Source organism: Gambusia affinis, linkage group LG10 (assembly GCF_019740435.1).
Source record: "Gambusia affinis linkage group LG10, SWU_Gaff_1.0, whole genome shotgun sequence".
Classification (NCBI taxonomy): domain Eukaryota; kingdom Metazoa; phylum Chordata; class Actinopteri; order Cyprinodontiformes; family Poeciliidae; genus Gambusia; species Gambusia affinis.
The window spans coordinates 437,083-567,500 of NC_057877.1; the positions used below are offsets into that span (position 1 = coordinate 437,083).

Sequence of the window (130,418 nt, forward strand, 5' to 3'; positions counted from 1 at the left end):
TCACACCTCTGGTCATGTGGGTGTCATTGATGTTACGGAGGGCATCTGAAATGTCCAAACCCAAAGGAAGGTTTTATCCAAAACTCTGTTTAGTGTGATTTTCTACATCCTACTGGACCGCTGACATGACATGGATTTAGATTGGATCTTCTAGTCCTCAATCAATGTGAGGAGCATTTGGCAGAGATCGTGCCTCTGTGTCTGCCCATCGTTACAGCCAACACACTATGGATTCACATATAAAGTCTGTATCTGAATGATATAAGATGTGTGCAAAACACACCAACCTGATAACAGAAGTAATAATCTTAAGGGGTGAATATGGCTGCACCCATCTGGCCTTTCATTTCAGGTAGCTGTTAAAATTCTCCCCTTCAATAAGAAAGTTAGTGCAGTAATTTATTCAATGAGAATCGTTAAACGGCATGTAACCAGTTTTAACATTTTTTTACATCAAGTTTAGTCTTAACTTGATATAGGGAAGATTATACATAGCAAATTACAGACAACTGGATTTTTATAATTGAGAAACTATTTAGGCTAATACAATGCAAACTGTTTTTGTCTTCAGGGACTCACTTTAAAGAAATGTTTGAAGGGATAAATGTTTCATCAAATCCCTGATCATGAAGTCGTCAACTTAATGATGACTTCATGATCAGTGTTTGCTGACAGTCGGCCAACAACGGCAATGTGTATGCACCCTGCATGTTGAGAATTACACACACACACACACACAATACCCAACATACACACTTAAGTCTACAATACAGCATGTCAAAGGCATTAGAAAAATCTGAAATAAATATAAATAAATTAACTTATTTATAAAAGAATCAGTTAAAAACAAACTCTGTTAAACATAAAAAATATTTCAAACAAATACACCATTGTTTACTCAAAGATTGAAGGGATGTATAAGATGTCTTCTAAGCAAAGACAAATGAACACATGCACACACTGATTAATCACTAGTGAGCTGAAAGGCCTGTCTGGGCTGAGTGGAAATGTTAGACGGATTCTCTTTGGGCTCTGGTGTCTCAGTTCCTGCTAAAGCAGCTGTGAAGTCCCAAAGTAGCCAATAGCATTCAAGGAGGGGTTTACTGGCAGTGATATCATTGATCCTCCTTGGATCTGTAGTTCACAGCTTCTGGGGAGCTGATCGATGGTCAAAGTCCATTTTGGCAGTCAATAGATGTGAAGATTTCATTCTGATAACCCAATACTGTAGAACACAAGGCTGTGAGAGCAACTTGCATCCTACAACCACGTGTTATGGAGTCAAAGTGAAAGCCATTAGCACTTGATCAGCACCAAACAGATGAAGTGAAAAACTTCAGTGATCAGTTTGGGGGAAAACCACAGACACAGTCCTTTCAAATGTTGTCTGTCTATTATAAAACGTGCAGAAAAACCCAGGGCACCGACAATGCTGCCTTTGCTCCAGCAGGTCTCACCGATGATGATAGCTCTGCTCAATTTGAGGACATTTTTTACTGGTCTGCTTAGTAGCAACAACAATTAACTGAATCAGAAGGACCAAACTAGAAGCTGATCAGCTACAGGCAGATCAGAGCTCTTTGCTTGGTCCTGCTGGTCAGGACCGAGGACCACATGGCCAATTAATCAGTCACAAGCAGCAGCTTGGTCTGGGGAGAGGAGCAATTCAAATATTTTTTTAAAATCTCTGGAAATTAAGCTCATGACAAGTCTGATACTGTGCAAATGTTACAGATCAAAGACAATATTATACACACACTGCCCACTTTATTAGGTACACCTTGCTAGTACCGGGTTTGACCTCCTTTTGCCTCCAGAACTGCCTTAATCCCTCATGGCATATATTCAAGAAGGTACTGGAAACATTCCTCAGAGAGTCTGGTCCATGTTGACATGACAGCATCACGCAGTTGCTGCAGATTTTGTCAACTGCACATCCATGATGTGAATCTGTCATTCCATCACATCCCAAAGGTTCTCTGTTGGATTGAGATCTGGTGACTATGGAGGCCATTTGAGTTCAGTGAACTCAATGTCGTGTTCAAGAAACCAGTCTGAGATGATTCACGCTTTATGACATGGCGCATTATCCTGCTGGAAGTAGCCATCAGAAGATGGGTACACTGTGGTCATAAAGGGATGGACATGGTCAGCAATAATACTCAGGTAGGCTGTGGCGTTGACACGATGCTCAATTGGTACTAATAGGTGCCAGGAAAATATCCCCCATACCAATGTACCACCACCACCAGCCTGAACCGTTGATACAAGGCAGGATGGATCCATGCTTTCATCTTGTTGACACCAAATTCTGACTCTACCATCTGAATGTCGCAGCAGAAAGCGAGACTCATCAGACCAGACAACGTTTTCCAATCTTCTATTGTCCAATTTTGGTGAGCCTGTGTGAATTGTAGCCTCAGTTTCCTGTTCTTAGCTGACAGGAGTGGCACCTGGTGTGGTCTTCTGCTGCTGTAGCCCATCTGCCTCAAGGTTTGGCATTTTGTGTGTTCAGAGATGCTCTTCCTGCAAACCTCAGTTGTGGTTAGTTGAGTTACTTTTGCCATTCTATCAGCTCAAATCAGTCTGGTCATTCTCCTCTGACCTCTGGCATCCACAAGGCATTTGGCCCACAGAACTGGCACTATTTTCTCTTTTTCAGACCATTTTCTGTAAACCCTGGAGATGGTTGTGCATGAAAATCCCAATAGATCAGCATTTTCTAATATATTCAGACCAGCCTGTCTGGTCCAATCTGCTGTTGACATGGCCAACAGCAGATCATCTTGGCCATGTCTACATGCCTAAATGCATTGAGTTGCTGCTGTGTGATTGGTTGATACGACAATTGCTTTAATGAACAGTTGGACAGGTGTACCTAATAAAGTGGCCTGTAAGTGTAGAGCATCCATACCTGCTGGAATCAAGCTTTTGAATCACTTCATGCCATTTAAAGGAATTGATCTCAAGTCTTTAAGCTGCCTCTAAACAGCAAAACTGCAGGGTGAGGACAGCCTGTCTTCATAAACCTTGGATCATTATGAAAATTCTCCAAATCCAGAGTAGAGTAAACTTCATCGTCCAGTATTCAAAACGAGGTTCCATCTTGTTCAGCATGATGTTGCTCTGTGTCTACAGGCATGAAACCATGGTTTCACCTGATTTTCTATTTATCTTCAGGCAAGATCACAAATGGATCACAAATGAAGAATTGTATTCCATTACAGAGTTCTTAGCTCCTAATAATGTTAGTGGGAGTCATAACGATGACAAACGGATAGAGCCAAACCATGTTGATAAAGCTGTTTCTCCTGTGAAGTGTGAGACATTAGTGGAATGTCTGATAAACATGCACTAGTTCTTTAATTTTACTGAAGAACACTCCTCTACATCAGATGACATTACTGCAGACTTGTAAGACTTGAATGAAAGTGTGCAATTGACAGTGAATGTCTACTTAAGCCAGGCAACAGAAAGTGAAAATAACTTCATACAAAACTTACAATTAACCAGAGGTCTGCAGATCTGAAAGAGAAATTCATGTAATGATGAGATCCCTGCAGAAATCTTCAAGCTGAATGTTTATAGTGTAATAATGGATGTGAAGGCACACACAGTACTGTTAGGTTCAGCAAACCCCAACCAAACATTGGTGGTTTATATGCAATATTACAGCTGGACCAAATCCACAGAATTGAAACAGCTGATACAACTCAAAATGTAAAGCAGCCAAACTCAAATCAAGGCAGTTTTTGTTGTCAAAAGTAAACATGAACTTGCCAAGTATTCACCAGCAGCAACGATTTGAATGTATGGTGTCCATGTGCTGTGGGAGTGTGCAGGGAGCAGGTTAAAGGGAGCACAGGAGAGGCTGTAGGTCACTGAACAGCTGTAGGGGGCGCTATAAGATCCCATCCATGAAGCTGGTGTCTAGTCGCTGGATGAGCACCCGGATAAAGGACATCTCCTTACGGGTGTTCTCAAAGATCACCCTGGGATCATCTGACTGGCAACGTAGACAGTTAGGAGCCATGACCATGGCCAAGTTGTTCACATCCATCTTGGTAATGGCTACATTGGCAGATTGGGCAAAAACCTAAACAGAAAACACAATTTCATGTCATTTGTGTTTTTTGACCAAAAGATGCATTTTACATCCAGTGTACTGCAGGGATTGACAGTGTTGATGCTGTTGTCTGGACACATGACACTCTTCTCCAGGTGAATGAGCTAAACAGCTGTTAGTGGACCAGACACAGAGCTATAGAAGCACTTACCAGATCACACAGTCTGACCAGAGGTACGTGTCATTTATGGTTTCATTTCTGAAGCTCCAGCTCCTACGGCCAACTCTATCCCCTTCCTCCATTTGGTCCTTGTCACCTTCATCACCTCTTGTGATTTCTACATTCTGATGGATTTCAGTGCGCTCCGGTTCAAATTGAAAAGGCTCAGTAACGAAAAGCCTGTTTGGCTGGACGGAGCTAACACAGTTGGACCTATAAACATCATTTTCCCTGAATTCATTGCAGTGTGAACAACATGGCAACGTTCGTGTGACAATATTTTCTTAAAATGCATAAAAACAAAAGAACCTACAGTATTGTTTTTACATATAAAATAAATATTTCTCAAATAAAGTCTATTGTTAGAACTAATCATGGATCCCTTTAAGTCTGCTGAGGTATGGGGAGTTTCAGCATGTTTGTCTGCCTTTAAAAAAAGAAATAAAAATGTGGCAGAATAACTGGACAAAACCATCCCTGACTCCTGGGGAAATAGGATTGCTCTAGACATGTTGGAGATATACAGTATGTAGTAGTGCATGGTAATAAATTCAAAAGTAAAAGGAACCAGTTGTTCATCAATTGTCTCAGTGTGAAATGGTTAAAATATTCCAGCTCCAACTGAATCAGAAAATGATCAAGTGATTGATACAACAGCACATCTTCATGGCACTGAGTGAGTCTGTTACCTGCAGGAAGCGAATGAGGTAGCAGAGTACCAGCTTGTTGATGTGTGGCAGGCCCAAAACCACATTGACTGCAGCCTCTGGGTTGTCATAGCTACTGATACACTCCTCGTAGAACTCGTGAGGGATCAGCGGCTCTTCCAGTTCCCGGTACCAGAGTTTCAACAGAGAAGCTGGGATTGAACCCGACAATACAGAGCAACATGTTAGAACATTTAAACAATAACCTGATGATCTTCAGATCCCCAGATCCATCTTTCAGTCCCTCCTTAATATCTACATGCTCAACTGACTCAGGTTAATACACAATAATTGTCCAGGTGATACAAAGTCACCAAGTGACTGGCCCCTTTCAAGTGTTGAGCAGAACAAATCCAATTCATGACACATCATCTCTTAGTCTATTTTACTTATGAACTATTTTATGGTTTATAAGTAACCTGTAAAAATGAATTAGAGAAATGTATGGAGTTATAGTTGAGGTCAAAAATATTACTCCCGCCTCCCCTTAAATTTTAAGTACTGGTCAAAAATTCCCCAAGTGCTGTTAAACATAACAATGTTTTTAGTTCAGTTTTTCCAAACATCATAGTTTTTATGTTAGATGCTTTACTTTGCACAGAAACTAAATTATTTCACAAAAACTACCAGGGCCACTAAAACAACTTTGCACAAGTTTTGTCTGTTTAAACCCTCACAGACTTTGCTGGAGGTTTCTCTATGTTAAAAGGAAAAAATACGTTTCACTTTCACCACTGACTTGCTCAGGACAAGAACTTGATGCAAAGTCCCCAAATCCATGCTTTGTAACTCAGTTCTAATCAACTGACTTTACTCAGCAATGTTTAGGATTTAAACTGTGTAACTGGATCTGAAAGAGAGTTGGACTTCATTTTGCCACCAGATGCATGTTACTGAGCTATTACAAAAATACATGAAACAATTTTTATCTATGATAGAAACATTATAAAATCATAGTATCCTGTTCACCTGGGATGTGTGGATCTTCCAGTCCGGTGGGAATTTTCCATTGATCAACTTGCAGCTTTAGAGCATTAACTTCATCTATGTCCCCTGGAACCCTAGAGATCAAAGGCAAAGGCATGAATCGTCATGCATGTTGCTGTGTAAGCTAAAGCTTAGTTCACATGACACAATTTTACATTTTCTGCCCTGGTTTCCCTAATTGGGAGCCAGAACGCAACCTGCTGAATGTTGAATGTGACAGGTAGCCAATCGGAAAACGCGGTGACGTAACAACGGAGGGAAATCAGGTGGACATCAGAGATGATATGTGGAAACTATCATGTGCTTAATAAACATGGATGCTTATTCAGTTAAAAATGTTAAGGTCGAAAACATAACTCACCTCCAAATCTTAGTGCAGCAAATAGAGTGGCTGCTCCAGCCATCTTTTATCAAACACCTTTTCTTTTTGTTTCGTCTTTTATCACTTAAAATGAGTCCACAAACTATCACTACTTCTTCTATATCGTCAGACATGTTTGTTACTCTAAATTCACATATGGTATGTTGGGGGTTTTACGGGATTTTCTTCAGGAATCGGGATGTTCGTGAGTGGAATTGGTTTGTGTGTGGTGTGTTGCTCCTGCCGTGTGGCTGGACACACGAACCGATCGAATCTGTTGGACTTTTATCAGCTCTGTGGTCACAGAGGTTTGGAAAATCGGCCGACGATCCTTAAATCGTGCCGTGTGAACCAGACTTAGGACTCATGAGCTCTACTCACCTTGTCTCGACCACTGCCCTAACGCTCTCTGACTCGGGTCGCTATGGTAACGTTACACATCCCTTCAAAATAAGATACAGATGCGCCACAAAAACGAACGTTTTATTTTCGTGAAAATTAGTGGGAGTGTTTCACTTGTTTCTCTTTGTCCACAAACTATCACTGTTGCTTCTACATCGTCATCCGTGTTTGTTTATTCTAAATTATGTTTAAAACTTTAAACAAGACAAATTTTAGTTTAAAAATGTGGAGAAATATTTGATTTGGACCATAAATGTTTGCTTATTTGGTAAATAAAATCAATACAAATTGGGAAATTCTAAATTTACAGTTAAATATCTTTATCTCAAACATTAGAGTGAGTCAAACAAAATTACTTAAACAGGTAAGATGAGAATCTTTTAATTAAATGAATTAATGTTTGGATGGAATATTTGCAAATTAAAGATCAACTAATGTGACAAAATATCCTAAAATACTGAGAATAAAGTTATGTTCTTGCTTTTACAAGGTGTTTCTGTGGTCAATAAACCCCCAACCAGCTTTGGTCAGCCTGAGACCTGCATCTTCTTACAATAGAGTGTGAAAGTGTCTGACTGAGTGTGATGAGAATGAAGGAGTTTTTTGTGAGGAATCTATGATGGCTTTTACGAAGCGCTGTGTAAATATGACGTCACTTTAGTGAGTAGATGTAGTGATACTTTTCTTATTTTTAAACTATGTAGAGAGTGAATGTTTTGTTTAGAATCATAATGGGAATAAATCTAGGGAAAGTTACAGAGTAGTTTTATATTTGCAAAGTTCCTTGATTAAATAGAAAATCTTTAAAAAAGGTGGAAAAGGTAATAAAACTACTGGTGAGTGATATGGTGTAAAAAAGGGGAAATTTTGAACTGTTACACATTTGGGGCTGTGACCTGTTTAGGATACATTTATTTTGACAAATACTGCACAGAGATTTCTACAATGATAATGATTACATAAATTCTACTTTGATATCAAAATTTAATTTAAAGCGGAATCATCTGATAGGAGGGTTTTTACTTACATTTTGAAACTTTAGAAATTTTAATTCATTGATAACTGCTTCAAATTTACTTGGTGTAATAAAAATTGGAAACTAAAATTTTTGTAATTTTTTTCTTATTTTTCAGGTTATCTAAAAGTAGAATGGGGATGAAAAACTGGACAGATTTCCTTGAAGCACACTACACATTTTATTTATTCTTACGGCAGGAAGTCTTGACTTATTATAAATACTTTGGAATTACATAGAAGAGGGATGTGGTATTGGTGAAGATTGGGAGATTGTGATCTTTAGCAGACTTGATTTTCCATCATGGCATATTCTAAACATTTTTCTCTTATTTTATCTTCAAAATGGTTTCAACCGAGGGTCGACCCTCGATTGCGGAAGCTAGCTCTTGGGACGTGGAATGTAATAATTCATTGTGAAAAATATACAATAAGTAGAGAGAAGCTAAAACAAGAAATTAGGAAATATGATATAAAGACATTAAAACTTAATAAGATATGAATTAAACATATAATAAATAAAGCAGTTCTAAATTTGTTGAAGGAAACAAGGTTATATATAAGAATTTAGATTAAAGGGAGATACTCTGGTCCATACTCCAGCATAGTAGATGGCGATAATACATCTTAACGTTAGGTGTCACCCGCCAATAAAAATCACAAAGAAGAAGAAAAAGAAAAGGCAATTAATCCATTTCATTCCAATGTTTCGACCTGTTGCACATCTAAAAACTGCAGGACAGCGACTGGAGGCCTGGAGTTTGACACCTGTGTTCTAGTTGATTAGTCACTCTGTAGCTTATTTTTACAAACTGTACACTACTCACTATTTAGACCAATATTATACTTCTTAAATTATTTTTTAGATTATTATGCAGATAGACTCCTATTACTGCAACCCAGAAATGGAAATAAAACAAACTTAGAATCCAGAAAAAAAATCTTTCAGAATTTAGTTTTTATTATCACTTAGAAACTCCAGAGAATACTTATCAAACAACCCAGAAGTCAAGGATACTTACTTGCACTTATCTAACAACTCAGAACAGAGATTAGAACAAACTTAGAATCCAGAAAACTACCTTAGCAACTACTTTTTAGACTCCTATTCTTCCAGCCCAGCAAAGGAATTAGACCAGAGGATACTTACTATACTTATCTAGCAACCCTGAACAGGAGCATCTAGTTTCTATACTTTGGATCAACATTATTAGATTCTTTTTGGTTTTTTCCTCTTTCCTTTGGTTTATTTTATTTGTATTTCCTTTTAATTCATGTAAAGCAATTTGAATTGCATTGTATCTGAAAATGTGCTATATAAATAAGATTACTTTTACCTTACATTAGCAAGCTAACTTTGACTGATAAAGACAACAGAGTGTTTTGGTAAATGTTGCACCCTTAGATCGCTGAAAGAAGAATCTCTGAACAAATAAAAGTTACTAAACTAAGCATTATTGCACATTCCTTGCATATTCCTTGCATTTGACTGACCGGTAAGGTAACAGCATCCTGATGCCACAATCCCCCATTTCCTCTAATCTTTTAATCTTATCTCAGCCACAGAACTAGGAACAGTTTGGTTCTGATAAACACAAAGTTGAGATGTTTCCAAATATTACCAGAGAAGATACAGTATGATGATGTAACCAAACCAAAAAGCACCCATATATATTTTAAGAAACAGATTTCTTGTCATATGACTTAAAGCTAACTGAAACTCTGTCTAACTCTTCCATATTCCAGCTTCTGCCACTTTTCTTACTTGAACTCATTTTGCTTCCTTCTATGTGTCGCTCACCTGAAAATGCCCTCTGTTTGGTCTCCATTGAGACCCAGAACCTCTTCAGAGAGACGGGTCTGGACCCAGGGCAGCTGGCGGTCTGGATATCGCTCCTTCTGAAGCACCATTACTTCCTCTAATGAAGAGCCAAACATGGATGGACTAAATATGGCATTCCTGGCATGCTGGATTTCCTCAAGAGAGGGCTTCTGGAGCCCCTGATGAGACACAGAAACATTCATGGAACACACAGAGCTACCGGAACCTGATACTCAATCCGTCTAATGCCTTGGAGCATTAGACGGAGGACTGACATCTGACTATGTCTTCTCTGTTTGTGAATTGTCACAATCGTACAAATTTTTGCATCTTCTAATTGTCCTGCAGGTTTCCCCAGCTCAGTTGTTTTGGATCTGTGGTTAATTTTTACCTTTTTGGCTCCAGTCAAAGCAGCTTTCATCAGTTTCCTGTAGCAGTATTTGGCATAGCTGCTAATGGCAACTCCTTAAAAACAAAAAGACAAAGTTTTAGCAATTAAAATTGTTCCTGTTTGAGTCCATGCTGATGGATTCTTTCAACATAAACAGATTTTCTTCTATCACTTTTTTCTTTTCTCATTCTTTCTATTAATTCAAGAGCTACAGTCACACCAGGGTGGCAACAACACAGACCTCAGTGTCTTGTTTTTCCCACTTAACTGATGAGAAAAGATCAGTCCTCATTTGCATACATGTCCTGTGCTGCATATCAGTTCTTATCTCCTCTCAGAACCTTCTGGACTCTGACTGCTCAGTTTGTCTCCTGAGGGACCTGATATGCAACACAAGGCATATTTATCAGAACAAGATCTTAAACATGTTACCCAAAATAAAGGTTTAAAAATTGTTGTTTCTAATGTTGATGTTAAAGCAAAACACAAGTACCTTGGGAGCCCAGCAACACTACGGCAGGCTGACTGCTGTAACAGAAGGATTCAACTAGAGTTAACTAGACGTTAACTAGAAGTTAACTAGACGTGTTTGTCAGTGTGACTTTCTACAAAGTCAGTTTCAATAGATTAGGTTCATAGTTTGAAATGCATGAATATCGAGTGTTGCCTTCTATGTTACTATTACCATTATTAGTAGATTATTATTATTTTACTATCACTATCATCATTGTTTTTCTGGGTTTTATTTTTGTTATATAACACAAATTATGAAGAAATTATAGGATGTATATTGGCAAAAAGTTTGTAATTATTCTGATGCTGTATGTCCAGGTGTTATTTACAATTATTACTATCATTATGAATACCATAACATGGTTTTAATTACAAATTTCTGATAATTACTGAGTTGGTAAGTAATATATTTCATTAAATTGAGATGAGAGGTAGGATTAAATAAGTGTTCACTTCTTCCTACTCCTTTGTGTTGGGGACTGGAGTTTTGGGGACTGTTGTCTGCTGCTTTCTTTTTGTCGTCCACTAGTTGGAGCCTGGATACCACATGTACCTGGAGGGCGGATTTGGCTCCTGCACCTTCACACACCTGTAAGTTGTTTGCTGCTATCAGTGTTGAGTATAAGAGGAGCAATCTGCCGGCACTTCAACGTCTGAGTGTTAACCTATCTGGGTAACTTGAGCCCCTCTGAGAACGTCTTTGAGATCTCATGGCCAAAGCCTTTCTTTGTTCTGTTTCTAGGAATTCCTCTGTGGTGCCTTGGACCATTCCCTTTGTGTTGCCCTAGAACCCAACCCCATCAAGCAAACTCTCATTGAAGGATCTTCAGGTTTTCTTCATCCACTGCTGGCAACAAACTGCTCCTCTTCATCCACTGCCTGTGAATCTACCTGTCCACCCTCCAACACAAGCCAAAACCTTCCATCAGCTCTCAGCTCCCTCTCTGGACCAACCTAACCCCAGTCACCACAGTATTTCCCCCCCTGGCGGATTCTTCATCAATCCAGTAAGCTACCCAGTCTGTCATCAGATTCCCACTATGCCGTCCATATCTCACCTCTGCTTTCGTCTCTCCTTAGTGTCCTGGGAAGCCTGGTTCGCTGACCAGTGGTCAAGAACCCCTCTTTCTGTCATCTTTATCACTTGTATAATAAATCACCTTTATCTGATTTCCAAGTTTCCCTGGTGCGTAACCAGCCTGTGGGTCAGGCATCTAGCCTCCAACATGACAACTTCAACAGGAAATGTGAGCTAATTGTTTTATTCTTGGTTATGTATGCACATGTTTTCTCTTGTCTTACTGATAACTTGTTTTCTCTTATTAAGAAACCTGTTTGAAATAAAAAAAAATAAATGAAAATAAAATGAAACAAAGTGAAGCCATCTCCTGACCAGTCATAACAATTAACAAGCATTTAACAACAATTTAAATCTTAGGTTGGAGAAAAGTCCTGCTATTAACAAAATGAGCAAGTAAAAATGTAAGTACACTGAGAGGGTTCATGAAATGCGGTGCTTAATGTCTATACCCATTCATTTACCTTTGGTGTCATTAAGAGGGTCCATGTGTCTGTAGATATAACCCTCCAGGTAGGTGTGGAAACGGGGAGTGGGAGGAAAGAAGGCTAGGCAGATGGCCATCAGCTCCCAACCACGCTCCAGGCTATCATACCGGAAGTTCTCTGTAGTTTGACGGCACAGCTGGATGTAGAGCTCATCACGGAGACCCTGGTTACTCCAGCCCCGCACCACCACCTGAAAGACAAAGCCAGGAAGCTGTCTAGTTTAAGACAGGCTCTTTTCTTTATTCAACTCATTTCTAGCAGTTGTGCTAAAAGACGTATTGTGGGTGTAACTTCCACGAATGTTACCTACAGACTCTTCTCAGAGACACAACTGCGGTGTGACATCAGTCCAGTAGGTTAAGTTTTTAATCAGACAATATTGAATTACACAGCTAATGTCTATCAGTCCAATGTGTTTATTTAACTACAGACACTGGTGGTCCATGTGACATACATGTCTAACAATGTAACTTTCTTGAAAAAGGAGATAGGCAGTCAAGGAAGACTCCATGTTTTGCTTGAGAGCCACGTACCCTAAAACAGACATCTGGGAAACTGTGCTCTTCAAGTCAGTTGTTAAAAAAAGAAAGAACAAGTGACTATAGTCTATTTTAACAAGCTGTAGATTTGAAACAGTTAGAACTTAACATGTTCTCGTTCTCTAGGCCACTATTCTGTGTTTAACACTCTCTCTCCCAAACAACTCAATTTAAGAAGCACTAACCAGTGACGTCAGTAAGTCTCTAATCAGATCAATTTTTTTCAGTAACGAGTAAAGTAATGCATTACTATGTCTAATTCAGAAAAAAGATTAAAGTTACTCATCCAAATCACTGTGCGTTACTGTTTTTTCCATTTTCTCAATTAATTTAATCTCATTTCCTCTATGGAGAGTGACCTTCATCTCTATGTGATAATTCAATCACGTTATCAGCAGCAGTGATAGAACGTCTTGACAGAAACGCAAACGATGGAGGGAGGAGAGAAAGATGCATTTTGTTGCTGGAAAAACAGGAACTATTTGAGGTTATATCTGCAAAAGATGACAATGTGAAGGTTGAGTGTATCCTTTGAACTGGCAAGAAAGTTCTGCCTCGCTTCAGAAATAGCACATCAATTCTTTAGAAACTAGAGTCGCAGCACATGACAATCAAACTGAAAGAGCAAGCTCCACCAGGTGATTCAAGACGAGAGCTGTAACAGGAGCAGGGCCGGACCAAGCCTCCATGGGGCCCTTAGAAAAATTTGGTTTTGAGGCCCTTTGCTTTTGCTAATAATGTGGATTTCTGCAGTCAACAGTCAGATGATTAGATCATTCACACACCTGCTTCTTTGACAGTGTTGTTTATATTATATATGCATATATCATCTAGTGGTAGTAAACACAGCATAACCCCCCGCAAAAACTAGCATGCATTTAACTTAAGATGGAATACATACACACATATCTATGATCTACTTGGATTAAATTAATTTCTCAATCCCAATAGCTAAACATTTAATTTATACCAGGTGAGTCTTTCTTGTCTGAGAATGTGGATGTGGGATGATTTTGTGCCATCAAATAATTTTTGCAGTTCTCCTGCAGTTTAATATCAACTTATAGGTTAATATATAAATAATCTTTGTTTTAGCCACAAACAACATATCGCCAACTACAAGTTGGAGTAGCTCATTGATATATTGATGGAGTAGCTATACACTGTAAAACATTAGAAAGTGGCTTAACTTGAAAATGGAAGTCCACCTGCTGCCTTGAAAATGCCATTTAAGTCAACAAGAAAATTGTACTGGTTTTAACTCAGAAATGAACAATTTGTGTAAAGATTCATTATTAAGTTTATTAATCTTGAATTGTAAATTCTAACTTATTTCTGCAGATTAAACCAAATAATACTTTCACAACATGCAAGGAAAAAAACTGACCCTACCTAGTTAAAGGACACACATGTATCTATTATTTTCACTCACAATATCAAATTAAAATAACTACTTATTTTACTTTAGAATAACTTATTTCAAATTGCATGAACTAAATTTCTAACCTGATGATAAATTTTATTATTCATCACAATGAATTCTGCTCCAAATCTTTATCCTCAAGCTTTGCAAAGTGTCAGTTGCATTAAAATGAACATTTTCCTTCATAACACACAAGAGTGAGATCAATGTAACACACTTCCATCTCAGGATACAAAAACATGTAACCGTAACCCTAAACACTCTGAGAAATAGTTCCCACTGCTGTCTTTTTCTTCTTTCAGGTTTTTAAAGTGCTAACCTAAAATCTCTTGTTTATTCAACCCTTGGAGTGGAGGTTTGACAAAATTAATAAAAAGTTAACAAAACTTACTATTGTAAGTTTATCTTTCAACAACTCTCACATTTAGGTTCAAAATCTAAAACTCAGTATATTTATTTTGACTTAAAGAGTAGAAGACAGTAGACAACTAAATGTGGCTCAAATGTTTTACAGTGTGTATCCTGTTGTAAAGCTATTTTGCTAGGCAATGTCAAACTTTTTGAGAAATTTTAATTATTGGTCTCAAGCTTTATGAAGCCTAAAAATCCAGAGAAATAAATAGGGCCAACCACAACAATCAACTTGTTTAAAGTTAAACTCAGCTTCACACAAATACAAAGATGCTAGCATAAATGTTTGGCTGTTAAACTGAACCGTTCAAGGTCACTATCAAGCTAATTTTCTGGGGGTTTTTTCCCCGCCAGGGGGTCTTTTGTGGGCTCTGGTGTCCCTTATATGTAAGTAGGCTGACAGGAAAGGGGGAAGGAGAGGGAAGAAGACATGCGGCAAACGTCGACCGGGTCCGGGAATCGAACCTGCGACCACTGCGTCGAGGACTGAAGGCCTCCAAATGTGGGTCGCGCTAGCCCCTACGCCACCACAGCACACCCTCAAGCTAATTTTCTGTTAGCATTTCCACAAATCTTTCTGATAAGCATTGCATTACCAAAACACATGCAAACATACCTATATCTTTGCTTTTTTCTCTTCCTCCTTTCTTTTATCTCTCCCTGAACAACAAGTCCTGGTTTAGGACATTTTTGTGCAAACTTATGTTAAACCGGTGCTTTGGAGGTTTGAACATTGCAGCTCATATTACCGGTGAAGAGTAATTTTCTTTTTTTTTTCCCCCATATAAGCAATATTTTTTACATTATCAAATATTTATATTTATATTTATATCAAATGTTTTTGTTAATATAATCACATAGAAAAAAATTAGTGAAAAAATTAAAAGAAATCAGTTCCACGTTGGAAGTCCAACGCTTAGTTTGCTTTGGTTTGGGCATGAGGTCCCCGACCACCCAAACAACAAAAACTAAACTTCGATGCAAAACCAGTAAGTGATGGAGAGTTAAAAAAGTCAGTCGGATGTTACATAGTGGAAGAAATGCTGCCCTTCAACATGGTTTTCTCACTTTCATTTTGTGCCATAATAAACCAAATCCCCACTGGTGTAAGTGCCAAACTGTCTTACAAAGGAGAATGCAGAAAAGCATTTATGTTTAACAAAGTGAAATACTTTTTTTTGTAAAAAAAACAACAAAAAAGTATAAGTTTAATGAAGCCAAGAAATCTTATATCAAGCAAGTAATTGTTTATGATGGGCTGCACAGTGGCGCAGTTGGTAGAGCTGTTGCCTTGCAGCAAGAAGGTCCTGGGTTCGATTCCCGGCCCGGGGTCTTTCTGCATGGAGTTTGCATGTTCTCCCTGTTCATGGAGTTCTCTCTGGGTTCTCCGGCTTCCTCCCACAGTCCAAAAACATGACTGTCAGGTTAATTGGTCTCTCTAAATTCTCCCTAGGTGTGAGTGTGTGTGTGAATGGTTGTGTGTCTCTGTGTTGCCCTGCGACAGACTGGCGACCTGTCCAGAGTGACCCCGCCTCTCGCCTGGAATGTAGCTGGAGAGGAACCAGCAACCCTCCTGACCCCATTAGGGACAAGGGTGAACAGAAAATTCGGAAAATGGATGGATGGATGGTTTATGATACTGAACTCAAGAAGTACTTTTATGTTTTGATAAAAAAATATGTTTAATTCAGTCAAGAAAGACTGATTTTCATAACAACTTTGTTGAGTGTTTGTTTGTTTGAGCACCTGGTAAGAAAACCAGCTTGGGCTCAGTCTAACTTAATTACTTGACTGATTTCTTGATTTGGACAGTAACTAATTCCTTTTTCAAGAAGTAATCAGTAGTCCGATTAAAGTTACTTTTTCAAGGTAACTATGCCAACACTGGCACTAACTGTACGTACAGTGCAGACTTTACAACCAGATCAGAGCTCATCAAGTTTGAGGTTTACTGTGCTTGCCCACAAATGTTCGAGTCATTTTAGTCAATTTTGAGCAATGTATAACAATTGAGAAACATTGTGGATTTGTATACCTATGTCATTTACATTTGTAGCCTTTTCCAAAACTACAACAGGGTGTTTTATATGATGCTAAATACATCATGGAAAACTAAAACCCCCTCAAAGGTGAAATTGAAGCAGGAATGGGAAGAAACTAGTTGGGATAGAAACAGCTGACTTTCGTGTCTCAGCTCTCTAAACTCCTGAGGCAGGACAGAGCAGAGATGTAAACTGAATACAGACCTCCAGAGCCAGTGAAAGAGGGTCTGCTTTGGAGCGACGGTCTCCCATAAAAGTCTGTATGAGCTTAAAGATGTCCACAGCCTCCTTCTTTACGCCTCGGTCTGTAGTCACAATCATTGGCTTCTTTATGGGCTCACTGCTCCAAGCTAGCATGTTGGCAATTGAAACCTTTCTCCGAAACAAACCCTACAGTAGGAAGACAGTGAACAGACATGAATCAGCATGTTACAGTACAAAGTCAATAATAACAATGGACTTCATTATGATTTTTTTTTACAAGAGAAATGCTATAAAAAGATCTCGCACAATAAACTGCTTAGGCTACATGTAAACTAGAATGTGAGTGTAAACAACAAAAATTCTGACACAGTTTTGTGTACATGGGTGTACTCTAATGCCCGTTTTCCACTGGCTCTAACGGATCAGGTTCCAATCTACTCAGCCTGCTTTAAGAGCATTTCAACTAGCATTCGTTCCAGCCCAGTATCTGCTTTTCAGTCCCTGCGCTGGCGTAGGATCTGCCAGAGCCAAGTAGTTGCTGTAATGTGACCTGGGCCGTCCAGAGACCATCATAGAGGACGGAGCTCAAAGTTAAAAAAGGACACATTGAAAAAGATCTTATAACACCGTACATAGCAACAACCCATTTTAACCAAGAATCTAATATTTCATCAGAACCTGTGACAACAGAAAATTCTGCTGGACGATAAATTGTTCCAGAAGTTATTGTGATAAATGATAATATTGTTGTTTTGAGACCATTTGTAAGTAATAAAATGGTAACCCAAGAACACATTCTCAAAGACCAGTGTAATTTAACCTGTAATGAACATTTAAAACTGGAACGGGAAACCATTTTAAATATCCAAAAAAAAAAATTATAATAATTAGAACAACAAATAAAATTAATTTTGAAGTATTTGTAAACAAAAGTGGCCTTCCAAAAAAAAGGGCTAGTTGGAACCAAAGCACCAAACTGAAGACTTTTATCATCCACTTTCTGGTAGAAAGAGAGAAAAAAAAGAGACAAATGATAAATCATGCCATTGGAAATGATTGAGTTTATTTTAATTCATCACGCGATTAATTGATTTATTAATTATCGTGACAGGCCTATGGATCACACTATATCATTGTCATTATGTGGGAACAATGCAAAGCAAATGTATTGTATGTGTCCCCAATAGGTAAGGTTGCTGTTTCTGCAGGAGGGCTGTGCTGATCTGTTAATGTAGCTGTTAAACTGACTGTAACAAACAATCCTGGCAGTTCTGTTAAGGTGAAGCAGAGAGCAAACAGTGAGCAGGTGGTACCGGGGCTTTGAGGTGCGTCGCGGTGACAGTTGTGGTGCCGTTTCTCTATTTCGGGATATTTTATTTTGACCCACAGTGGTGGGACCGACTCAGGCTGCCTGTTGGGAGCCGAACCATTTCAGTGTTATTCACTATTGCAAGGACAATTACGAAAAATAAATAGAAAAGGTTTTTCTAACATCAACATCAAACCAGTGTATGTTGAAAAAGAATATTCTTGTCTATAATTTGATAGAGTGCACAGTCTCCCCCCATCCCTCTCCTCCTTATTCAATGTCTTAACAACATGGAGGCAGAGATTCAGTCATTATTAGACCAAGGGCAGCCACATTAATTTATTTAGCCACATTAATTTATTAATTGCTTGTGCCTGTTGGGGGGCACAAGCAGGCCTCCTGATGCACAGATTAAAAAACAAATAAAAGAAATTGAAAAAAAAATTCAAACAGGGGCACTTGAGGCATCAAAGATAAAAGGGTCAAGGACTCTCCTCTCTCCGCCACCTCTATGCACTTGCCTGGAGTGACTCATATAAGAAGAACTTTTCTGTAAATTCAAAGATTTTTATTCAAAAAAAGAATTGTTTCCACTATTTTTGGCTGCAGTCTGCTCCTCTTGTGGCTCCCTACCTCTCCAGCTTTAGAGTAAACCCACTTGCTGCCATATACAATCTTTTCTTCTGCCACTTTAAATAGTTCAGCATCCAGAACCACCATGTTCTACTAGAACCTCATCCAATTCAGCTTGCTGACCTTAAAGATATATTTTAAGAAAAATATTCAAAATCCTAATTTATTTCTTGATTTCTATGTGAATTTACATGATTGTACTTTAAAACCATTAGATTTACCTTGCCAGGTTCAATCAACTTCAAACCCACATGCTCAATTTAACATGGTTTAATAAAGAAATGTTACTGATAAGAAATTAAAAGTGCAATGCTACTTGACTTGCTATTGGAATGCAGCCAATCCAGAAGTGCCAGTCACTTTTGTTAGCACTGATTGGCTGAGACCCATGAAAAAGTGCCTGAAGCAGTGCAGTTGGAGGATGAGGCACTTGAATAAAGGGAAGAGGCACCTTAAGAGGAGATTTACCTCCTTTGCTTTGGAGTCATTGATCACGTGTATTTGCTCAGTTGAGCTATTTGTGGGCAACATAGGTCCTGGTTCCTTACCACTGCGAATAACAGAGATCCCATGTATTTATGCATTAAGAGCAGGGGAAGCCATTGAATAAATAAGATCCAATAGGTCTTCATTTACTTTTCTATAAGTCAGTCAAATAGTTTCAGTAGAGGTCATTACTTCTCATAGGCATGTGCAAACATGCATCACTTCCTGACTTCCATTTTGGGCCTGTGTACTTATCAGACACCTTTCCATCATTATAGCACAATGCTATTTTTATTTGGGTATAAGAACAATAAAGTTTGAATTGGTTGCACTCTATCCACATAAAATATGTGCTGTAAACTGGTTTAGTTTGTGTTACATAGACATATTGCCATTTATATGTAATCATTGATATAATAGTTTTCTGATAACCTGTCCACAACACATGCAGATATCTGAACTCTAAAGAAAAAACATACAGTGGGCCAAGAAGACTGGCAAACAAAATGTTAGGATTACAACCAGAACACAAATTCAGGAGTTTGGTTTCTTTCATGAAGTACCTGTGTATGTTTGTTGAAATGCTTGGATGCCCAGTTTTCAATGTCAGTCTCTGAGGAGGGCTTTCTCAAGCTAAATTCTGTGAATATGCCACAGCTTGCACTTGGCATCATATTCCTGGCATTTCGACTGGCTTCAAACTGGGCACAGGCTCCAAGATCCTCCGACTGTTGAGAACAAAAGACAAAGACAAAAAGCATCGAGCCCTTAATACAGAGCTGCTGCAACAAAATAAGAGATGTGGCAGAAGGTCTGTATATTAGACAAAGACAACTTTAAAGTAAATACACATATTCTAATGCAAAACAAAAGACACCCATTGTTTTTAGTAATGTTCAACAAAAAGTGATAGGAAAATAAAAGAGCAGATACAATAACTACAATATCCCTACAGCACTATAAACGGTAAACAATCAGCAATCTTGGACAGATATGATCACTTTAATCTGGATCACAGAATAGAAACAATAAAAATATTTATTAATTTACCACTTATAACCTTTTTACAAAAGCCATGTTGGCAACATTTGTTTCTCTCTACGGAGGCAAGGAGGCAATGAAATTGGAACTTAGCTCCTTTTTTAATTAAATATTTCCTCAAAAGTTGGCTCATTTGATCAAAAATCTGTAAAATAGTGCTATTTACTGTGAAACCAGTGAGAAATGTTTGGCATTATGAATCTTTAACTCCAGAATCCATCAAAAGAGTCCTAACTCCCTTCCAGGACTGTTTTCTGGGGAGATTTCAACCTGCTTTTTCTGACCTGGCCCTGGATTCTGTGACAAGACACAAGGGCGACAGAAACTTCCCCAAAATCTTTCCCTTAGTGGAAAGATTTCTGAAGTGGAAACAGACAATACCCTCAACCTGAACTCAAAGGACACACAAAACAAAAAATAACAGTGAGTAAAGACAAATATCTGATGAAGGCATCCAGTTTCTGAACCAACTGTGAGCATTGGTGGTGACCTTTGCTCTCTAAAATTTGAGAAGTGTATAAAAAACGTTGTGTCATTAAAAGCAATAACTGATAACTTATCTTGGGCCCTCATCATAAATAAGTATCAACTTTAAAGTCAAAACGCTTTAATTGAAATGAAATTATTGCTAGTGTTTTTCTAACTTTCAACAGAGACCAGTTTGTGAAATAGACCACAAGGTTTTCTTCTACTAATATAATACTGATGGCTTGAAAATCATGAAGATCAACATGCTTTCAAAAAGGAAAAAAGACTGTAAAATACTTCCTCTGAACTAATAACCTATGTCTTCCTACTTTGGAGTTGTAGTTGACCAAGAGTCTTTAGCTATAATTTACTACTTGTTTGTTTCCATTGCAAGTTTTTTAAAATCAACAATGTTCCACCAAATAAAAACCACAAAGGTTCCTCTGAATGTTATACGTGTCCCACAGTTTTTGAACTACCACAAAAATAAGATTCAAACAACAAAACTAATTGTAGTATTTCTCTATTCTCTTAGCAGTGAAAGCAGCTGTACCTGGGAAGGGTGCAGGTAAGGCTCAGGGGAAGCCAGGTTGGTCTGGACAGAGAGGCTCTTCTCCAGCAGTGCCTGAGGGAACCCCAAACGGTCAAAGGTACTGCGTTTCCAGTGGTGGCCATCGCCCTGGGCTAGTGCCTCATCCTCACTGAATGCCCTTACCACAGGTCCTGGTAGTGGCAGAGGCACTGCCCCATCGCTTTCATATCCGTCTTTGGAGCTGCTGCATTGGGTTACTCCTCCTCCCTGACCAGAGTCCCAACTGCTCCTCTGTTTCATGACCTGCTGGGCTTCCCATGCCAGCCTGGCCTGGGCCAGCATGACCTCTGATCCTGTGCCTGGGAGCTCCTCTTTCCCGCAGCATCCCAACTCCTGGGGGAGGGATGGCTTGCGGCTCTTGCGTTTACGATTGCCACTGGGGGAGAAACCACCTGGCCCAGCTGTAGAGGAGGACAGTGAATGAGTCTGACTAGATGTCCAGGAAATGGAGTCTTCAAAAATAAACCTTTGAGATCCTTCTCCTCCCTCTCCACGATAGTCCAAAAGTTGGCGGGGATCTCTAATCAAAGACTGGCTATGCTGCAGAGTATAGGACCCTCCAAATGATCCACCAAAGCCTCCATTTGTACCATAACGCTGTAGACGATCAGCAGTCTTGAAGCGTGGACTAGAAGATGACTGTTCTACGTACACCAGCTGCTTGACATATTCCTTTCCTACAGGACTGTACTCCAGGCTCTGAGCTTTTTCTGGACATTTTTGCCTAGTCAGAACCAGTTGACCATAGGACGACTGGCTCTGCTTGGGGGAGTGGTAGAAGGGAGCTGGAGACTTCCGGGATGGTGATTTGTTTGTACCATAAAGGGAAGATGAGTCTGAGAGGTTCAGGTCAATAGGTGGCTCTTCATAGATGGGTGGTGGCTTAAAATCAGATGGAGGTTCCTCATACAGGGGGGGCTCAAAGGCGTAGCGGGGTGATGGAGGCTGGGACTCAGTGGAGGGACGGCGGTGGGTTCCACTGCTGCCTAGCTCGGCCCGCTTCAGATATGGAGACTGACGACGGTCAGAGTAGAGAACAGGTGAGCCATTTGGTTCTGAGGTGGGGTTTCCTCCAGATGAATGGCGGTTTCGCAAGGTGTTTCCTCCTCCAGGGGTTGGGGATTCACAGAGTGAGTAGCCATTTCCTTGATGAGCCAAAAAGCTGGGCTCCCTGTCTGTCACCTTGATGAGCATCCGCTCCTTTGTACCAGTATTCCAGCGGAAAGAAGAAGTCCTGAATAGATATGGAAAAAAGCAATTATACATTACAATTAAGTTCAAGAAAGTCCTAATGTCAGTACTTATAAAGCGTTTTACAATAATCAGTCTAAGTAAAAGGATGAGTGATATTAAGCAAACCAAGGGCAATAACATATTTGTAAAACTGCAAGAACACAGAAGTTAGAATCAAAATTTTAAGCGCTGGATAAATTTATAGCAGCAGATAATGTGACCATGTGTTTCCAGTGTGATTTACCAAGATCCTTTTCCCACCCTGCCCTCTGGACTCCCCAGGGCTGGGCTTTATACTCTGGATACAAAAGTGTGGATGAATGTGACACCTGACAACAGGCATGTGGAAACTGGGCCAAAAATAACCAGAGTGGTGGGAACCCAAGATCCTCTTGCTATTTTTGAAAGGCTACAGAATACTTGCAATATTCATATTGCCAAGGAATGTTTGGGGTCTATTCACTGTTTCAGGAATTTGATGACTTGATAGAACTATGAATTATGGTCTGGGAAACAGTGATGGCATAGTTACTTTAATCAGATTACTGATTACTCCTTGAAAAAGTAACTAGTTAGAATATTGATTACTTGATTTGGGAAGTAAATAAGTTACATTAAAAGCAACGTTTTAAATTACTTTCAGCAGCTGTTGACAACAACGCTCTGTCACCTGTGAAAATTACATTGAGCTTTGCCAAAACTTAATTGCAAGTTATTCTATGATCAATTATGTGTCACTACTTATAAGGTTGAACTGAAGGGAAGATGTTTAATGGTATGTGACATACACGAGCGCGCAAGAAACCATTTCAAAAAGTAATGGTTTCTGTTATATGATTCTTCTTATTATTTTCTTTTTCTATTTTGATATTGAATTAATTGATATGTTTTTTTTATGTATACTGTATGGTATAAATGAATGAACTTTCCTTGTGGGTTGCATGTTACACACAGATCAGCCCCGCTCCTCCCCACCATCTTCCTCCATGGTGTCTGAACAACATGGAGGAAGAGAAACTGAGTCATTATTAGACTGAGGGCGGCCAGACTAGTTTATTTTGCTTAATTATTATATTTAGCTAAATATTATTGCTGAGGGGCACAGGCAGGCCAATTTTTTATTTATTAAAATAATAAATAAAAAATTGGGAAAAAAAACAAAAACTCAGAAAGGGCATTAGGGGCATCAAGGATAAAAGGGGTGGGGGCTCGAGCCCCCGTCAGCCCCCCCCCCCCCCCCCCTGCACATGCCTGTTGAGTTTGATTGATCCCTTTTCCAATATGTGAAACATTTGTGAAAGGATTCACAAGATCTTATTTTACCATGAGTTTGTTGAAAGATAAGAGACACGACACATACATGTGATATATGAATAAGTGAAATGTTAATTAACATGCTATTATGTGTAACAAGCATGTTAACACTTCACTTATTCATTCATTCACTTTCATTGAGCTTCCCACACAATTGTAGAAAATTGTAAGAAGACTGTAATAAAGGAACAAGACACTCGGCTACCTGGCTCATGAAAATTGAGTTTGGCTTGCTGTTAATCTACGTTAACATACACGGTGTATGTAGGGATAACAGTATAGTTAGATTTGTTTCTTTTTTTTTTCCTTTTGGTTTTTTGTTAGTCGAATTCCGGTTAGTAGTTATTATTGCAAAAGATAAACTGCTTGCTGGTCGATAAGCCACTTTCAATATGGTGGATGCTATAATGTATCGCAACGGGCCGACCCGTTCAAGCGATAACTTTCGGTTCTAAAGCCCTGTCGTCCAATCAGTGATCTCCCAGGTCTCCAACTGGGACATACCGTTTCCGTTTTCGTTAATGTTGTTGTGTTTTTGAATTTGTAATTGTGCTTTGTTAATTTTGTAGTGCTTTGCACCTCAGCCAATAAATGAAAGGTTGTTAGCCCGCCCTCACAAACACTAAGGAGAGACAAATAATCCAAACTGGCCGGACTAACAACAAAGAAAAGAGTCATTAGACCGAGGGCAGCCAGAGTAGTTTATTTTTACTAAATTATTATATTTAACTAAATATTATTGCTGAGGGACACAAACAGGCCTTCCGCCATACAGATTAAAAATAAAAAATGAAAAATAAAATTTTTTGAAATAAAAACCCAACAAAACACTCAAACAGGGAACTAGGGGCATTAAGGATAAAAAGGGCAGGTGTCTGCACGTGTCTGACTGACGGCGTTCTGTGAGCTGCCCTAACTCCGTGCACACACTCCACGGACGTTTGAGATTTCATAGTCAAGTGTACTGATTGTTAAAATTTCTCGTGACAAATTCCTTCATTTCCTCACAATCCAAATGTATCTTAGGAAGCTTGATGTGCGTCATTACGACTGGTTCCGCTGACTCTTGACCTTATTAGCTCGGAGTGTCCTCCAAAACAATTTGATGGGAACACTTTCCTGTCGCGTGGTTTATTGTGCAACATTAAGTACGCGTACGCGATCATAAAGTCTTACCATGCGTCCGCTTTGAGTCCTGCGTACCTCTGTGGAGTGCAGTATGCCCGACTGTGTGGGGGGTCTTATTGATGCAGTTAGCAGAAACAGAAACTCAGAGTTAAAATGTGTTGATAAAGCTAAAGCTTTTCATTTAAATTTTTTACTGCCTTTTGAAGAAAGGTCCAACCAAGAACCATTTGTTACCATTTGTTTCATGGTAACAAATGAAAACTAAAATGAAATGAAAACTAAAACAAACCCAAAAAGTTGATCATAAAGACTGAGAAGTTTGAAGTTCAGCAGTTTTGCAAAATACCCTTTGGTTAGAAAACCTATGTACAAAACAACAGTTGCGCTCTTTTTAACGTGCAAGTTTTTTTTTTTTATTTGCTGTCCTTGATGAAATAAATTTGAACTGAATTAGTCTTTTACTGTTGCAGGTTCAGTGCAACTCCAGTCATCAACCGAAGTCGGTGTTTGTAACTTCATCACTCCTCATCTTCTCTGACGCCAGTCAAATGCCTCTTCTGTGCTTTTTACTCTTCACATTTCTTGACGTTGACACGGAACAAATGTAACTGTCACAAACAATGAATCCAAGCACAATTAAAAAGGCAACGGTGTAGAAAATGATACGCTATGCCCCTGTAAGGAGTGACGGCTGGCTGTCAAGCTCTGAACAGTGGCAGGGTCTTTTGTAATGCTCAATTATGAATTATGCATTTTAAATCATGGTGGGGAAACCCTGACATCACTTCTGTGTGCTGAGTGCCATCACCTTCCCCTCCGCCATAATCTAGCCCCAACATAATGGTCGCAGTGACATATCCCACCCTACAGGTACACACTTTCTGTCCGACCTCAAACTCAGCAGATATAAATGAATGGTAACATACGGTAATAATATTGCAGTGAAATATGCTTCTGTTTTCCCATCCTGTCCTTTCTCTGCCTCTCTCCACAGGCAGGATCTCTACATCTTTCCCCTCTTCCTGTGTCAATATGATTCCTTTCCACTTGCCCTGCTCGCCACCATCTCGCCGCCGTGGCCTAGAGATTTTGATTGCTTGTTGTACCTCGACTTTCCCCGTCAGTGCCTCTCAGTTATCTGTGCACACTTTTCCTTTCATGTACCTTCAGGTCCCTTGTCTCCCTTGTGTTTTATTTTTATTTTTTTGACTATACATTCCATTTGCTTCCTTCTGCTCTTCCTCTCCATCCTCCGCACACCTCAGTGCCTTTGTGATGAGAGTGACAGGCTTTACAATGTGTTGGTGCAGATCTACCTCACCTTTAGTATTTCAATATGATGTCAATGCGGGATGGTGGGAGACCCGTGGGATTTGCCGGCGGAAGCGCATTCTGCTTCTTTGCGTCTTCTCTTTCTCTCTCTCTCATCTGCCCTTTTCAGTCAAGACAAAAGGCAAATCAAACAGCCACAACTGGCAATTATCATACACAAAGGACAAAAGAGGCCTGATCTGTGTTTCCTCACAGTCATAAAGAAAAATAAAGTCATGGAGCATGTTGTTTGAGTTGTTGTTGCTGGGATTGCTAATAACAGAGGAGATCAATTAAGGAACGTGTTTAAAAATTAATCAGATCTAAAGACTTGGGGGAACACTTTAAAAGGTCTGATATTTGGAAGTAAAGAATTCAATAAGAGATCTTTTATGATAAATGCTACAAAAATAACCTGCAGAGTTGCTAAGGGAGAAAATCTATAGACTGCAAATGCCTTTGTGCAATTTTAAAATAATTCCAATGCAAAGTCAATGGCTTTGTGACTTTAGAGCTTTGATTTGAATATGTCGGGTAATAACATTGTTTCAGAAGGTTCTGCTATTTCTTTACCCAGGCAAAGTTCTTGATAAGATAAAAATAAGAATCCAAATATCTAATTTCAAGATTTGTCATTTATTGTAATTAACTTTATTGCAGTAGCAGTAGTGTGATCTGGTAATCTCTCCAGAGTCTGTACAACTGACAACCGGCTTCAGAACAGATTCCTGGAGGATTTGAGAAGCACGGAGTTGTTTCTGCCTCGTTACTTCAACCTGTTCTATCCTGTTTACAGGACAAATCTGTGTCTGTTACACTGACACCAGTCCTGGTATGTTAGGGTCACCAGATTTGGGTTTCTGAAAAGGAGGACACTTTTTTTTTTGTTGGGGGGGCAGAGTACTTCAAATCCCCCTCCCCCCCCCAAAAAAAAATACTGTCTCGTTACTGACCTTATAGTGCTTAATAGTATGGAAAGCAAAGCTGCCTTCTGCTGCAGTGACGGCTGCACTGTCTGACTTTGTCACAAAGAAATCTGTGACTTTAGCCGAAGAGCTTTCGCCTCTGGCTGCTTTCCCGTGCTTTGATGAATTCACCACTTGCAGGTCGTTGGCACCTTTATTTGCCACAGACACATTAGTACACGTCAAACACTCTGCCTAATAGGGATCACGACCTTGACGAAAGCACGGGAATCTTTTCTTTAATTCCTCCGTAAACGTTCACTTTCGTTTAGGCATTTTTGCCGTAGAATCGGCGGACACACATGTTCTATCGCCTGTCACACTTAAGGTTTAACTAGTCTAGCGGCCGGTGTACAAGTCAACTCAGCTATCTTTACTTTTCCCACACAAACTCGCACACATAATGCAACGTGATTGGATTTGGGGAGCAGGGCGTGACTGATTTGCCATACAAAGAAACCTGGAATGGAGTAGTGGAACGGAGTGGCAATGTAATCACAATGCACTGTAAGCTATGTAATGTGTTTTGAGGCAGTTGACCAAAATCCCGGACGATTTTGAAATTCCCCCTGGACATTTTTTAGGTCTGAAAAGTAGGACATGTCCGGGAAAAAGAGGACGTCTGGTCACCCTATTATGTGTAACAGTCACAACAGTATGAAAAGAGCTTTAGTATTTTTTGCATGTTTTATGTGTTCTACTATTGTCTGGAAAACTGTAAATAGGATTTTAGAGTCCCGTCCCCCTAAAATCGTTGGTATTTTAGGGGGGCCAAGTATCCACGTTCTGCGTTATGGCCCTGTGTTTACTGTCAGAACGGATCGCACAGCGCTCCTCCTGTGGCTCCACAACTGAGATGGCTGCACCTGATTTGTGACACTTATCTTAATATTAATGATTAAAATGGCGTTTAGTTGTGCAATTTTACAGACATGTTCATTTGTGGCTGTTTTCATGTTCATTGCGCTGTTTGTATCAGTCTCCATGTTTACAGTTTTCTGGACCCAAGTTTGACGTAATTCAGAGGTAATATATTAACTTGACATTAACAAAGACACAGAGGGGGATCATCTGGGAAATGGTGGACCTGGAAGGCCTGACTAAAAGTAATGTCAGACAAATTCTGGGGCTTATTATGTGTGTCTGCGTATTTTAAAACCCAGATAAGCAACTTCATGGTCAAAAACAAGCCCCAAAAAGCCCAACCTGCGACTCATTAAATTTGCAAGTGACTTTAGAAAAAACAAGCCCAAACCTGCTTATATTAATTGGACTTGGCGAGAGAAACTCAAAATATATCCTGTTTTTCCACCACTGCTGCCTCCCTCCTCCTCCACTAGATGGTGCCAAGAGGTCGCTCTACCTGGAGGGTGTGCCGATGTCTACTCACCTGTCTCATCTAATCTTCTGGGAGTATATGAGGAGCAGGCTGCCAGCACTTCGACACCTGAGTATTTTTGTACCAGTAATGATACTCTGCGCCCTTTTGAGCTTGCTACCCTTGTTTCTCTGACATTACTTCTAGTAATATATTCTTGTTGCCTCTCCTTCAGATATTTCTCAGTGATGCCTTGGATTTAACCCCAGTGAAGCCCGAGTCCCTGGCTTTCTGAATTTTTCCCTCGTGACACCGTGGACTATTACCCACAGGTTGCCTGAGTCCCTTCTTTGCCTCTGTAGTTGAACCATAAACTGTTCCTGAATTCTCAGCTGGCAGTCGAATTGTTCCTCAACCTCCTCACCTGGACTTACCTGTCTGCCCTCCACCACATTCTTCACCATCCACTTCTAACAAACTTGAAGGTGTCCTTGTGCACTTGGCACCAGGACACCCAAGGCCGCAGTTTGATGATCAACCTTGTCATCATTTCATCGGATCTGTGGCCGTAGGTCTTGGACACTCAGGTGAAGAGAGGTGCGGAGCTGTCCACTGACCACTACCTGGAGGTGAGTTGGCTCCGCTGGTGGGGGAGGATGCCGGTCAGACCTGGCAGGCCCAAACGTGTTGTGAGGGTCTGCTGGGAACATCTGGCGGAATCCCCTGTGAGGCGGAGCTTTAACTCCCATCTCCGGCAGAATTTCTAACACATCCTTGGGGAGTTGGGAGATATTGAGCCTAAGTGGATCATGTTCCGTGCCTCCATTGTTGAGGTAGCTAATCTGAGCTGTGGCCGCAAGGTTGTCGGTGCCTGTCGTGGCGGCAACCCTGGAACCCGTTGGTCGACACCTTCGGTGAGGGAAGCCGTCAGGCTGAAGAAGGAGTCCTATCGGGCCTTTTTGGCCTGTGGGACTCTGGAAGCAGCTGATGGGTACCGGTGGGTGAAGCGGCATGCGGCCCGGGTGGTTGCTGAGGCAAAAACTCGGACATGGGAGGAGTTTGGAGAGGCCATGGAGAAAGACTTCCGTACGGCTTCGAGGCGATTCTGGTCCACCAGCCGGCGTCTCAGGAGGGGAAAGCAGTACAGCACCAACACTGTTTACAGTGGGGATGGTGTGCTGCTGACTCGACTGTGGACGTTGTGGGCAGGTGGGCAGAATACTTCGAAGACCTCCTCAATCCCACCAACATGCCTTCCATTGAGGAAGCTGAGTGTGGGGACTCTGGGTCGGGCTCTCCAATCTCTGGGGACGAGGTCGCTGATTAAAAAAGCTCCACGGTGGCAGGGCCCCGGGGGTGGATGAGATCGGCCCAGAGTTCTTTAAGGCTCTGGATGTTGTAGGGTTGTGTTTGCTGATGCGGCTCTGCAATATTGCATGGACATTGGGGGCAGTTCCCCTGGATTGGCAGACTGGGGTGGTGGTCCCCCTGTTCAAAAAGGGGGACAGGAGGGTGTGCTCCAATTACAGGGGGGGTCACACTTTTAAGCCTCCCTGGCAAGGTCTAATCAGGTGTCCTGGAGAGGAGGGTCCGTCGGATTGTCGAACTTCGGATTCAGAAAGAGCAGTGTGGTTTTTGTCCTGGTCGTGGAACACTGGACTAGCTCTACACCCTCAGCAGGGTCCTGGAGGGTGCATGGGAGTTCTCCCAACCGGTCTAAATGTGTTTTGTGGACTTGGAGAAGGTGTTCCACTGTGTCCCTCAGGGAGCCCTGTTGGGTGTTCTCCGGGAGTATGGGGTAACGGGCCCTTTGATACGGGCTGTCAGGTCCCTGATATGGGCGGTGTCAGAGTCTGGTCCGCATTGCCGGCAGTAAGTCGGGCTTGTTTCCGGTGAGAGTTGGACTCCGCCAGGGCTGCCCTTTGTCACCGATTCTGTTCATTACTTTTATGGACAGAATTTCTAGACCAGCCCAGGTGTTGAGGGGATCCGTTTTGATGGCCTTAGGATTGCATCTCTGCTCTTTGCAAATGATGTGGTCATATTGGCTTCATCAGGACGTGATCTGCAGCTCTCGCTGGAGTGGTTCGCAGCGGAGTGTGAAGCGGCTGGGATGGCGATCAGTGTCTCCAAATCCAAGGCCATGGTCTTGAGCCAGTAAAGGGTAGAGTGCCTTCTTCAGGTCTAACCCTATGTCCTGCCCCAAGTGGAGGAGTTCAAGTATCTCGGGATCTTGTTCACGAATGAGGGAAGAAAGGAGCGGGAGATCAACAGACGGATTGGCGCAGCGTCTGCCATCAAGCGGGCGCTGTACCGGTCCGTCGTGGTGAAGAGAGAGCTGAACCAAAATCCTAAGTTCTCGATTTACCGGCCGATCTACGTTCCCATCCTCATCTATGGTCATGAGCTTTGGGTCATGACTGAAATAACGAGATCACGGATACAAGCGGCCGAAATGGGTTCTCTGTGTAGGGTGTCTGGGCTCTCCCTTAGAGATAGGGTGAGAAGCTCAGTCATCCGGGAGGGACTCAGAGTAGAGCCACTGCTCCTTCACATCAAGAGGTGGCAGTGGATGGATGGATGGATGGATGGATTTGAAATAGTAACGCGTTAGATTTCTCCTTACTGAAAAAAGTGGTCAGAGAAAGTAACACGTTACTGACAACACTGCTGGGACATCAGTTTCTGACCTTAAGGTTAAGTTAATTTGGGTTACACAACAGCACAATGATACAAAGCACACCAGGGAGTTGCTTTGGTGGTTGCAATAGGATGGAAGCTGGCTGTGCCACTGCTCCAACTGACACTGACATTAAAAGGTCAGTAAAGCCCTTTGTCTGCAGCAGTGACACAACAAACCTGTTACTTGATAAATACTGAGGAATGTGTTAAAGCTTCTATGAAATGTTATCTTGCCCACTGTAGAGATTTTCAGGTCCAGCCATGAGAAGAATAAAGTGGGCTGACCTACAGAGAACCCCCGCCAGCTTGGTAGTCATCACTCCAAACATTGTAATGGCTGGTTAACCAAACATTAACAATCGATTGTCCAAAAGATTTTTGAATTATAATTCAGCCAATAGTTGTTTTCAAACATTGTTTATTTCCCTTCTGTTTTGTGATTATGTTGTTTGAACACATTCAAGTTGTTCTAAACATCTGCACTATGTTCTAAAACATGATCCAGATGTTTCACTGCATCATTCAATTGGTTATTGGCTTTCAGTAGCGCCTGCAGCTGTATGCACTGTGTGCACCTAGAGATTTTTCTTTAAGTGGAAAAAAATATATAATTGGATTTTTTATTTTCTGACTCTCTCTAGTATAAACCAAATTGGGCAGGAAGAAAAGCTCTTTTGTGTCAAAAATCTTGTACACTGCCCACATCTGTGTGCATCTGTGGTGGTGGACACATGCAGGTTCTAAATCTAAATCTTATTGGCCAGTTTACTTTTGTTTAAATTGGCTGCTTGGCGTAACCTAAATGTGACTATTCAGTGAAGCTAGCTAAAAGTGAATAAGCAGATGTAAAAGGGGTCAAGCTCAGGGAACACACCAACCCCTGAACTTTTTATTGTGTGTGCAGTTCTAGTGGGGTCTCCAATTTGACAACTTTTTTTTGTGAAATGAAGAGCTAACCGGTCATCTTGAATTGGCTGACCAAACAAAAAACATAGAGTTTTCACAGAGTGTCACGCACAACAACATGCGGGAACACATCATGTGGGTGTCATTATGGGAGCTATTTGCTTGACCCAAGTAGACATTTAGCAAACATTGTTGCTTCACATTCGCCTTCCTCTGGAAAAACTCTCAAATAAATAAAACCTGGAAAGCAATCTCTATCCTACCAGTGGGATCCTGGATCCCACTGGTAGGATTTGCTTTCCAGTTTTTATTTATTTATTTTTTCCAATCTCCTGAATGTGTTGTGTATGTGGGTCAAGCAAATGTTTGCTAAATGTCACTTGGCACATGATGTGTGTTGGCGATGTTAACTGCTTAACCTTGTGGCTTTTAGCATGACACTCTATGTTTGTTGTAGATGTCATGGTCAGCCAACCTGATGACCGGTTATTCCTCGCACCTGTGCTGCTTCCTAATTGTCTCCCTTCTTAACCCTCTCAGTCACAACCACGCTGCCAGATTATCGATCGATTTCAGCAAGTAGTTTTCCAGCACTTCTACCTCGCCCTCATAGTTACGACCACTCTTTGTTCCTCGGACCTGCCCCTTTTGCCTCGCCGTTGTCGGACTGTTACTGATCGCCCATCTGGATCTCGACCCAAGCCTGTTTCAGTTACACCGCTCTCGCCCACTCCCACGGATTCTGCTCTCTGCCCCATGACCTCGGCCCGTCTGACTAAGGATTTGGATCTGGATTTGGTTCTTCTGCTGCCCCACAAAGTTAGTACTCTGCCCTGCATCAGCGCTTCCCTCCTCAGGCACTTCCTCCTCTGCATCAGCGCAGCATCTGCTCTCCTCCTTGTTCCTCAGCCGATCACTGCAGTAACTGATCGCCAAGCCAGGTTATTGTTCCCTTTCAACACACACTAACGGATCCCTTCTTTGCTATTTCTCCAGTCACCAATCTCTCCTCTCCGCCCCCCTTCGCAGTGCTGCAGCTGACGATCCTGTGTGCCCGGTTTAAGATGCCTTTTAATAAATATCAGAGTTTACTGCTCACCCCTGGGTCATGACTGATTTTCTGGGTTCCTTTAGTGAACCATTACAGTCAGGTGCAGTGATAGTACAGTACATCCCTCCAATAATAACTTGTAGGTGACCCTGTTGGATTTTTTTTTTTGTTTTTGGTAGCTTGTTAGCTTACCCATTATTTCCATTTCTACAGTTTTAATGTTAATAGGCCATCTAACAGTTTGTTGACTTAAAGTGCATATTTAAGGTTCTTTTAAATTAGATCAGCAGTTTTGAAGCAGCAGACCGCAGCTCAACAGCTGTGGTTTGATTGCTAATGCCACATAATTTATTTATTTATTTTTCATTCAGGTTTGGCTAAAACCTGTTTATTCGCAGCTCTTTGGGCTCTACTTGGTCTGGACATGGTGAGGTGGAACAACAACTGGAAAAAAAAACAACTACTTTTTTAGAATTGGGTGAGATTCATCCAGCTGGGAAAGTGAGATTTCATCATTAACAAACATTATGTCAACTAACACAGCAATCTACAGTTTTGAAGCACTGCAAGCTTCTGTGAGGAAGCTTGCAGTGAAAGCAACCCGAATTAATACCAGATGGGATCCAGAAGAAGTGACTAAATCAGGCTGAAATCCACTGTAGTAACACCAGAACACAGTAAAGGCAGCGAGGGGAAGAACGATGCTGATGGGGGGAGGGACAAAGCCAGAGTCAAAGCTTTGACCTGGAAGTGTGTTGCTAGAAGAGTAAGAGTTAATAAATTTTCCAGATGTATGAATATTGTTGAGCCTATTTGTGTGCATGCTTATTAATTTTTTGTATCCTTGTAATATACTCACTAAAAGGATCTAAAGATCTGTAAATTTAAAGATTTCCAAAATTAAATTCTCCCAGAAGTTGGCATTTCCATGTCTGTCTTCATGTTGTTTTCCATTCCAATATCTGCTCTTCTACTGTTTAAATGATTTCTGTTTACTGTGCTGTCAATAGTTTGGCACAGCCCTAATTGTGTAGTGTCTCTTTAAGTTAGTGTAGCATCACTAATGATGGAGCCACTGCTTCTCTGTAGAGAGCGTGAGAGAAACGTGCTAGATGGACATGTTGGCTCCCTAACTCCTTTAGTAACGTCACGGGTTGTTTGGACTCTGCTCATTTCCACGTCTGATAATGTAGCAGGCGTTCAACTGGGCTTCATAAGGTTGGTGAAGAGTGCGTTTATTAAAGACAACACTGTGGAAATCCCAGTACCAGTGTGGTTGTGAGTTTTTTTGATCTTTCTGACGAGTCTGCTGCCTCCTCTCCTCCCTTGAACACAACCCAAGCGTTACAAGTTCTAGCTTCTGGCTCACCTATGAGCCTTCAATCTTTAACATGTAACCGATTTAATGCTCGAGATTGGTCACCTCTAGGTCTTATTCCATGTTTTTAGCTGCACAGTGCGGAAAGTTCTCCTCCAGCTACGTCAGTAACTGTTGTAGCTAGGGCTTCTATTTTGAGGTGGAGCAGAAGGCAGGGTAGAGGCAGTACTAGCAACGTTTATTTAGAAATATGGGCCTTTTTTCACTGAAAATGTGAATTTCAGAAATGCTATGATATAAAGGCTTCAACATGTGTTTAAAGTGGAAGATTCACTTTTAGGATTTCAAATGACAGTTAAGTGTTTTGTTTCTGAATTTTCACATTTTGGAGAGAAGTTGTTTGTTTAATCTGGAAATGTGTACAGTCGTTGCTGTTTGAGAACACCAGTGAACAAATTCACTCCATTTATTGTTTTATTGTAATATTCATTCATATAACAATAACTGACAGAAAGTGAGCAGTTGGCTATTAATTTCTAATAATCAGGTGGTGCCCCTTTAATAAATTTGGATCAAAAATGCCCTAATTACGACAACTACTATATTATATTCTAATTCTTTAATTTTTTCTGCTGTTAATTAGAAAGAACCATTTATGTTTAAAAAGATTGCTTCAGGATCTAAAAATATATCAAATGATTTTCTTAGACTTTAAAACTCTGAAAGATATTATCTTGACAAAATTTTGTATTAGAATGGATCAAAACTAAAAGACAAAATCTGAATATCAATCTGGTTGGGGTGCTGGGGCCAGAAGAGAGGCCAAGATTCCTCCATTGTGATGTAAAACACTCACTGACATGTCAGAACACCAACACAAGCAGGTCACTTTCTGTCAGTACCACCATTGAAGGTCTGCATGTTTCATGCAGACCGTAAATACTCATATTTATTTTACTAGTGATATTTTACTTTAGATGTCAGTTGGAGTTTACATAGCAGTTTGTTTGTCTTGTGTCTCTGAGTTTAGGGAGAGAGCATAGTTTTTTTTCCAAGGATGTTCACTGGCTTGTATTCAATCTACAGATTGTACCTAATCCCAGCTTTCATGCTGAGCAAAGGAGGCTGCCTGTCCTGAGCTTCAGCCTCAGCAGAGCCCTGGCACAAACAATACAAAATATCATTATCGTACAACATTCTCAAATAATGCATAACAGTCATCAAATTTACTAAGACAAAAGAAAATATTTAAAAAAGCAAAATAGTAAGAGATTTAAGTCTACTGGAATATTAGCCTTCAGGCAAACAGAACTGAGTTTCATCAGATCTTCTCAATAAATGAGTCTGTCTGCTCCACTTCTCCAACACCCCTACAGGGCAGGAGGGTCACTCTGGATGGGGAACAACGGATGAGCAGAGTGAAAAAGAGAAGTGTGAAATTGATTGCTGCTTTATTCATCCTGCAATTCTAAATACTCTCACAGGCAAATCCTCTTCTCTAGGCCTCAATAGTGGCACTGTGTGAGGGTGTGTGTAGTTGCATGTGTTATTATGCCCACATTAGAGTGAAAAAGAAAAAAACTAGGGCAGGATAAGGTGTCACTGAGCTCTATCAACTTTTGTTTTTTCTTCCATTCCTGGTTTTTGTCCTCTATGTCTATTTTATTTCAACATTTTACCACAAAAGTAAAGGGCAGAAATGAGCCATTCAGGGTGGCAGCACATTGGAGTAGCTCTGTACTTTCATTGAAATGTTCTCTTTTTCAAACTATTATTCCTGCCATTTTGGAGGAAAACAGCTTATTTGACAATCACTCCTTCCTCTTTTGAATACTGTGAAGTTAGAATGATTTTTGGCAATATTTTCATACCTTTATTTTGTTATGATGCGTAATCATCACAACAGCGCAGTTTGCAACAGGGAGCAGGTGATAAACACTGGAAGGGCTGAAATTATACCACAAGTGAAGACAGAAATTCCAGAGGAATTGAAAAGGAGGCATCGTGGATGCAGAGCAGGAGCAAAGAGGAGAGACAGAAAGATGAAATTCAAACCATCTCTACCATCTATTGTAATGGGAAACGTGAGATCATTAGCTAACAAGATGGATGAACATCAGCCCTGACAAGGACTCAGCAAGAGTATAATAATGTTTTACTGAGACATGGCTTCAGGATTGTATCCCCAACTCTAACATCTCTGCCAGGTTTCGTGACTACACTGTGTTCCAAATTATTATGCAATTATTACACGCGTTATAAGGATTGACATCGATGCTGTTCTTTCTGACGACGAGGGGGCTGGGGGTGCGTTGTGAGGATCAAGACCGACGTTGTTGTTTCTTACTCATTCTGCTGCATGTTGGCGCACAGACGTAACCAACAACATCCAGTTTAGGATTTTCAAAATGAAACCTCCACCAGACCTGACAGTGGTTCAAAAGATGACCTTTGACACCTTGCACAAGAGGGCAAGACACAAACGTTATTGCTAAAAAGGCTGACTCTGAGTCAAAGCACATTCATAGAGAAGTGAAGGGAAGGAAATGATGTGGTAGGAAAAAAACTGACAATCAGGATAACATACCCTGGTGGGGATTTTGAAACAAAACCTATTTAAAAATGTGAGGGAGATTTGCAGAGTGGACTGCAGCTGGACTCAGGGCTTTAAAAATCTCCACACACAATAGTGATGGACTCTGACCTGAACCTTCAGAGCCACATAAAGACAGTTACAAAGTCGGCCTTCTATCACCTGAAGAACATTTCCAGGATTAAAGGACTAATGTCTCAGCCAGATCTAGAGAAACTCATCCATGCCTTTATCTTCAGTCGTATTGATTCCTGCAACAGCGTCTTCACAGGTCTGTCCAACAAATCAATCAAACAGCTGCAGCTGATCCAGAATGCTGCTGCTGGAGTTCTGACTAAAACCAGGAAGATAGAGCACATAACACCAGTTTTAAAGTCCCTCCACTGGCTCCCTGTAGCTCAAAGAATAGACTTTAAAATACTGTTGTTAGTTTATAAATCACTGAATGGTTTAGCACCACAATACATTAAAGATTTGCTGCTGTTGTATCAACCTTCTAGATCAGTGTTTCCCAATTCCAGTCCTCAGGGTCCCCCTGCCTGCATGTTTTAGATGTGCCTCTATACCAGAACAGCTGATTCAAATGATTTCATGACATCTTCTGCAGCCACCAAGTACTGCAGGAGCCTTTTAATCACCCAAAGATTCAATCCAGGTGTGTGGCAGAAGAAAACACCTAAAACATGCAGGCAGGGGGGCGTGAGGACTGGAATGAGAAACACTGTTCTAGACCTCTCAGGTTCTGGTTCTGGTTCTGCTCTGGATCCCCAGAACCAGAACCAAATGAGGAGAAGCAGCATTCAGCATCTATGCACCACAAATCTGGAACAAACTTCCAGAAAACTGTAAAACCGCTGAAACACTGACTTCCTTTAAATCTCAACTAAAAACCCATTGATGTGCTTGACCGGCGTATAGGAAAGCATGTACCAGTTCCCACTAATATCCAGCAACTTTGCACAGCCATTGAAGAGGAATGGACCAACATTCCAAAGGCCACAATTGACAATCTGATAAACTCTATGCGAAGAAGATGTGTTGCACTGCATGAGGCAAATGGTGGTCACACCAGCTACTGACTGGTTCTGAGTTCCCAGACCCCCAATAAAGCAAAAAAACAAAACAAAACAAAAAAAAACCTGTGCATTTCAGAGTGGCCTTTTATTGTGGGCAGTATGGGGTACACTGTATACTAATCATGATGTCAGATCAGCATCTTGATGTGGCACATCTGTGAGGTGGGATGGATTATCTCAGCAAAGTAGAAGTGCTCACTATCAAACATTCAGACAGATTTGTGGACAACATTTGAAAGAAATGGTAATATTGTTTATCTGGAATGAATTTTAGATCTTTGAGTCCATCTCATGAAAAATGGGAGCAAAAACAAAAGTGTTGCGTTTATATTTTTGTTGAGTGTATATGTAAGACATGGGTTTCAGCTGGTGTCAAACCACTCTTGAAAATGAGATGATGTCAGAAGCCTCTCAAATGGGCTGAAGAGAAAAAGGACTGGACTGCTGCTGAGTGATCTAAAGTTATGTTCTCTGATGAAGGTAAATTTTACATTTCCTTTGGAAATCAAGGTCTCAGAGTCAGGAGAAAGAGAGAACAGGCACAGAATTGCTTGAGGTCAAATGTAAAGTTTCCACAGTCAGTGTTGGTTTAGGTGCCATGTCATCTTCTGGTGGTGGTCCACTGGGTTTCCTGAGGTCCAACTTCAACACAGTCATCTACCAGGGAGCTTTAGAGCACTTCTTGCTTCCTAATGCGCAACAACTTTATAGAGATGCAGATTTAATTTTCAAACATTACTTAGCACCTGCACACAGTGCCATGGCTACCAGTACCCAGTTTAAGGATCATGCCATCCCTGCTCTTAATTGGCCAACAAACCCCATAGAAAATATATATGCTATTGTGAAGAGAAAGATGCGATGCACCAGACACAACAATTCAGAAGAGCTGAAGGTCACCATCAGAGCAACCTAGACTCTCATAACACTTGAGCAGTGCCACAGACCGATTAGCTCCATGTCACACCACATTGCTGCAGTAATCCAGACAAAAGGAGCCCAAATAAGTATTAAGTGCTGTACATGCTCACACTTTTCATGTTCATATTTTTCAATTGGCCGACATTTCTAAAAATCTGTTTTTTTTGTATTGGTCTGTAGTAAAAATGTTAATTTTCTGAGATACTGAATTTGGAGTTATCATTAGTTGTCAGTTATAATCATCAAAATTAAAAGAAAAAAATATTTGAAATATATCAGTCTGTGTGTAACAAATGAATATACAAGTTTCACTTTTTGAATTGAACTACTGATTTAAATAAACATTTTCATAATATTCTATTTTTTTAACCAGCACCTGTACATCTCAGTAAACTACAATTATCACTGATTGCTTTTAACAATCCTCTTCTCCCAGAATTGACTAAATCTATTTTAAAATGTTCCTAGAGGCGTTAATGTTCTTGGCAGAAAGAGGGGCCCCTAAATCAAGTTCTGCTCAAGGTGTCATACAACCTTGGACCGGCCCTGCACAATGAGCTAAATCTGCTGCACTGCACATCTCTGCTGGATACAAACGGACAAATGTGAAATTTAATTTATGTAGCTTTAGTATCACTTCCATTTTATGTCTGTTGAGTTTTCAATAAGTGCCACAGCATTTTTTGCAATGATTTTCAAACATTATTAGGCCAGAGCAGCGCTTCGCTGTGAAGGCCTATTGTAATCGCAGAATTTCTTATTATTATTTTTCTGCAAAAAGAAGCAGCCTTCTAGAGGCTTTAACATATTCAAAACTCACCAACTTACATGTCTAATCAGAAGAAGTTGTAAACATGAAAATATTATAATAATAGAATGTTGATTTAAGCTGTGTATAATTGACAAGTCAAAATTGTAAGAAGCCTGATTTTGATAAGTTTGGATTGAATGTTACAGATATCAATGATGAATTAATAATGAACAATGATATCAATAATGGAAAGTAATGTGATGTATGAAGTCTTTTACTTAAATGATGTTTTTATTGCAAATGTATAAGATGTATTGATTGGTAAGATGAGGAACAGATGGTGACTCAGATGTGGTGTGAAAAAAGGGAAGTTGTTTTGACAGAGTATAGGTGGCTTTAGGGAGACTCTTTCACAACCGTTTCAATGCTGAAAAAGGAGAATTTTCTAGTAAAGAGGGATGATTTTATTGGTAAATGCAAAATGTCACGTAGACATCACCCAAAACAGTGTGAAGCAGAAGAACATGCTAACACAGGGGGTTGTGTCTTGGGGACAGTCTTCATGTTCACCTTGGTGAAGAAGAGATTGTGAAGACCATCAAGGTTTGGAGAGAAGAATTGCAACCCTGGTGAGGTCAACTTCTGAGGTAAAGGTTGTGGTTTCAGAATTTAGATTTACTCTCAAATCTGCTGCTTCACACTGGGTTTACACTGTTTACCTTTTTTTCTTTTTGTTGGATCAAAGGACCTTCACAGTTTTTGTCAATTAGGTTTTTGGGGCTACATCTGCCCATTGGGGAAAAAATGGGCAGATGTAGGTCAGGATGCCTCCTGGACGCCTCCCTGGTGAGGTGTTCCGGGCACGTCCCACCGGGAGGAGGCCCCGGGGAAGACCTAGGACACGCTGGAGGGACTATGTCTCTCGGCTGGCCTGGGAACGCCTTGGGATTCCCTCAGAGGAGCTGGTGGAAGTGGCTGGGGAGAGGGAAGTCTGGGCCTCCCTTCTGAAGCTGCTACCCCCGCGACCCGACCCCGGATAAGAGGAAGATGATGGATGGATGGATGGATGGATGGAAGTCTGATTCCCATTTCGATTTTTTTACAGTACTTCTCATAAGCTGGTGAATAGTCAAGAATAATTTTGTAAACACAAGAAAGAAGTCCTTTGTAGTTGTACGTTTGGAATCTAACAAAGATGTTTCAACCAGGGTTTCCTCTGGTTCATTTGGAAATATATCTAATGTTTCTAATCCAGTGTCTGATCTGCAAATATTTGAAAGGATTGTGATTATGCAAGTCATAAAATTCCGATAATTGACTGATTATTACAGACTGATCTAATGCCTTTTCTGGTCCAAGTTTATAATCTGCCGTCTGCTATAGGCAGGGGAATGTTGGGGTTATCTTTAAGTGGTGTGTTAACCAACAATCATATGTTTAGGTTTAAGAGAGAATGTAACTGAAGCCAAGCATTGTAGAGAGCTAAAATTAAAGGGTTTGGTGTAATTGTAGAAAGTTGCTTTTTCGAACCCAAGAAGGGGATGATTGACACGGATGACACAGACTTTAATTCTTACTGTTCTATCAAGACCCACCTCACATCATTGCCATTTGAATAAATCCACATCCATAGAATATGAATCTGGCAAGCTATATAATATATTCTGAAATTTGGAAGGTTTAATCCGCTTTTAGCATAGGCAGCCTGTAGAGTAAGAAGCTTAACTCTTGGAACCTTCACCATAAAAATAGAGATATTGCTTTATCCAAATCTTTACAAAATGTCATTGGACCTTTTAAGGGGACACATTGAAATAAGTAAATAAATTTAGGTAATATAGACATTTTAATTGAGTTAACTCTGCCAACCAAAATGGAAATCTATCCATCGTTCCAGCTCTGCTTTAGTTTTATTAATTAATGATGTGTACCGTAATTCTTTTGGTAAATTTGGTCATACAAGGAACTAATTTTGATGCCACAGTATGTAAAACCATCATGGCATCATTTCAAATAGCCAGGCAGTAATTGTGCCTCCTGCTCTGTCATATTGAGTGGAAACACTTCACTCTTGGAATAATTACTTTTGTAGCCCGAAACGGCACTGTATGACCCAAGATGGAAAAGATTTAGACAGCTGAGATGTAAATACTAAAAAATCGTGTGCGCACAGCACAAGTTTAAGTTCTTCTGTTCCCATACCTGTAATAGAAATGTCAAAAGGGAGAACAGTTGGTAATGGCTCTATCACAATGGAAGATAGGCTAGGAGAACTTGGGCAGCCCTGTCTACAGCCTCGAGAGAGCGTGAAGGCATCCTGTATGCCCCCCATCCTGGACCCCTTCTGTCAGAATAGGACCACAGAGGATGCAGTCTTCACAGTTCACTCACAATTAAACAATAAAAATGCTTTCGCTAGGATACTGTTCACAGATTTCAGTTCAGCATTCAACACAGCTATCCCCTCAAAACTCTTCACAAAACTTGTAGACTTAGGAATCAGTCCCCTCATGTGCAACTGGTTACTGGACGTCCTCACTAGTCGACACCAACATGTTCAGCTGGATAAAAACTGCTCATCTACCATCAACATAACCTTCACTGTACCACAAGGCTGTGTGATGAGTCCTTTCCTTTATTCCCTACTGACTGCAAACCTGTCGAAGGTTTCAACACCATCATTAAGTTTGCAGATGACACCACAGTGATTGGTCTCATTAAAAACAATTATGAGACTGCCTACAGGGAGGAGGTGGATGGTCTGGCTGAGTGGTGCTTAACCAACAATCTGCTGCTCAACACTGAAAAGACCATGGAGCTCATTGTAGACTTCAAGAGGACCGCTGACCCACATTCACCCATTTACATCAAGGAAACAGTGGAGTGTGTGAACAGCTTCAAGTTCATGGGTGTCCACATCTTCAAGGATCTCACCTGGACGACCGGCTGCTCCAAGATGGTCAAGAAGGATCGCCAGCACCTCTTCTTTCTGAGGACTCTGAGGAAGAACCAACTATCCTCAGACATCCTGATGAACTTTTACCGCTGCACCATTGAGAACATCCTGTCCAACCGTATCACAGTTTATTACAGTAGCTGCTCTGCCTCGGACCCGAAGGTGCTGCAGAGGTGGTGACAGCCGCCCAGCGCATCATCAGAGCACCACTTTCTGCATTAGAGAACATCTACAGGAAGCGGTGTCTAAAACAAGTTGGGAAAATCATGACAGAGTCCAGTCATCCAGCACACAGACTCTTCACCTTTCTGCCCTCTGGGAGGCGCTACAGGAGCCTACAGACTAAGGCCATCAGGTACCGGAACAGTTTCTTTCCCACAGCTGTCACACTCCTGACCTCTTGACGCCTAAATAATCCGCCAATGACTGCATTCTCATATACACAACAACACATGGACTGATATACCAGTTATTTACCTTCACTTTTAGCTGTTAGTCACTTCTGTATATACTATATAGAAAATCTACTCTGGTTCATAGTCTGTACACTCATAGCCTGTATATACGTATTGCTACAGTTTTAGCATTTTTTTAAAAAGAAAAAATGTCAATGTACATTTGTAATACATTTTTATTTTCTTGTTAAGCACTTCTGGATCGATGCAACCTGCATTTTGTTGCTTCGTACTTTCGATATGTGCAATGACAATAAAGTTGAATTCTATTCTAGTCTATCTTGTTTACCATGCTGCAGAGCCAGAGATCAGAATGTGGTGGATGGGTCGGGGGAATATTGAAGGATTATGCCGGGAGCTTTGGTAAATGCTCCAGGTGTAATCTGGCCCATCATACTGTCTATGCAGGGCTGGACTCACTTTGTTTCTGTGGTCAGGACCAGGTCGTTATGCAGTATGTCTAGCTCTCCTTGAGCTGAGGACAAACTCTCTAATTGTTTATCCTTGTTCAATCAGTAAAAAATATATATATAAAATGATAGACTTGAACTAGTTGGTGCTTCCACCTTGTGTTTAATGTATTACTTGTGGAAAGTCCATTAACAGGACAATGTGACCCCAGTACCTAACATTCACCAGGAACTGCACACGGCAACAAATGACAGAACATAAAGATTAGATACTGAGGGCAAAGGATAGAGCTGACAGGATGCCGAGGAAGATGGTAACACACTGAGGAGGGAAACATTTTCAAGGAAAAGGAACTTTAACTCTTATAAAGATCATACGTTTGGCTCAATCTAATGTGAAGTGAACAGAGTTTAACTTCAGCTTGTGCCACTTATGAAACCATTAAAAATAATGGTTTCATAACCATTATTTATGAAACCATTAAAAATAATGGTTTCATAACCATTATTTATGAAACCATTAAAAATAATGGTTTCATAACCATTATTTATGAAACCATTATTCATAAATAATGGTTTCATAACCATTATGGTTTATGAAAACCATTTATGATTTATGGTTTTCATAACCATTTCATAAATGGTTATTTCATAAATGGTTTATGAAATAACCATTTATGAAATGGTTATTTCATAAATGAGGCATTGCTTTGCTTTTTGAGAATTGCAGCTGGCATATACTCCTTCAGTGATGGAAGTTAATTTATTTACATCAGGTTGATCAGATTTTGCCTGGCTTCCAGTGGAGTCAGTGCTGGCTCAGTGGCAGGATTGTTGGTAGAGGTGATCTTCATGCCTCGGAGGTATTAAAGGGGCCGAAAATGTAAAAAAATTCAAAAGTTCTGAATAAGAGAGTAAGACTGGCGTGCAATGCATATAACGCTGAAAAAACCAGATCACATAATGGATCACACTGTTATGTGATCTGATTGTTAACCTGATCAGCAGCATGCACAAGTGTCCCAGACAAAACTCTGCAGCCCCATAATTGTGAATTTGCCCATAGATTTCTTTATTATAAACAAGAAAAGGTGCATCTAAAGAACGGTATGTGAGGATTTGGGTTTTTCTCTATGTTGTTCTGTGTTTTTCGGTGTATTTGTTTCGAGTTTCCTGTGTCTCTGAGTCTCTGTGTTGTCCTGTCTCCCCTTGATTGTATCCCAGGTGTGTCTCGTTCCTCGATTTGCTTCTGTGTATTCAGTGTCTCTGTGTCTCTGTGTCTCTGTGGAGTCCTTGTCTCAGTTGTCACTCTCGTCTGTGTGCCCAGTCCGTCTCATCCTTTGATTTTACCAATTTTACCGGCGTCAAGCCCTGGCTTCAGCTCGGCTGTGCTACCCGGGATTTTGGATTATATTGGACTGTGTTATTTCTGGATATTCTTCATTAAAACCATCATTACTTGTCTCATTCTGGGTCTGCTGCGTCCTGCCTCACCACCTCACACCACTTCATGACATGGTAATATCTGATAGATAGGGCTGTTTGAGAGAGAGTGTGTGTGTGTGTGTGCGTGTGTGTGTGTGTGTGTGTGTGTGTGTGTGTGTGTGTGTGTGTGAGACAGAGAGACATGTGGTGTGTAAAAAACAGTTTGCCAATATCACTATAGTGTCTTTGTGCAATGACAATAAAATAAGTCTATGTTTGGCCCAAATGATTCAAGAAGTTAAAGCTGGCTCTATGAATGATGCTACCAACATTCAGGGCTGCATGGCTTTAAAATGCCAAAATGATAGTATAAGAAGCAGAACCCAGAGCACTGAAGGACAGCAGCCTGGTGTTTTGTTTGAAAAACCAGGAAGAAGAATGAGATGAGCACAGTCTCACAGAGAAACAAGGTAGATGGGCTCATCTGAGTTACAGATATCGTATTGTTTCCCATTTAGCAGAGTTCCTAACACACAGCCTTACCTCTCTACCTCATCTTTGCTGCTCTGCTTTTCACAAAGCTCCTGGTCCAGGGAGGAGGAAGTACTTCCTTCTCGGCTGACCCCGCTGTTACGTCCTGGGCTGTTGTCCGTGGAGCCTCTCCCTTCCCCTCCAGCAGTAGAGCGGGGATTAATGGCATCTGTGTGCTGCTTCAGGGTCTGAAGCTTGGCTAATGGGATGATGTCACATCCTTGAGGCCTGTGCCACACTGTTCGCTGGGTGGAGGCATTGTAGTAGTAGAAGCGAGAAGTGTTGGGGTCAAACAGTTCCCACCACTGATTTTCACCAGTCCGCTTGATGCAAACTCCCTGCGGGGGGTCCCACACACACTCGCCTGTCAGTAGGTTGGCATACATGCGCTCCCTGGTGCGGGGTTCAATGATCTCCACCCACTCCAACCTGCAGAAGGAGAATTTATGAAGAATTCTTAGCTGACAAAACAAGAGTGTCATCTCCATCTAAAACAGATTTTTGTAGAGGAAACAAGACTTTATCTAATTTTGCTGCCATTTGAACCTTAAATTTGATTTCAGAGCTTTACCAAAAACTTGCTTCCAAATATGAAAACTCTGACATTTTGTACTGAACCTTTTCAACCCTCAAATTTTTCATTTGAGAATGATCAGAAGCAAAACAAAAAACAGAGATGTTTCACATCACATTAAATTTGAGAGCCATGGCTACAACATGGCTCTCAAATTGACATGGTTCCCCTGAACACAACAACATGAAATATTAATAATATCAATCTTCATAAATCTTCTCCATGTCAACCCACTAACTGCAAAGTCATGAAACCACAAGGTAAACAGACAAAATACTCATCAAATAAAAGTTTAGACTTCATAGATTCCAACTACATGTCATTACGCTTTACACCAAAGTTTTAGGCGGACATAACCCAACATAAATCTCTACCACAAACTTGAGTAACAAAATTTCTCTTACTTTTGCATTTTGTTATCAGGAAAATATATTTTTATCTGGTAGACAACCATATTTTCTAAAGTAAACAATAGCCCATAAATAAGCATTCAATCTTCCATTCTCAGACATCAGCAATGCCATTTGTGCTGACTGTGGTTGGCTGATAGTGCAACAGTTGGTGAGTATGGCCTCATTCTATTAGCTCTAATAATTACGGTAAGAAGTAAAAGTAAGTGCAGGTGACACAATGCATGATCTGAAAAAGGAATGTCATGCCTGGTGGCTCCCATTATGGTTGGTAAGAAACTGGAGATGGGTATGCCTAGGTCAACATAGCAGATACTTTTGGTCACTAGTTTTGTTTTTCGGTGCTCTGAAAAAAAAGAAAGAAGCTAAAATTCTTTATTTTAGATTTATTGAACACTAGTAAGGCTGCACAGTGGTGCAGTTGGTAGAGCTGTTGCCTTGCAGCAAGAAGGTCCTGGGTTCGATTCTGCGTGGAGTTCTAATGTTCTCCCTGTGCATATATCGTCACCTTTAAGAATAATTTTCACTCTCAAAATGTTTGAACTTCTCTTTTTTATTTACTTCCGCACAGCTCACAGCTCAACAAATTCTGGTGTACTTCTAAATCTGCTCCTTAGTTGCATCCTTTAGGCCCTGATACTGCCTCTATGGCGTGGGGGTGGTAACACAACTGATATAATTACATAACTAAATCAGAATACCACAACGTCTTTATTATTTATTATTAATTCTGACATTACTGGAATCGTAAAATATAAATTCCCTCACAAAAGAACATACCTTTTCATTTTCTTAAGGACGTAGAGTTAATTAAATGAGATTTAAAAAAAACCTGAAAGTGATTCCAGTTTCACTTGATAGCCAACTTGTTGAAAGTGTGGCAAAGTTTAAATTCTTTGTGTCATTCCTGGACACTCAGTTCAACTTTGCTGAAAACACTGTGTCTTTAAGAACTGTTCTCAGAAACTCTATCTTTTAAGAAGACCCAGTGATCTTGGGGTTACTCAATTGAAGTTGTGTACAGCCTCTAGTTAGGTAGAGGTTGTTGAGTTAAAATGTTAAAACTTAACATTCTAACTTGAGTTTTAACTCAAGTTAGAACTTTTCATCTCCTCAGCTGGTTTGGTCACATGAGCTGCAGAATAACAGACAATCCTTTAAGAAAACTTTCAATGGCAGGTATAACAGCAGGTAAAAAGTGGTGAAACCAAAAACAACTCTGTCTCAACTGTTTGCTAAAATATTTCTTGCCGTCTTTCATTTTCTGTAAGCAGAGAGCAGCCATCCTCTTTATTCATCAGTTTAAACCTCTGAGCTCATGAAGGTGTTACTCTGTCCTCTGGTAACTAACAACATCTATTAGAAGTCATTTAATGATGCAATTATTATTCTTAACCAAACTAAATGATAACATTTATCTATAAATTGCTAAGTGTTTTGCTCAATTCACAAATTGTTGATAATGTGATTCTATGAATATAATTCATCATTTTAGAGCAAAATTTCCAAGTTGATAGACTAAATAGTATCATCTTATTTTTTTCCCATATATAAGACTCTACCAACAAAAAGTCTCTCAGAATATACATGGCACTGTAAAAACAAAAGTGGAAATGTTTGCTTGCATCTGTTTAACAACCCTGGTTGTAACAAAATGGGTTGTTATTCTTCTGTACAAATTCATTTGTTATTGACTTTTGATCAATTAAATTTATTAAGTATACATTATAAATGGTATTTTTATTATAGTTGATTATGCTGGTTTTCATGTCTCCTTATTTTTTTTGTGCCTCCTATAATTGATGGAGATATATAGATATTGTAGCGGTTAGAGGGTGCTGTTATGTTGTTATGTGTTTTCCCATGAAGCTTAGCGGCAGAGAAGAGAGCGAACCGTGAGCGAAAAGGCTATCTGTCCGAATGAAAAGACCTGTGTGTTCCGCCATTAAAGTTTCTGAATGTTCTGGCTATCTGAGCCTGTGTGTGTTTTCATTGAGCCCTTAACAGAGGTTACATTGGTGTCAGAAGTGGGATAGCTGAAAATGACATCGTTACAGAACATTGAACGGCTGCTAGCCAAACTAGAAGAAGAACTCGCTTTCACAGAGGAGCAGCCTGGCTCGGAAAGATGGACAAGAAGAAGCAAATTGCCTTTGTTAAGGCAGGCGGCGGAGCAAAGCGCGGGGAACACTCGAGCCAGCAGCAGCCGACCGGATGGAGCAAGCGCTGTCCGTGGGCGGCCTTTGTCGAGGCTGGTTGGTGCCCCCGTCCCTGCTTCCACGCCTACCATCGGAAGGCAAGAGTCGGAGGAGAGGATTGCTTGGGAGGAGGTTCCCCGACGGCGTCACCTTCCAACTCTACCCAAGCTCCCGCGTTATAATGGGGAGACAGCACTGGATGGCTACCTTGTCCAGGTGGAGATGGCTGCCGAACTGGGTGGCTGGTCCCCAGAGGAGACAGCGCTTCAAGTCGCCTTGAGCTTAGAGGGGGGTGCCCTACAAGTACTGTCCGACCTACGTCCAGAAGAACGCCGCAGTTGGCCGTTGATCGAGGAAGCTCTTCGGAGGCGTTTTGGCAGGAGGATTTACGCCGAGCATGCAAGGGAACAGCTGATTAATCGCCGGCGCCTGGATAGTGAGTCCCTAGGCTCTTATGCAGCTGACATCCTGCAACAAACTCGACAAGGTTACCCTGATCTGGAGAAAGCGATACAGGAGAAACTTGCTCTCCAAGCCTTCATTAGGGGACTTCGGCCAGCCAGACTCCGTGAACATATCTGTGTCCACTCCCATAACAGCTGGGCAGCGGTGCTGGAGGAGGCAGAGAGGGTAGAGCCTATTCTAAGCGTCAAGAATACTGCTCCAAGGGTGAGGCTGTATGCAAACCAAGCTTGTACTGAGAGCGATGATGAGGATAACCTGAGACAAGCAACAGCTGTCCAACCGCGAGCACCACCTTCGGCGACGAAGAAGACCAGAGTGCTACCGTTGTGGAGAGCTGGGGCATCTGGCTCGTGATTGTCCAGCACCAGCTCCACGTAAAGGAGACTTACAGCCTCCTTTAAACTGATTGGGGGTGGTACTGGAGGGGGCCTGCCACCACCAAAATACACCCCTACAACTGAAAATGCAATGCGGTTGGGGCGACTAGGCAGCCCACATGGACTATATGTGAACATTATGCTAAATGGTGTTGCCCTCTGTGCTCTGATAGACACTGGCTCCACAGCCTCCTTGGTTCGACCGGGCATACTGCCTGGGACAGAGGCACCAAGTCCTAGAGGATGGTCCCTAACTAAGAAATACATCACCACGGCCACTGGGGAGCGCTCAAGGATGAAAGGCTGGCGGGTCCTTGATGTGGAGGTGGAGGGTCGGAAAAGTCAACATGTTTTGGCTGGCGAAAATCCAGGACCCCTGTATTATTGGATTGGACTTGCTGGCGGCGTGGGGGGGCATAATAGATGTTACTTCAGCCACGCTCCGATTGGGCCGCAAAGCCGCTCAACTTCACCCAATGTCAAGAGAAGGTGCAACAGGTTAATGCACCAACACTAGCAGAAGACGAACAGGGCTCCACAAAGACCACTGGATGACTTGGTGGGGACGGAGGAGGCACATGCAGAACTGCCATCAGAGGAGACAAGGCAGGCTGTACGGGAGCTGTGCCATGGGTTGTGGAGGACTGGATCAGGAGCAGAGTGAACGGTTACAGGACCTGCTGGAGGCCTACATTGACATTTTTGCTGCTAAGGATGAGGAGTGTACTCGCACTAATCTGGTACAGCACGACATCGACACTGGAGAAACGAGACCCATCCGTCTACGGCCCCACCGTCTGCCTTTTTCAAGGCGGGCTGTGGCAGAGAAGAAGATCGAAGAGATGCTAAAGGCTGATGTCATAGAGCCCTCCAATAGTCCCTGGGCCGCACCGGTAGTGCTGGTGGGAAAGAAAGACAAAGACTGGCGGTTCTGTGTTGACTACCGACGACTGAATGAAAACACCCGCAAGGACTCCTACCCTCTCCCACGCATTGACGATACGCTGGACTACATTGCTGGGTCCAGTTGGTTCAGTTCCCTCGACCTTCGCAGCGGTTATTGGCAAGTGGAACTGTCTCCAGAAGCTCGCCCAAAGACAGCATTCACCATTGGGCAGGGACTGTGGCAATTTAAGGTGATGCCTTTTGGTCTCTGCAATGCCCCAGCTACCTTTGAACGCCTCATGGAAAGGGTGTTGGCCCATATTCCACGAAGCCGCTGTGCGGTCTACCTGGATGACCTTCTGGTGCACGCAGACAGTTTTGAGGCTGCCCTGGCCAACCTTCAGGAAGTGTTTGATGCCATTCGCCAGGCTAACCTGCGACTTCACCCACGGAAGTGTCACCTGCTCCGGAGAGAGACCACTTTTCTGGGCCACATCATCAGTGCAGCCGGAGTATACAGACCCAGACAAGGTCAGTGCAGTGAGAAATTGGCCAGAGCCTCAGGACATTAAGGAGCTGCGTAGCTTCTTGGGGCTAGCCTCCTATTACCGGAGATTTGTAAAGGACTTTGCCACTCTCGCCAGCCCCCTGCATCGGCTGACCCAAAAGGGACAAACTTTCCACTGGGATGAAGACTGTGCTGCTGCCTTCTCTGCACTCAGGTTGGCACTGGTGGGGGCCCCAGTACTGCAGTATCCTGACCCAAACCAACCCTTCATTCTGGATACTGATGCCAGTGATGGAGGCATTGGGGCGGTGCTCTCGCAAGGGGGAGAGACAGGAGAACGGGTTGTTGCTTATTACAGCCGCACCCTCAGCCGGGCAGAAAGGAACTATTGTGTCACCCGGCGGGAGTTGCTGGCTGTTGTCCAGGGGGTTCGACACTTCCGCCACTACCTTTATGGGAGGAAGTTTCTTCTTCGCACTGACCATGCATCCCTGACCTGGTTGCTGAATTTCAAAGAGCCGGAGGGGCAACTAGCACGGTGGTTAGAGGCACTGCAGGATTACAACTTCCAAATCGTTCACCGGGCTGGTCGGCTTCATAGCAATGCTGATGCCCTGTCCCGCCGGCCGTGTGCAATAGGAATTGGCTGTAAGCAGTGTCAACGGGTGGAAGGACGTGGGTCAATGGGCCCCCAGACCGTGGCTCTACAAGTCATCAGAAAAAACCCACAACATCCTAGGTGTCTCAGGGTGACCGAAGGGTCTGTGGATGGTGTGGAAGTTATGGAAGCCGAACAACTGCAGGAGGAACAAGATCGGGACCCTGTTCTCGCTCGGATCAAGCAGTGGGTGGAGGCTGGCCAGCGGCCCACCTGGGACGTGATAGCAGCTCTAGATCCAGAGACTAAGGCACTGTACTCCCAGTGGTCCACCATTTGCTGCCACGGTGGGCTCCTTTATCGACAGTGGCAAGCTCCAGCAGCACAGCGTGACGTTCTTCAGTTGCTGGTGCCCAAACAGTTGCGGGCCAAGGTGCTCCAGATGGTCCATGGCTCTGTGGGGGCAGGTCACTTTGGAGTCGCTAAGACACTGCAACGCCTCCGGTCGAGATTCCATTGGCCCGGCTGCCGCCAAGATGTGGAGCTCCATGTCCATTGTTGTGATGCTTGCACAGCAAAGAAAGGGCCAACCCAGCGCTCACATGCCCCCTTGCAGCAGTACCAGGTGGGTGCTCCAATGGAACGAGTGGGTGTGGATGTACTAGGCCCATTTCCTATGACGGAAAGAGGGAACCGCTACATCCTAGTTGCCATGGACTATTTCACTAAGTGGCCGGAGGCATATGCCATCCCCGACCAGAGCGCTGCCACCACGGCTGAAAGATTGGTGAGCGAGATGTTCTGTCGGTTCGGTGCCCCCGAGGAGCTGCACAGTGATCAGGGCCGGAACTTTGAGGCGGAGGTGTTTGGTGAGGTCTGCCGGAGGCTTGGCATCAAGAAGACACGAACCACGCCACTTCACCCTCAAAGCGATGGGCTGGTTGAGCGGTTCAACCGGACCTTGTCCACCCAGCTGGCTATTCTGGTGGATAAACGGCAACATGACTGGGATCTACACCTGCCTGTCATCTTGTGGGCTTACCGGACAGCGGTCCAGGAGTCCACTCACTGCACCCCTGCCTTGCTGATGTTTGGCCATGAACTACGCACCCCAGTGGACTTGGTGTTTGGACCACCCCCCGGAACGGAGCAACCTGTTGGGCCAGGGCTGAGCTACATCTGTGATTTAAAGCAGCGTCTGCGGGTTGCTCATGAACTGGCTCGGGAGTGCCTAACTGCAGCCGGACTCAAGCAGAAGCGGGCCTATGATTCGCGCTGTCAGGGGAGGAACTTCGAGCCTGGGGACAAGGTTTGGGTGTTTTGCCCTGAACGGAAAAAAGGACTGTCCCCAAAGCTCACCAGTCAGTGGGCTGGGCCATCTGTGGTGATTCACAGACTTTCTGATGTGGTGTACCGGGTGCGGCTGCGCAAGAGGGGCCGGCTGGTGGTTCTTCACCGGGACCGCTTGGCCCCATATCAGCCAGGCAAGCCTGCGGTGGGCGAGCTGGAGACGGACCCTCTGCCAGTGGTTTCTCCTACGCCTCAAGTTGTCGTGGGTGAGTCCCGGCGCGCTAACCCCAGACAACGGCGCCTTCCTGCACGGTTTAGAGACTTTGTAGTTAATCCGTAATGGATTAAGAGTTCTGTTGTTGTTCAATGTTGTGGTTCATTTCACTTAGGCATTCCTGGTTGCTGGGGACAGCTAACCGTCTGAGGGAGGGCAATGTAGCGGTTAGAGGGTGCTGTTATGTTGTTATGTGTTTTCCCATGAGGCTTAGCGGCAGAGAAGAGAGCGAACCGTGAGCGAAAAGGCTATCTGTCCGAATGAAAAGACCTGTGTGTTCCGCCATTAAAGTTTCTGAATGTTCTGGCTATCTGAGCCTGTGTGTGTTTTCATTGAGCCCTCAACAGAGGTTACAATATTATTTATAATGTATAAAAGTAATGTTTATGTCCTTTAATTAGCTCTACATCCTTAAGAAAATAAAAAAAATATGGTGTTTTATAAGATAATTTATCTTTTACAGTGCCAGAAATGCTGAAATTATTAGTAAATAATAAAGACAATGTGGTATTCTGATTTAGTTATGTAATTATATTAGTTGTGTTACCACCCCACGCCACTAGAGGCAGTATTAAGCCCGAAAAGATGCTACCATGGAGCAGATTTAGAAGTACACAGAAAGCTACAGAATTTGTTGAACTGTGAGCTGTGCTGAAATAAATATAAGAGAGAAGTTCAAACACATTCTGAGAGTGAAAATCCTTCCTAAAGGTGAAAATATATCACAGTTTTTACTACTGAATAATCTGCAAACATCATTCCTAGTGACCCCTGTGCTGACCCTCAGTTAGCACAAGAGTTGTCTCTACACCACAACCCTCTGGAAGCTGCAGGGAAATTAGGATGTTCCTGTCCCATCTGATTTACTTTTGGTTGCTCACACTTGTTTGCATTAGATACATTCCCCTTTACCAGCCCATGGTGCTTTGCAACCCTCTTTTCAACCGTCATTTGCACTCAGGAATGCATACACATTTATACAACAATACACAGATGGGTAGGCAGTTTGGGGTTAAGTGCTTTGCCCGGGGGCACACTGACATGCTGTAGGACAAAGCCGGGAGGAACCCTCCAATGACAAGATGACTTCTCTACCCAATGAACCACAGTCGCCCCACAAATCAGACAGATACCTGTTTCCAAAGACATGCAACAACTTCATTCTTATTGGGAACATGCCAAATTAGCTGAAATCTAAATACAAGAACTGATTCCTATTGGTCAGCGAATGATTACCACTGTGGCTCAGATACTTAATTCACTGAGTGAGACGTCATGATCCACTCTGACTTCAGCTGTATCGACAGTGTACCGGTAGCTCTAGAGGCCACTGACAGATGATGGAATCTCTGCTAAACGAATCTATCAGAATATTTAAACACACACAGAGTAATGTGAATGACCTTATCTCTTTATGGAAACTTCTTCACCATTTTTTTTTCATCCAGGAGCAGAGCCACGTTGTAGACAATTGCAACACAGCTAATGTTGAAGAGGTTCAGAGGACTATGTTGTCCTTAGACCAGCAGTGAAGCACCAAGAATCTCATGTTTAATGTGATTCACTTACATTGAGTACAAGAAAAAATCATTTGAGAGTCTAGACAAGACTTTCACCTGAGCTGCAAGCATTTCTTTGGTTCAGGCCTTAGAGCAAAGGTCTCAAACTCCAGTCCTCGAGTGCCGCTGTCCTGCAGTTTTTAGATGTGCCACAGGTACAAACATTGGAATGAAATGGCTTAATTACCTCCACCTTGTGTAGATCAGTTCTCCAGAGCCTTGCTCTGGACACCGGCCCTTGAGGACTGGAGTTTGACACCTGTGCCTTAGAGGAATGGGATTAAAGTCCTATCCTATGCCCTATCCTAGGGCATAGGATAGGAAATTTTAAAAAAATCTTTTAAAAATCAATCCCATACTATCATAATTATGTAACTCAGTAAATAAATCTGCCAATCTGACTTGACTTTTACTGTTCTTGATATCAAAGTTTAATTATTTCTAGCACAGTTTACAAAAGTCTCAACTGACCAAAATGCTTCACAACAATTACAACATAAAAATAAAAGATAATGTCAGAAAAACTGATGAGCAGAGACCAAGGGTGTTTTCCCACCTGATAGTCTGGTAGACTCAATTGTTCTGGGGAACAAAATTGCCAGATTTGTTATATTTTCAGCTGCTGCATTTCTCTTTCACATTGCACTGTCAACCAACCAAACCTTTTGAATGGCCTGTTCATCTCCTTGATTGTGGGGCCCTGTACCAAGAACTACTGAACAAGACAAATATCTGAAGAAAACACTAAATGCAATTTCCTTCTTTGCAAAATATAAACAAAACTAGAATGGCATCATATTTTAGTGTTTGTAGGAACACCACGAGCCATTTCTCCCATTAGTGCATTTGTGTTAGTTGTATTTATCCAGAATGCCACTTCATTTGATTGATGCATTTAAACCTCACCAGAGTTCACTTCAACTGAATCAAGACAGGTTTGTAGGTGGAGCATAGTTTGTTTTTGTTTGAGTTTGATTTGGAAATTAACACTTCCCCAAATGAATCAGACTTTCTAGACAAACAAACTAGAGTTTGATTAAAGTGGACTAAGCAGGGCTGGTGTAAACACACCTAGACAGAGCTCAGTAGAGAGTGAATAAAATGACCAACAATAAAGCTTTGAATGTCAGAAACTGTTAGCAGAAACTATAAACTAAACAAAGACAGCTTATATGTGAGAGACACCAAATTTATTAGTTTATTTATTTATTGTACTGTTCATGTGTATTATAGTTCACAGGTACCCCAACTAATTTGTTTTGTTTATTATAAGATCATTAATTTTTCGCTGTAGCTTGATAACTTAGTAACTAATATTTCCTTTATGTCATTGAACGCGACTGTTTTTGATGTGTGTTCCTGGAACGTTGGGGTGCAGTGCTCGGTTTCTGTTCTTCTGGGGAGCGTTAGGCACCGAGTGTGTTATTTTTGTATAAAGGTAAATAAAACCTTTTTTTAATTCGCAAAGACAACTCCAAATGTCATCTGTGCCTGAGCCAAGCAACATATACTTAATAAAATCCACCTCATAACAATAAAACATCAGATAATCACAATTCAACTTTATTGTTCTATTAACCTAAATGAAACATTTTAAGTGATAACTAATAAAACAAGTCAAAACACAAAGGTAAAGCTGTCAACAGCTGTTTTTGGAGAGGTGCTCAGAAGAATTTAAGGTTAAGTTTTACTTCTAATGCTATCTACATCTAACATTTCTATGTTTTAATGAACCTAAACAAATGTTTGTACATCATCTCATTCAATTAAGCCACTTGGTCAGCAGGTTTCTTCCAACTAGAAGTAATATTATTTTGGAGTGACCCAGCAGATCCCTGCCTTGAATCTCAGGCAGTTAAAGATTAGGGTGATGGTAAGGAGACCTTCCAACTTCTAAGGCTTAGAGCTCAAAATCATTGAGATACCTAGAGGAAACTTGTGAATAGCTACTCTTTAGTCATAAGAATGATTATACTGCTGTAATGTCAACTGTTTATTAAGAAGGGTAAAAATGAAAAACTGTAATAACAGTTTTATTATAACATAACAAAACTGTAAATAAAAAGATTCTACATTGTTACATTACATAGTTTTTATCTTTTTATTCCTGCCTCAATTCCAGGCAGAAACAAACTTATTGGTCGAATGAAAATTATTGTAATCTAAAACTGCTCCAGAGCCTGAAGCAGCACACACATGCCATTAATCCCCACTCTACTGCTGGATACAGTAGAGCAGGGATGCACTGGAACCTGATGGTAACCTCACACCAGGTCCACCTTTGACAAAACGGTTGCTCCAGCCAGGCGGGCAGAAAAGTCCTGAATGTGAACAGCAGGGGGTGGGAGGCCTTTTTAAACAAGATGCACCAGAACAAGGAATAGTCCACAATATTTTATTTAAACAATTTCATTAAAACATTTTAAAAACATGGCTTCAGGCCTATTACTCAGTCCCTGGAAAGAAAAGGTATCATATGAAATAAGGACAATTTAAATTATTCCAAAAAATAAAGGAACAAACAAAACATGCAATGCAAAAGAAAACAAATTAGTAAATCAAAACAAAGGAAAGCAAACACATTAGTAATTTCAATAATAAGCAAACTGTAAAAGAAAACCACAAGCACTTCAAACAGTGGAACAAACTGTCGCCCAATTTCAAATGCCTTTCGATGGAGCCAGAGGAGTCACGCCCCGCTCACTCAGTCTGTCCAATCAACAGGTTTTGTTGAGAGCGGTCCAAACAAACACCGGCAAAACAAGACAGCAGTGCGTCCAAAGTGCTGCAACTCTAAGACAATCATAAACCAAAAAAACTCATTAGAAAACCTGTGGATTCAGGTCAAGTAAATAAAAATAAATAACAAATAGCTTACCCAAGAGTGGAAACGCGGCCGACCAGGGAGGGAGCGGATCAGCAAGTGAGGACAAGATGGAAGCCGCACGCTGCAACAACCTCCAGCTGCAGCCGCTAACGCCAGCAGAGCAACGCTGCAGAAACGCACGGCAGGTATAGCACCAAAACCCAACCGCAATCCCAGCCACAGGTGGTACAAATGGCATATACGAGCGGATCAAGCACACCAGTCACTTGGACAGCCGACATGTAGTAGGGGAAACAAAGACACACGCACCTCACAGCGGCCTGCTCAGCTATAAAGCCACATATAAATCTATTGATTGGTGACCCCGCCCACTAATTAATGGCGTGCTTCTTACTACACCTGGTGCACAGAGTTGGCAGGGTGGAACACCATCCCACCACCCGAGGAATTGGGTGCCTATCGTTACTGGTGGCGTTGTTAAGTCGCCGAAAATCCCCACAAGGTCGCCAACCCCCGTGCAACGGAGATGCCCATGGACTTTTGGAGCACCGTACAATGCCAAGACGCTCTATGTTTGCAAACTCCTCTTTTGCTATTGCTAACTTTGCGGTGTCTAGGCAAAAACCGGCGGACCGACCGTAGGTATACAATGTTCCACCCCATGCTTTGCCACTAGCAGAAAATATGGGAACCGATAAAGACGGGAACTCTGCTAACAGCCCTGATACTCATTACCTGTGGCAAGCATGTTGGCGAGGGGTTGATGGCCAGCACTGCCAAGTTTACAGAGGTATGTATCAAAAGACACAGCATCTATTAAGCAGCTATTAGCAACATGTACTAATAACCTAAAAGATACACAACAAATCTGCACCCAAAATAGGTAAAGACACAGAAGCTATTACAAAGTTCCCCTGAAACTGAAACCTGTTAAAACACACAGTCACCAACTCGACTATGTGGTGACAGTCAGGTTGGTGACTCGACTGTCACCAACTCCGGCTAACTGAATTAGGGTGCAGTTAGCCGCGTCCAGCGGTAGTCCATTACTTTCGCACGAAACGTCTGCCGTCGAAACTGGCACAACGCTCCGCTGTGCACCAAAGTCCATCAGGAAACGGTGTCCAGAGACCTCATCCATGATGAAAAGCAGCTTGTCCGAGCTGCCGGCACACAGAGCTCATAGCGAGCGCCGGCTCTGTCGTTTCCCTGAGCATGAACAAACATGGAGCAATGCAGCGCTTCACCTTCACTCCGAACCGCTGAGGGTAGAAGCAGAGAACGACGTCCTTCCGTCGCTCCGTTACTGCAGTCCAGACATCAACAGACTTCGACTCTTCTTGAGTCACACCTGGTAGAAGTGCATTCACTCTGTAGAGCCTGGAAGTCAACAAAATCTGGTCCGCTTCTTCAGCCAGTAATCTTTTACTGGCTGATCTGGAGATCAGCGGAGAGCTGGCCAGCGCTGTGCAAACAGGTGGAGGAAGCTGTAGAAGAAACAGATGTGTAGAACAAAAGGAAACCTCTCCTGAGCCATGCAATGCCAGCATGTTCTTCATCAGCTCGAAGGGCTTGCGATCCCCCAAGCCATTCAGAGAGAGCAAACGATCGGCCCGCTCCAAGTCTGACAGTTGGTAGAACCAAAGCAGATTCTCCTGGAGCGGCGGTTTTCAAAGTGTGAGGCGCGCCTCCCCTGGGGGGCGCCAGAGTACTTTAGGGGAGGCGCGGTGCGAGGGAAAAAGTAAACCGGAAAAGCTATCTGCTTGCTGTCTACTGATGTGAGAGAAACGTCTTTTACGCACACGATCAACTCTGTGGATTTAGGAAAAAGTTGGTAGTGGAGTGCGCGTGTGGAGTGGGAATCAGTGGAAATGTTTCCCGAGGATGTTTTGGCCAGTGATGTCAGTAACGTTACTGACGTCGGACCACTTTTTTCTGTAACGAGTAATCTAACGCGTTGCTATTTCAAATCCAGTAGTCAGACTACAGTTACTTATCAAAATCATTTTTGCGTTACTATCTTCTTTTGTTATTTAATCGTATTTCCTCTACTCGTCTTGTCGAGTGACCGACGTCTCTATGCGACAGAAATGTAAACAATGGAGGGAGATGCGCATTTTGTTGGTGGAACAACTGGAACTATTTTCAGTTTCTGTCGCCAAGTCCGATTATTATAAGCGGCTTTGGGCTTCATTTTTTAAAAGTCGCTTGCAAATTTAATGAGTGGCGGGTTGCGCCTTTTTGGGCTCGTTTTTGAACGTGAAGTTGCTCATTTGGGCTTGGGAAATAAGCAGAGACTCATAATAAATCCCAGAATTTGTCCGTCATTAAGGGAGTCTTACTCAGTCTCTCCCTGTTCATCATTTCCCGGATGATCCGTCCCGCTGTGTCTTTGTTGATGTCAAGTTAATGTCAATACCTCTCAATGACATCGAACTTCACGTTGCGCTCCAGAAAACTGCAAACATCGGGACCAATATGAACAGCGCAATAAACGTGAAAACAGCCACGAATAAACGTGTCCGTAGTTGGCAATAGTTATAATGGCAAGTTAGCACCGTTATAATTATTAATATTACGGTAAGTGTCGCAGCCATCTGAGCTGTGGAGCTGCGGAGGAGCTCTGTGCGCTGCGACATCAAACTCAGGGGCGTAACGCAGAATCTGGAGGCTGGGGGCAGGGGGGCTTTAAATCCTTCTTAGAGTTTTCCAGACAACAGTGGACCACACAAATTACTCATGTTTTTTATTTTTTGTACTGTTTTTTGTACAATCTCCTCTTCAGTTCAACCTTATCAGTGGAGACACATTGTTGATGTTACCATTATAAAATAACTTACAATTAACTTTTGGCAAAGCTCAATGTGATTTTCACAGGAGGCAGAGCGTTGTTGTTAGCAGCTGGTGAAAGTAACTAAAAAGTTACTTTTAATCTAACTAAGTTACTTTTTCAAGGAGTAATCAGTAGTCCGATTAAAGTTACTTTTTCAAAGTAACTATGCCATCACTGGTTTTGGCCAGAGCGGGGCTGAAGGTGGAGTTTTTACAAATCCACCCCCCTCCACAGGGGGGTGGGGGGGCGCAGCAGGCATTGTGCTCCTTGAAGGGGGGCTCACCCTTTCATACTTTGAAAACCCCTGTCCTGGAGCATGCTGTACTTGTTAGTGGTTGGTGGGTTCCTCAGCAGACCCATCAGACGGTGGGTGGAAACCTAATCCAACGCAGCAACTACATGGAAGTACTTGGGCTCATCTGTGGTTATCCCTGGCAAGAAAGTGGGTCCCAAACCACAGCTGACGGAGAAGCAGCAGCAGCATCTGGTGAATTCTCGTTGAACTGTCTAAAATGTTTGCAGGGGCGCAAGTACATACTTTCTGAGGTGTGTGCGAACATGTCATTGACGCACCTGAAAATGGATTTCTCTAACAAACAAGAAATGCTTTTCTTGGTTTTCTCATTTTCCAAAGAGCAAATAATGCATGAGTTCCCATAGATTACAAAAGAGAAAGTTGATTACTTGTGGTAACAAGATATTTGCCAGGACAAAAAAATAATTTTCAAAGTCACGGTCTAAGATCTACGTTTGAGCTTCTGGACTGCTTTCAGTAGCAGTACAAGCAGAGTGGTAAAATACAATAAAAGTGTCTGGAATCAGACAGCTCTCAAGAGCTAATAAAGAAAAGATGAGAATAAAGTTTTCCGCATTTATGTCTGTTGCAGAAACAGGTATCTCATATTTGTCTCATATTTATATTTATATTTAATGTCACGACATGGTGACAGTTTTATCAAATATCCCAAAAATTTGGAGTGCACTGATTTATCACCCAGCCGATTTATCGGTGCTGATTTCCCTAATTATGGGAGATCGGCCGATTTTTACATGTGAAGCCAATATTATCTAGTTTGGCAAAATTCCAAAACTTTGGAGTGCAGACCCCGGGTTGGTGTCTTTTCATTCTCCGAAGCCTTGAAAGAAGCGAAAAACTACAAGAAAAAACTGACGGAATCAGAAACACCGAGAGATGCTTCTTCTGCTCGAGGAAAGACGCCAGGACGCTAGCTAATCTGAACTTTAATAACCACATCAAATCTATCATAAAAACATCATACTACCATCTAAAAAATATTGCTAATATTAGACGGTTCATGTCCCCACAAGATTCAGAAAAATTAGTTCATGCCTTGGTTTTTAGTAGACTCAATTACTGCAATGGCATTCTTACTGGATTATCAAAAAAAGCAATAAGACAGCTCCAGCTTCTCCAGAATGCTGCTGCAAGACTCCTAACTAAAACAAAGAGAGATCAGCATATCATTCCTGTTCTAAGATCCCTGCACTGGCTGCCTGCTGCTCAAAGAATAGAATCTAAAATCTCCTTAGTAGTTTACAAAGAACTTCATAATAGAAACCCAGACTACATTTCTGATCTTCTTCATACCACCTTTAAGACCATCAGAATCAAACCTTCTAACTATTCAGAGTCAGAACTAAACACGGTGAAGCAGCTTTTAGTTTTTATGCTCCATCACTCTGGAATAAACTTCATGTTCATTGTAAGACTGTCCCTACCTTGAGTTTATTTAAAACTAGGTTAAAAATATTCTTATTTGACATTGCCTATTCTTAATTTTTTTAACTCCATTCATTCACTATATTCAAAATTTTAATATTTTGTTTATTTTTAATCTGCTTTACTTTTTGTTGTTGTTTTTAATTTTCTTGTTTAAGCACTTTGAATTGTCTGGCTGAAAGGTGCTATATAAATAAAGTTTCCTTGCCTTGCCTAGTTTGGCAAAGGTCCTGTCCTCTTTTGCTCTCCGGTGAGAAAGGTTTGACTGACAGACTGGCCCATAAAGTTATGGCTGGACATTTATAATTAACAATAGTTACCCAACTGTTAACTCAACAACTTTCTTGTAATATTAAGCAACATTATAGACCAAAAAAATTGGTATCGGCTAAAATCAGAATTGGCAGGTTAAGCTTTTGAAAAAATTGGTAATTGCCAATTTGCTAGATAACTGCAGTCGGTGCACTCCTACGAAAAATGTATGAACGTATGATAGATGCTACATACAGAAAATTGAGATTTCACTCTACAAAAAACATTATTATTTGATCCTAATAATTTTTTGTCCTCAACTCTTCGTCAGCCAGCACCAGGGCTGGTGCTGCTGTGGTCTCTGCAGAGCTTCCCAGATCTGCTGAGATAATGTGGACCTCTCAACAACCACGCTAAAAATAGCAGCAGCTGCAGAGGGCTCACACACAAATGACAGCCTGCCTCCAGCAGCACAAGGAACCAGATTCCTGAAGTGTGAGCATTGCATCTAAATGTCTGTTAATAAGGATAAACCATTTTTACAACCATACTGATGCAGAATCTCCTTCAGCTAAATTGTTGTAATTCGTTCGATGGGATTTACACTGGAACGCAACCAAACTCATAGCAATCTTAACCACACAAGCAGACCTACTTAGATTTCTGTGTATCGGCATGTTCTGAGTAAATGTTAAATTATAATTACCATCTCGGTTAACTGTGTTGTACAGCTCACAGCCTCGGAGCATATTTGACCATATTTGGTCAAATATAAGAGTTAAAGAATAATAGAGTTATTTTTGAATTCTGTATAAACTTGAATGCTTATTGAATATAAACATATCAGCATCAGCTGATATTTGTTTAATGAAGGAGGGTGGGACCTATAGAGATCAACACCTTATATCAAGATGTGCAAAATTATTAGGAAGCTTCTTGTCCTCAGGCAAAATGAGCCAAATGAGAGATTTAAGTGACTCTGAAAAGTCCAAAATTGTAAAGAGCCTTTCAGAGAAATTCAGCATTCCCTCTGAAATGCCCCAATATCTTAAGATATTGGGGCATGATCACAGAACCATCAAATGTTTTACTGCAAATAGTCAACAGGGTCGCAAGAAACATGTTTAGAAAAAAAGACAAATTAGCTGCCAAGGATTTGAATCAAACATGAAGCTACCAGGAACCATAAGGGAGGCTGAAACCCGACCACCACTGAACAAGACACATAAGTTGAAGCGTCAAGACAGATCCTCACCAGACCTAGACCCCATTGAGAACCTGTGGGCCCTTATTAAATGGCAGATTTATGGTGAAGGAAAACGCATCTCTGATCAGTGTCTGGGAGGCTGTGGCTGCTGCTGCACACAAAGTTGACCGTCAACAGATCAAGGAGCTGACAGGCCCCATAAATACAAGGCTTACAAGTGTTATTGAAAAGATGGGTGGCTATATTGGTCACTGGTTTCTTTTTTAAATGTCAGAAATATTTGTCAATTTTGAGTTGTATGTTTATTATTCTCACTTTAATGGATGACAATAAACAAAGGAGATGGGAAAATTTTCTATTTAAATTAAGTTGTGTAATTATTGGGCAACTTTCAGTGTGTAAAATTATCATGCACACATAAATATTGTCCTAAGAAAGCCAAAATCTCACTTTTACTGTCTTAAATTTTCAGGTTCGAGAGGTTATTAACATTTTGGATTGACCAATTTTGGATTAATTCAACAACACAAATTTAAGTCCTTGGATCCATCCAAGGGCTTAAATCCCATCTCATTATTGGGGGGGGACCATAAACAGGAAAACTTCTTAAGAGCAATTTTTTTTTTTTTTTTTTTTTTGGGGGGGGGGTCAGGGGGGGGGTTGGGGGAGGGGGTCAGAGTTTTTAAACCACATTCAAGCTGCAGGACCAAAAATTACTAGTAATGCACATCAAACATGTTTTATTCTCAATAGGCAAACTATTGAAAATAAAAATAAAATGTTGCTTCTATATGAGTTTTGTTCAGTCTGACTGATCTAATCTCTGCTACACCTTTACAAAAATGTAAGGTTCTACATTAAAAAAGCTTTAATGAGTAACTGCTCTTAATAAAATTCCTCATAAACACTGATTTATTGAAATGGCTCCCAATACAAGTTATGGGTTATTTAAATTATAACTTGTTAAGTTGCTTTATTTTTAAGCCTTTTTTAGTTTTGCCTTGTCCTGGATGACTGAGAACCAGCAAGTAGATAGAAATGAATATCTGGGGAGTATTATAACTTAAAGGTAACACTTAAAGTGTCAGACTTTATATAGAAAAATGTTCAGATTTTATTTTGTGGTTTTAAAGGCTCTCAATCCCACTAGGGACAAGAGTGTTAGAAAAAAAAAGAAAGCTGTGCCTTTATTTCTCACTGTCTTCAATGTAGAGCTTTTAAAACCATCCATCCATCCATTTTCTATCTGTTCTCAGCTCTCACTCTAAACTGGGACCACTTGCTCAGCCCCTCCCCCCGTTTCAAACTCTTTGAACTAAAAGTTAAATAGCTAAATATGAATAAGGTGTTTGCTACCTTGGACAAAAAAAGCTTAAATCTATGAAAGCAGTGTAGCAGTTTTGTTAATAAGGCAACTTTATCATGATTCAGCCAAAGTAATAAAATAACAAACTGCAGTCTGATCTTTATTGTTAATGTGTTTCTTCTTATTGGTCAATGAAAGTAAATAAAATGTTTACATGTCTTTTGCTTTAAGTATTTACTTACTGAAGAATTTTATGTTTGCGCTGCAGAGCCACAGCTAATAGTTATCATTAAACATTTTGAACACGTGGCATATACATACTTGAAGAAAACAAGTTTTACAGGCTTAAGGCACACATATAATCATGACAATAAAAAAAAAAAAAGTAAAAAGGTAAAATAAAAATATAAATAAATGAAATGTATCAGACAAACAGAGGGATTGCGTAACAACAAAAACAAACAGAAAAAGACAAAGACCTGGGGGCATTAGTTTTCAAATAAATTCAGACCATTATAGGCGTCCAAGAGCTGCATTCCATGCTTGTTTTTCATCAGTTTTAAGGTTGTGTAGTGATTGTCCATTAGAAGATTTTTAAAGGCTGAAAAGTCAGGATTTCTATTTCTCCATTTCCAGGAGTGGATGAAGAATTTAAGAATGAGGTCAATTCTTCTGTCTGTGTGGGTGGTTCCAAATATTATATCCTCTCTTTTTAAGGGATGATGTAGGGAAAGTTTGGATGAGATCCAGTCCTGAAAGTTAGTTAGCTCCTCACTTCACAGACTCTTCCAGCCTGCTGTTGCTCCTCCCACACTTTCTTCTTCTTCTTTTTTATGGCAAATTTTAGATGTGCATTACTGCCATCAACTGGAATGGAGTGTGGATCGGGACGCTAACTATATACACCCCCCTCAAAAAAAAACCCAAAACCCCCCAAGAAACATATATATTTTCTATCAATTTTGTTTTCTTAGGGTAATTAATTAAATAACTTATATCTTCAGAAGTAGAAACTTTTCCCAAAATATCTTGTAAATGTAACTGTAATTTATTTTCTTGTAACCGACTAATTTCCTTCTCTCAACAGAATATTTGGTACAGAAAAACAAAACATGTTTTTCCGTCTCTTCTTGACAACAAAAATCACAACTTCCAGTTCGATGTTTTCCTATTTTAAATAAATTACTGTTTAACCTTGTATGTCCAAAATGCAACCTAGATATAACTGTTTCCTCTTTTCTATTTTGTCCCGTTCTCCTCATTGTACAGCCATCTACCAGTTCTATCTTCCTCCCACTGTCTCTGCCATCTTTCCTTAACCTTTTGTTTAATAATAGATTTGATTTCTTCTTTACTTAATGGAACTAATATATCAATATCACTATATTTTGTAGCTTGTTTTGCATATTTATCAGCCAACTCATTCCCTCTTATTCCTATATGTGACGGTATCCATGAAAATATAACTAATAAACCCATTGCTTGAATTCTATAAGTTATTAACTGAATTTCTAATAAAAGATCTGGTCTACTAATAGCATGATTATTTTTCAATGAATATAATGAAGAACTTGAATCAGAGCATACTATGCTTCTTAATGGACGGACTTCCTCAATCCATCCTAAAGCTAAAATAATTCCCATCATCTCTCCGGTATAAATTGATACTCCATCAGTAATTCTTTTACATTTTTTAACTCTGAATTCTGGAACAATGAAAGATACCCCATTATTGCTAGTTTTTAGATGCATCTGTAAAAACTTGGACATATCCATAGTACTTATTATCTAAATATGATTGGACCAAATATGGATCTGAAATGTTTTCTCCTTTCCTTTTCTCCAACAAAGTTAAATCAACAACATTATTATGAAATAGAGATGGATAAACTGGCGAAAGAGGAACTGTTTGACTAATGTTTATATCAGATAAACCAAAATCTTTTATAATATTTTCTATCTCCCATCCAACAGAATTTAATTTCTTCTTTTCTTTTTCCCAACTAGATTTAAAAATTTCTTGACATGGATGATTTCCATCATGGCCCTTTAAATTACACCAATAATTGGTCTTTAACTGTAATCGTCTGAGATTAAGTGGCATCTCTCCCATTTCTATTAGCAAAGCTGAAGTTGAGTTGTTCTAACTGCTCCTGTACATAACCTCAAGGCTTGATACTGAATACTATCTAATTTTTTTAATTGTGTTTCTGATGCTGATCCAAATACAATACTTCCATAATCAAATACAGACCTTATTAACCCAGTATATATTGATTTCAATGCCTTCCTCTCAGCACCCCATTCACTTCCCACCAAACACCTCATTACATTTAAAACTCTCTTACACTTATTCATTACTTTTTGAATAAGTAAGTTTTTCATCCAACCATAAACCCAAAAACTTAAATTCCCTTATCCTTTCTAATTCATGATTATATATTTGCAGTTTTAAATTTTTAAACTTTCTTCCTTGTAAAAAATAGTCTTTGTTTTGTCTATAGAAATTTTAAATCCCCATTTAAATGACCAGTCTTCTATAATACTAATTGCTTCTTGTATCTTTTTAACAATCAACTTTAAATTTTTCCCCCTCTTCCATATTGCTCCATCATCAGCAAATAAAGAAAACCCCATTCCACTCTCCAAATTGTCAAACATATCATTAATCATAATAGAAAAAAACAAAGGACTCACTATACTTCCCTGAGGTGTACCATTCTCAACAAAAAACTTTTCTGTTCAATTGTTGTCCTATTCTTACTTGTATTGATCTATCTTGTAAAAAATCTTTTATCCAATAAAACATTGATCCATTAATTCCCATTTTTTTCAATTTAATTAAAAGTCCATCTTTCCACATCATATCATAAGCTTTCTCTATATCAAAGAAAACAGCCACTACACTCTCCTTGTTAACTTGCCCTTTTCTGATTTCATGTTCTAGACAAAGTAAAGGATCCATAGTGCTTCTCCCTTTTCTAAATCCACTTTGACATTTTGATAAATATCCCCTCTTTTCAACAAAGTAGCTCAATCTTTCATTTACCATTCTCTCCATTATTTTACAAATATGAGAAGTTAAAGCAATGGGTCTGTAACTTTCTGGATTTGATTGATCTTTACCTGGCTTTAAGATTGGAACTATGATTGCTTCTTTCCATGCCAGAGGTAAAATACCCACTTCCCATATCTTATTATAGAATTCCAATAAAACCTTCTTAGATGAATTACTAAGCTTATTAACCATAATATAAGAAATATTATCTTTTCCTGGAGATGAATTTTTTGATTTTCCTAAGGCATTGTTTAATTCAAATAAAGAAAAAGGATTATTCAATAAATCATTATTTCTTACATTTTCTTCTAATAAATTTACATTTTCATTAATTGTACAAGTTCTTCTGCAGTTTTCTTCTGCGCTTAAATTATTACAAATATGAACTTTAACAAATTTTTTAACTAACATATTTGCTTTCTCCTCCTCAGTCACAGCAATAACATTTCCATCTTTCAGAACTGGATATCCATATTCACTTCTAATTCCATTCATTCTCTTTATCATTCCCCAGACTTTTAAAATCTTTGTTTCCCTACCTACAGAATCACAAAAATTACTCCAATAAACCTTTTTTTGCATTTTTTACCGTTCTTTTAACTAGAGCTTGTGACCTTTTATAGTCAATAAAATTCTGATTTCTCTGTAACAATCTAAAACAGGGGTGTCAAGCTCCAGTCCTCAAGGGCCGCTGTCCTGCAGTTTTTAGATGTGCCACAGGTACAAAACACTGGAATGAAATGGCTTAATTACCTCCACCTTGTGTAGACCAGTTCTCCAAAGCCTTGCTAATGACCTAATTATTCTATTCAGGTGTGGTGCAGCGGAGGCACATCTAAAAGTTGCAGGACAGCGGCCCTCGAGGACTGGAGTTTGACACCCCTGATCTAAAAGCTTTATTTCGAGATTTAATTGCGCCATCACAGTCCTTCGTCCACCATGGTACAATTTTCTTCTTATATTTTCCTTTTTTCCTTTGGATTGTTTCCCGAGCGGCTCCTAAAATAGCATCACAAATAGAAGAATTTACCATCAACATCCAGCTCTACATTAACTTTTTACATCTCTTCATCATTTATTATTTTATATTTTTCCCAATCAACATTTCCAAATATCCATCTTTCTAAGGTCTCATTAACAATTTTTCCTATTTCTTTACCAATTTCAATAACTATAGGATAGTGATCACTCCCTATAGTTGATTCTCTTAATATTTTCCACTTACTAATCCCGGCCAAATTCTTTGAAACTAAAGTTAAATCTAACTCTGATTCTGATCCATTTCTAATATTAATTCTCATCCCTTCCCCATTATTAAGACCAACTAAATGTTTTCTATCCATTATTTCTTCCACCACTTCTCCATTTGCATCATTCCTATTACCCCACAAAGAACTATAAGCATTAAAATCTCCACAACAAATGAACTTTCTTCCTATATTTTTAAACATTTCCTCCATTTCATCTAAATCCAATTTTTTACACGGATTATAAAAATTTAATATTTTAATACTTTCTTTATTAATCCAAATTTCCACAGATAACCATTCTAGTGAAGCTCCTTTTCCTAAAAATCTATACTGAATTCCTTGTTTTATAAATATTACACATCCTCCTCCACTTTCTTGTTCCCTATCTCTTCTAATACTATTATACCCTCTTATGACAAAATAAAATGAATTTATCCATTGTAATTTCCATTCCTGACATTGTTCTTTGATGTGGACTAGAAGACACTTGCTGATTTTTCTGAGCTGTTCTTTTTCCTTGAACACTTTTTGCTGCCTCTGCATAAGTAATGTTTTTAATTACTTTCAGCTGTTGAATTTCTGCTGCCTTTTTTCTTGCTTCACACCCTCTATATGCTACATTATGCTCACCATCGCAGTTACAACATTTCAACTGTACATCTGCTCCACATTCATCATATCGATGATCTCCACCACATCTAGCACATCTTTGCTTCCCTTTACACACTGATGCAATGTGACCATACCTTTGACATTTGTAACAGCACAAGGGAGGAGGAATATAAGGTCTAACAGAAAAACTCAAGAAACCAATTTTCACTTTATCAGGAAGAACATCACCTTGAAACTCCAGAAGTATCAAAAAACTTTCTATTTTCTCCCCATCCACAGATTTTAACAATCTTTTCAATCTCCGCACTTCACCACCATGTATATTTCTTTTAAGTTTTTCTAAATCTTCCTCAAGCGGAATACCAGTGATTACACCACGTGATACTCTGTTTTCTCCAACAATTTTCTTTTCACGCACAACCTTTTTACAAATGTTATCAATCTGCATGCTTTTATTCTTTTGTTCTTCAGACTTACATTTTATCAACACATTACCATCTCGCAAGATTTTTACAAACTCAACCTCCCCTAGTTTCTTTTTTATTTCTCTAGACACTGCTATCGGACTAAGGTTTATGTTCATATCTTCCTTCCTGAATTTAAGTATTACCTTAAACTCCTCATTTATCATTTTCCTCCTAACCACTCTGTTTTCTTCATCTGAACTATATTCTTCTAAACTTCTCTTACTATTTAGATTACCAATCTCTCTATCATCTTTCGAAACGTTTTCCTTCCCTTCTGTTCTGCACCAATTTCTATAGTCTTTAGGAATCAAAAGTATTTGGTACTTCTGATTTGTTCCTCTCCAATAATTTTTCCTGTTGTAATAATCCTGTTTAAGTACTTTAAAGGATTGTGCTTTGTTCTGCTGCTTTTCCCTATTTCTTACAATTCTGCTAATCTTTTACAGTTGACAAATGCTTTTGCAATTTTCATCAAAAACATTCAGCTTACATCATTCACACTGCATTTTTGTAGAAAATGACATTTTTAGTTACTTTAAAATCATGCAATGTATTTTTTGGAATTTTTGTTTTAGATGCTATCTTTCACAGCTGAAGAGAATTTTTGATCAAAGTTAGACGTGTTCAGGTGTTGCAAGAAACCTGCTAAATTTGTTTTCCCACTGTAAAAGCAATTGTCTTTAAGCCATAAAGTCCAACTCCAGAAACTTTAAATAAATAATTGCTTTTGCTTTCTTTATTGACAGTGAACATACAGACATTATGAAATAAAAAACTCTTTGGCATCAAAGTGAACAGCGTAAAAACCTGCTTCTGGGCTAAGGCACATGAATATTTCATCCATGTCTTCATGATACAGAACACATTCCTAATGCCCCACCCTGTTCTGACATCAAATGTCACAAATGTAATACCTGCAGAGCTACATGAACACAAGCATGGGCCCTGATGGGAGAGAAAATCTGCAAATACAAAACCAGGCACTTCTGATGTCACCACATCAACAGATCAGTGCTTCACCTTTATAACTTGCTCAATCAGCAAATCAAACAGAATCACTAAATGGCCTAAGCAGCTACTATAGCCCTGGTGCAGAGCTATCTTCTTCCTAAAGTTTCAAAGATAATATTATTTTTCTTTACTACGTTGGTAATATGTTAGTCTATAATACCACTTAAAGAAGGTGCCGCTACATTTAGTTACCTTATGTGTTCATGATGAACACATAAAGTAAAATTACTTGGACACAAGCCACACCACAATAACTGTGTTAAGGAAATATTTTAAAAGATGACAAACATAAAATTATTTTATATGGTTTCACTGGAGGCAAAGGAACAACAGCTGATGTTACTGTGAACCAAAAGACCATCAAACTACCAACATGAAAGTTCCTTCTAGCTCAGAGGTGAAGCCATTTACAAAGTTTATTGCAACTGTTACCATTGAGGATCTGTGACCACCAACAGCCCTTGAAAATTTTCTGTGAATAGAACATCCCACATCAAAGATACATCCATCCATTGTCTATACAGACCCGGCTCCCCCATGCAACAGAGGTTTTTATATATAGATGACTGTTGAATTTCACACAGAAATAATTCTATGCATTTATAGTTACATTTTTAATTGATATTGATTTTTTAGAGCCCCCTACTGGTATGGTGACATGGTGCATGCAACAGGTCCTTCAGGCGCTCTCATGGCTTCCCCCACCAGAATTCTGATTCTGATGGATGCTGGTGGAGGTAGGCGTGAGTGAGCCGCTCTACCCTACTTTGAAGTCATATTTCTCTAATTCAACAGACCCACAAAATATCGCAAGGGCAAGTAACATCTGTTGGTATAATTTGTAAAGTTTTCCCATGGTTGTGTTGGAAAAATATGTCTTTATGAGTGGGAGCTGCTCAATGGCTGAGCAATAATGATACTGTTTTCCTTTGTTTTCCTGCCTTGAACAGACCGTTGCATGCAGCTGTCATACATACGCACACTCATAATTGTGCTGTTGTCATACCAGATAGGTTCAAAGTGTGAATAAATATAGATATATAAAAATGTCTTTTAGAAATTTTACAACTGGTAGTTGACTGTTAATTTACTGTTCTATTTCACATAGACTTAAAGGGCTGCCCCTATACATATATATAGAATTTGGGGTTACAATATGTAACTAATATTTTATATTGTTCGATGTTATTTTTAATGTTTTATGGACAAAGAATGTTTAGCTCTGAGGAATTGTTACATATATTGATTTGTTAAATGATGAAAAAACACTATATGATCACATGATAAGAGAATTCTGATGGATGCTGGTGGATACTGTTGCATGCAGCTGTCATACACATACTCATAACTGTGCTGTTGTCATAGCAGATTAAGACAGGACTGAACATCAGTCCTGTCTCTGGCCTGATATAAATTACAATTCATTATCCCAGTGACAAAGAAAACACGCATGGGTTACACACACAGGGTTGCACCAGGTGCCTGTCTCCAGCAGTCACTGAAAGAGAGAGACAGTGTACACCTTGGATAGGTCAAAGATACAGTTCTATTTTATGTGCTCTGATGAGGCTTGTTAGTCCTATTGAAGGTTCCATTCACATAAAAAATGTATGTAAAATGTATTTACAAAAGGCATATCAATTTTATTTCAACATTATGTACTCAGTTAGGCCTGTCACAATAAACAATAAATCAATTAATCGTACGATAAATTAAAACTATTGACATCATTTTGATTATCGCCTTTATCGTATCTTCTGGCCTTTTTCTCTTCCTGTTGATGACACTGAATGAAAAAAGGCTCAACTCCACTGACCCTCCCTTCCTCATTTCCTTAATGTAATGTCCAGTTTACACTACACCATCTTAGAGCCATTTTCAAAACCTGACAGATCACACATTAGCCAACAGAAATCCTAGTTATAAGTGGTGTCCAACAATGGGAACAAAATAATGGCTACAAGTCCAGTGAACTCATTTTAAAACCAGGCATTAATCAATGCTTTACTACAATCTCCCTGCAGTGCATGTGGCTCTAGTGTCAGTGTAACGTCCTGACTGAATGAAAATCATTAGAATCTATTTATGTCACGTTAATAAAGAACAGCTGAAAAGTTACCAGGTTCATCAACTGGAAGCAATTTCTCTCCAACTCCTCCCCTCATCATTTCTATATTCTTTGCACCAAATGTTTTCTAAACATTAATGTTGTTTTCACATATCATCTCCAATGTCCGCTGGACTTCGGGTTGCATCTTGTCAACTGTTTGAGATTCCCCTCTATAATTTCCCCTCAGTAAGGATGGAGGAGAATCCGGCTTTCTGATTGGCTACCTGTCACTTTCAACAGGCTGCGTTAAGCTCCCAGTGGGGAAAACCCCTGATTTAGATCAGAGCGCCACAACGATCTACAGTAACACACCACACACTACAGGATGATCACAAACGACAATCTTTGAACGACCAATGTTCCAAGATTGTCTTAAGGGGAAAATGTAAGTGTAAACTATTGCATCAGGTAGTCGATGTTCCATCTTCTCTATTTAAATCTTACTTTAAATAGAGAGTAAGATTTAAATAGGGCAATATGGTTTACAGACTGTATTTATTTACACTTTGGTGTTTTTATTCAAGTACATTTTGTTAATGGAGACAAAATCCATTTTATTTTTGATTTGTTCCTTAATAATTGTTTTGTTGTATTTTATCAATTCCAGTGTTAAATGTTCTTTTGAAAATAAAGTGTATCTATCTTTGGCAGGAAATCACATGTATTATTATGTCATTTCCATGCTAATCAGTGTACAGTTGACAATACTTTTATTGCAATTTTCATCAATTAACATTCAGCAAAATTTGCTATCAGGACTGCATGTAGAAAATGACATTTTAGTTACTTTAAGAAAACATTCATGTAGTGTCCTTTGGCAATGCCAGTTTGTTTTAGATGCTATCTGGTGCACAGCTGAAGAGAATTTTTGATCAAAGTGAGCAGTTTCAGGTGTTGCAAGAAATCCCTAAATTTGTTTTCCACACTGTAAAAGCAATTGTCTGAAGCACAAAGTCCAACTAGAAACTTTAAATAAATAATTGCTTTTGCATTTCCACAGGCACCACAGCAGAATCATACAGACATGTAGGGATATAAAAATTGTTATTGGCATCATCATTGTTCTAAAAACTTCTAAGTCTGGGCTAAGCAGCAAAAAAATGAATATTAACCCTCTAATCATAACATTTGATAAATATTCAATGGAGAAACGTGAAGTTAATGAGCTTCCCTGTTCTGACATCAAATGTCACAAATGTACTCTCACTGCAGAGCTACATGAACCCTCAACTGTGATGGGGAAAAATCTGCATTAACAAAACCAGGCACTTCAATGTAGCTACCAGCAGAAATGATCAGTGCTTCACCTTTATAACTTGCTCAATCAGCAGAACTCAAACAGAATCAGTCTAAATGGCCTCAGCTACTATAGCCCTGGTCTGATGTGTTATTTCTTCCTAAAGATCTCAAAGATAATATATATATATATATATACGATATGGTAATATGTATATATATATACCATATAAAGAAGGTGTATATATATAGTTACCTATATGTGATATATGATGAATATACATAAATATATTACTTGGACACAAGCCACACCACATATAACTGTGTTAAAAATATTTTAAAAGATGACAAACATAAAATTATTTTATATGGTATATATAATAAGGAATATATGATGTTATATATATAAAAGATATATATACTACCAATATGAAAGTTCCTTCTATATATATATATATATATATATATTTATATATATATATATATATGAGGATATATATATATATATATAAATATATATATATATATATATATATATATATATATATATATATAAAGATATATATCCATATTGTCTATATATATATATATATATAAATATATATATATATATAGTATATATATATATTTCATATATAATAATTCTATATATATAGTTATATATATATATATATATATGATATATATAGAGAGAGAGAGAGAGAGAGATAAATATACAGGGTCATGGACAATGACCAGAATTCTGATTCTGATGGATGTGTGGAGGTTTCATGGCTAAGTGACCAGCCTGTTGGCCAATCTTCATTAATTCTAATTCAACAGAACCCATAAATAGAGTGTGAAGGGCAATTAGCAGGGTAAGAGCACAATTTTGCTCAAAATATTGCAATGCACACAACATCATGGGTGACATACCAGAGTTCAAAAGAGGACAAATTGTTGGTGCACGTCTTGCTGGCGCATCTGTGACCAAGACAGCAAGTCTTTGTGATGTATCAAGAGCCACGGTATCCAGGGTAATGTCATCATACCACCAAGAAGGACGAACCACATCCAACAGGATTAACTGTGGACGCAAGAGGAAGCTGTCTGAAAGGGATGTTCGGGTGCTAACCCTGATTGTATCCAAAAAACATAAAACCACGGCTGCCCAAATCACGGCAGAATTAAATGTGCACCTCAACTCTCCTGTTTCCACCAAAACTGTCCGTCTGGAGCTCCACAGGGTCAATATACACGGCCGGGCTGCTATAGCCAAACCTTTGGTCACTCGTGCCAATGCCAAACATCGGTTTCAATGGTGCAAGGAGCGCAAATCTTGGGCTGTGGACAATGTGAAACATGTATTGTTCTCTGATGAGTCCACCTTTACTGTTTTCCCCACATCCGGGAGAGTTATGGTGTGAAGAAGCCCCAAAGAAGCGTACCACCTAGACTGTTGCATGCCCAGAGTGAAGCATGGGGGTGGATCAGTGATGGTTTGGGCTGCCATATCATGGCATTCCCTTGGCCCCATACTTGTGCTACTGCCAAGGACTACCGAACCATTCTGGAGGACCATGTGCATCCAATGGTTCAAACATTGTATGCTGAAGGAGGTGCCGTGTATCAGGATGACAATGCACCAATACACACAGCAAGACTGGTGAAAAATTGGTTTGATGAACATGAAAGTGAAGTTGAACATCTCCCATGGCCTGCACAGTCACCAGATCTAAATATTATTGAGCCACTTTGGGGTGTTTTGGAGGAGCGAGTCAGGAAACATTTTCCTCCACCAGCATCACATCGTGACCTGGCCACTATTCTGCAAGAAGAATGGTTTAAAATCCCTCTGACCACTGTGCAGGACTTGTATATGTCATTCCCAAGACAAATTGACGCTGTATTGGCCTCAAAAGGAGGCCCTACACCACACTAATAAGTTATTGTGGTCTAAAACCAGGTGTTTCAGTTTCATTGTCCAACCCCTGTATATATATATATAATTTTTTGATGAATACGATGAAGTGTTTACCTCCTATCAGACAGCTTACTGTGAGCCTTTCATTTTCACCAGAGCTGTTCAGCCTGGGATGAGCGTGTTCCTACTTGACTTCTCAAGACATGGTGGAGAAGCAGGTGTGTGGCATAACTGGCAAGTTTTGGACTTGAGACTAGGGGTAATATCTCTACTGAGCGGGTGGTGAAACTAGCCTAAGATGTAGGGAGGGGATGGGGGTACTAAGGGATATTTACGATCATGTATTGTACGTGACAGGTGGCAACCCCAGTCTATACTATAAGAATCTGATTAAGATTAGAGCCTAAATATGTTCTATTTCCAAAACAGAAAGGCTACGTAATCTTAGCCAGCTAACAAATTACTATTGTTATCCTAGCATATTAACTAACAGCTAGAAAAAAACCAAACACGTACCTTCGTAGTCAAACAAGTCTCATTCAGAGAAGAATTTGTTCAGTTTAGATTATGTTGCTGAAGAAAATTTGCTTGCAAATGGTGACATACTTGTGGCAGATGCTTCAGAGTCCAGAAACTGGGTAAACTAAAGATACCCTGCATCGAGTCATAACGGCCGTTGTCTGACGTCATGTGAAAAGGGTCTCTTCTTCTTTGTACTTTTACAATGTAAACTAGGGGTAATATCAGCTCCTTAAAATTTAAATGTTAAACAATTTAAAATCTTTTAATTTATGTATGCTGAAACCATTAAATCAAATTTAGCAGCATTGTAAATCTCAATAAACAAATGTGGTCTGCGTTAAAATATTAGCATTATGGGTCCCTGAAGCACCGGGTGGCCTTATGGAGCCTCTGACTTAATTTAAATTAAACAGAAATGCAATTAATTAATATTCATTTTAATTGTATTTTTTTTATTTTGTTGTTTTTAAGACAAATTGTGGGTTTAAATAGCGTTTCACTGGCAATGTTTTCCCGTAACATATAATGGCCCAGTAATATTTTTACATTTCCTAAAAATATTAAAATATTTTTAGATTTTTATAATATAAAATGTTGTTTTTGATTTTAAAAACAACAAAATCAAAAAATATAATTTTTTAATACAAAAATACAGTAGACCACCTTGGCGCCCTGACAGCAAGTTTTCTGGGGGGAACCCTGTACTTATTGAGATCCATCAGAAAAATAAGAATCATGACAAACTATTTTATTTAGGATTAATTTATAAAACCGACTAGTTTGTGTAAGTAAAACACTAGAAATTTCTTAGAGAAAACTGGATTTCGATCCAGAAAAATCCACTTTGTTCCATTGATGATTTGTCATCATCAAAGCAATTTCTGCTCAAACCACCACACTTAATATTAACTTGTATAGAAGGGGAGTTAAAATGTGTGTCAGTAACTTGCTAAGACTATATATGTTTCCCAACAAAGTTGCATAAATGTCTAAAGATCCTTCAAGGTCCGACTGGCTCTCCAGCAAATGTACTGCACCTGAGAGTGACGACACGGAAACATGAGCGAATCCAGAATGGGACTCGCTGCTCAGCTCCCTGACAAACATGGCTGCATTTGAATAATAGTCCACTGCCCACCTGCAGCAGTGATTTCCATAAGGAAGCAGACATTTACCAGCCATTGATTCTTAACAGAGAACTGTGATCTTGAGCACTGAGGAAACAGCCATTGTCTAATGATGAGACAGAGATCTGAGCCACCCCCTACTCTTAGGTGTCCATGATGTTTAACATGATTATATGCCACATGGTAATCCGTTTGTCACCGATCTGAACCCCCGGAGCATCATGGTTAACTTTACAACATTCCTTCATGATGCTTTATCAATCCCTGATACCAATTTTCAACATGTTATAATGACATTGACTTCAGTAAAAACAAAAACGCCCCGCTTCTGTGTGTGCAAAAGATCGACAGACAGTACCCAGACACCCACAGAGCAGAATCAGGCAGCTGCTTTATACCCTGCGCTCCTCCATGGGAGGCGCCTCCCTCCATCATGAGTACGAGAGATGCTGTGAGGAGGACCAGGATAATGGTCCTTCTCGCGTCAGCCCTGGAGGAGCCAGAGGCTCGGTTCAGTCGCTGCTAGCATCAGGTTAGAGAAGCAGACAGAGCTCGCACCGACAGGTGCCTCGGAATCATAACCCCGCCATCCCACTGGAAAAAAGCCCAAACCAACAGCAGCCACGCAGCCTGAAGCAGTGAAACGGCCCCGAATTAACACATACGGTCGTTTTTTTTTTTGTTTGTTTGTTTTTTTTTTTTCGACTTGGAATTTCAATCAAGAAGATACAGTCAGGGTGCTCGGAGACTGCCGCGAGCCGCAGCGTCGTGCTGCCCAGGCTCACGATTTTCCCTTTGATCTGCACGCGCGTGGAGACACTCACCTCTCTGCCATTTTCCCACTGGCTCCTAAAATGAATCAGCAAGAACGTACAAAACGCCCTCCATGTTGCTGAAATTGCGGTAGCCGCAGTCACGGAATTACTTCTCCTAGACTAGTGTCAAGGCAACAGCGGTAACTACGCAACATCCATTGGTTGCTTTCAAAGTAAGAGCTTTTCTAATGACCAATTTTTAAAGACATGACACTAATGTGACATAGGAGATATAACTTTTTTTGTATTTTTATTTTTTATGTATTCGGTTAACCTATGAAAATCTACAAATTTTACCCTTTTAACGTGAATAAGAGCAGTAAAATTGTTCGGTCAAACTTATAGTATAAATGTAGTAATTTCCCACCATCTGGATGGGATATTACTACAGAATCTATCTGTAGTAATTAAAAAATAAAATGATCGGACGACCATTTTACCTGCTCATCATATACAAGGGCCACAGTCCTCCGACCCTGTGGCGTTAGGGTTGATTGGTTTGATGTTTTTAAATTAATGAGACGAAGCAACCAGATCCCCGCTGTGAAAGTTTTAATAAACGTGATAAAAGTAATGTACTATGCAGATGTCTCAGCATGCAACATAAATAGATAACTTCTTTATATTATTTATTTATTTATTTATATCTATTAACCGTCTCATTTAATTACTGGACTCTCTTTCATGTTAAATTTGACAAAAGAAAAACAGATGATTTTGGTGTTTTAAATTAGTTAGAAGCAGTGATTACGGGCCTAAGGGGTAATCGCATCTGGTCAGGCTAACTGGTTCCCATGGAGACCACTGCGATAGGGAAGAGTTTACATCTCCCGCAAACAATTCCAGCATTGCGAGCTGACAGCGGACAGAATTAAATTTAGTCTTTAGACTACCTGATTTGTCCGGCCTCTTCTTTAGATCATGCTTCCTGGAGTGGGTCAATGAGGAGGCTGCTTTCCTAATGATTCCGTTTGGAAATATCGCTTCATCCAGCCGCAGTGAGGACGGAGAAGCGGACCTGCCTCTGCAAACACTGATCTTAATCTTTGCTGGAAATACTGCAGCCACGGAAGGCTCGTCCGGCAACAGTCGGTGGATGGATCCCTTTCTGGTAGCCTATTGTTCGGATGTTGTACGTTCTGCAGCTATGTTCGCTTGATGGAAATAGTCCAGACATGCTTTTTCCAGTTAAAATATCCTGGGAATAATTTAGCATTAATTACCTTAGTCTGTCTTTTGGGATGAATTGCGCTTTATGATTCAAGCTTTTACCAACACCAAGCTGAAGCCAAAATGTTTACTTTATAGAGCCTGCTGCGAATTTCCAACCGATCATTTTTGGTCGTCATTTTTCTCTTCTCTTCACCACCTGTCTTTACTTCATTTATCTGGTCGGTGGAATAGGTTAGGAGTTAACATCTGTCCAAGCTAGATGGTTTGATCGGCAGCAAACAGCAACCACTGCATGGTTCAAAAACAGAAACAGGGTGCCTGGAGATAAAGTAAAACTGTCAGGATCCATGTTTCTCTGTGTATTTATTTCTAGTTTTCTTGTGTGTCTGAGTCTCTGTGTTGTCCTGTCTCCCCGTGATTAGTTCCCAGGTGTGTCTCGTTCCCTGATTACCTCATGTGTATTTAATGTCACCTGTGTCTCCGTGTGTTTGTCGGATCCTCGTCACGTCTATGTCTCGTCCCTCCGTCGTCCTGTTCCCTGTGATCTGGTTTACTCCATTAAATTAATCATATTTTACATGCAATCTGGTTCAGCTGCGTTTCTGCCTCACCTCCACCACCGCTAAACATGACAGAAGGATCCGACCACAAACGAGGTGAGGTCGCAAAATTTTTGGCCCAGCTGGACCGGGAGGTTTTTCGGGGGACTAGACTGGTCTTGGCACCCCCCGGATTCGGTCCCCTCCGTTACCTCCGCCAGGGAGGCAGGCGACCTGAGCCGCCGGTGGACCCGGCCCCTGGTCGCTTCCCGAAGTCTGCCCGGAAGAAGCGGCGTGAGCCGCCGGTGGATCCGGCCCCTCGTCGCCTTCTGGGAACACCACCTCCGCTGTTAGCCCGGCAACAGCGACGTGAGCCGCCGGTGGACCCGGCCCCTCGTCGCCTTCCGGGAACACCGCCTCCTCTTCCTGCCCCGAGAAAGCGACTTGAGCCGCCGGTGGACCCGGCCCCTGGTCGCTTCACGGAGCCATTACTTCCCCCGCAGCCAGCCCCGAGGCGGCTCGCCGCACTTCCGAGGCGGCTCGCCGCACTTCCACCGCAGCCGGCCCCGAGGCGGCTCGCCGCACTTCCGCCGCAGCCGGCCCGAGGCGCTCCGCCTCCCGCAGCCGGCCCCGAGGCGGCTCGCCGCACTTCCCCCGCAGCCGGCCCCGAGGCGGCTCGCCGCACTTCCTCCGCAGCCGGCCCCGAGGCGGCTCGCCGCACTTCCTCCGCAGCCGGCCCCGAGGCGGCTCGCCGCACTTCCTCCGCAGCCGGCCCCGAGGCGGCTCGCCGCACTTCCTCCGCAGCCGGCCCCGAGGCGGCTCAACGGACTTCCTCCGCAGCCGGCCCCGAGGCGGCTCAACGGACTTCCTCCGCAGCCGGCCCCGAGGCGGCTCAACGGACTTCCTCCGCTCCTGCCCTCAGTAAGTCCAGAGTTTCCCAGTGCCAGTCCAGAGTTTCCCAGTGCCAGTCCAGAGTTTCCCAGTGCCAGTCCAGAGTTTCCCAGTGCCAGTCCAGAGTTTCCCAGTGCCAGTCCAGAGTTTCCCAGTGCCAGTCCAGAGTTTCCCAGTGCCAGTCCAGAGCCCCCTAGTGCCAGTCCAGAGCCCCTCTATGCTCCTCGTCGCCGCCCCCGTGGGGCCCCAGAGACTCCTCCTCGTCGCCGCGGACGGCCGCCGGACCGCCTCCGTGGTTCCCGCCTCCTGCGCCGCGGACGGCCGCCGGACAGCCTCCGTGGTTCCCGCCTCCTGCGCCGAGGTCGGCCCCCTGACCTCCTCCGTGGTTCCAGCCTTTCTGTGCTCCGCCCACCCATTTGGGTTTGTTTTGTTTTGGTTTTTTGGACTCTGGACCCTTGTGTCTCCGCCCAATTATTTTTGGGTTGTTTTTCGTTGTTTATAGACTCTGTGCCCCCCGTCCAGCTCCCCTCCGCCCACCCTCGTTGTATTTTCTGTTTTGGGCGTCTGGGAGCCGCCCGTTAAGGGGGGGGTACTGTCAGGATCCATGTTTCTCTGTGTATTTATTTCTAGTTTTCTTGTGTGTCTGAGTCTCTGTGTTGTCCTGTCTCCCCGTGATTAGTTCCCAGGTGTGTCTCGTTCCCTGATTACCTCATGTGTATTTAATGTCACCTGTGTCTCCGTGTGTTTGTCGGATCCTCGTCACGTCTATGTCTCGTCCCTCCGTCGTCCTGTTCCCTGTGATCTGGTTTACTCCATTAAATTCATCATATTTTACATGCAATCTGGTTCAGCTGCGTTTCTGCCTCACCTCCACCACGCTAAACATGACAAAAACTTCGGTTGCGTTGTGCCACTTTACAGTATGGAGAGTTGAAAAGGACAAAATTAAATAAATGAATGCACACTTAAATTATTAAATGTAACACGAAACAAATTAAATGTTTAATTATATGTTTTAATGATTTACTTAATTGACAATTTATTAAATGCATGATTAAATCATTAACATGCAAACACAATAGGCAATAAATTAAATGTGTATTTAATTATTTAATGGTTCCTGTTTCTGCAGCATCAATTCAACATAATCTGTCTATCTCCACTGGTTTTATTAATTGCCAGCTTCTGCATTCATTGCAAATGCCTGCAAGAATGCTGATGAGAATTCATGGTAAGATGCTCCCACTGTAATGGTGCACTAGAGCAGTGCTTCTCAATTATTTTTTGTCATGCCCCCCCTAGGAAGAAGAAAACATCTCGCGCCCCCCCCCCAAGCCCCTGTGACTATTAATAGTATCACTGTCAATAAAACTGTTATAAGTACACCTCTGCATAACACTGCATACTTATTAACATATAAGAGAATATAAAAAGAAAGAAATATGGATCGACTTACCACAAATAATAGTTTTATTAACTGTAACAGAAAAGATTTAAAGTGCATCTGAAATTCAAAAATAAAATGAAATCCTTGATTAAACTATTAACATTTTTTGACTGACCATGTCAAACCATATGATACTGAAAAATAAAATTACATAAAATCGATAAATAACAATGCATTCAAACTGATCACCAACATTAACTCAGGAGCACAATATTTAAAAAAACTTTAACCTGCAAAACAAAAATATATAAAATAATCTGTGCTGATTTTTTTTAATCAAAGATGATGTCTGGATTAATGGCTACATTACATTACACATTAAATACATTACACCCCAATCAGCGTGATTGGGGTGTAATGTATTTAAGTGACGCCTTAATTTATTCGGCTTCATGCTGTCCGCTGCCAACAGTAAGCACACCGGTCTTTCTTCGTCTCCCACCGTAGTCACAGTGAAGCCAAACGCTACATACGCTTCGTCATATTTCCTCGTCTTAGCTTTAGGAAGACTTTCGTTTGTCTCTTTATCTCCGTCTCTCTTCGCCTGTCTTCTAATTCCTGTTAAATATTTTTCCATGGTGTCACTTGAGGGTCTGCTACACTTCGTGTCTACACTTCATACTCATACTATGTGCAAAGGCGCAAACCCCTACACCACCGAGCAAATGCTCCCTGCGCACACTCTGCCAATGAGAGCGCCACTGCCCCCTAATGTAGTGGAGGTGCAATTGCACTTTATTCTAGGACAGTCAAAAAAATCAAAATAAAAAAATAAAAAAGCATGTTCCCCGAGGTCAAACGCGCCCCCCTTGATGGAGCCCCACTATTTGAGAAACACTGCACTAGAGGGACCCAGAAATTCAGCCACGACACAGGAGTGAGCAGTAACTCTGAAGCAGTTAAATGGCACAGGATCTAGGAAGCGGTGATGGAGGCAGAGAGGGCACGATGTTTAAATGAAAACCTCCTTGAGGTCAGCTGGAAGTCACTGGGGATCCCTGAAAAGGTCAGGGTCCTGAACTGGGGAATCCAGAGGAACTGGCCCTGGGATGATTAGGCAACTTGAAGACAGGTGGACAGGCAATGAGTGCTCCATCCAAGGACCAAACCATGGAGGAGAGCAGAATGTGGGTTATGAGTCTCAACCAGGTGGCACCAAGAATTACCGGAAGGTTAGGCAGAGTTGATGATCAGAACAAGATGGATTCTGATGGTTCCTGAATCCCCAGCGATCAGTGACTGAGGTTTAAGGTCTCCAGCTTGACCTGGGAATAACGGTGGGCGATTGACTGAACAGGAAACAATACACTGGACCTCAGTCTTCCTGAAGGACCACCAGGCTGGTCGGGTGATCACGATGGAAATCCCTGATTTTGTCCACAATGTGGCGGGAAGGCACCATGAGCGCTCCGCCCATAACCTTCCCAGTCCACCAGGTAATGGGTGGCACGTAGCCCCACCTTCTGGATCGGCCCCAGCAAAGAACGCTCGGGAGGAGGGAGGAGGCACCCAGTTGAGGGGCAACAGGCTTGATCGTGAGACATGGAAAGTGGGATGGACCCTCAGAGAAGAAGGCAGCTGGAGGCGGTCACCACCTTGGAGATGGGGAACGGTCCGACAAACCGTGGCGCCAATTTCTTGTTCTCCACTCGAAGGGGAAGGTCCTTGGTTGACAGCCACACCCTCTGACCTACAAGGTAAGCAGGAGCCGGGATCCTGTGTCTGTTGGCTGACCTGGAATACATGGCAGACGAGGAGAGCCCTCATGGCCTTTCTCCACACCCTGAGGCACCTCGCTGAGGCATGGGCAGAGGGAACCATGGCCAACCATAAACAGTATGAAAGGAGACAACCCAGTGGCACTGGAGGGAAGTGAATTGATGGCATGCTCCACCCAAGGCAAGTTCTGTGCCCACTTGGTTGGATCCTGTTCACAGAGCATGCGAAGCTTAATCTCCACTTCCTGATTAAGACGCTCAGTTTGACCATCCGTCTGTGGATGGAAACCTGAGGAGAGGCTCACCTGGATCCCTAGCTGTCTACAAAACTCTTTCCAAAAACGAGAGACGAATTGAGGGCCACGGTCAGAGACTATGTCCATGGGAAGCCCATGAAGTCTGAACACCTCTCTAGTGAGGATCTCACCTAATTCCTTAGAGGAGGGTAATTTCACAAGGGGAACCAAGTGTGTCATTTTGGAGAAGCGATCGACTATCGTGAGGATGGTAGTGTACCTGTTTGAGGTGGGTAATCCTGTGATGAAATCCATTGAAATATGCGACCAAGGCCGGTGGGGAACAGGTAAAGGGTGAAGAAGCCCAGCTGGGGGTCGGCGAGAAAGTTTAGCCTGAGAGCAGACTCGGCAGGCAGAGACAAACTCTTTGACATCCTTGCCCATGTTCCTCCACCAGAAGCGTGACTGGACCACTCTTAGGGTTTTGACTACACCAGGGTGACAAAACAATTTAGATACATGGCAAAGCTTTAGTACCTCAGGGATAAGATTGTCAGGTACGAAGAGGCTTTGGGGAGGACAGTCTGGGGGGGCCGTTGCAGTTGGTTGGCTTCCCTGACTCGATTCTCAACCTCTAGCCGAGTTACCGCCAGCCGAACAGACTTTGGAAGGATAAATTCTTCTGAAGAAGTCACTGGTTCAATCCTGGACAATGCATCAGGCTTCACATTTTTGGAGCCAGGCCTGTAGGACAAATTGAATACAAAACGAGAGAAAAAGAGGGCCCACCTGGCTTGCCTGGTGTTGAGTCTTTTAGCTGACTTGAGGTACTGGAGGTTCTTGTGGTCAGTCCACACTAGGAAGGGTTCCTTAGCTCCTTCTAGCCAATGTCTCCATTCCTCCAACGCTAGTTTAACTGCCAGCAATTCTCGGTCCCCCACGTCATAGTTGCACTCAGCAGAGGAGAGGCTTCTAGAAAAGAAGGCGCATGGATGAACCTTATCATCCTCGTACCTTTGGCTAAGGACTGCGCCAACACCAGACTCCGAGGCGTCGACCTCCACAATGAGCTGTCTATTCAGGTCAGGAGAATGGAGAACTGGTGCAGTGGAGAACAGGTGTTTAAGTCTTTGAAAAGCCTTTTCCGCATTAGGGTTCCACTGAAAACGAGACTTGGGAGAGGTTAGAGCATGAAGGGGTGAGGCAATAGAACTGTAATTGCGAATGAACCGCCGATAGAAATTAGCAAAACCCAGGAACCGCTGGAGTTGCTTACGGTTTTGAGGGGTAGGCCAATTCAGCACAGCGGAAACCTTGCGGTCCTCCATGGACAGCTGGTTGGGGGAGACTAGAAAGCCTAAGAAGGAAGTCTGGGACACATGAAATTCACACTTCTCAGGTTTAACAAACAGGTTATTCTGCAGTAAACGAAGAAGCACTGAACGGACATGGTTGATGTGTGAGGGTAGATCCTTGGAGAAAACGAGGATGTCATCTAGATAGACAAAGACATAAAGACCAATCATGTCCCTAAGAACATCATTCACAAGGGCCTGGAAGACTGCTGGTGCATTAGTCAACCCAAATGGCATCACTAAATATTCATAATGCCCAGTAGGGGTGTTAAAGGCAGTTTTCCATTCATCTCCCTCCCGAATACGCACTAGATGATGTCTAATTTAGTAAAGATGGTAGAGCCTTGGATGCGTTCAAATGCAGTGTCTGTGAGTGGGAGGGGATAACAGTTCTTGATGGTGATGTCATTGAGTCCTCTGTAGTCGATGCAGGGGCGAAGTGAACCATCCTTCTTTCCTACAAAGAAAAATCCTGCACCAGCAGGGGATGAGGAAGGACGAATGATTCCTGCTTGGAGGGCCTCCTTTATATAGTCTCGCATGGCTTGGTCTTCAGGGACTGAGAGTGAAAATAGGGCAGGTGCCAGGAAGCAGGTTGATGGCACAATCATAGGGGCGGTGTGGAGGCAGAGAAGTGGCACGATGTTTACTGAAAACCTCCTTGAGGTCATGGTAGTCCTTGGGGATCCCTGAAAGGTCAGGGTCCTGAACTGGGGAATCCAAGGGAACTGGCCCTGGATGATTAGCAGCTTGAAGACAGGTGGACAGGCAATGAGTGCTCCATCCAAGGACCAAACCATGGACCCAGTCAATATGTGGGTTATGTAGTCTCAACCAGGTGGCACCAAGAATTACCGGAAGGTTAGGAGAGTTGATGATCAGAAAAGAGATGGATTCCTGATGGTTCCCTCCCACGATCAGTCGGACTGGCTCTGTCTCCAGCTTGACCTGGTGTAAAACATGACCGTCAATAGCCTGGACCTCAGTCTTCCGAGTACTTTCTTTTAATTTCAAATTGAGTGAGCGGGCTAGCTCAGCATCCATAAATTCAGTGTCAGCTCCAGAATCTACAAAAGCTGCTAAGGAGTGGGATCGACCACACATAGAAATCTGCGCATTGATGGTAATTAATGAAGATTTGGTAGTAGAATGTTGGTTAAGTAGAGCGCTACAGACTGAAGGAACTAACCTCTTGGAGGGACATTGCCGAAGTTGATGGTCCTCACTGCCACAGTAGAAACAAAGGCCCTTCTTGAGCCTGCGCTCCCTCTCCTCGGGTGTCAGCCTGGAACGACCAATCTGCATTGGTTCTGGTTGGTCCTGGGAGGGAAAGGAAGGTGGTTTGGGACTCAGCTGACCTTGGGCCTGGAGGGACCTCCCAAGGATGTAGTTGATGGAAGCCTTCTAGCCTTCTTTCATGCATCCGTTGAATTAGATCCGTGATGCCATGGTTTCGAGGTTAGCCAGATCCTTAGGGGGTCACGAGTTGAGAGTTCATCTTTAATGCTTTTCAGACCTTGGTAAAAGGCATCACACAAGGCTTCATCATTCCAATCACTGTCAGCAGAAAGGGTATGAAAGTCAATGATATATTCATTAATACGCCTCTTGCCCTGTTTAATTCTCCAGAGCCCTCGAGCTGCCTCTCTCTCAGGGAGGCAAGGATCAAAAACACACATTAATTCCTTGGAGAAATCATCAAAACTGTAACAGATGAGCGAGTCTTTCTGCCATTCAGCCGTACCCCAAATCTTAGCTTTGCCAGAAAGTAAAGAAATCATGTAAGCAACCTTAGCTCGCTCAGAGGGAAAAGAGCTGGGCTGAAGCTCAAAATGAATCTCACACTGGGTAATAAAGGGCCGACATTGGCTAGGCTCACCACAGAAAACCTCAGGGGGTGAAAGACGGGGCTCCTGCGGAAGAGGTAACCGCACCAGCTGAGGAGGAGCTTGTCGTGGGGCAGCCGAGGCACTAGGAGGCGCTGTGGGGTTTGTCAACTTTGACAGCATAGACATCATTTCCTCCATATTAGCCTCCAATTTAATAATGGATTTTCCTACTGTAGCGCGCCATTCCTGTGCGTGCGATGGGTCCATAGTGGCCAGATTATACTGTAATGGTGCACTAGAGGGACCCAGAAATTCAGCCACGACACAGGAGTGAGCAGTAACTCTGATATTTATTAAAAGGCAGATTAAACCGGGCACAGGATCGTCAGCTGCAGCACTGCGAAGGGGGGGCGAAAAGGAGAGGTTGATGACCAGAGAAATAGCAACAGAGGGGTCTGTTAGCGTATGTGTAAAGGGAAACACTAACCTGGCGTTCCGTAAATGTAGGGATCGGCTGAGGAATAAGGAGGAGAGCAGATGCTGCGCTGACGCAGAGCTCGGGACGAAGTGCCTGGGGAGGGAAGCGCTGATGCAGGGCAGCGTGCCAACTTGTGGGAGCAGTAGAAGAACCAAATCCAGATCCTGAATCCTAGTCAGACGGGCTGAGGTCATACACGATCGGGGCAGAGAGCAGAATCCGTGGGAGTGGGCGAGAGGGGAGAACAACAACAGGCGTGGGTCGAGATCCAGGTAGGCAATCAGTAATAATCCGACAAGGGCGAGGCAAAAGGGACAGGTCCGAGGAACAAGGCGTGGTCGTGATTCTGAGGGCGAGGTAGGAGTGCTGGAAAACTACTAGCTGAAAGCGTTCGATAATCTGGCAGCGTGGTAGTGACTGAGGGAGGTTTAAATAGGAAGAAACACAGGTGCGAGGAATAACGGAAATGAGGGGCGTGACTTGGATTGACTGAACAGGAAACACAAGGTACAATGTAAACATCACACCCACTGAAAAATAAACTGGATCAAGATGGCCAGGGAAAAAGGTAGAGTTTGAATCTGGTGAACCGTTTTTGTGATGATGTGGCCAAGACGAACGCTAAGACACAAGATGAATATTAGAGTTTTACCAGCACTGACCAACACTGGTTGTCATCTGATCCTGGTCATTTTTAGCTCTGATCTGAAACAGAAAATAAATACAAGTCAACATCATATTCCCCTTGACTAATTCAGTGATACCCTCACTTATATTCAGACTTTGTCTTATAAAAACTTTCAATAATATCATTTTCCCACACCTTTATTTGGTCTTTGCTTGATACATACACTGAAAAAATAACTCTTTGAAAGAATATAAAAAAATCATGGAAAGGATTTCCACCTGATTACTTTGCTTTATTTCAGCACCATGTAATTCTGTTACTCCTATTTAAAGCAAATGTATTAGGTCAACTTAATTTGTTACGGTTATTCCAATTTAAAGCAAATGTTTTGGCTCAATATAATTTATTAAGGTTGATTCAACTCATTTACTATAGTTGGACCCAATCTAATTTAAAAGAACCAGCCCAACTAATTTGCAATGCTTTGGAGCAAATAATTTACTTGACTAAGATTAATGGCAATTTAGTTGAAACCAACTTTTTTTTCCTTTTTTTTCTCTGAAAAATTTTTGCGGTGCTATTGGCTCGTATTTTTTTGAGACAGGAAAGAGGGTGAGGACATGTGGCAAAGGTCACCGGGCCAGGAGTCGAACCAGTGACGTCCATGTCGAGGACTAAGGCCTCCAAAAATGTAGAATGCTAACCCCCTGCGCCACCACAGCACGCCCATGAAAGCAACTTATGTTGCAACTGTAATGACTTGTACAGTCAGCCATCTATTGTGAAAGAATGGTAAAACAAAGAACGTTCAGGTTGTAAATCATCATTATTAGTGCATTTCTTAAATGAACATTGTCTTAAAATTCATAAATTTTTATTTTTTTTGTCCGTCTGGGCAGTGTCCTGTCTGATGGGGTGATCAGTGAAGTAGGAGCTCCACAGGGAACTGTGCTTTCTCCCTTTCTCTTTCCCTTGTACACCACTCATTTGCAGTACAACTCATGTCACCTACAGAAGTTCTCTGATGACTCAGCTGTTGTCGGGTGTGTGATGGAGACCAGGGGCTCCATCCCTATTAATTGATATTTATTTATAGAATAGATACTTTTGTTTCATTTCTGTATTTCAGTTGTGTGTTGTGTTAATTGGGGTTTACCTTCCAGGTGTGTCTCCTTGGAAGGGTGGAACATACCATGTAAGCCAAGAAGGATAATGCTCTAAAGTTATATTAAGTTTGATTTAATTTCTTGATTGACTTTAGGATTAGTTGTTTCTAAGTTGCATGCATGTAAATATTTATTTGTACCATTTATTTTGTGTTGAGTTTGTAAATAATTTATTGTTGTTTGTCACCCCTTCACCTGGTGTGGGTGGAAGTGGCCAAAAGCTAAAGCCAGCTGCTGTGCTTGGCAGTAGGAGAAATGGGTGTCGGTGTATTGGTGAACTGCAGCACCAATAAAGCTTATTCCACCAAATCTTGTTGCGTTGCCTCACCTCCTTCGAACGCAGTGTCGCCCTCGGAGGGTGACAAGTGGTGTCAGAAGTGGGATTTGGAGGAACAATGAGGTAATGATGACCAGAGGTGGAAAAAGAAATAATGAGGCTGAGACCCAAGACAGTACTACAACTATGAGTGGAGCTGAGGCTGCTCCTGGTGCTAGCACTGATGACAAATTGGATCAGCTGGCAAGCCTTGTCCAATCATTGATGCAATCTCAAACTGCCAGAGACCAGCAGATTGAGAAGGAATCAGCACGCCAAGAAGGGAGATGGAAGAATTTACAACATCAGTTTCGACAACTCCAGGCTCATGTGGAGGAACTGAAAGAGGAACGACAGCATGATGGTGACAACATGGAGGAAGATCCTCAAACTTATGATGATCAAGGAGATGATGATGAACAAAGTCAGATGTCCTACCAACTACCAGCTGTACAGAGGGAGCCAAAGCTACTTCCACTGACTTCTGATGATGATGTGGAGCACTTCTTAACAACTTTTGAAAGGATGGCTAAGGTATGTCAGTGGCCTAAAGAAGAGTGGGCGGTCCGACTGGTTCCACTACTTACTGGGAAAGCACGTAGTGCTTATGTGCTGATGGACATTGCACATTCTCACATTTATGACAAGGTGAAAGATGCCATATTGACCAAATATGAGATAACTGCCGACACCTATAGAAGGAGGTTTTGATCCCTGGACGTTCATCAGGGTGAGACACCAAAAGAACTTTATGTTCGACTCAAGGACATGTTCTATAAGTGGGTCAAACCAGAGAAGTCAACAGTGAAGGACATTTCAGAACTGATGATCATGGAGCAGTTCCTCAGGATGGTGAATCCAGACTTGGAGGTGTGGATCAGAGAACGAGCCCCAAAGTCTGCGGACGAGACTGCAAGTTTGGCAGAAGTCTTCTTGTCAGCAAGGACGGGAGCCAGAAGAACCAACTTTGGGCGTGACAACTTTCCTGCAGGAAGAAGTAAGTCTGATGGGGGTGAAAGAGGTGGTGCTATAGGTCAGACTAGGAGTTTTTCAGCTACTAAGTCATTTTCTGTGGCTAAACCCAATCCTGCTAAGAATTACTCCTCCTCAAAGCAAGATGTAAGGTGTTTTCAGTGTAACAGGATAGGTCATACACAGTACACATGTCCTGCCACTACACGGAGTAAGCCCTCCCTTTTATGTTCGGTTCCCAGACCACCTTCCCTATCCCCCGCCCATGAACTTGCTCACACAGTCCCTGTGCTAGTAAATGGTCAACGTGAAACAGCTTTATTAGATACAGGAAGTTTCAAATCTGTAGTTCTTTCTAGCTTGGTGCCAAGAGAGCAGTGGAGTGATACTAAGACAAAAATAAGTTGCATCCATGGTGATGAAATGGAGTATCCTGTAGCTGAGATTTATTTAACTATAGGAGGTCAAACATTTTTTTACCTGTAGCATTAGCACCAAGGCTCCCCTATGCTGTCATTTTGGGCTTGGATGTTCCCACATTGACTGATTTAGTGTCAAGCACAGAAGCTGAACATTTGACTTTCGTTAGAAGCCATGAGGACACACAGTTCAGGACCCAGAACACTGTACCCTTGCAGATAAATGTCCCCAAAATAGCAGAAGCAGAACTTTCTTCTCCAATCTGGAGTTTGGTCACAACTAGAGCTCAGAAAGCACAGAACCCACTTCAAGAATTACCATTCTATGATGTGGAACTGGAGGTGGGCCCAGTGAAACCATCTAAATCCAGAGCTGAAAGGAGAAAGGACAAGTTTTCAGCTACAGTCAGAATGGAGGTGGATGAAAAGATGAAACCCTGCCCTTTATTTGACTTTGATATTCCTTCAGATATTTCTGCCTATCAGAGGTCAGACCCAACATTAAAACCATGGTTTGATAAGGTTACTGAAGTTGAGGGAAAGAAGCAGGGAAAAACAAGTGTCTTGGAAGATGCAACTTATGTTGTGCGGAATGGTGTCCTTTATCAGGTCAAAGGTGAATCAGAAGCCATTGCTTTGCCACAGCAGCTGAGGGAAAAAGTGGTGGAACTCGGTCATTCAGTTCCTTGGGCTGGGCACCTTGGGTTCCAGAAATCCCTTCATAGAATAGCCAGTCGGTTTGTGTGGCCAGGCATGTACACACAAGTGCAACAATTCTGCTCTTCTTGTCACACATGTCAGTTGACGACAAACAGAGGAGTATCTAGAGCTCATCTACAGCCATTACCTATCATAGAAACACCATTTGAAAGGATAGGAATGGATGTTGTAGGTCCCCTGGAGAAAAGCTCCTCCGGTAACCGCTACATTCTGGTTATCTGTGATTACGCTACTAGATACCCCGAGGCTTTTCCTTTAAGATCAGTGAAAGCTAAACAAGTGGCTAACTGTTTGCTGCATCTGTTTTCACGTGTAGGCATCCCTAAAGAAATCCTTACAAACTGTGGGACTAATTTTCTGTCAAAACTCTTAAAGCAGGTTTATCAGTTGTTAGGTATAAAGGGTATAAACACCACCCCATACCACCCCCAGTCAGATGGACTGGTTGAACGTTTTAACCAAACGCTGAAGAACATGCTGCGGAAGTTTGTTTCAGAGACTGGCACAGACTGGGACAAGTGGCTGCCCTATATGCTTTTTGCATATAGAGAAGTTCCACAGGCATCCACTGGATTCTCTCCATTCGAGTTGCTGTATGGACGACAGGTGAGGGGACCATTGGATCTTCTTAAAGAACAATGGGAGAGCCCAAGTCCATCGGGTGAGCATGTGGTGTCCTATGTGATAAAAATGAGAGAGAAACTGGAGCAAATGGCTGTATTGGCACATCAGCACATGAAAGCAGCTCAAACTAAACAGAAAACCTGGTATGATAAAAATGCCAGGGAGAGGAGCTTGCATCCTGGACAGCAAGTGTTGTTGTTGCTCCCCACTAGTGACAATAAGCTTCTTGCTAAATGGCAGGGCCCGTATGAGGTCACGCGACGTGTCGGGAAGCTTAATTATGAACTGTATATGCCTGAAAGGAAGAAGAAACATCAAACCTTCCATGTTAATCTTCTGAAACAATACCACAGGTCTCCACAACAGTTTGTTATGTCATCTGCTTCACAGTCATCTCAACAGGATCCATTGCAGAGTGAGGAGCATGCAGAGACTGTTTTGCCCCACCTCTTTGTGCGTGTGGTGGATGATGAAGAGGAAGATGAGCTATTTTTTCCAGCCTGTAGCTCTGTACCGGTTCCAATTTCTCTCTCTCATCTCCAGCATTCTCAGCAGCAGGACATAAAGCCCCTTTTGGATCCAAAGCTGTTTCAGGAAAAACCGGGGTTCACAAGCCTGATACAGCACAAGGTTCACCTCAGAGATGACGCTGCACCTCGCAGGAAGTTCTACAGGGTTCCAGAACGTCTTGTCCCACAACTCAAGAATGAGATGCAGTTCATGTTGGAGCTGGGGATCATTGAGCCCTCTGTGAGTGAACGGTGCAGTCCAGTAGTGCTAGTACCAAAAAAGGATGGCACTTTAAGATTTTGTATTGATTTTAGATACCTCAATAGTGTCTCTAAGTTTGACCCCTATCCAATACCTCGCATTGATGAACTTTTGGAGAGAGTTAGGAGGTGTAATTTTATTACCACATTTGACCTCAGCAAGGGCAACTGGCCCTGGCATCAGAGGCGAAAGAGTTGACTGCTTTTAAAACACCTTTTGGGGTTTTCCAGTTCAAGGTGATGCCCTTTGGCCTACAGGGGGCACCAGCGACGTTTCAGCGCCTCATGGACCAGGTGCTGATGGAGGCATCTGACTTTGCTGCAGCATACCTGGATGATGTGGTGATTTTCAGCCAGATGTGGGAGGAGCATGTTAATCATCTGCAGCATGTTTTACAGCTCATGAGATCTGCAGGGCTCACAATTAACCCTCACAAATGTAAGTTGGCTCAGAGGCAGGTAGAGTACCTAGGCTATGTGGTGGGACATGGACAAGTTAGACCTCAAGTAGGGAAAGTAGAAGCTATTCACGCGTACCCAGTTCCTACAACTAAAAGGAAGGTCCGTGCTTTTGTTGGCTTAGTGGGGTGGTACAGTAAGTTCATTCCCCATTTTGCAGAGAGGGCTGCTGTTCTTACAGATTTAACAAAAGTCTCTGCACCAAATAAAGTCAAGTGGACTGAGGAGTGTGATAAAGCTTTTAAGGACCTGAAGTCTGCAATCTCCAGTGACTCTGTTCTCTACAGTCCAGACTTTGATGTCCCGTTTATACTGCAAACTGATGCCTCTGGAGTAGGCCTTGGTGCAGTGTTGATGCAGAACATTGATGGTGAAAGACATCCCATTGTTTTTCTCAGCAGGAAACTTCAGGACAGAGAGACCAGGTATTCCACAGTTGAAAAAGAATGCCTCGCAGTTAAGTGGGCTGTGGAATCACTGCGGTATTATCTGTTGGGGCGCCATTTTACCCTTGAAACAGATCATAGGGCGCTGAAGTGGTTGCACCAAATGAAAGACTCTAATATGCGTATTGCAAGATGGTATCTGTCATTACAGCCTTTTGATTTTACAGTGCAATATCGGTCAGGGAAGTCTAACCTTGTCGCTGACTGTCTGTCTAGAATGTATGAGGATTGAACAACTGTTGTCCTGGGTGAAGGGGGGAGGAAATGTGATGGAGACCAGGGGCTCCATCCCTATTAATTGATATTTATTTATAGAATAGATACTTTTGTTTCATTTCTGTATTTCAGTTGTGTGTTGTGTTAATTGGGGTTTACCTTCCAGGTGTGTCTCCTTGGAAGGGTGGAACATACCATGTAGGCCAAGAAGGATAATGCTCTAAAGTTATATTAAGTTTGATTTAATTTCTTGATTGACTTTAGCATTAGTTGTTTCTAAGTTGCATGCATGTAAATATTTATTTGTACCATTTATTTTGTGTTGAGTTTGTAAATAATTTATTGTTGTTTGTCACCCCTTCACCTGGTGTGGGTGGAAGTGGCCAAAAGCTAAAGCCAGCTGCTGTGCTTGGCAGAAGGAGAAATGGGTGTCGGTGTATTGGTGAACTGCAGCACCAATAAAGCTTATTCCACCAAATCTTGTTGCGTTGCCTCACCTCCTTCAAACGCAGTGCCGCCCTCGGAGGGTGACAGGGTGTATAAGGGATGGAGAGCAGGGGGAGTACAAGACACTGGTGGACAACTTTGTGGAGTGGTCTGGGCAGAATCACCTGAGGCTCAACATTAGTAAGACCAGAGAGATGGTGATTGACTTCAGAAGGAAGAAGACACCTTCACAGCCACTGAATATCAAAGGGGAAGTGGTGGAGGAATACAAATACCTGGGAGTTGTAATCGGCAACAAACTGGACTGGGCATCTAACACTGACGCTGTGTGCAAGAAGGGGATGAGCAGACTCTATTGTCTAAGGAAGCTGAGATCCTTCAATGTGTGCAGTAAGATGTTGGAGACCTTCTACCACAGTGTTGTTGCCGGTGCCATCTTCTTTGCTGCTGTGTGTTGGGGAAGCAGCATCAGAGCCAGTGACTCTATTAGACTGGACAGAATCATCAGGAAAGCTGGTTCTGTACTGGGACTAAGGCTGGAGTCCCTGGAAACTGTGGTGGAGAGGAGGACACTGAGAAAGGTTCTGTCTATCATGGACAATAAACAGAACCCTCTCCACCACATAGTGGACAGACAGCAGAGCACCTTCTCACATAAACTGCTGCAGCTCTGCTGTCGTAGGGACAGATACAGGAAATCCTTCCTGCAACATGCCATCTCATTGTACAATAAAAGATAAATCATTGTTCTGCACTAATCAGCCCAATTTTGCACAACTGCACTGTGGCACACTTGCTGTACATAATATACATATACATATCTGCATTTTTTTATTCTCTGCAAGGACTGCTCTTGCATTTTATTTATTTTTTACAGCACTTTACAATTTTACAATTTATAGCATTTTATATTTAAAGTAATTTCCCTGCTGGAATGAATAAACTACTTCTATTCTATTCTGTTCTATCATGTTGAGTCGCCATGGCCAGTCTGAGTCCCCATAATTGTACGTAATCTCTTCTCCCTGATTGATATCTCAAGTTGCAAATAAACACAAATGTGGCTTCTGTTGCACGGTCAGATACTTCATCTTGGCATTCAGGCTGATATTGTCATCATTTATAAACCTTTCAAGGGAGCAATCTTCTTTTGGTGCATCAGCACTGCAAATACATAACATTTAACCTTAAATATTAAAATATTCATTTATATATATATATATATATATATATATATAGATGCCGGGCTGCACAGTGGCGCAGTTGGTAGAGCTGTTGCCTTGCCGCAAGAAGGTCCTGGGTTCGATTCCTGGCCGGGGATCTTTCTGCATGGAGTTTGCATGTTCTTCCTGTGCATGGTGGGTTCTCTCCGGGTTCTCCGGCTTCCTCCCACAGTCCAAAAACATGACTGTCAGGTTAATTGGTTTCTCTAAATTCTCCCTAGGTGTGAGTGTGTGTGTGTGAATGGTTGTTTGTCTTGTATGTCTTTGTGTTGCCCTGCGACAGACTGGCGACCTGTCCAGGGTGAACCCCGCCTCTCGCCCGGGACGCAGCTGGAGATAGGCACCAGCAACCCTCCCGACCCCATTAGGGAAGAAGGGTGTAAGAAAATGGATGGATGGATGGATGGATATATAGATGCCATTTAGTTCTAATTAGACTTTGGATACAAACATACTCACCACCAGAGTTTTCCATAAAAGTAGAATTCAAACAAGAACTGTCAAGAAAATCCGAGATCATCCCACTTCCCCATGCTGGAGATTTTAGTTTAACAGTAACAATAAATAAAGTTATCTTTAAAATTAATCACTCAAGTAAAATCTAGACCCAACATTAGACTTAAATGTCAATAAAATCAATCTGGTTGTGTGTGTTGTTTTGTCTCCTGCAAACTTTGCTTTAATTCTACTTTTTTCTATTTAATCATAAGAAATCATAGTCAAGACAGAGAAAGTCATGAAACAGGAAGAGCAGGTTTCCTGGAAAAAGAGGAAGTAAGTTTCCAGCCTGCAGATTTATAAAAATAGTTCAGACTATTACTTAGCATGAAAGTTTTAAAGAAAGAAATCTAAACATTGTGAGTAATTGGATAAGATTCAAGGTAAAATACTTATATTAATATTGGTTTGCTTGTAATAATACTTACACTTACACTTACATTAGTGGGTACTCTTGCAAGTAAAACAAGTAACTGTAACTTTGATATTAAATAATAAGAATCATGAATTATTCTTGGTTTCTTTACAGAAAACATTTGTAATAACTCACATTAAGATTACAATAAGAGCAACTAATAAATTATGGTTATCATAATGTAGTGGTATAGAAATATATGTATTGCTATACAAATAGCTTTCAGGTGCGAGGTTCCGGTTGGGCAAAGTGGGCGTGGTATATAAGAAGCCGCTGCGCCCAATCGGACACACGTCTTCCTCAAGCTTTGGCTGTGACTCGCGTCTCAGGGACTGAAAGTCAAAAGGCATAACATCAGGTGCATGCTGCTCTGATCTTGTAGTGGTAGGTCTCCCCTCTCTTTGCACTATTGCTGTTTGTTCACAGAAGATCTAAATCCAGGTGTGATCATAGGCAAAACGCTACTGTGCGGCTCTCCTCCTCGTCGTCGGTTTGTGTGTGTGTGCGCGCATACATGAGTTTGTCTGGATTGGGAGGTAAGAAGTAACGCTCATTGTTGGCGCCAATTTGTTGCAGTTCTGTTAAATAGTGACTAATTAACTTTTACAGGTCTCCCCATATTACCATTGCTGCTCTGTTGATATCCCGGATTCTGCGCACCACAACCTGTGGTGGCGGCTACACGCCCTAATTGAAGTGGTGTTTGGCGTGCGGCATTGGCTTGCGGCACCGGCGCGCTCAATTCACCTCCTGTTGCGGCGTGGCCAGAGGGTCGCACCAGATTCAGACATTTTAATTTGTTTTTCTTTATTTTTGTTCCAGCCTTTTTGGTTTGATATAGCTATTTGTACATTTAGGCTGATATTGTTTTCCTTTTGTTGTACATTTTGGATTGTTGCCTTTATTAATTATTTTTTTTCTCTTTGTTGGCAGTGCTGAGGCCCGGTGGCGGTGTTGGTGTGGTGACGGTGTCTTCTTTTTTGTGTGCCGTGATTCCTGAGTTTGGGTTGTCTCACTGCGTCTGGTGCTTAACAGGGGTTTTGTTTGCTGTGTTTGGGTGGATACCGTCCTATAATGGCCCCCTTCCGCCGGTAACCTCAGCTACTGTAGTTACTTTTCTTGTTTTCCTTTAGTATTATAAAGAATTGGTTTTAAAAAGAATATTTTAAGAAGCATCTAATAAAAAGCTGTTTGTACATTTTAAAATTGTCTCAGATGTCTTAATCCACGCATGAGTGAACTTGTGTGTCCAATCAAAAAGGGGAGTAATATTCCTTGGGTGAAATTCCCAAGGTGGCGCTGTGGAGCAATTTTATTTGGGTTCAGAACTTTACAATTTCCCGATTTCAATCTAGTCTCGCCACAATAACATTATAAATGAATGATAGAATCAAAGGAGAAGTAAGGGTGGGGTGTGGGTGCAAGTCGCAAATGTCACAAGTATGCCTGCTGCTGACAGGATGTGGTCAGGATGTGAGAGTGGGGGTAGATGTGCAGCAGCAGCAGGAAGTGCACATCTCGGAAAGTTTCCACAGTCACAAGTGTCACAAGTACATTATCTCGCAATCGGGTCATTGTGACCCAAGTTACAAATGTCACAGGAACGTTATTGCGCAATCTTCAACAGGTACACTCCCAAAGAGAGGGAGAAAAGTATAAAACCATGAGACCGAGGTGATACGATGTTCTTTGTCCCCGGCGCTGAGACTCGACACAAGAGCGGCAAGAAGACCAGCAGAGGACCACGCCCTGGAACCAAGGAAAGCGAGAAACACCGAGGATCACCTCACGCCGGACAGAGGACAAGATCCACCGACCCACTGCCTTGGTTCCTCATTGGATTTCCACACTCTGCGCTCGACCCAACGATCTCAAAACACATCGCAACAAACTTGGGGAATTGAACAAAACTCACAGGATCGACCAAGAGCTGTTCGGCTGGATATAGCAGACAGTTCATTTTGTTTCGGTTCCAAGGAGGATTTATGGTTCAAGGATAAAGACTCTGACCAAGGACTACAAGGATTTCTGTTGCCGAGATCTAATTCCATCAATGGGTATGTGTTGTTCCGCACCCCAAAGCCTTATTTGATAGATAGATGACAATGTAGGGAGGTTGTTAGGAAAAGGTTAAACTGATCTAAATTGTATTGATTTTATTTGTATGGTGTAATCTCAAGTAAATTCGTATCCCTGTCATTTTCCCTGCTAAAGCTTGCTTAATAAATACATATATTATAAAATTCTGATTAGGTTGTGGACATTGAAATTAATTGAGTCATTTGAATCACAGTTCTTCTACTTATAGTAAAACCAGTATACATGATTCCAGTAATGTGGTGGCTTCGGACTTTCCTTTGGTGAGTGTAAATAATGACCCTGGGACTTAAATCTTAGTCACTAAATATTATCTAGCCGTTGACACGTGCCCGTTATGACAGGAAGGGAACTACCGTTAACAGAAGTGGTTATTGAAGCTATGCAGCTGTGAGGGCTACTCAGTTGATTGTTTCTTAACTGAAAAGGGTCATAACTTCTGGATAGGAGGTAGTTAGAGCTAGACAAGTCCCTTCCGCCACCGGTTTAAACAGATTATCTCTTATAGATCTCATACAGGGTAAGACCCAGGTCTTAGAGATTTTCCGGACCTGTCAGACAGAGAACTGGTCAGTAGTCAGCCGAGGAGTTGTGAGGAGAGGGCGGGGCTGGCTATTGCGTAATAACAAACAGAACACTTTAAGGTTGTCATGGTAAACTTTCTGTCTCCTCTCACATTCGTCTTTACTGATCAGTTCACCTCGATACTCACACAGAAAGTCTCCTTTCTGAAAAGAGGTTATGGCAAAGATACCACGACCTAAAGAAGAAAGCAAAAATAATAGTAGAAAGAGTAAACAATGTATAAAGGCTTGATTGTAATTAACCCACTCCAAAAAATCCCCATACCTTTAAAGGCATTGATGTACTTGACGTCAAGCCCCACTTTGTCCATTTTGGTATCAATATATTTGGCAACTTTTGCGTCTTTGCCTCTGCATGTTTTACTGGCATGTATGAAAAGTTATAACAGTCAAAGAAGCTTCTTTGTAATTCCTACAAGCTTTAAAGCTAAAAATTTTATCATAAATATGAAAACATGTTATGCATGTGTAACGGTGGCAAACAATCAAAAGAGAGATGGAGATTGAGTCCGCAACATTTTAATTTAATGATTGTTACAAAGTAACTTCGTTAGCGGTATCGTTTTTTTTTTTTTAACAGCCGTTAGAACAGAAAAAAAACCCACATCCACTTCCGTTCCACAACCTTCGTTTCCTAGCAACAGCGGAGTGATATTGACCCCCCTCCGCAACCACGTCAAACTGCGACACCACTAGTAAATAACACACACAACGAAACACAAAACAGTATTAATAAACACAAAACAGTATCAATTTACCTCGACTATTCCATCAAAATGGCCTATGTACCACACTCTCCCCCTCATTAAAAAAAATGTCCTATGACATTTTAAATACCTTTTACTGGAAGTGATGTTATAAGTAAGGTACTTAACATGACATTCATTACATACATACATTACATATTATTGTAATAGTGTCCACCACTAACAGAGGATATTGTCATTTTAGATTACAAATGTCCAGTTACAAATACTTCTAAATATGTTCAGATCATCTCTCTAGTGTAACAGAACCTTAATTTCAGCCACAGTTTTTTTTTCTGATACAAGTCTTTTGTCTTGACAGCACAGTCAATACACTGTCTTGAGAATTCATGTATAGTCTTTTTCTTTTGAATGTAGTTCTTAAACCTGTATACAGTGTGTCTTTAACTCTGTACTTTAACACCTGGAACTACCCAGAGTCGCCAAAGTTCTTTACAGGTTGGGATCATACTCACAGGTAGTTCTTTAATGTCTAATTCCACCATGGTTGGCTCACCCAAAGCACAATAGGTCAGCATCCTCGGACGGCGACGCTCTCTCTTTGGGTAGCTGAATGCCGGTGGTGGAACAGCTGCATCCTCTTCTTCCTCAAAAGCTGTTTCTGCAGATGGCTCAGGAAGATCCTGGTGGAGCTCCATGTCTTAGCCTCCATCTTCTTCTTCTAGTATGTTGTCCATCCAATTAGCCTGAGATTCATTCCCTTTCGGTGCATTGTCTTGGTCAGGGAGGTCTGGTGTAAATGGTTCAGCATCTGGGTTTAAGCTGACAGCTCGGTGACCACTGTGCTGAGCAGGAGGAAAATGGCACACCAGCTCCATTTCCTCATCCCTCCCACTGTCTGAAGATTCTTCTCGTTGGCAAAGATGAGATGGAGATGTATTAGACTTAGTCTTTTTAGTCCTTTTTGTCATTTTTTAGTCTATTTCTGGGTTGTCGATTGGCAGACTGTCACAAGGGAGCAGGAGATTCCTATGCAGCACACGTCTTTTGCCACCTCCTTCTGGTACTACTTCATATACTGGGCTGATATCACTTCTTCTCTTCGTGATGATGTGCACTTTATCTTCCCAGTAGGATCTGAGCTTACCAGGACCTCCTCTCTCTGATAAGTTGCGTACAAGCACACGCCCCCCCGGCTGCAGGTCAGCTCCATAAACTCTTTTGTCATATCCTTTTTTCCTCTGTTCGATTCACGGGTGGCAGTTTTGGTTGCGATCTTGTAGGCTTGCTGCATCCTGCTTTGCCAATCCTTGACATACTCAGCATAGCTTTGCTGTGTTTCATTTGGCTGTATGTTAAACAGGAGATCTATCGGCAGACGTGGGGATCGCCCATAGAGTAGATAATATGGAGCAAAGCCAGTGGTGTCACTGCGGGTGCAATTATATGCACCATCTTACATAACGACTTTTTCCAGTCAGACTTTTGGGCACTTGTGAGCGTACGGAGCATAGACTGCAGGGTTCTGTTAAATCGCTCCACTTGTCCGTTACCCTGTGGGTGGTAGCAGGTAGTGTGGGACCCTCGCACGTGACAACACCTCTGCAGTTGAGCCATCAACTGGTTTTCAAATTCCTTCCCCATGTCGTGGTGGATTTTCTCCGGGAAGCCAAAGCGAAGGGCAAAGTCATCAAATAGCTTTTCCACAACTGTTTTTATGGATTTGTCTTTTTGTGGGGTCGGCCTGTGCAAAGCGAGTGTAGTGATCCATTATAACCAGAATATACTCATAGCCTTGCTTACAGGCCTCTAGATGCAGAAAATCAATTGAAACCAGTTCGAATGGACATGTTGTCACAATTGGCATCAGTGGTGCTCTGGCTGCTCTCTGTGGTCGTTTTGACTTTAGACACACACTTGGGTCACAAAATGTTCTGTATCCTGCTGCATTCTGACCCAATAAAACCTGTCTCGGATCAGATTCAGAGTCCTTTCGACCCCCAGATGACCCATCTCTTTGTGTTCTTCTTGAAACACTAACAGATGATGTTCTTTTGGCAACACTAGCTGAGACTTATTTCCTGCTTTTCTGTATAAGATCCCATCATCGCTGATATACAGTTTTCGCCACTGCCTCAAGAGCACTTTGACATCTGCAGGCTCGGTTTTCACCACTCCTCTGGGGGGGAATTGATCTTGGCTTTTATAATGCATGACTTGCTTGATGAGAGGGTCTTTCTTTTGACTTTCTCTGATTTGTTCTGGTGTTAGTGGGGCAGGTAATGAAGGTGAAGAGGCATCCCTTACTAAGTCCAGTGTGTTGATGTGAGCTGTGGTTATCCAGACAGATGGGGCATCTTGAAGCACAGTCACTCCCTGAATTGAAGCACTAATCACATCCTGAGTCACTTCTTCTGTACATTGCTGCAATAAGTCATTTATATCCAGTGGCATGCGAGAGAGGCCATCTGCGTCTGTATTGTGTATTGGTCGATATTTAATGATGAAATTGAAATCTGCAAGTTGGGCAACCCACCTGTGACCCGTGGCATTCAACTTGGCTGTGGTGAGAATGTAGGTCAGAGGGTTATTATCTGTATATACAGTGAAGTGAGGTGCATGGTACAAATAATCTCTAAACCTTTCACATATTGCCCACTTGAGTGCTAGAAATTCCAATTTTCCTGAATGCATGTGATAATTTTTCTCAGGTGGGGTCAGTGTTCTAGATCCATACCCGATGACAACCATTTTTTTATTCCGTCTCTGATACAGAACTGCTCCCAACCCTTCCTGGGAAGCATCAACATGCAGAATAAATGGTTGGGTGAGATCTGGATACCCAAGGATGGGAGGCTCGGTGAGTTTGTCAATAAGTGTGTTTATTGTCTCTTGATGGTTCTGTGTCCAGTGAATGGGAGTGTTTGATGGTGGGTTACCTTTATTTCTTGCAGTGTTGGTGTTCCGTCTGTCTTTTTGCCTTCCTGATGGTGGATTTTCAGGTTGATTTTCCGGTGGACTAGCCAGAAGCTGGTAGAGGGGCTTAGCTATTCTGGAGAAGTTTGGTATATATGTTCGATAATAGGAGAGAAATCCCAGCATTTTTCTCAGATCTCCTACAGTTCTGGGGGTTCTCTCCTTCAAAGCTTGAACCGGTGCCACTTCTGCTGGATCCATCGTGTAGCCCTCACCAGAGACAAGACGTCCCAGAAATCTCACTCTTCTTTTGAACACCTCACATTTCTTTGTGCTCAGCTTCACTCCATGCTTCTGGTATCTTTGCAACACAGTTCTCATGTGGTTGAGATGATCCTCAAAACTTGGGCTGTGAACTAAGTTGTCATCCAGATAGGGCTGGCATATCACATCCCTTAAACCAATCAGACATTCCTCCATACTTCTTTGGAACTCTGCTGGGGCAGCACTCAAACCGAAGGGGATTCTGATCCACTGGTACAAACCCCATGGTGTTATGAAAGCAGTTAAGGGCTGACTTTTTTCATCCAGAAACCCTTGATGGTACGCCTTCCCCTGATCTAATACAGAGAACCAGGAGCTGCCAGTTAGAGAATCAAGCATGTCTTGGATTCGGGGAATAGGGTGGCGGTCAGGGACAGATTTTTTGTTTAATTCCCGGTAATCACAGCACAACCTCAGACCCCCATCTTTCTTTCTCACACACACCACTGGTGATGCATATGGAGAACGTGACTGAGTTATCCAGCCTCTATTCAGTAGATCTTGAAGGTATTCTTTAACTTCCTGATGTAATGGCTTGGGAACTGACATATATGTTTTCTTCACTGGAGTGGTGTCATGCAGAGTGATTTGAAGTTTCAAAGAAGGAATTAAACCTATGTCATCTTCATCATAGGCGAATGCATGACACTCTTCTCTCAGTATCTGTCTCACAGTCTGTCTTTGGCTTTCCGTTAAGTGGCTGAGGTCAACTGGAGGATCCCACTGTGTTGGCTTCTGTTTTTCTGCTTTGCTGTTGATAATCAGGGACTGAGCTGCAGCTGGCTTTGTTCTGGGTGAAGGGTCATCTTGTTGTTGTTCACCAACAGTGATGTTCAACTGTTGTGCATTTACAGTATAAGCTGTCTTTACTGCTTCTAGGTGCCCCAGGACTGCACGCTGATGTAGAGTAACATTATACTTATTGGTGTTGGAAATTGGGATTGATACGAATCCTGAGCTTTCTGTAGGAACTGTCATGAGACCCTCCTCAACACTGACACCTTCTGGCAGCACCGAGTCCTCCCTGGGAACAAAAAGAAGGTCCTCTCCTCTGAACTGAGTTCCAGTATTAACTTTAACATGGATGATGGTGATTTGTTCAGCTGCTAATTTGATTCAACTTCTCCCTGTGTGCACAAGACCCACATCAACCTGACTATCTGATGTCTGAATTAGTTTGACAATTGTCTGTGCAGTTTGGACAGTGACAGCAAAGGCTTCACACACATTTTGGATGACTTCAGGTTTCCGGTGTTTAAGTGTGTTGTCTCCTAGCACTTCCTTTATAACATTGTAGCCAATTATTGGCTGTTGTGTCGCACTGGAGTCACTTGACACAAGTACTGATACCAACAGGGGTTCTGCTGAGAGGGAATCTTTACCCAGTCTAAATTCCACTTCCACCCAGCCCAGAAAAGGAATTTGTGTCTGATTTGCTGCAAGCCCAATAAGTGTATCCACGTCCAGTAGTTCATTCAGAGGTCTAACTCGCTGGTGTGGTAAGTGTAATTGTCTCCATTCTTCATTAATGAGACATGCCTGGGCACCAGTGTCCCATAATGCTTCTACTGGCGTGGCATCCATCCAACAATGAACAATGCATCTCTTACCTATGAGGTTCAGAAGTTTCTGTCTGCTCCATGGATTCATGTAGTGAGCTGTTGGGGTAGATGAATGTTCTGTATGGGAGCCTGGTTTGTTTGTGGTGGGACTGAGTGTTTTGTGTGGGGCTACTGAGGGTCCCGGCCCAGCAGCCCTGTCCCGTTTCCCTGCTGTCCCCGGTTCTGATGGCAGCCTCTGGCAAGGTGTCCTCCTTGACCACACTTATAACAGTGAGTGCACATCTCCCCTGACTGTGCTTCTAGACAGGCTGGGCAACCTCTGGGTCTGCTGTAGCTGCATGTGGTAGCTCTCTCTGTCTGATGTTTCTTAGTAATCTCCACTGTTTCCAACACCAGTTTCTTTAGTTCTAACATTTCAGCCTTCAGTCCTTCGATGAGTTTAGTTGTTCCTGCTTCCTGTTCTGTGTTTCGATTTTTCTTGGCCCCTCTCAGTACATCCTTGGTCATTACTGTGTCCCCTATCTCACCTCTGGTTGCAGCTTCTTCCATGGAAGGAGGTTGAAACTCATGTATGCCTCCTTCAGCTCTCAGTTCATTTATTTTTGGGAACCTACTCACTGCACTTTTTCTCAGTTTTTTTTGTCTTTCTTGCTCTAAGTTTGCAGCTTCACTCACCCGCTCAATTAGGACCTCATCTGATACTGCAGGATTAGTCAGGTAAGGTTTTAGTTGGAATTTTACTGCATCGCTTAGCAGTCCTGTGTCTATGGAACGCAGAAATTTCCTTTGTATCAGTTCTGGGCTGAATTGTTCGCTTTCATCCTCTTCTTTTGATTTCCAGAGCATTTTTTCTTTCAGTTCTATAGCTCTAAATAAGAAATTCTGTGCAGATTCTTTTGGATCTTGTGAGATGTTCATCAGCTGATGAAGGAGGTCAGAGGAAGAGTCCACTTTAAAATGGCTTTTTAGGATAATTTTCAGAGTGGACAGTGTCAGTCCTCTTTTGATTTCCAGCATCTCTCTCAGGTGAAGCCCTGGGCTTATGGCCCGTATGACTGCTTCCAGGATCTCAGTCTCTGAATATCCTTTCCTCTGCCCAGATTCAATTTGGTTGATCAGGCTCGTATAGGACAATTTATCCCTCTGACCAGCTTCTCCAATCTGCCCACAAATCCGAAACTCCCGCCTGAGGGTCACTTCTGGTATGTGAGGTGATGGACCACAGTGTGGTTCAGTCTCCTCCATATGCACTGTCATGCTCAGTTTCTTCTGTAAAACCCCAATTTCCTCCTCTATACGCTGTCGGGCTTTGTTATGTTCTTCCTGGAATTCCTTGTACTTGACTTTTAGTGAGTTTAATTCACCTTCGTCAGCTTGTGTCTGTTCTGGTGTTCTGGGATCATCCAACGTCCAAGATTCCATTAAGGTGATTAAATTTTGGAGAAACTGTTGAAACGATTCAGGTTCTTCCTCATTTCCGATATTGTCCAGTGTTGTCTCTGCTAGTCTGATGAGGGAACGCCGAGTTTGGCCAGTAAACCCTCCTGAAGGTTCATCACTCTTGAGCTGTTCAGCCAGTAGTACAGCCTTACAAGAACATTTGAGCCACACTTTAAGGAAAAAGGGTAGTTTGTTGCACATATGAATTTTGTTAGATAAGTCCTATTCATCTTTAATTTAACAGTTTTAATCAGTCCTCCAGGGACAGTCTCCTCCAACTTTTAGATGCATCTCTGCTTCAACACACCTACGTCAAATCATGAGGTCAGAAATCTGGAGAATTTGGCTGCATATGAGGAGGTTATTCAGCTAATTGATTCAGGTACAAATACACGTTTAAAACTTGAAGGACACTGATATATGCCTGAATTTGAGGACTCTTGGTTTACACTTTCAGCATTTAAGTCATGTAAGTGATTACAGTACACAGCTTTAAAGCCATTGGTGCACCAGCCCTATTGCAGCCAATTATTAAAACCTTCAACCATTGATGTTTTTCCAAAAGATAAACAAGTTTCACAGAAACTTGTGAGTTTACTTGTCATTAATCTCCTGCTTGCTCTTCAGCAGGACCAAAGGCAGTCCACTTAACGAGCTGAACAAGCAGAGCGTTACTACGGTGCAATTAGTTAACATAAAGCAAGCAGTTTGACAATATTGTTAAATATAATGATGAAAACCTTACAGTTTTTATCACCAAAAGCTAATATTAGCTTTGATTTCTGTATTTACAGAGGTGTAATTTCAATTTGATTTATTAGATTTCGTCTAATAAAACTGAATCTGTCATCTTTGAGGATTTTATTGATGCATTGGATCAGAGCTGTTAGAAGAATCATTTAAGTTCATTTACTTATGAGTTTCTTTGAAAGGTTATGTTTTAATATTATTATGTTGTTTGTTGGGGGCTGCACAGTGGCGCAGTTGGTAGAGCTGTTGCCTTGCAGCAAGAAGGTCCTGGGTTCGATTCCCGGCCCGGGGTCTTTCTGCATGGAGTTTGCATGTTCTCCCTGTGCATGGTGGGTTCTCTCCGGGTTCTCCGGCTTCCTCCCACAGTCCAAAAACATGACTGTCAGGTTAATTGGTCTCTCTAAATTCTCCCTAGGTGTGAGTGTGTGTGTGAATGATTGTGTGTCCTGTCTGTTTTCTGTGTTGCCCTGCGACAGACTGGCGACCTGTCCAGAGTGACCCCGCCTCTCGCCCGGAACATAGCTGGAGAGGAACCAGCAACCTTCCTGACCCTATTAGGGACAAGGGTGAATTGAAAATGGATGGACAGATGTTGTTTGTTGTTTACTTGGCTCCTTTCTCTTGTGGTACATCAGTAACTGTTTTTTGGATGTTTGCTTGGGGGTTAGAAACATTTACACATTCCTGTGTCATCAGCTGCTTTTGTCATTTGCTGCCTGTGAAACTAATTGGTAACAGTCAGCCTTGTGCCCTTATAAGGGCATGTCCACAGAAGGTTCCAGAACATCCTGTAGTAAAGGTCTTTGATCCATTCTTTGTGTGTCTGTGTGAAAAAGCCCAACCTCTTTCCTTGTAATAATAATAAAAGGCAGTTGGGGACTGAGAGCCGGCGGAGTTGACCACAGACAGTGTTTGCCGGCGGTTCTCCGGGTCTGGCTCAGCTTCCCTTTTCTGCAGAAAAGCTATTTGTGTTTTTGTTTGATTCCTTGCAGGTTAGGAACTAAAATAGACCCAACAAGAGCCAACTGGACATCTGCTAAAAGGAGAATGTTTTGAAGAATTTTAGTTTTTTAGGAAGCAAGTCAAAACACAAAGAATACTGTCTGTCCCAACAAGCACTGCACTCCCAAGACACTAAAACAGCAAATGTCTTTATAGTCAAATCCACCTGCGACAAATGGAAACACTACTGGCAGTCAATATATACCAGGATTAGTTTGGCTACACATTATTATAATAAGTAAAAAAAGATTATAGTTAAATAAGATTTAATTGACTCTCCTGTTACTAAACATGAGCTTGACAAAAACTTTGATAATATTGCATTTTTGAAGCATGATCTAGTTGAGTGACAAGGCTGTTACAGTTTCAGCAGCAGATGTCACTAGTGAGTGATGAATGAACCATCAAGTAATGAACATTTGGGCAAAGCAAAGGGCTGGACAGCTTCATTGGTTCATGGACCGTCATTTGACCATCAATAGTAGTTGGAGCAGGAGTCAGGCTGAGGAGTGGGTGAGTGTGGCTCAGAGACACACTCACCCAGTGTGTGAGTGTGTCTCTGTAGAGCCAGAGAGAACACAGGGGAGCAGCAAAAAATTCCAACACTAAAGAAACATAATAAATTCAAAAGACAAAACATAAAGAGAAACAAAACTGAACTGATAAAGAACACAGAGTGTTCAAACTAGAATGAGTAAGAAATACCAAAGAAATAAACTTGACTTGAAACACTAAGGAAGAACAGATATAGACTCTGACACTACATAATAACCAGACCTTGAGTAAAAACTAAGAATTAATCATACCTAGAAACAAATAAGGAAAACAAGAACAAGACAAATCTAACCAAATAAGTAACATCAGATAATGGATAAAGAGCAAAACTAAAAAGGCTAAACTAAAGTGAACTAGAAAAGAACTAATTAAACAGAAACACACACACGCACACGCACACACGCGCGCACATGCCCACGCACACACACACACGCACACACACACACACAAAATCCCAACCAAAAACCCAGAGTCTTGACACTTAAGATGTAAAATGCTTGTTGATATGTCAAACATAATTCTTACCATTTCCATTAGACATTTTTTCAAAATCTTTCCTGAATCAATACATTACTCCCAAGTGAATCCTGACTTTCTCAAACATTTTTAAATGTGTGAAGCATTAGATCAAACAATGATCAACCAGTTTTCTATATTACATTGATTTTACAATGTGATTTTTGTATTCAACACATCAAAATTGCCGTCAAAGAATTGAAAAATCTCAGATAATTTTTTGGCTGTTGAGCAGTGTAATCAATTTGACTGTCTTAGCCGTACTCAGTGAAACAAGGACTCGTCATTCCTGGGGCACTGACATGGTAGACACATTCACTCATGGACAAAAAATGTTGGTACCCCTTGGTTAGTGAAAGAAAAACCCACAATGGTCACAGAAATAACTTGAGTCTGACAAAGGTGATAATAAATTTTAAAAAATCTATGAAAATAAATAAATTAAAGTCAGACATTGCTTTTCAAACATGCTTCAACAAAATTAAGCTAAAAAAATAAACTCCTCAGACAGCCCTGAATCTGAATCATCCCAGGTGTCTACATTCTTGTAATCAATGGGCCTACATATAGGCCCATTGATTACTGTGCTGTTTGGTGACATGGTGTGTATCACACTCAACATGGACCAGCAGAAGCAAAGGAAAGAGTTGTCTCAGGAGATCAGAAAGAAAATTATAGACAAGCATGATTTGTACCTTGTAGACAAGGTAAAAGTTATAAGACCATCTCCAAGCAGCTTGATGTTCCTCTGACTACAGTTGCACATATTACTCAGAAATTTAACATCCATGGGACTGTAGTACATTGAACTGTTCTAAAGTGACCCTCTCCTGAATCCTACTGAGCATCTTTAGAAGGAGCTGAAACATCCATCCATCCATCCATCCATCCATCCATCCATCCATCCATCCATCCATCCATCCATCCATCCATCCATCCATCCATCCATCCATTTATTTTCTGTTTACCCTTGTCCCTAATAGGGTCAGGAAGGTTGCTGATTCCCCTCCAGCTATGTTCCGGGCGAGAGGCGGGGTCACTCTGGACAGGTCGCCAGTCTGTTGCAGGGCAACACAGAGACATACAGGACACACAATCATTCACACACACACTCACACCTAGGGAGAATTTAGAGAGACCAATTAACCTGACAGTCATGTTTTTGGACTGTGGGAGGAAGCCGGAGAACCCGGAGAGAACCCACCATGCACAGGGAGAACATGCAAACTCCATGCAGAAAGACCCCGGGCCGGGAATCGAACCCAGGACCTTCTTGCTGCAAAGCAACAGCTGTGCAGCCCCTGGAGCTGAAACATGTCGTCTGGAAAAGACTTCTACCCTGAGACAACTGAAGCAGTTTGCTGATGAGAAGGTGCAGAAGTCTCATTGACAGTTGTAGGAATCGTTTGATTGCAGTGATTTCCTTGAAAGGTTGTGCAAAAAATATGAAGTTAAGTGTACCATCATTGTTGTCCAGGCCTGTTTCATGAATTTATTTTTTAACATAATTGTTGAAGCATGTTTGAAAAGCAGTGTCTGCCTTTCATTTATTTTCATAGAATATTTTTTTATTATTCCCTTTGCCAGATTCAAGTTAATTCTGTGACATTTTGGGTTTTTCTTTCATTAAACAAAGGATACCAACAATTTTGTCCGTGTGTATCTGTGTCAATGACATGTTCAATGATGGATATATACTTTTGAGAGATGAACTAAGAATTTTGAGAAAGAGGCTTTGCAGTATCAACCACCATGCCTTTTAATGTTCAGCAATTTTCTGTTATTTACAGAATGCTGCCCATCTAAATAAAAGAATCTTTCATTATTGTTGCTTGGGGAAAATTAAACAGCCTTTTTTCTATCCTTTTTTGATCTCTCAACTTTAGGTATTTATTTTAAGATTATAGGTACAATGTGTGACATTTCATAGTCACTAACAGCTAAAGAAAACAAGATTTAAAATTAGACCTTTAAATCAGACCAGTATAAAATATGTTTGTAAATAGAAACGTAACCTTAATGAAAAGTATGTTTAATATCTGCTTAAAGGTTGTTATTTAATGTATAAAATGTACTTTAAAACTGCCCAATGAGCAGTCATCATCCAATGGCATATTTTTAATTTATTGAATATGATTGTGTGTCCATAACAACCACCATGTCTCAGGAAGAGTTTTTGCTGAAGGTTGATCTCTAACCTTGCATTTTTAGGATATAATACACAACTTATTTCTTTTCAGTATTAGGCTGGAGGAAACCTTACATTCTTGCTCTCAGAAAGGTGAAACCATGCTACGTGTGTCCTGAAAGCACGCTGCAACAGATGGAAGTTTTATTTTGTCTTCATTCCATTTTCAGAAAAATAATGTTGAAATGTTAAGATTGAGGAGTAATCACAGAGTAGGAAGCACTAAGCTATTTATTGTTGTCATTGATTTCAAAAGTATGAACACATTTTTCCCCCAACAAATACTGATGTCCCACAGTGTCCATGAGACCATCACCACCCCAACACTTATGTAATATATTGTAAATAGCATTTTTTTTTTTTCAGTGTTCAATAGAGGCACATTATGTACATTTTAGACAAAGTGATTCAACTCAGTCACACGTTCCTTGGATCATAAGTCCGATATGAATTTGAATCCGATTAGAATTTCTAATGACTGTCTTTTACAACATGTTATCAATAGTTATTAGAAATGTGCAATATATTTATGCAACACAAATTGTATAAATATAGTTTTTAACACAAATAATATTGTGTACAAACCTTTATATCTTTGGCTGCTGTTGCACTTGAGTTTACCCTTTGTGGGATAAAAAGCATGTTTTTATTTTAGTGTCACTGGCATGGAAAATATATTACCTAACTTCCTGCAATGACTCACACAGACACACCTGTTCTGTGGAGAGAGTGTCACACCCTGCCGACCTGCTTTTGTTAGATACTCTGGAAAAACAGGTTGCCACAAATCCCCCACACACACGCACACACACGCCCACAACACAAACACATAACTGCCTGTAAACACAAAGAGTTCTGTCTTGTTCATGCCTGTCTCCACTGAAGCTTCCGCATTACTTTAACATTTACCTGAAAAGTTATGTTACTCTGTGAGGTATTCCCTCCATTGATTGAGTTGGATAACTTCCTTTTCAAATTTCCATCAGAAGTCATGGAACCTAAATTGTTTTTCGCTACAGATTTTTGTAATAGTTTGCAGGGAAGAAGAATTTTGAAGAAAAAGTTGCTAGATGTAGCTTTTTAGCTATAAAGAAGGTAAAAAAAAAGATTTTAACTCAAGCATAGCTCCAGAGATTAGAAGGGGTTGAAAGACGGGAAAAATAAAACCTCTAACAAATCAGAATAAATAAGGGACTGTCTCCACGTCATATGTGTAATGTCAGCAGGGCCTAATATTTGCATTAGGCACTGCTAATGCCACCAACCCCTTTGCAAGATGCCGCCCAGTGCGGTTGCCAATGTCGCTCATATCAGAAACCACCACTGGCTCCCGGTCAACATAAACCAATCAATGTCAGGAAGGTCTTATCTCAGGTACTCGTTGCTAAATGTTCTAATGGCAGAGAAACAACTTACTGTTTTAGTAAAGCTGTTTATTGGTAGCCATGCTAACTAGCCTGAGCTCTCATGACAGAGTGTGCTAGCTGCAAGAAGCAGAATGTTAGAGTGAGAGAGGGGGGATGAGCAGCACCATTAGTACTAGTGATTGACAGCACTAAGACCCTCCTCCTAGCTCTGATTGGTTGTTTCTAGTTAGCACTGGAAGAAGCTAGAGGAGCTCATTTTTTCACAGATTATCTGTCTCATAGTGACAGTTTCAAAACATATGTAGAAAAATATATTATTTTGCAGCAGTTACATACTATAGCTTCACATTCAGTCATGAAAAAGAGAAAAAATAAATTAGAAACAATATTAAACATTAGATAAAAAATTAAATTCCAGTTTATAATAAATGGATAGGTCCTAAAAGCTGCAGGATGTAACTTTGCTAAAAAAAAAATAAAAGGATTTTGCATGTTTGTTAAAGTGTCTCTGGCCCGATAAGTATTTCTCAGAATACTATAAATGCAGAATGTTGCTGTTTTCAGGCATTTGACCCTGTTTTCCACTGAGTCAAATGCCTGTGCCATCTTGTGACATAATCAGGGTCAAACAATTTAGGTTGAATATACAGAAACAAAGGAAGAGTCAGCTGTGGGTCGCCTCCACCAGAAGCAATGTAAGAAGCGGCGCCCAACCTAATTGGTGACCTTTTAAGGACAATTATTGAATCCTGGAGTTTGAGAAAAGGACTGTTTCACTATTAAGGTGACTTTTCTTGTAATAAAACATCTGGAACTTGACTTCTTCGCCGTTTGGATTTTTGAGTCGCTTGTGCCAAAGATAGAATGTGAGGCCATATTGGCCACTACTCCAACATTTCCTGAGAGAAACAGATCTATGCATACAACACTGGTCAACTAAAAAAAACTGTTTTAGTTGAAAAACTATTTTCAACTAAAACAGTTTAGTTGAAACTAAACTGAAAAAGCCAAGTATCCTTCCAGGATTTTTGATGTGCTGAATCCAAAAATCACATTGGTTTTGCTTAATCAGGTCAACTTTCTGAAATATGGAGCAACATGAGCGTCTAAATGCATGACTCATATGGATCAGTTTCCTGAGAATTTGGGATCAATGAGTGATGAGCAGAAAGAGAATCCAACAGGACAGAAAAGAGATGAGAATTTCACACAATGAAGGCGCAATATTCAATTTACATGTACTTACTCTTGTGTTTATTATTCAATGTACAGAATTCCAAGTTTGTAACATTTAATTAATACAATCTGTTACGTCCACCTGGCTTGTTTGGTGGGGTAACTTTAATGGAGACCACACATGGATTTTCTGAGTTAATAAAAAATGAAATTTATTAAATTATATTAAGTAAAACCTGAAAAGGGATTACCTGAAATAAGAAGCCAAAACAGATTAATACAAAACCCATAACCAATTAGAAATAAACCTAACAAAACTCAATCATAAGGTCCAAACCAAACCAACTGGGGTTCTGAGGAGGGAGAGGAGAAAAAGCCTCCTGACTGCTGCAGCATGACAGCTTTTAAAGCAGCAGAGCACCAATCAGGGAAAAAACATAACACCTGCAGAAGGCCTGCCCACAGGATCCTAAAAGGAGAAAAAGCAGAAACCCACTGCAGCCGTAACACCTCCCCCCTTTAAACAGAGGATCCCAACAAGGACCTCTGTAACCATCTTTCTTGTTATTCTGGTCCATCAATGGCACGAGACAATGCATCAGCCAGTACGTTGTCAGTGCCTCGAATATGCCGAATATCAAGGTTGTAAGGTTGCAGAAATAAGGCCCATCGCATCAACCGCTGATTTGGACTCTGTAAGGAGTGCAAAAAGGTCAAAGGTTATGATCCGAATACACCACAACAGGAAACGCACCCCCGCCCACATACACATCAAAGTGCTGCAGTGCCCAAATAAGAGCCAAGGCCTCTTTCTCAATGGTTGAATAATTAAGCTGATGTTGATTAAACTTCCTAGAAAAGAAACAGACTGGATGGTCAATACCTTCTTCAGTCTGCAACAAAATGGCTCCCGCACCCACTTGACTTGCGTCAACCTGTACTTGGAATGGCCGATCTAATCTTGGTGCAGACAAAACAGGTGCAGTGCTCAAGAGAAACTTTATGTTTTCAAAGGCCTTCTGACAGGCTGAAGACCACTTAAACTGGACTTTAGCTTTTAATAGGTCAGTTAATGGAGCAACTACAGTAGAAAAATTCTGACAGAAGTTTCTATAGTAACCCACCATACCCAAAAACCTCATCAGCTCCTTCTTTGAGGTAGGAGGAGGGAAGCTATCAATAGCTTGGACTTTAGCTCTTACTGGTTTTACTTGTCCTTGCCCCACAACTTTTCCCAAATAAGTCACTGTAGCTCTTGCAAACTCACATTTTGCTAAGTTCACAGTTAAATGAGCATCCTGAAGACGCTGAAACAATTTTCAAATGCGTTGTATGTGTTCAGCCCAAATGTCACTGTAGACCACTACATCATCCAAGTAGACAGCACAACCTTCCAACCCAGCCACTACTTGATTCATCAACCGCTGGAAAGTGGCAGGTGCATTCCTAAGACCAAAACTCATTACAGTGTAAGAGTATAATCCAGATGGTACAATAAAGGATGAAACCTCTTGGGCTCGCGCAGACAAAGGTACTTGATAATAACCTTTGAGCAAATCAAATTTACTCACATACTTCGCTGTTCCAACACGATCAACGCAATCTTCCATCCGGGGAAGCGGGTAGGAGTCAGGTTTTGTAATGCTGTTCAATTTCCTGTAATCAGTACAGAATCTATAAGTACCGGCAGGTTTTTTAACCAACAAACATGGTGAGGCCCAACTGGAACAAGATGGTTTAGCCAGGCCGTTGTCCAGCAAATACTGAATTTCTGTCTCCAAAAATTTGCTTTTCTCTGGATGAACACGATAAAAATGTTGACGGATGGGCTGCGCATCTTTCACATCAATATCATGTTCAATTAAATTAGTACATGTTGGAATGTCACTAAACAAAACATGAAAATCCAAAATTGACTGCTTCAACTGCTCACTTCTTTCCGTAGACAAATGACTCAATAATGTTTGTAAGTTAGACAATATCTCAGAGTTCTTAAGTCTTGGTCGAAACACAGCATCATCTGGAGTTTGCACATCCTCATCTAATCCTGCTGTGCAGCTCAAGTCTACTTTCACAGAAGCAGCAACTGCCTTCACATCTTTTTCCTCCAGAGTACGACCAAAATAAGGCTTTAGTAAGTTTACATGGCACAGTTGAGTTGGTCGTTTACGGTCTGGGGTAGAAACCATGTAGTCTTGTTCAGACACCTGTCTCAACACAAAATATGGACCGTAAAACTTTGCCTGAAATGGTGAACCCTGAATGGGAAGTAAGGCAAGCACCTTATCTCCTGGGTGAAACACTCTTCTTTCAGATTTTTGGTCAAACCATCGTTTCATTTTTCTCTGAGCCTTTTTAAGATTCTCAGAGGCTAGTTTACCAGCCAAGAAAAGTCTGCGACGAAAACCATTAATGTAGTCAAACAAGTTTAATGGTGGATCACAACTCTCCAAGTTCGATTTTAGAATAGCGAGAGGACCACGCACCTGATGTCCAAACACGAGTTCATTCGGACTGAACCCTGTACTTTCTTGCACAACTTCACGAGCTGCCAGAAGAAGCCAAGGCAGACCTTCTTCCCAGTCTCTACTCAACTCTGCAGTATGCTCGCAACAATGCCTTCAGGGTTTGGTGAAAACGCTCTAGCGCCCCCTGGCATTGAGCATGATAAGCACTGCTTTGTTGATGAACTACACCAAGTTGTTTCAAAATCTCAGCAAACATACGTGAAGTGAAGTTGGTTCCTCTGTCTGTCTGAATGGTCCTCGGAATTCTGAACACTGAAATGAAATTCGACAAAGCTTTGACCACCGATTGTCGTAATGGTTTTCAGAGCATAGGCTGCAGGATAACGAGTGCTTCTACACATAACTGTCAGCAAATACACAGATCCTGACTTTGAAGGAATCAGTGGGCCAACACAGTCCACGATCAAGTGTTCAAAAGGTTTACCAGCAGCAGGTATGGGAAAAAGTGGAGCTGGTTTCAAGGTCTGATTAGGTTTCCCAGTTAACTGGCAAGTGTGACAAGTTTTCACAAAATAAGCGACATCTTTTTTCAGACACGGCCAATAAAAATGTCGTAAAACTCGATTATAAGTTTTATTGACTCCTAAATGTCCAGACAATTCTCCATGAGCAGTTTTCAAAACAAGGTTTCTGAACTTGACTGGAACAACAACTTGATAAACTGGACCAACAATTTCCCTGTCACTGTAAGGCAACCATTTACGTACCAACAGATCTTTTTGTAGAAAATATCCACTTGACACTTTTGTGTCCTGTTCAGCTGCCTGGACTTGGTCAAACAGAGCAGCTAAGGTTGTGTCTTCCCGCTGGGCTGCAATCAACTCACTGAGTGACAAAGGAACAGGAAGAGTTGGCAAACAGGCAGTCTTCTCAAGAATAGAACCAGGCTTACCAGACTCGTCCTCCTTTCACTCGTGTAATGGCACGAGTTCCTGCTGTCTTTCAATTAACCTATCAATTAAGGTCCTCTAAGTGGGAGGTGCTTCCATCATCCGCCACCTGGGTGGTATTTAAGAGCGCCGTTCCATTCACGAGAGGCTCACGTCCTCCGCAGAAGTTCGCCATTGCGCGCCCACTGGTAGCCTTGGGTTGGGGTCCGGACTTCCTGGTGTGGAGGGACCGGGCATGGTCGCCCCATCCAAGCTGCCATTTGATTCCGACGCCTAGACATTCTTTGACTTTTTTAAAATAAATGCCTTTTAGGCTTAAAACACTGCCTGTTTTCCGTGTCCCCCCAGTTTTTTGTTGCGACCAGTCGAGCCGGGTCGTAACAAATGGGGGCTCGTCAAAAACTAAATTTATAAGTTTGTAAATTTGTTTGTTTAACTACATGAGGTGTTTCATTCCTCTTGTTCCTATTTGTAGGAGTGAGCAGTGACATCACCGTTGTGGGTGGGGACACGGCTTTGTTAACCAGTTTGTTGTGGGCAGCTCTGGCATGTTTGGTAGAGTAATCCAATATACAGGTGAGTGAAATGTTTTTGGGGCTTGTGCATCAATGATGGTTCCGTTTTAGTGATCGTGTCTCCTGCTAGGCTAAGTGGTGCTGTCGCTTCAGACTTCACCTGTTTGTTGTTTTAGTAGTGTCGTGGGGGTTTGCGGTTGGCGTTCACTGTGCAAGCAGTGATCTCGGGGGCAATCCGTGAGATTAATTTCTTACTGGTTCGGTGCTTAATAAACCCGCCGCCGATCCACGTGAAGAGCCAGGAATCAGTTAGGCAGGTGAGTCGTGTCAGGCAGGTAAAATATAGTGGGGACATGGGTACTTTGGTCCCGTTGTGCACTTGTTTCAATTTGCTTTCACTTTACACTGTTTTTGCTGTTTAGCTTGGGTGTTTTTTCCTGTGGCGCTTGACTACAGTTTGGCTTAAAAATGGAGTTTGATCTCGATGGTTTTGTAGCTGAACCTTCTTTGGAGAAGTTTAGTGGTGCTACTAAAAACGATCTCATAGCTATTGCTGCTCAGTTTGAAGTACCTGTGGTTAAACAGGAGAAGAAGGAGATTATTAAAAGGCGACTGTATGCCGCATTGGTTGAGCAAAAGATTTTGCCACCTTCCGAACCAACCACCCAAAGTGAAGTTGGGGCGTCTAACGCTGAGGTGCGTAAAATGGAGTTGGAGTTGGAGATGCGTCGTTTGGAGCTCCGAGAGAAAGAGCTGCAGCATCAAGTTGAAATGCTAAATTGGAATTGAGGCAGCTGCCAGACGATTCTGTGCGCGTTTCTGTTGATCAGGCGGGAGTTCTGCTGGGGCAGAGTTTGACATTAACAAATGTATTATTCCACCGTTTAATGAATTAGATGTAGATAAATATTTCATCTTGTTTGAACGGGTGGCAAAGACACTGAAGTGGCCTAAGGAGGTTTGGTCGCTGCTTTTGCAGTGTGTATTTACCGGTAAAGCGCAGGAAGCCTATGCCTCGCTGTCACCTGGTGACAGCTTAAATTATGACAAAGTGAAGAGTGCGGTCGAAAAAGCTTATGAACTTGTGCCTGAGGCATATAGACAAAAGTTTCGCCGCTATAAAAAAGCCGACTATCAAAGTTACACTGAATTAGGTCGTGTTAAAACTGCTTTATTTGATCGGTGGTGCTCTGCACAAGATGTGAAAAACTTCGATCAGCTCCGCGATCTCATTTTGTTGGAGGAATTTAAAAATGGCTTACCGGAAAATATAGCAACCTACATTAATGAGCAGAAAGCTAAGGACATCTCAGAGGCTGCAGTGTTGGCACCTACAGATAAGGATTATTCGGGTCCTGTGGTTTTTAAACAGCATTTTGGTCAAAATGTGAGCCGCAGTGATCGTGTTGGTGTTGCTAATCAACTGGAGGCGAGACAGTTTAAAAATCCGCTGGTTCGCGATGATGAGCGGGTTTGTCATTTCTGTCACAGACGCGGACATATTAAAGCAGATTGTCATCGGCTGAAAGTTGAAACGAAAAAGTTTCAAACTGCTCCTAAAGGAGTAGGTTTGGTTGCGCCGGTGCGGAGTTCTTTGGAGGACACGAAGGAAGATCGTTCTTCTGAAGTGGGTGTCTCCTATTTGCCTTTCATTCGTGAGGGTTTTGTGTCACTGCCAAATGGCGAGGAAAAAGTTCGAGTAAAGATCCTGAGAGATACTCTTTCATTAGAGCAGACGTGTTGCCGTTCTCGGCTGAGTCTGAGACGGGTGCCTGTGTCCCGATTCGGGGAATGGGATTAAATGTAATGTTTGTTCCGTTACATAAAGTGTCTCTAGAGTGCGAACTGTTTACTGGTGTCACACTGGTGGCTTTGCCTGCTTTGCCAATTGAGGGCGTTTCTGTGATTTTGGGAAACGGTTTAGCTGGAACGCGTTTGTGGGCGGACTCTGTGCAGTTAGATGGGCTGGTTACATCGGACCCCATTGAGCAAGTCATTTCTCAGTCTGAGAATAACGGAGAATTCGCAGATGTATTTACCGCATGCGCTGTTACGAGGGCCATGGCACGCGCTCAAAGCGAGGAAGAGGACAAATGTGCAAGGAAAATTAAATTGCCTTTGTCCAATTTTCCGATCTCTCTATCTCGCAGTGAGTTTGTCGCGGAACAGCAAGCCGATATTTCTTTGAAGAATCTTTTCAATCAGGTTCGCCCGCTGAGTGAAATAATAGACTGTGCATGTGGATACTTCCTGCAGGACTCGTTGTTGGTGAGGAAATGGTTACCAGATGTTGACATTGTGGGGGAACCAGTGTTTCAGATAGTGGTTCCCATTAAACTTCGCTCCGCAGTGTTAAAAGTTGCTCATGACGAGTCTGGCCATTCTGGTGTACGTAAGACGTATGACCGAGTTTTGAGACATTTTTTCTGGCCCCGTCTGAAAAAAGACGTTTCATCTTATGTTAAAGTGTGTCATGTCTGCCAGGTTATTTCCAAGCCTAATCAAGTTTTGAAACCGTTCCCTTTGAGCCCAATTATTGCCGCATCTGAGCCATTTGAGCATTTGATAATCGATTGCGTGGGCCCGTTACCCCGCTCAAAGGCTGGCTCATCATATCTGCTTACTGTGATGTGTCAAACTACACGTTACCCAGCAGCTTATCCATTACGTACAATAACAGCTAGATCGGTGGTACGTGCACTCACTCAGTTCTTTTCGGTGTTTGGGATCCCTAAAGTAATACAGTCTGACCAAGGCACTAACTTTTCATCACATTTGTTCACTCAGGTTCTGAGACAGCTACGGGTGCGACACAGTGAAGCGACAGCGTATCATCCAGAGAGTCAGGGGGCGTTAGAGCGCTTCCACCAGACTCTGAAGTCTCTCCTGCGCGCTTACTGTACAGAACTGGCGGGTGACTGGGAGGAAGGATTGCCTTGGCTGATGCTGGCCGCCAGGGAGGTAACCCAGGAAAGCACCGGGTTTAGCCCAAATGAATTGGTTTTTGCGCACACCGTGAAGGGTCCATTGTCTGTGGTGGCGGACGGGCTGACAGAGCCTGTTCCACCGAAAAACTTGGTGGATTATGTTAATGGTTTTAGAAGACGCTTGTATCTGGCACGGGAACTCGTTAAAGAGAAGTTGACTGTGGCGCAGAAAAAAATGAAAAGCTTGTTTGATCGGCGTGCGGAGGTGCGCACATTTCTGCCGGGTGATCAAGTGTTGGCTTTGTGTCCAATTGTGACTTCTCCTTTTCAGGCAAAATTCACTGGTCCATATACAGTTCTGGAGCGGGTTTCCGATCAGAATTATTTAATATCCATGCCAGAGCGGAGAAAGAAAACCCAGTTATGTCATGTCAACATATTAAAACCATATTACGCTCGTGATGATTTATTTCAGTCACAGTGTAATGTTGCCACGCCTGCATGTGCCGTAAACAATCTTGCTGGGAGAAGCGAGACTTTCAGCACCACGGACAGCGCACTGTCACCTGTGGGGGATGACAGTGACGTGAATGTGTTGGACAGCTCTCTGATTCATGGGCGTCTTAAAAATTCTGAAACTTTGGGCAAATTGGACACGTTGTTGGCTCACTTACCTGAAATCGTACAATCTGGATATTCATTACATTAAAGGAAAAGACAACGTCATAGCTGATGCGTTATCTCGCGCTCCACTCTTGTAGCACGTGTTGTTTTTTTGTGCTTGTTTTTGTCCCTGTTTCTTTTCTATGTGCCTTAAAGACGCTTCTGAGTGCACCAGTTGCTGGTCTAGAGAGAGCAGAGGAAGGAACCTGTACATTAAACGAATCCAGCTGAGTATAACGTGGGTAAGAGCAATATGTTAAGGGTGGCTGGGTTTACTTTACACTTTGGTGAATTTGGCGCAGGGTTCCGTATAGAACCTGCTTTTTTATGGGCGGGGGTGTGACGGCCCTGCTGTGCGGTCCGGTATGAATGTGTGCTATACTTTCAATTAACCTATCAATTAAGGTCCTCTAAGTGGGAGGTGCTTCCATCATCCGGCCACCTGGGTGGCTCCATTCAAGAGGCTCACGCCTCCAAGTTCGCCTACACGGCGCGCCCACTGGTAGCGTCCCCAGAAGCAAGCCCGCCGCAGACGGCAGTCCAGTCCAGCTTGGGTTGGGGTCCGGACTTCCTGGTGTGGAGGGACCGGGCATGGTCGCCCCATCCAAGCTGCCATTTGATTCCGACGCCTAGACATTCTTTGACTTTTTTAAAATAAATGCCTTTTAGGCTTAAAACACTGCCTGTTCTCCGTGTCCCCCCAGTTTTTTGTTGCGACCAGTCGAGCCGGGTCGTAACAGTCCTCCTTATCAGCCAAAGAACGAGTAATGGCACGAGTTAGGATTCAGATGCTCCGGTGTCACGTAGAATCTTCACAAGCTGGAAAAGCCTCAGGAAAGTCTCGAGCACATACGTCTGACACAGAAACGGATGGACAAGCTCGGACCACTGGAGAGGGTGCAACATCTCGCCACACACGTCCACCTGCCAGATTGTTTCCTAGAATGAGAGGCACACCTTCCACAGGCAAAGAAGGATGAACAGCTATAGTTACCTCTCCTTGTACAAGTTCTGACTGCAAGTAGATCTTATGAAGAGGCACAGAGAAAGTCTCCAACCCAATACCTCTAATTAAGACACTACAACCAGTATCAGATAAAAGAGAAAATGGCAAAACAGATTCCAATATGAAGGATTCAGATGCTCCGGTGTCACGTAGAATCTTCACAGCCACCTTATTTGAACTGCCACTCAAAGAAACAAACCCATTTGTGATGAAAGGTGCATAGTCTTGTCCGACATCCTTCTCACAAATCTGGGGATTTGTATCAGTCAGTTCTGAAAAAACCTTATAGTCAACAGGTGCAGCTAAAACAGTTGGTCTTACACTTTCAACTTTAGCTGGATGTGTAGACTCCACTGAATGCAACTGTGAAACGCTGGCTAAAGCAACAGGTTTTTGATTATCTCGTTTACTCCTAGCCGATTTAATTTTGGTATTCAGAGGACACTCATTTTTCCAGTGTCCTTTCTGGCGGCAATAGTTACAAACAGAGTCTGCTTTAGATTTCAATGTAGGTTCCACTCCAGTCTTACCAGAGAACCAGTCATGATGAGATTCCTTAAAGCTATAGCTGCCTTTCCAATTGTAATCCCTCACAGTTTTATGGGTCAGAACATACTCATCTGCCAAGACAGCAGCTTTAGCAGCAGTTTTTACCTTTTGTTCGTTAACATATGTGGCAACCCGATCTGGAATAATGGTCTTGAACTGTTCCAACACCATCAAATCACAAAGGGATTCAAACTCCTTCACACCTTCAGCTGATAACCAACGATAAAACTGGGTGTTTAGTTGTCTGACTAGATCTGTATTTGTCTGTTTTTCAGCCTTCCTGCAGTTCCTAAATGGTTGCCTGTAATGTTCAGGAACCAGTTCATAAGCCTTCAAAACAGCTTCTTTAACAGATTTGTATACCTTTCTTTCAGCTGAAGTTAATGAAACATAAGCTTCTTGGGCCTTACCCACCAGCACACTTTGCAGCAGAATGGAACAATCGAGATCACCCCACTCATTGTCCTCTGCCATGTCCTCAAACAAAGAGAAAAACACATCAGGATCTTGTTCATTAAACTTGGGTACCAGCTTCAACATGTTAACCAAGTTATGTCCAGAAAACCCATCACCACCTTGAGACAGATTAAAAGATCCACCACTTAACCTGCCCTCAGACCTCAACTTCAAGCGCTCAGCTTCCAAAGATAATTTCTTAACCTCCAACTCATGTGCTAACCTCTTTTCTTCTTGTTCATGCGCTAGCCTCTTTTCTTGTAAAGCTAGTTTTCTCTCCTCAAGCTCATGTGCTAGCCGCAATTTTTCCACCTCAAACTGCATTTCCATCTCAGTTCTCATAGATTGAAACTTTAATTGAGACTCTTGAGATACTGTTGGACCTGACGAGTCATCATCCAACTTTGAAGCACCAGTTAAAGAATCTATGCCCCGGGAAATTACATCTGACACATCAGCATCTGAAAGAGAAATAGTAAAGACATTTAGTTGTACAAGTTTGTCTTTTAAGAAACTCCTTAATTGAGGTTTTTTAAATCTTTTGCAGCTCCAAGGTCAATTTCAAAGTGTTCAGCTACTTGATGAATCTGCTCCTTAGTAAGCTTTTCCAAAGGTTCTAAAGTTGGGGAAGCCAAAAAAGAACCCACAGTATCCATTTCCAACAAAAATAATCCAACAAACCAACCTAATCAGAAAATACCAATTTTTTTGTTTTTTTTTAACCAACAATCAGGAAGTGCATAACTGGTACTAACCAAAGGCAAATCTCCATTTACCTACAGCTAACTAAGTGACCAAAACCCTGACTAATCTTAGCCTATAGTCTTCAGGCCTTCCTCCAAGAGCCAAGGCACTTGAAGCACCAAGATACCACTGGCAGCAAATCCCTCCAGGCAGCAAACCACGGCGGTGCCCTCAGCCCAGAGTCCAGCCCAAAAATAACAAACTAAAATAATAACAGGGTCATCTAAAATGGAGTTGCCAAACAACAAACACCAGATAGCACTTACCTGACACAAAACAAAGAGACTTCTCTCTCCCCTCCTCTAACAAAAAAATCCTCATGGACCTCCAACAACAGACATATGGAACATGAAAAATGTCCAAAATCTAGTAAGGTTCCAAAGACCTTAAAGTAGCCCAAAAACCCACAAACAACCTGCAACACAGGAAAACCAAAATCAGGGGCATGTAACTGCAACCTGAAGACCAACAATGAGGCCAATTAAGCATAATTAGTCCACATGAATCGGACGAGCCCCCACAATGTTACGTCCACCTGGCTCGTTTGGTGGGGTAACATTAATGGAGACCACACAAGGATTTTCTGAGTTAATAAAAAATAAAATTTATTAAATTATATTAAGTAAAACCTGAAAAGGGATTACCTGAAATAAGAAGCCAAAACAGATTAATACAAAACCCATAACCAATTAGAAAAAAACAAACGCAAAACAAACCTAACAAAACTCAATCATAAGGTCCAAACCAAACCAACTGGGGTTCTGAGGAGGGAGAGGAGAAAAAGCCCCCTGACTTCTTCTTCTTCTTCTTGATTTTATTGGCGGTTGGCAACAAACTTTAAGTAGCATTACCGCCACTTGCTGGTATGGAGTGTGGTTCGAGATGGACTATCAATTTATATAAATACTTGTATACTCCTACACATACCATTAATAGATAAATTTAAATAAATAAATTTCATATTTATATATGCATACATACTCTCATCCATTTTTATACATATCTTTATAATCCACCCCTCTAGATCATGCACACCTTCACACACACACCTACTATAATCAAATTCTTTGAAATAATTTAGTTTTCTTTAAATATTTAATAATTATTTGTATATGTTTACTCCCCGAATTCTTCCTCAAAATGTCTAACAAATTAATCTTTTCCTTAATACATTCAGACTCTCTTCTCATACATCTTCTTTCTCTTTCATACTTATGGCATTCTAACATAACATGTTCTATTGTTTCATATCTGTCACAGTAATCACATTTTCCATTAATATGCTTTTGTATTTTAAAAAGTGTATAAGTAAGTCCTGTATGCCCAAATCTTAACCTTGTTATCACCCTTCCCTCCTTTCTATTTCTTCTTCCATTTCTTTTCTCTCCTACTATTTTCTGAATTTTATAAAACCATCTTCCTGTTTTTTCTTCATCCCACCATTTTTGCCATTTTTCCATCAGTTTTTCTTTAACCATACTCTTTCCCTCAGATTTACTTATTTTAACTGCAAAACTAATATTATTATGAATTGCCCTCTTAGCCATTTTATCTGCCCTCTCGTTTCCTTCTACCCCAATATGTGCTGGAACCCACACAAATATAACTATTAGACCCATATTTTGTATCCTGAACAATGTATGCAATATTTCTAATAAAATGTCCATCCTACTATCTGATTGAATATTTTTTAAACTTAATAATGCTGAGCTTGAATCTGAACATATCACTGTTTTTAATGGTTTTATTTCTTCTACCCATTGTAAAGCTAACAATATTGCTAACATTTCTCCTGTGTATACTGATAATCCGTCTGTAATCCGTTTTCCTATTTTTAAATCAAATTCTGGTACCACAAAAGTTACTCCTATTTTTCCATTTATTTTTGACGCATCTGGATAAATTTGAATATATTTGTAATATTTGTTTAAATGTATCTGTACTGAATATCTATCCATGTAAGATTTATCTTGTTTCTTTTCCATTATTGACATGTCTACGGTTGCTTCTGGTAAAATCCATGGCGGTATTATTGACATTGGTGTTTGACTTATTTCTAAACTATTAATCTTAAATTCTTTTATTTTATTTTCAATATTCCATCCAAAAAAACTCTCATTTCATTTCTTTCTTTTCTTTTTCCCAACATGGACTTAAAATTTCCCAAGTTGGATGATCAAGTTTATTGCTTTGTAAATTTAACCAGTAATTTATTTCTAGTTTTGTTCTTCTTAAGTTTAATGGCATTTCTCCCATTTCTACTTCTATTGCAGCTGTTGGTGTGGTTTTAAATGCTCCAGTACATAATCTTAATGCCTGATGTTGAATAATGTCTAATTTATTCAGATGTGTTTTAGCTGCTGAACCGTAAACTATGCACCCAAAGTCTATGTTAGATCTTATCATTCCATTATAAATCTGCTTCATTGATTTTCTATCTGCTCCCCAGTCACTGCCAGCCAAGCATCTTAAAATATTTAAGATTTTTTTACACTTATCAACCACTTTTTGAATATGTATATTCCATTTTAGTTTTTCATCAAACCATATTCCTAAAAATTTTATACATTTTACTTGTTCTAATTTTTGATTATATAATTTTAATTTTATTTCCTTGTTTATTTTTTGTGTGAATATCATTACTTTAGTTTTTTCAACTGAAAACTTGAATCCCCATTGCAACGCCCATTTTTCTATTTCAATAATAACTTTTTGTACTTTCTTTACAATATAATCTACATTTTTCCCTCTTTTCCAGACCGCTCCATCATCTGCAAATAGTGAACATCCTATTTCTTTTCCAATACCATTAAACACATCATTTATCATAATTAAGAATAGTAAAGGACTTATAATGCTTCCTTGCGGAGTTCCATTTTCTACCTTATATTTTTCTGAATACACTTCCCCTATTCTCACTTGTATTTTTCTATTTGTTAAAAAGTCTTTAATCCGGCGGTTTTCAAAGTGTGAGGCGCGCCTCCCCTGGGGGGCGCCAGAGCACTTAAGGGGAGGCGCGATGCGAGGGAAAAAGTAAACCGGAAAAGCTATCTGCTTGCTGTCTACTGATGTGAGAGAAACGTCTTTTACGCACACGATCAACTCTGTGGATTTAGGAAAAAGTTGGTACTGTGGGGTGCGCGTGTGGAGCGGGAATCAGTGGAAATGTTTCCCACCTTAGAGGATGTTTTGGCCAGTGATGTCAGTAACGTTACTGACGTCGGACCACTTTTTTCTGTAACGAGTAATCTAACGCGTTGCTATTTCAAATCCAGTAGTCAGACTACAGTTACTTATCAAAATCATTTTTGTGTTACTGTGCGTTACTATCTTCTTTTGTTATTTAATCGTATTTCCTCTACTCGTCTTGTCGAGTGACCGACGTCTCTATGCAACAGAAATGTAAACAATGGAGGGAGATGCGCATTTTGTTGGTGGAAAAACTGGAACTATTTTGAGTTTCTGTCGCCAAGTCCGATTATTATAAGCGGCTTTGGGCTTCATTTTTTTTAAAGTCGCTTGAAAATTTAACGAGTTGCTGGTTGCGCCTTTTTTTCCACCCATATCATATCATATGCTTTTTCTATATCAAAAAATACTGCCACCACACTTTCTTTATTTACTTGTGCTCTTCTAATTTCATGTTCTAAACATAACGTTGGATCATTAGTGCTCCTCCCTTTTCGAAAACCACTTTGATACTTTGATATATATCCTTTACTATTTAAATAATATACAATCCTATTGTTAATCATTCTTTCCATTATTTTACATAAATTGGATGTTAAAGCTATTGGTCTGTAGTTTCCTGGGTTTGAATTTTCTTTTCCTGGTTTTGCTATTGGTATTATAACTGATTCCTTCCAATTCATTGGTAATTTTCCTTCCTCCCAAATTTTATTATATAATTGCAATAATATATCTTTTGATTTTTCACTAAGTTGTCTTATCATTCTATAACAAATCTGATCTTTACCTGGTGCTGTATTTTTTGTCTTCCTGAGTGCAGAATTCAATTCAGTTTTTGTGAACTCAACATTTAACAAATTATTTGTTTCTTCAACATTCTCTAATAACTCTTTATATTTAAGTTTTCTATTTTCTCTCCCTCTCCTTCCCTCTTCACTTATATTTTTTGAACTATGAAATTGATAATGTTTTGCATGGATTATAAAAATTTATTATTTTAAATTTACCTTCTTGTTCCCATATTTCAACTACTATATATTCAAGTTCTTTCCCCTTCCCTAATACCTGATATTTCATCCCTTGTTTTATAAATATTGCACATCCTCCTCCCCCTCCCTCCTGTCGATCTCTTCTTCTATTATATCCTTTAATCACTAAATCTAATGTTGTTTTTAACCATGTTTCCTGAACACAAATTATTTCTGGTTTTTCCTCAAGACTATCAACATAACCTTTAAGTTCCTGTCCGTTAGCAATTAAACTTCTTGCATTCCATTGTAATATTAACATTAATTATTTTCAGCTGGATTTCACTTTGCTTTGCTGTGGGATTTGGTTCACTGTTTGTTCACTCTTTCTTGTTGTCTGTTCCTTCACATTTTTAACAGCTTCTGCATAACTAATGTTTTTGGTTGTTTTAATCTGAATTATTTCTTTTGCCTTCTTCCTCACCTCACATCCTCCATACGTAACTCTATGTTGCCCTCCACAGTTACAACATTTTTCTTGTGCTTCTTCTTTACATTCCTCTATTTTGTGATCTTCACCACATTTTGGACATCTCTGCTTCCCTTTACAAACTGCAGCTATGTGTCCATACCTTTGACATTTGAAACAACGAAGTGGTGGAGGGATATATGGTCTGACCTGAAAACTGAGATATCCTATTTTGATGTTTTGTGGCAAATCCTTCTCTTCAAATTCAATGAGAATTGACAAACTTCCTACTCTTTCTCCATTTATTGTAAGCCCCCTGACTGCTGCAGCATGACAGCTTTTAAAGCAGCAGAGCACTAATCAGGGAAAAAACATTACACCTGCAGAAG

General features: G+C 41.4%; 1 protein-coding gene across 4 annotated transcripts; it reads right to left on the reverse strand.

The window, feature by feature from the left end:
* Nucleotides 1–3,564: 3,564 nt before the first annotated feature.
* Nucleotides 3,565–79,973, reverse strand: arhgap39 (Rho GTPase activating protein 39). Of its 4 annotated transcripts, XM_044128944.1 has the most exons (12): nt 78,966–79,091; nt 75,505–75,655; nt 45,554–45,970; nt 21,159–22,431; nt 19,660–19,824; nt 16,669–16,854; nt 12,026–12,239; nt 9,971–10,044; nt 9,559–9,758; nt 5,963–6,054; nt 4,976–5,145; nt 3,565–4,096 (listed from the first exon to the last, which is right to left on the reverse strand). In XM_044128944.1, exons 3-12 carry the CDS (start codon nt 45,925–45,927, stop codon nt 3,902–3,904), a joined length of 2,943 nt encoding a protein of 980 aa, XP_043984879.1. In that variant the 5' UTR covers nt 45,928–45,970; nt 75,505–75,655; nt 78,966–79,091; the 3' UTR covers nt 3,565–3,901. The 4 variants fall into 4 exon arrangements, with proteins under 4 accessions (XP_043984879.1, XP_043984880.1, XP_043984878.1 ...); XM_044128945.1 differs by lacking the exons at nt 75,505–75,655; nt 78,966–79,091 and adding an exon at nt 79,850–79,973; XM_044128943.1 differs by lacking the exon at nt 75,505–75,655.
* Between the last annotated feature and the right edge of the window lie 50,445 nt (nt 79,974–130,418).

Excerpts from the sequence above, each read along its gene's own strand:
- arhgap39 (XM_044128943.1), bottom strand. Across the intron at positions 16,855-19,659 it reads ATTTCAACAAACATACACAG|GGTTTGTTTCGGAGAAAGGT; the intron begins GTACTTCATGAA and ends TTCCTACTGTAG. Across the intron at positions 6,055-9,558 it reads CAAACAGAGGGCATTTTCAG|GGTTCCAGGGGACATAGATG; the intron begins GTGAGCGACACA and ends TTTGATCTCTAG.